Source organism: Coturnix japonica, chromosome 1 (assembly GCF_054131305.1).
Source record: "Coturnix japonica strain WE chromosome 1, WE-NBRP24, whole genome shotgun sequence".
Lineage (NCBI taxonomy): Eukaryota > Metazoa > Chordata > Aves > Galliformes > Phasianidae > Coturnix > Coturnix japonica.
The window spans coordinates 80,783,212-80,927,390 of NC_140663.1; the positions used below are offsets into that span (position 1 = coordinate 80,783,212).

Genomic DNA, 144,179 nt, shown 5'->3' on the forward strand with positions numbered 1-144,179 from the left:
AATACATCCAGAGGAAGGCAATCAAACTGGAAATGGACTGACAGGCATGTCATGGACTGGCACTGACATGCACTGTGTGGGTGGTCAAATCCTGGAATTACAGAGTCATAGAGATTGGAACAGGCCTCTTGAGTTCATCTGGTCCAACCCTTTGCTAAAGCAGGTTCCCTACAGTCGCACAGGACAACATCCAGGGAGATTTTCACTATCACCGGAAGAGACTCCACATCATCTCTGTGCAGTCTGTTCCAGTACTCTGTCACCCTCAAAGTAAAGAAGCTTTTTGTCATGTTCAGATGGAATTTCCTGTGTTCCAGTTTGTGCCTGTTACCCCATTACTGGCAGAGGATACAAGCATGATCACCCCCCTCAACCTGCTGGCCAGGTCAAGGCTGCACCCCAGGATACCACTGTCCAACTTACAGTCCTCCTCTGCAGAACTCCTCTCCAGCAGGTCAGTCCCTAACCTGTACTAATGCATGTGGCTATTCCTCCTCAGGTGTAGGACTTTCGCTTACCCTTCTTGAACCTCATCAAGTTCCTCTCCACCCAACCCTCTGGGCTCTGTGAGTCAGTCACCTTCCTAGGGAGGCATTTGGACAATGCTTTCATTAACAACACCTTCTTGAATTTTCTTTAACTTTGATGGACTAGATTATCTTAGAGCTCTTTTCTAACTTCAGCGATTCTGTGGATTTGGTTAGCACTGAAGAAGTCAGGCAATTGGACTAGATGATCTTGGAAGAGCACTCCTAACTATGCTATTTCAATGTATTACTGTACATAAGTCAGACATGAGGATGTCTGAGTGTTTTCAGACTTGCTGTAAGCTGTTTCCAGCTGCTCCCTACCAGTCTTGATGGATAACTAAGCACAGAACAGCCATGCACCCTCATGGTAGAGATGGCCAACAGCATCCTGAGCTCTGTTGGGAAGAGTGTAACTGTGAGGGAAGTGAACCTTCCCTTCTATTCAGCACTGAGAAAGATGCATCTGGAGCGATATGCTTAGCTCACAGCAGAACAACTGGTCTTGTTTTGTGAATATATAAAACAGTAGAGGATTTTATTATAATCTTCATTCTTTTACAGGCAGTACTCTGTGGTAGTTGACATGAGGGTGTTCTACTGCGGCCCCTGCTGGGTGTTAGAAGAGTATGTTCTCTAATGGCTATCTCCTTGGAGATCTCATAAGAAAGCTGTAGGCAATTATATGTTTACACAAGTTAGTTAGACTTCCATAGATTGCACCAAGAATTCTACTATCCAGCTCTCTTGTTATGTATGATGAGTCTGTTTTGCCAGAATGTGCACTTTTTTTCTATGCCCAAAGGTGTTAACATCTGATTCTCTAAACTACGTAATAGTCTAAGAAGGAAAAAAAATATATATCCCATTTGGCTTAGGCTCTCAGGACTTGACAGACTTTTTCACAGTGTAGTAGACTGGGATCCACTATATTTGCTGTGAAAAATATGCAAGTAATTCATGGATTTCAGATGTTGTCCAGGAAGAACCAGGGTATTCAGCAGAGCAAAGCAGCCCAGCTACTTCCACTCCCACTCATACTTGGAGATGGACATTGAGAGGCTGCTTAAAAAGAGCTCTACTAAGGCTGCAGTTCAGTCTTCCGTGGTGCATTTCAGTACAGTGACAGCTTTGACTGAAATTTGGCTGCAGCACTGTGTAAAATGAGACCTTAGAAAGGTGATAAAACCTACACAGATGAAACTATTATAATGAATATGCCTCAATGAATTTCAGCACTGTGTATCCACCCATCATCAGAGATAATGCGTTACTGGCTGAGTAGTAATGGTAATTGCTGTAGTCAGGAACAGCATATATCTGATCAACTTGTGCTTGCTGTTTCTACAATGATTCTAAAGAGCTGCACAATTCTCCCATTTCCAACTGCTAAACTTAAGATCCCCATCACTTTCAATCTCATGTATGCTTGTAGAAAAAGCAAAAACAATGATTCTCTGAAACAAATGTTTCTAATCATAGATCTTTGCATTCACATCCATTAACAGCTGGATCTGTTTTTTTTTTTCTAAATTATCTTTTAATTATCTCCCAAACATTTGCTTATGTAGTGATGTAACTTGCCTTGTGGGATTGGAAGCCACACAGAAGTACACGCTACATTTCAATGGCTGCAGTTGTGCACAGAACTTGGTAAGACTTAGGCTTGAGTTTTTATGCTTTGGAAAGGCTGGCGTCACCTGGTCATTGCAGTCATGTAATCTACTTGCTTTATAGGACTGCTCGCTTTACAAGACCTCTTTGTCAAGCTTTACTTGAATTTGTCTTTGCCAGCATAGAGCTTTATTTCAGTTTGCAAGATTTTTTTTTAACGATAAGGAGGCTATTGCATAATTTGCTCTTGCTTAGTTTTCTATAAGCACATGGAATTATGATAATTATAGCAAGTAGTTATTAAAGTGAAATACTTGTCTTTAGCATAATGTAGCATGGAGGAGTGTAGTCATTTCATGTTAGGAGGTGCCACCAGAAGTGGCACTGAAAGTGATGTAGAGACAGAGGCATAGGGAGATAAGTGTCAAAGGATGAGTCTGGAGCCCTTAGAGTATCAGTAGCTTAACAATACTTGGTTAAATAACTACATGGCTTGACAAAACTAGTTCCAGTGTTGACAAAGAAAGCGGGCAGGTATCCAACCTATTTTAGATCTGCATGTACTGGAGTTTGCTTGTAATATTGAGTTCAAAATCAACAGTGAAAGATTAAGGAGTAACATTGTGTTAGGAAACGTGGGAAAGTTCTTAAATATAGGCTTATACAGAGAGAGAGAGAGAGAGAGAAGAAACCACCACCAATGTAATGCTCTGCAAAAGGCTAAAAAAAAAGCCCAACACCCAAAACATAAACATTGTGTTCCTACTAGCAAAGGAGACAGGATGCTAGTAAATTTGTTGCAGTCCCCACAGCTTATTCTTCAGTATGATTTACTGTCACACTTAAGAGCTGAAGAAGCGGGATAAGGGAGAACATAGTACCAGATAATGCTTTTGTACAGCAATCCTTCACTGTGTTACTGAGATGAGCATTGAATTATTTAGATAATTTATATTCTGAACGTTAGCATCATTATAACTGAAATCTAATAACAGTTTATTGTATTTTAGTTAGGCTGTTAAGATTTTAATTAGTGTAACCATAAGTGCTTGGCTTTCTAAATGAAGCATTTCCCCTTTTGCCCGTAATAAGATTTTGAGTGCAATAACTTGTCACAAAGGTGCTACAGGAATTGAGGAACGATGAACATGTTCACAGAAAAACAAAGCACTGTGCTGATGCACTGAAAGAAATCATGGAAAGAAATAGACAAAGCCAGAAATGATCTTCATTTGAGGTGACTAATGATAGAATGCTTTTGCTGTATTACTTATGTTATTTCAGCAGTCTCCCGAGAAACCCAGTAGGAGGTATTCCTGGTGATGTATGAAAGAAGCCAAAAGAAATAACAGCTGTCTAAAAGAATTTTCCTGCATTAGGTAAAGCAGGGATATGATGAGGGGGAAAAAATGTTCAGTTGAGATAGCTTGCATAATTCATTCCAATTTCTGCTGCTAGTTTTGTTCACAGTTGATTTGCTTCGTACCATTTGCAGGAGGGGAAGCACTAAAGACCTGATTCTTTAATGTTCCCTGTATATTCTTGGTAACTTTTTTTCCAGTTGGGTAGTTTCAGCAATGTGATGGAGTTGGGAAGTTGCTTTGAAGCTGGCATCAAATAGTGTTAGCCACAAACCTAATCAGCGCCATCTAACAGGTTCAGTGCCATAATGTAATAAGACTGTGGGGAGATATGAAGGAAATTCAATCCTACACCTTCCATACAGAATCTGACCTTCTTGATAATTTCTGAAGTTCTAGGCCATATCTTTCTCATGGAAGTACAATCATAAAACTTACAATGGCCACAATGTTTTAGGACAATTTAAATCATACATACCTCATCCTGGCACCAAAAATTACTGTGTAATCAATCAGTTGTACCAAATAATTTTGACAATTCCTGAGCAGTAATGAAAGCCCATTGTGTTACTTGAATGTAATAAAAGGCTTTAAGCTTTACACAGAAGCTTAATTTTATACAGATTTTTTGGTTTTCACTGAAATACTCATCTAAAACTGATGAGTGCAACGTAAGGCCATGGGGAGTAAAAGGTTGCTTGTTTACCTTACAGGTATTTGGAAACCAGCGTTTGTATTCTTAATATCTGATCTTTGATTTGGGGAATGTCTTTTTCCGTAAGGCATAAATATGTAAGTAAACAAAACAATATCATGAAAACTCAAAAAACAAACAAGTAAACCTGAAAACAAATGGGAATGTGCTTACTGATAAGCAAAACAGCTCAGCCTAGGACTAACTTACATACATGGGGATGTTTTCTTGCTGCTTACCGTTAAATACATTTCACATTGGTTCACTAAAGTCTTAAATACTTAATTTTAATTAATTTTTTCGTGGCAACATTAGGGAAGAAAGTTTTTGTTGTTTGGGATATCTGTGAAAGAAGCTTCAGTTTCTTCCAAAACAAATTTTAGGAAAAGAAAAAAAAAAAAAAAAAGAAAAAGAAAAAAAGAAAAAAAGACTTAATTTGTTCAAGTCAATTTTCTGTTCACCCCCAGGAAAATACTGTTCATTTTACCACTGGTGGAAATGACTCCGTAGTTCAATAGTTCTCCTAGCTTTTGAGTTTCAGTGAAGGCTAGGGGCACTAGAGGCATAACAGTAAGCCATCATGTAGCTGCCAAACAGAAAGAGAAATGAGGTTGGAAATAGTACAAGAAAAGCTCTCATGACTTTTTCAGAACACACTGATACGGAAGAAATAGGTTTAGATTTTGTTCTTCATGAGCATTGCTTCAGACCTTGTCTTGGTGGTGATTTTGAGGGGCTCATAGTTCAGATATTGTATGATTCTAAGGTGGTGGCTGTCTCAGCCTACACAGCTGCTGCCTTGTTCTGCTTTGACTGTAGTAGGCTTTGGGGTAGGAAAAGGCCTGACTGCTAACTCTGGAAAAGCAGTGTACACAGCTTGGGCTGGTCTGGAGGGGAGAACTTGGCTGTCCTGTGGTGGAAGGGGTGTGTGGCAAACTGAGGTGAGATTAATCTCATGCCATGCTGCCCAGTATTCCTGGGTTTGTCACCTTGTATTATCTTGTCCCAGCAGCCCTTAGCTTAGGGGAAAGACAAAATATGGAAAGAGGGACTGGTGCAACAGCACCAATTGCTCAGCTGGGTCTGGTGTTTTGGAGAGCTGTTAGGAGTAGTACTGAGGGTCCCTTCTGGTCATGGTAGCAGCCTCTGAGCTTGGGGCCAGGCATGGAGACATTGCTATGAGCACTGCTGTTCTTTGGTATGAGGGGAAACAAGCATCTTCCAGGAGGAGTGTGAACTTCCAAGTGCTGAGCCTGCTAAGAGGAATGGTTGAGACCTAAATGTGATGCCCCAGCAGCATAAGCAAATAGGGCAAAGTAGAGAAATTCAGTGAAGATCCTTGCGCTTTGGGTTGTATTCCACGGATTGAGGCTCCATACTTGAAACAGAAATGCCACTAGAATACAGATTCTCGTCTGCTTACAAAGCAGGCATTTGCCTAAGGCACAAAGGAATTGATCTGATTTGGCAGCCCTAGATGATACTTCTTTCCTCTGCACAGTGGAATCTGTTCAATTTTAGCAGGGCCAGGCATATCCACTTCACCTACAGGTGGGAAAAACAAAACAAAACAAAAAAAACAGAATCAGAAAGCACTGATTTGCTTTTACCTTATATTCAGCCCCATGACACAGCAGGTGTGTTTGTTTGTTGTGTATTCCACCTCAGCCCCCTCCCCCAAAGCAGAGATGGACTTCTGGGCCCAAACTCTGAGGTCAGTGAGTGCTCTTCTGCTATGAAATGAGATGCCAACCTCAGCCTGGGGTGATCTACAGAGTGGTCTCCTCATGAGTTTTCTTTAATCTGTGTAAGAATTCTGCCTTCCAGTGATGCATCTGTTTCACTTTTCAGTGTTGAGTGCCACATTGATTGTGTTATTTGGTGCTACAGGAATGCAAAATATGAGAAAAAGGACTCTAAATGGTTATTAATCTTTTGGCATCCACAGGTGAAAGTAGGTGGTAATTTGATCTCCTCCACCACATGAATTATTCACAGATTTGTTAGAATTAATAGGTAGACATTGAACAGTTCTGTATCCAGATGAGATGGATGTCTGAAACATTAAAACAGCAAACAACAAAAAAAAAAAAAAACCAACCCGCAAACAACAAAGAACCCAACACTCCTTATTTCTGCTCCAAAATGAAAAATCAGTATATATCCTCATAATGATTTCAGAGTTCTTAAAGCTTTGGATCATTTTAATTTGTCTAGTAAATTTGAGCAAGTGGGAAGGGAGGGGGTAACATGATGAAGGACTGCTTATGAGAAATATACTGAAAAATAAAGCAGGAATACATGTATTTGGTATTCACTAGTACTTGGAGGCTCCAGAAACTTAAATATCTATCCCCTCTACAGGTAATTTCTTGGAAGAAGTCTACTTTACAGGAAGACAAACCATATTGTCTTCAGCCTGGGGGTACCACTGATTTATCATTTGATTACATTCTGATAATGTTTTCGAAGATGAGATGAAGTGTTTTCCAATACAGGGCTGACCCTTGGCTTTAAATTCCAGTAGATGACAGTTGCTGGGCATATTGCTGAGTGGATGCTGAGAGTCTGGCACACTGTACTGTCGCCATGAGGCAGTCTTATCTCAGTTTAGTAGCAAATTCTGTAAGGAGCCAAAGGAATCTCTGACTAAGAGATGGGCATATATCAATAGAAATGCCTTAATTCTTTACTGTAATAACTTTGATGTTTTAAAATCTATCAGTCTCTTTCTGAGAAATTACGTTATGTGAGGTGTTTGTTCTGTTCTTTGCCATTCTTTCTGGTTCAGTTTCTGCTCCTCCTATGGTCACTGCAATGTTTTAATGCTATCTGCTTTTCTTGAAGTGCTGAAGCTACTCATCTTTCCCACCTCATCTTCTGAAGATAAAAATACCACATTAGCAGCAGCTGTGATTCTTTGAGGCCTGTTGAAACATGTCAGATGTTTGTTGTGAATTTCCTTTTCAAATAGGCTCTGAACAGAATATTTATTAATCAATACACATATTTTATAACTCCATCCCAATAATGTGACTACCAGAAGGAACAGAGTCCACAGTCCCACAGCTGCTACAACAGTGTCATCACTAGGAAAATATTGTGCATGTGGCCCAGCTTTCACTGTGCTCACATCCACTGCTTGGTCTCCATTACATGTTTGGCAAGCATCAATGAATGACAGTGCGTGCCATTTTTTCTCAATGGCGAAATTCAGTCACACCCTTTAACTTCATTTGTACTTCCATGTCAGACACCATTCTGTCAGGCTGCCCCTCTGCTGCCATCTGACATGCAGCAATAATATGTAACAGAACATTGGTGGGAAGGTTCATCCTCAACTGCTGTACCACCAATATCCACCTCCTACATCACTATCTGGGCCAACATAATAAAATAGGAGGTATTTCTTTTGGAATAGCCCTTGTATATTCCTTCATGTTCCCTCGTGCTCTTAGTGAATAGTTGGGGATGTGATACTGCAACAGAGGAGATTTGGAACAGGTTTGAATAAGCCTTGGTAATGATAAAGGTACAATAGTTCTGGTGAAAATGGCATACAGTGACACAGCTTTTGGTGTCTAACTTAATAAAAGTTGAAAACGAGCCAGGCCAAATTTTGGCCAGACAAATTGTAATTAGTAGATGTTGTTAACTCTGGCTTGCTGCCTTCCCTCCGTACTTAAAATTTGACACGGTGTTTCTCTATTATATAGAAAGTATTTTTTCTGTTAGAACATGGTTGGTAGATAGTATTCAATTACAGTAATTTATCTGTAAATTACCCTTCCATATTCTGTTATGCAGCTCTAAAATGTGAAGGCCTTAATGCATACTGGGAGCTTTAGCAAATCATGAAAGCCCGTAGGAAGTACTCATGCTAATAAGCCTACAGCCTAGAATAAACAGGTGAAAGGCATGTGAGAGAATATGATTTTTTTTTTTCCGGAGAAGGCCACATTTTCCTTAAAAAGATGTGACCTGAAAGATATCTTTTGAGTCCTGTTATCAGTTTGCTGTTTGAGCAGAAGAAACTTCTAGTAAGGCTGGAGGTGACAGGTTTTACAGGGGTTTTTTTTTCTATGTAGTGACAGACTATAGCTGAAAAGCTTAGAGAATTTCTGAGCTCAGTTTTTCTATTGAGAAATATAAGAGAAAGGAGGTATTGTTTGTAGTAGTGAGAGAGAGCTCTGCAACTCAGCCATATGGGCTCTGTGCTTACACATGGTTTGGCTCTGCAGGGGATGTTGATGTCCAACCTGTCAAATCTGAGGATGCAGCAAAAATTACGGATGTAACTGTTTCTTTTGGAAGAACAATCAATTTGTATGGAGCCTTAGCCTTTAAATCTGGATAATTGGGAGTTCATTGGCAGACAAAGACAATACTGAAGTTTTAGGTATTTTTGTCTTGGAAGTATCTGAGTTTTCTTTACATCACTTTGAGTATAAAAGTTATGCTTTTAAAAACGTTTTAGTTAAGTACACTTGTTTATCTGCTTTCTGGCACATGGAATTCACATCTCTACCTGGACAGTGCTTAACACTTTGTATGCCAATGCATGTGTCAGCTGATCAATTTGGAATCACCTTCTATAAAGAAAGGTCAATAACAAAGATGGCACTTAAGGACTAGGCTACTAGCCTCTCTTTTTAAATGTGCTTTCACCTTTAACAGGAAATATTTGCCTAATTTGCAAGCCCCAGTATGCTGCTGAAACAGCACTTGGGTACAATGTGGACAAACAGAGTCTGTACTTGAGACAAACTGCAGCTAGACTCAGTTCGTCAGAGTACCTTCATTGGTCAGAGAACCTCTACACATCTTGCTGCACCTTCAGTAATAACTAATTTCTGAACTGCATTTTTCCAAGTCTTCTATGGTAAAGAAAAAATAATGTGGTTTTGAATAACAGTCTTGTTATTGTGAATTAGCTATTCACTGTAAAATGGAGAGTTCTGTCTGCTTCTAGTTTTGATCCAACTGATGTGAAAACGGAGGAAAAAAAGAAAATATTAAATCTATCCATAGGTAGGCTGCCATTACAGCTGGATGAATAAATTTTCTGTGAAAGTATGGTGCTCCAGATGGCAAAAGAGGCTTCCTGCTTCCTTCTTTGTTGATGGCCTGATTCTGGTCTGCCTACTTGATGGAGGGCCCAGAGAGCAGCAGGAGCAAAGCTGCCAGGGTGTGAGGGCAACCCTGAGCTGTTGCAGAGTCTTTCAGTGGCCCCAAGGAGGTGGTCAAGGCGCTGTGGCCAGACACAAGTACATGTAAGGTACCACTTCAGGCAGGGCTGGAGTTCTGACCAAGTCAAAGTGGTGTCTTTGAGCATTAAAGGAGTTGAAAGTGAGACAGGTCAAGGAAACTAAAGCTTTTCAATACTCAAAGGTCCTACTTTGTGTTATGAAGTGTAAGAGACTGTCAACATTTTATGGGCTGGTTCAGCCTGATTCCATGACTAGTGGGGCAGAGAGATTTTGCAAAATCTGTGCCTCCAGTAAAAGGAAACAGGGAACCCCAAAATAATTATAAACAGCAGCAACAATCTCAGGAGAAACAAACTGATTTACTAAACATGGTATTGGAATGCAAGATAACACACTAAAATACAATATAATTAGAATTAAAGTTAATAAATCAAATATAGTGAGAGTATCTGAAAGCTGTAGGCCTTACAGTAATACTGAAGTCATGAGCACTGATGGGGTGGGCAGCAGCAAGGAGAGACAAAGAGAAGAGCTGAAGACCCCCCTCAGGTAACCTTGCTAGAAGTTCTATCTATCTCCTCTCTGACTGCAAAGCCCCCTGGGGAATGTAGTTGTTCTTCTCTTGCGGACAGGTACGTGGAACTGGAGCACTAACACTTTAACTCCCAGTGCACTACATGATGTTATGATGTGGAATATCAGTAACCAAAAATCATAAAACCATGACAAAGACTTATACCTGAAAAAGTGACCCATAGAGACTTAGGATGTTGTCTTCCTTTACTGTGTACATATTTCTCTCTCTGCTTTTGATGCTGCCTCAATTGCAAATGACTTTGAAGAGGCAACTGCAGAATATGGCTATGGGTGAAAAAGTACATGGAGTAGCTGTGGGCTAGAGAGGAATGTTGTTATTCCAAGTAACTTCTGCTGTATGATAACTGACTTCACTGCAGCTTGTCGTGAACGTAAATGAGCAATTGATGGTGGTGTTGTAGGTCAGTGAGTCACTGGACCATTGCACTGTCATTAGTTACTTATTCTTGTGTCTTAATGCTCTTCAGCCTTCCCAGGCATGAATCAACTGTAACAGCATTTGAGTAAGCAGACAGTTTCAAGTCTGACCTTTTTTTCTTGTTGTTCTTTTTCTGTCGTTTTTTTTTTCCTTGTTTACTTTTCAAAAGAAGGATCAAAATGATATTCCCCATCTGCCCTTCCTGCTTATTTTGTGTGATGACTAACCAAGCAGACTGAATATGGAAAAGAAGTCTGTAAGAATGCACAGGACTAATTTGGTTCTAAGAACCAGCACAGTAAGTACTTATATTTTGTGGGTTGGTGAATAGAAGGTAGTCTTGGCAAGTTGGCAGAAGAATGCTCTTTTTTAGCAAGGTTGTACTTCAGAGGTAGGAAAGAGGTTGGGAAGGCAGTTTACTTAATTTTCGGGCTGTATGTTAGACGGTTCTGTAAGTACAATTAAGCTGGGGAAAACGGTGCAGCACCTTGGACAGCACCCGCATTCCTCCGTTTTATTATCACGTGCAGTGCTCTTCCCTTGGCCTCTAAAATTTATCCCCAAACTTCTAAAGCCAGTGATCGATCTAGGCACAGAAATCCCTGTCACAGACATTGATCTTCTCAAAGTGATGTTTATGTCTTAATCAGAACTGAGAAGCATCTTTTTTTATTTGGTGGAATCGGAGAAAAAAATGTCAGGAATCGTCTAATTTTTCTAAATCTAGAAGCAGAATTTGAAGTCCTTTCTTTTATATGAGGGTTTTCATCCCAATAATATCAATTTAAAACCTTGCTTAATCGCTCTACGATGATGGGGAAAAAAAATCAGCTCCACGTATCAGACACTGCCCATAGAAGCTGTGGATGCCCCACCCCTGGAAGTGTTCAAGGCCAGGTTGGATGGGGCTTTGGGCTCAGCTCTGGTGGATGGCAGCCCTGCCCATGGCAGTGGGGTTGGAACAAGGTGGTCTTTAAAGTCCCTTCCAACCCAAGCCAATCTATGATTGTATGATTTACTAAGCTGCTAAAGCATGTAGGAGCACGACATACATATTGTTTTGGTGTCTAAATGCTTCGGCAAGGGCCATAAAAGAAGATAAGTGATCTATTCCTTGTGCTGCCATTGTTTCATCTGTTGTTAAGAAACTCAGCCTTTCGCCCTACTACTGATTGTGAAGGAGTTGGAGTAATCAATAAATGCATGTTGCTTTGCAGACAGTTGCAGAGTAGCAAAATCTTGCTGGAGAATTTCAGGAATCTCTTTTTCTTACAGAAATGAATGGAATTAAAATATATTTGTAAGTTCCTTTTCAGTAGATGAGCTGCTATATGGATGTCTTCATTTGTAGCACAGTCATTTGAATATTGGACTTCCAATGTGCATATCAAAGTAGTAGCTTAAAAGGAGCTAAAGTAAAATTTTTACTGAAATACTTATAGAGCAAATTAGTGGAAATGGTTCACCAGCTTCTAAACCCAAACTAATGGCCACTCATGCTTTCATCTAGCTGTTGTTTGTGAACAATGGGAAGTGATTCCTTGTGTTACAAAAAGGATGCAATCTTAGAATAAAATTTTGTAATGAGTCGTTCCTTAATGAACATGCACGTATCCTGTGAAACACTTAATATGCTTAGCATTATTTTCTTCCACCTGAACAAATCGTACCAATTTGCTCTTGGAAATGTGTAATTTGCTTATACGTAATTTATATTTCCCTTCTTCTACCTCATTTTACTACATGACAAGCATTTCCTGATGAAAAGAAATACTGAAATAAAAATCTGATCGGGAGCATAACTCCTCAAAGTGTAAGATTGTGCTGCAGGAGAAAGTTGACAATTGCACAGCCCATTGCTTTAATCTGGTGCAAAGTCAATCAAGCCATGAAGCAGAAAGCAAAGACTTTGATTTCTGTTGCTCCCATTCACAAGTATACACGATGAGTTGGCTCCTATCCTTGAAACTTCCTGGGGTACCTTTCTCCTGATGATTCAAACCCTGATAAATAAACTTAATCTACTTATGAGGATTACAGGTATGTAGTGAAGTTGTACAGGGAGAAAATTAGGAAAGCCAAAGTGCAGCTAGAACTGAACTTGGCTGCTAAGGTAAAGGAGAACAGAAAATATTTTTATAGACACATCAACAGCAAGAGGAAGGCTAGGGAGCATCTTAATCCCTTGTTGGATGTAGAGGGCAATTTGGTCACCAAGGATCAGGAGAAGGCTGAGGTACTTAATGCCTTCTTTGCCTCAGTCTTTAATAGTAAAACTTGCTCCCTGGGAACACAGCCTCCTGCGCTGGTAGATGGGGAGGGAGAACAGAATAAGCCCTGCACGATCCATGACGAGATAGCTTTGGACCTGCTTTGAAAGCTGGATGTTTACAAGTCCATGGGTCTGGATGGATTGCACCCTAGAGTGCTGAGGGTGTTGGCGGATGTGGCTGCCAAACCACTCTTCATCATATTTTGGCAGTCCTGGCTGACTGGAGATGTTCCAGTGGATTGGAGGCTAGTGAATGTGATGCCCATCTTCAAAAAGGGCCAGAAAGATGATCCTAGCAGCTACAGGCCCATCAGTCTTACCTCAGTGTCTGGGAAGGTTATGGAATGAATAATCTCAGGAACCAACATGGACCAATTAAAGGTCAGCCAGGGGATCAGGGCTAGTCAGCGTGGATTTATGAATGGTAAATCATGTCTGACAAACCTGATTTCATTCTATGACAAGGTGACCTGCTTGGTGGATGAGGGTAAGGCTGTCAATGTGGTCTACCTGGACTTCAGTAAGGCCTTTGACACTGTCCCCTGTAACATTCTTACAGAGAAGCTGGCTGCCCGTGGTCTGGATGGGCGTATGCTCTGCTGGGTGAAGCGCTGGCTGGATGGCCAGTTGTGGTCAATGGAGTGGAATCCAGTTGGCAGCAGGTCACGAGCAGCATCCCCCAGGGCTCAGTGCTGGGGCCGCTTCTGTTTAACATCTTCATTGATGATCTTGATGAGGGGATTGAGCGCACCCTCAGTAAGTTTGCAGATGACACCAAGCTGGGAGGGAGTGTTGATGTGCCTGAGGGAAGAAGGACACTACAGAGAGACCTGGATAGATTGGATCAATGGGCCAAGGTTAATGACATGAGTTTCAATAGGGCCAAGTGTTGGGTCCTGCATTTTGGTCACAACAACCCCAGGCAACCCTTCAGGCTTGGGGAGGTGTGTCTGGAAAGCTGCCTGGTGGAAAGGGACCTTTGGTGTGCTGATGGACAGTTGGCTGAATATGAGCCAGCAGTGTGCCCAGGTGGCCAAGAAGGTCAATGGCATCCTGGTTTGTATCAGGAATGGTGTGGTGAGCAGGACTAGGGAAGGGTACTATGGTTAGGCTGAGGTTGGACTTGATGATCTTTGAGGCCTTTTCCAACCTGAGTAATTCTATGATTCTATGTACTTGCAATGGAAGCACTAAGCACTTTTAATGTATTTTGAAATCACGCTTATCTAATCATTGCTCAGATGCAAGATTTTGAGGAAGATTTTCTGTTCTGAACATTTGACAGGAGAGACCACCTATGTGTTTCTAGATTTGGCTACTTTAATCTTTAGAGAAGACATGTTTCGTTTTCAATATTTTTTACCCATTGGCACAGAGAATCTTATCAGTTGGTTTCTGTAGGTTATCAGGAACATGTTCAGATAGAAGGCAATTTTTGAAAGAAACCTATGTATTAAGTGTACTGCCAATGACTGAGCTTTTCATTCTAGTATACAATGCTTACGGGATCTATATACACTCTTTTTTCATGTTTTTTTCTGAAACGAAAACTTGTTGAGGGGGTTAGTGATCCAAAACTGACTCAAGTCAGTGGAAAGACAGTATTTACTGTTTGACTTTGAATGTATGTTAGTCTCAGCTGCTTTTAAGGAGAGAAGATTTTTGTATCAGTATATTTTATGATAATAAATCTGCTTATTAGAAAACCTCGCAGAGTAGCCAAAGACTTTTTAGTGACTGAAATAAATTGTCACATTGATAAATTGACAACTTATTGCCCCAGGCTTTATATTTCTTTAAAGATGGAGTAGGTTCAGTAGGTTTCTCATTCTGGAAATCATCTCAATAATATAAAAGTATATATAGATTGGGGGAAAAAAATGCAAAAGCTGGAATGATTGCTGTCTTGACTTTGCATCCTCTAAATTATCTTAATTACAAATTTCAGTTATTTGAATTTTAAAAGATACAAATCTGTTAGTTTGGAGCAATGTTCATGGGTTTTTTTTTTTTCCAGGAAAAAAAAAAAAGAAAAAAAAAAAGAAAAAGCAAAAAACCACCAGTAGCTTTTTTTGGTGGCTTAACTACCATTTCCCCATCTGTGCTTTTCTTGTGCATTCCCTTTGTGAGAAAGCTGAAGTCACAGTCCAAATGCCTGGCAACAGAAGGGATGGGCTTGATATTCATATTAGAATTGTAACACAAAGACATCTGTTCTGTCTACCCTTTAAAAGTTATTACTTCCAAAGACTAATATTTGGCTTTTTCAGATGTGGGCTGTTTCTTTTAGATGAGGCTGGGGGGAGTCTGGAAAAGGACTCAGCTGGTGACCAAAAAGGCAATGTCTGCAGGCTGTGGGCTCCTGCCTTGCAGAAGCCATGGTGTGAGTGGGCAGAAGTGTCCCTGTTCTGGGACCAGGACATCTCTGGGCTGGTCTTGTGGTTGCGGATGGGTAGAACTTAGTGACTCAGAGCCCACTTCCAAGGACTCTTCCTAGAGACAATTTGATAAAATGCAAAAGCAGGCTGCAGCCGGGCAGAGCATTCCACCCTGCAACAGGTTCCAATTGATTTTTAGCTACTTGTAGTTTCTGTAGTATTTCTGGTTAGGTAAGGATGTTTTCAAGAAGTAGCTTGAGGCAGGCAAGGGATGGCATGGGGAAGATGGGAAGTACAGTTTTCTCCCTCTGGTTATTTTATTTTGTTTTCAAGAGCTAAGACAGCATTAACAGCTATGATGCCAAAGTATTTGTCTAGCTGGGTTTAGCTCCTACTGTCCCTATTCCCTTCCTCCTAACTACAGCACTGTACATTTCCACCAGCTCCACATTGCTTTGTGACTAAGAATGGGGAGCTGTCAAACTTTGACTGACCTGTACATTAATGCACTAAAAGTGGATGAGTGAAGAGAGAATTATTTATGTGTGTTGGAGGGGGGGAAAGATAAACCTTTTCTGTATTGTAAGGCTTGCTTGCAACATTTAGGCAACAGTACTTAAAGAAGTAGAAAAGTGCTGTGCAAAAAAAAGCTAAAGGCATTCTGCAATGACTATGACTCAACAATCGTCTCGACCTGCAGTGTCTGAGTATTTTGGGAATTGAATCATGGATCTATGACTCTTAAATTGCAGGACAAACAAACAAGCAAAGTTTGACATTCAGGCTGTGCTGTGAGAAGTTGTTGAAAGCACTGATGTGCTGCTTTTCTCCTTGGAAAAGCAAAACCTCTTCCCCTGTGCACATCTGTACCAGCCTGAGCTGGCATAATAGGTAACTGCCTGAGCTGGATGTGCCACAGCCTGCCAACTCCGAGACCTTCATCTGATTCACAGGGTAGTGGTTCCTAACTGAGTTTCTTAGAATTAAGAGCAGGCAATGCAATGAAGCACTTGGGGTGGACAAACAGTCCCTTCCCATTTCAGAGACGTGTTGTAATCATTTGCAGCTATTGAGAGATAGCTCAAGCCACTGCTCTCTTGCCAGAGGGATACTTCAGTTTGTATCCTCTCAAGCATGCAGCAAAAGGACTCACATGTTTCCCATCCAGTCCTTTAAGACCTGCCTAGAGCAGGGGAAAAGGACATCATCCATCAGTCTCTTCTTCCTTTTCTTTGGTGAACAATGCTCACATTCTTTTTATTGCATTGTTTTGAGTTACAATCATCAGCATGGGAACAGAGCACTTTGTTTGCAAACAGAACTAATTTGTTTGACTTCATTTGTTTTGTTGTTGTTTTTTGTTTGTTTGTTTGTTTTGTTTTTTACAGAAAGACAAAATAATAGTCTAATTAGACAAAAATTGTTTAAGTGTACAACGAAGGTGAAATGTCTTTGCTATATCCCTGTTTCATATTGCCACTGCAGTAGGTGCCAAGCTGTTTTTAATTTCATCAACACTGTGTGCAATATTTAGCCATGTTAAAATTGAATTTGATTGCTGATTTTGAGTCTTTTCTGTAATTAACAGATTCCTTAGGAAAAAGACTATGAGAGAAGCTTGTAATAAATTGAATTCACATATGTACAGAAGTATAGGTGTTGGAAGGGACCCCTGGCAATCAAGTCCAAACCCCTGATAAAGGAAGATCCCTGGAGTAGTTGGCACAGGAAAGTGTCCAGGTAGATTTGGAATATCTCCAGACAAGGTGGCACCACAACTTCTCTGGGCAACCTGTGCCCATGCTCTGCCACCCTCACAGTAAAGCTATGCAGGTGACTTCTGCTAAGATGCCCTATTGATGATCTTTGGGATTATATCTTCTGCAGAATGGTGCGGATCCTGCATTGGGATCAGACATTTGTATCAGATCTCTTTAGCTTTCTGTTCTTTGTCCTATGCTATGTCCTGTCTTTGCCAAACTGTGAGCTCCACCAATTCAGTCTTAAGGACTTAATGAAGATTTTCATCCTTTCTTTGTCACCTTACATGGAAAAATGTTCTGGGAAGCTCAGCTATGTTTGGTCACCAAATTATTGCCATTATGTAGGTACCCATTAGAGGATGTATAGGGCAAATAACAGAGATTTCAATTCTAGGCAACTTCACTACTAGAAAGGAATACTTTGGCATTATTCAACTTGTTTGGTTTATGATTAAAGTATCTTCTTCCTGTGAAATTTCTGATGTATCTAGCTTATGACATTGAAGATCAGATGTTTAATGAAATAGACTGTTGATTAATCTGTTTCCTCTCAGAAGCAGATTTCTAGCAGCTGGACCTGCACACTCTTCTCCCTCTTTTCTTCAGCAGATGGTGTAGTAATTTTAGTGAATCTCCTAATTTTCTGCAGTGCAATTGTGATTTGCTTGTTAGAAAGTGCTGTTTGGATGGATGTGACATCTCTGACAGCAGCTTAGGACCAATCTGTTGCTGTGAGGTGTGAAATACATCCTAGTCTATTATGATCAGATGATAGGGGCAGTGTTTGCAGCCAAAAGTATATATTGATTAATTATTTTTTTTGGGGTTTTTTTTGGTTTTTTTGGTTTTTTTTTTAATTATTATTTCTTTTAGAATTCTCTGCCTTAATTGCTAACCTTCAAATAAGCCACCCCTTGGGAAATCTTTGATGACACGGGCACTTGTGTCAAAATTCAGCTGCTTGATCTTTATTGAATTTTATGAGCAAACATTTAAATGATAATTGAGTTACTAATTAAATGTTGTGCCTGGACTGCTGGTTATGTAATGGCTCCAGGTCCAAATCTACATCAGACTCTGCTGCTACCTACTTCTGTGATTATCTTGATCAGTCTTGTCTTGGGTCTGGCTTTACCAGGGTGTCACTAGGATTGCATTCACCAGTTCTAATGGGGGCCAGGAATTGTGTTTGCTTTGGGGGGTGGAGGGGAGGTGTAAGGAAAGTGTGGGACCTTGTTTTTGTTCTGTGCTTACTTCTCATTCTCACCATGCAGTCTTGACACTATTAAACCATGTCTGCATTTACAAGTTCATCTAGTTGTGAAAAACATGTTCTGGCTCCTGGCTACAATCACTATGTTTAGTTTATTATGTCAGGCTCATCTGTATTTCCTTCATTTTTGTTCCTAAAAATTATTTGCTTCTTTCCATATTTTCCACTCTGTCTTCCTCTATCAGTGTTCATATACATCTCTGAATTTTCACTCTTTTTCCCTGCAGATATGCTTATGACATCTGCTAAGGTAGTTATGTCATTAGACCTTATCAAAATGTCTCAAGCTCTTTAGTGAAACACATATAAATCTATACTCAAATGACAATAAATGACTTTCTCACAGCTTAATCATGTACTGTTGGTACTCTGCACAGGAACCAGACAAGTGAGAATCATGCTTGGCACTTTCACGGAGGTCTTGGAGAAAGGGAAAAATTTCATAATTGTCAGTGATTTCTGCCACAATTTGTGCAAAGCAGACTTGATCAGTGGAGCCTAAGCAACATTTATATGCTTAATGTAGTTCCAATTTTGCTTCCTCTCTTCTTTTCCCATCCTTTCAGAAACAGCAACATGCAGCAGATCAATTTCCTTCACTGGGGGAAGTCAGGAAATGCTCCGGGAACAGTTGCTAGGGAAGCAGATGGGGAAAGATTTGATTTGGAGCTGTGACAACTCCATTATGTTTTGGTGCAAGCCTGAAATTGCAACTTCCCCAGATAATCCTTAGCAGAAGGTAAGTCCAGGCTTCACAAGAGTATGGACTTAGGTTGTACTTGTGTTAGTGTCTGGATAGGGAGCTAGGAGATATGGTTTAGGGGTTTTCTGTAGGTATGGTAAAGGGAGGACAGTTGGACTAGTTGATCTTATAGGTCCTTTCCAACCTTATGATTCTATGATTCTATGTACATGCACAGTGGTAGCTGGCAGCTGGGCTTCTCCAGCACTGTTAGTTGGCCCTGAACAGGCACTTGCTGATGGAACGAAGCTTCTTCTGTCTATATGTCACACAGCAGTCGTTACTGCAGCTAGCAACACAGGACATTCAAAGAGTTCGGTCTTGCAGGGCTTGTCAGCCAGGCAGTGACACGAACTCTATTCCATATACCCTGAAACACAGACTCCTTTGAGAGCTAAACAAATATAACTTCTCTGTAAGGGACATTAACTTCTATTCTCCTTTGGAAAACTTGAATGAGAGGGGGTGTGCCTGAGGTCAGCCAAAAAGGCTGGAGCAAAGACAGCAGTGGAATGGAAGATGGATGGCCTTAATTGTGGTGTGGAATGCTACTGGGTTCTCCTCCACTTCCAAAAGAGCAAAATCAGTGTTTCTTTGTTGGGCGGCAGAAGGGTGTTTATAGGATACTTAGTGGATTTGATTGAGAAATAATAATAATCCTGATTCGCCACAGTGGTTTGTCTGGATAGTTCATAAAATAACAGAGAACTCATACACTTCTAAACTGCATTGACAATAAATTCCCTCCAGTGCAGCAATGTGTTCTTCTAGTTGTGCTTTCAAAACCTCCACTGCTACAACTTGCAAATGTATACAGTACATGGTATAGAAGAGTCATGAAACTAGTCTAAGCAAGTAAGTCTTTGGAAGCCAATTTAAACTTAGTCAATTGAGTAAAATCTCATTTTAGTGTACTCAGTGGAAATGGGTTTTTAAAACATTTAATAAGGTTAAAGGGAATTTATTTTATTTTCAAAGCATGTATCCCAGATTTCCTGCATGAATTCTTCAGGATGCTTTTAAAAAGCTTGATTACTGGGTTAGGGCTGAATAAGTGCTTTTGGATCATGTATTTATTCTTTCTGGTGATTGATTTTAAAAAATAAATAAAACTGCGAAGACTGAGAAGTCTCCTGCCTTTTATTTCAGAATGTACAGTAGAACAAGGCCAAAATCATTTATATTTTTCAACCAGAGCTTTACCTTGATTTATGTTTTAGATAATGGAATTCCCTGCTCTGAACTTGACTGATTGTTAACATGGAATGTGACTCAAAAACTACTTTCCGTTAAATTATTTATTTAGGACAGAGTCAGTGTTCATGTTCATGTTAGAACATGCCTGATGATTCTTGGTCCTATTCTAATGAGAAGGTTTGAAGTGATGCCGTGAGTGGGTTGGGACTGGAAATTAAATTATGCGTAATTGTATATTTAGTGAACTTGTTCACAGATACCATCCTTATTAAGTGACTGTCACTTTAGCAGCAGTAGACAAATAAAAATAGACAACTATGTACAGCAGATCTTGGTTTGTAGCATTACTTTTCAGTGTAAGATTTTAGTTTGTACTTAGAACCATATCAAAAGTACCCTAAGGAAGTGGATAGCTATTTCTCTCATGCTAGTTTCCTGATGCTCTTTTTACATGTGTCTGTCTGCCTTCTCCTTCCCTCCATTCTTGCTAAAAACAAAGCTTAGTAAACAAGAATTCAATCAGATACTTGGCTGTGATGTTTTCCTGTACTAAGTATTTAGACATAAATCTAAGACTTTTATTTCTTTTTTTATTACTGTGTGCTGGAATAAAACACTGTCCAACTATTGCTTCTACTGGCAGTGTTTGTAATCTGTACCAAACTTCAGGTTTCAGGTGCAAAGTGGAAAATAAATGCTAAGTGTGTCAGTATTTGTTACCAGCTGTCAAACTGTGCTGGAACATGTTGTTAAGGCAGCTCACTGTAGGAAGCTGGGCCACAGGGTTAGCACTGCATTTTGCTGTGAAGGACAGCAGGCCAGACTTCACCAAGCTGATATGAGCAGAGCAGAGCCATCACTGAGAGTTTGGCGGCCTGCTGCTGTGGTCACAGTCTCTAATGCACACTTGTCACCAGCCAACTCAGAGCCAGTGAGGTGGGAGATTGGTTTGGATAAGCACGTGGGGAGAAGTATTACAGTGTTATTACAATATCTAATGCTTTTGTGTCATGATTCCGTGTTTTACTGCTTAATACAAAATATCTTCACCTATTGCTTGGGGGGAAGGCTGATTTAAGCTGACAGAGCCGATCTGTGCTATTCTGAGGAGCTTATTCTTGTCCTAAAAGATTGCAGAGGGACAAGGATGGGTCAGCAGTTGGTTCTTTGCAGAAGAACAGTCATGATTTGTGAATGTTTTCTTACCTCAGGAGTGCTAAGAGACTGAGATGATAGCTTTGAGGAGAGAGAAGAGGCAAGCAAAATGGAAAGGTCTTGAATGACTTTAAGTCCATGCTCCCTTGCTCATGCTCTTTTTAGTAAGTAGCAACTAAAATTCCAGCACTTCCTCTGTAAATCCTTTTGATTGCAAACTGAGTCACTGCAGGTTTGCTGGAAATTCAGTCTTCCATGATTACTTCACTCCTTTGCTGGTAGTGGTGCTGGTAGAAAGGAGCAGCCAGACATACTCCTACATGTGCCACCTGCTCTGCTGTGATTCCTGCCTTGCTGAAGCCAACAGCATCTTCATCTGTAGGATAACTCCCTCATGTTGGACTTGGCTCCTCTCTTAGAACTGTAACAGTTTGCTGAGCCATTTGGCTAAGCAGCTCTTGGTAGCATTAGGGAAGCTGATAAAGGAGACTGGGGAGCAGACAGATGTGTATTTAGATAGCACAGCTGTGTGCCCTTTTGTGTAGAGTTATTTCCTACTGTGCATGGGCCTCTGGAGTATGTACCGTGCAGCTGACAAAGGCCTTGAGCATTTAGCATTACCATAGAACGTTCAGCAAGGAAAATATACTAGCCCAAGTCGTAGGCTGAAATGAGATACTGTGGGAGAGGTGACTATTACAGTCCAGGACTTATTAAAAATCGTTCTGAGACCTGCGAGGTATTGTGCTGTGCTTGTTGGATTTAAGACTGCCAGGCAGCAACGAAGGTCACTTTGTGCCTTCATCTTTAAAGCAAATTGCTGCTGTTTCTATTAACAAGGGAGCAGTGGTGCTGGCAAACTCCAGGCAAGTTAACCCCTGCCACTCATGAGGGCCCGGTCTGATGGATTCCTATGGGATGTGTGTGCGTGTTGAGAGCTGTATACTATGTAGGTGTCAAGTGCAATCTGAGCTCCCTTGTCATGATGTGTTAGGGCAGCTGTCTGCTATTTGTGTGACAGTGCACATCTTTGCCAGTAAACTGCTTTTGCTCTGGGTTGTGCTGTGTCTGCTGTCTGCTGGGTTACTGGGAAAGCTGCCAGGGACAGAGCGACTGCTTGCACTGAGGTGGCTGGGTAGCACCTCTTGTAATCCATGTTTTGTGTGGTGTATTGATTGGGATTGTGGATAGGCCCTGGGGGATGAACATCAACACTGAGTTCCAGAGCCTGACATTTTAATCAGCAACAGGTTTAGCAGCTGGGAGCAACTGGGTAATGCCTGCTTAGGAAAAGACAATTGTACCAGATGAAGCCAAAAACCGTAAGGTGATTATTGCTTTAGCAGCTATACGTTAACTAAATATGGGACATAACTGAGTAGCCTATGGCAGAACTGAGACCACTTTGAAGTGAAGCTGTAGGGTTGAAAAATGACCAACCCAGAAACAACAGTGAAGGTTATCCTATAACAAGCTGCATAGCACTGAGTATTAGCTTTCCCGTGGTGAAACCAGGGATCCCAGCACAGTTCTGTCCACACTGACAGTGGTTGTGATAGGTGACTTTCTACCTGCAAAATAGAACTTACAACTTCACTTACAAATGTGAATGACACTGAGTCTGCTCCAGAGGCAGACTTGAAAGAACATTCATCTGCCGTGGGTAAGAAGACAGAAAACTGCAGAAGTTATTCCCAAAGTGCTGCCTGCCTTCTAATTGCTGGCCAGCAGCTTTTGTGAAAAGAGGTAAGAGAATCATTTCATGCAAATGCAAGTGCTTGCAGATTTCTCTTCTGGGGAAAATGTTCTTTCCTCTCTCTTTTTCAGATGTTTAAAAGGAGCAAAGCACCACATCAGAGCTGAGAGAAAGGAAAACCAGTCAATGTCACCTTGGTGTCTGATGATGAAAGGTATGCTCCCCCTCCTTGGTGCCCTGAGAAGGCCAGCAAGTGTTTTCTATGAACAGCATTGAGCTCAGAACTGGGAAGGCCCCTTTGCTCATCACCTTGCTCAGAGCAGGGTCTGCTCATGGGCACCCTGCTCTCATGGCCTTGTGTGAGCAGAGGGTACACCAGATGGCCCTTCTGACCCCAGCCATGCCATAGGCCTGTGCCTGCCTTTGTGGAATCTGTAAGTGAGCTTTTGCTGGTAGAAAGCAGGCAGCTTAGCTGGTTTTCCTTGTCCGATAAAGAAATAAGATGTGTCTCTGATTATTCCCTGGGTAGTGACATGAGTGACATGTATTTTCTTCTGGAGAACCACAGTGGACTGCAGCTTTTAAGTAATGATAATTTACAGAAATCATGGCCAACTTTTCCATTCAGTTTCTTTCCTTGGTTTTAAAGTCTGTGATTTTGTTCTGACTACTATATTTTAAATGCAGAAAATAATGGAAGCTGAGAGAAAACCTGTTCGTTCTTTACATTCATTTACCATTTTACCATTTCCATTTTAATGTTCAAAATGTACTGGCTGCTGGCTGGCATTTCCATCATGTTGGAGTGCCTGTATTCCTCTCAGGTTTCTAATGAGGCACAAAGTATAGAGAACATAAATGACATGAAAAGGCTACAGTTTTTTGAGGAACAAAATCATATATATTTTAAAGCACTTGCCTAAGGTTATAGCACAACAAAGCAGGAAATGTCTCTTTCTTCTGCAGTTTACTTGGAAACAAGGATGGAACTGTGTGGATGTGGCACTGATGAAAATGGTTAGTGGGCAGTATTGGTGGTGATGGGCTGGTGGCTGGACTAGATGACCTTAATGGCCTTTTCCAACCTTAATGATCCTATGATTTTATGAAATGAGCAACAGTGAAAACCTATTAGAAGTGGCTATAAGGATAATTCAGTATGAGGCAACATAACCATAGCATTTTTCTCCCACCTCAGCAGACAGATGGCTGCACTGATGTTGCGATCAGAGATGACGAACAGCATCAGTACTTCTAAGTTCTTAATATACATCACACCTTTTTTATGAATTTTGCCACAACTCCAGGGTGATCCTCTGAGATGAGAATTACATTCTCCACCTGCAAATTGTGCTCTTCTGAGATACTGTATTTAGGAGTAGTAAGGCAAGATGCTGTTGGGGAGAGCTGGCATGTTGAGACTGCACAGCTGACAAAAGTGATTTCTGACAAGGAGAGGTGTAAAGGAAAAATAAAAGAGAACAAAGTTCAGTTCCTGGTGATTTGAACAGACTGGTGAAACTGCAGCTGTCATCAGGAAAATGCTGCTTCTCAAATACAAATGTACAGGGAACAGAGAACACTGACATGAAAATACCAGTGAGAGTCAGTCTCTGAATTAAATTGTTAGGCGTAAATAGGCTTTGCTTGAGTCTTGGCCAAGTGCTGGGGACAGGGTATTTAGCAAGCTTGCATTAAGGTGGCATTTAAAGCCGCGTCAAGGACCCATTATAGGAACTTCAGATTTCACAAGCAGTATACATAGCAGGCGTTGTGCATGTATGCGTACACTTGTATATATGTATGTATATATGCATATATGAATGTAGATATTTGACAAGACCTCTCTGAGAATCAGTTTGGAGAGATGAATGATGAGAAAAGAAATAAAAAGAAATGGCTCATTTTCTATTTGGGGAGCTGAAACTGAGAAAAGTGAAACAGAGAATCCTAGAATGCCTTAGGTTGGAAGGGACCTTAAAGATTATCTATTTTCAACCCTCTTTCATGGGCACGGTTTCCGCCATCCACCTGGCCTTGAATGCCTCCAGGGATGGAGTATCAAACAATTTGTAAAAGTCCAGAGTAAGTATGATAGAAACTAGGAATGTATCTTGTCTGTTGCCATTGCCTCTTTGTCAGATGTTTTACCAGAAGATGTTGTTGGAATCTTTCAGTGGCAAAATGTTTGTGCAGTTTTCAGGGTTTCTTTAAGGCACAGTAGAATTTCGGCATGATGTTGCAACCATGGCAGCCTTTTCATGTTGTCTGGGGGCACAGAGTTAGCACACAGATTTGTTCCTCCATTAAGCCAACTCACATTGATGTACTAAAACATAGAAAAACTGAGACTGGGGGATGCTAAAATTATGGAAGATTTGCTGTTACTTAGAGCGTGAATTAGACCTTTTCCAAAGCAGTGTCGCAAATGTTATCAAATGTTAAGTACACTGAAAGTGCTGATTGCAGAGATAGTGAACCTCTCTGCTTTGTTGCAGCTCAGGTCTGATACAGGGGAATTCCTGATTGTTTCAGTACCTCAGTAGTGGTCTGCAAACTAGTAACCAAGTGAACTAGCTGAGGTGCTTTTGCTGATTTTCAGGCAGGACAGTGTAATGATAGCAGCTATAGATGTGTGTTTTGATATCAAATAGTGCCATTTGACACAGCCTGGTAGGTTTAGTTTATATTTAAGTAATGTCTTGAGCTGTCATTTCTGAGATAGTTTGATGTCTACCTTTGATATGAAATGTGTTAATCTAATGAGTGGGTAGAGGAAATGAGTTACTATGGGAACAACATCCTTCTGTGACTTGCTGCCCCAGTTGGCTGCTCCATAATCGAAGCAGGCAGCAACTGGAGCAAGGCCACCAGAGAAAATCTTGCATTTCAATCTGAGACAGATCTATTGAGGTCAGGGGTTGGGGTATAGATAGGTGGGAGCTGTATTGTGTTTAAGCAAAACAAGAGGAGGATGAGGAGGGAGGGATCCAAACAGGCCAAGGAAATGACTTAACAAAGCAATGGTTGTGGACCTGGGTGTCTTCCTCTGAAGGGCAGAAATGCCTACATGGACTGCTTATGACTTCTGGGAATTAGCTGTTGGCTAAAAAGCAGCATGTTTAACTGGTATTATATTTTCTGTCTGTACTTTCCTGAAAAACACCGCTCAAAGTAGCACATGTGGAGCAGTAAGAGCTAAATTTTATTTTATTATAAATTATATTTTATAATAATAAATTTTATTATTGTTCGTCTGATTAAGGGGATCATTTCTATCTGAGTAGACTTGTTTTAATCCTTTCTTATTTGAATTCCCACTGGCCTATTGCCTCTGCTAAGCAAAAGGAAAAATATACAATCATCCTCATTGCTCTTGGCTTACCAGCTCTTAGCAGCACATGAACATCAGGTACCCACCTCAGATTGCTCAGGTGCTCACCTCAGATTCAGCACCTACAGGTGATCAGGATATTGTTTTTCTCAGGCTTTAATTCCTCACTATGTACTGTGTGCTACCTGATTTGCCTACTGTCTCAGGAAAAAAAGCTGCACAATTTAAGTGGTTATGTCAGGTCTTCCAGTACTTGAAGGGAGCTTATAAGCAGGTCTATTAGAGACAGAACAAGGGGGAATTGATTTAAACTAAAAGAGGGGGCATTTAGGTTAGATGTTAGGAAGAAATTCTCCACTCAGAGGGCAGTGAGGTGTGGGCACAGCTGCCCAGAGAAGCTGTGGATGCCCCATCCCTGGAGGCATTCAGGGCCAGGTTGGATGGGACCTGGGCAGCCTGAGCTGGTGGGTGGCAGCCCTGTCCGTGGCAGGGGCTTGGAACTGAGAGGGATTTGATGTCCCTTCCAACCCAAGTCATTCTGTGATCAAATTAGGATCAATATAGCTTATTGATTTTGTAAAAAAAACAAAACAAAAACTAAATTAAAAGTAATAAAAGTATGAACCTTGAAATCGATTCAAGATCAATACCTGTAATATACATGACAATGTTAGACTTTAACAAAACCCAGACATATGCCTATGAATTTCTGAGTTTCTCATTGGAATTGAGTGGTCACCTGTTACCACTTTCCCACTTAGACATTTACAAATTTTTGCACTTTATTTCTTTTCAAATTGATTCCTGCTCTTGTATGTCTCTTGGGATTCCCTTGATCCCTGTGTAATCCACTTGATGGTCCACTTAAAAAAGCTTCATCATTGATAACCTCCTTCCAGCATTGCTCAGACAACTGCAGGTTGTTTTCCACTGACCCTCTCTCTTCTCAGCTGCTGTTACCTGGGTAGCATCCCCAGTGCCTGCACTCAGACTGGTGCCCACCCCAACTTTTGTCACTGACATCGCACCACTCAGGCTGCTGCCTCTGACCACAGTGCTCTGACTTAAAACAACTCCAATTTGAGCCTTTCTGGTGAAAAAAAAATAGTAGCAGGAATTAAATCCTCCCCGCTTTCCTAGTCTGCACATGTATAACATCATCTCCCTGCCTGCCTTCAGCAATGTTCCTCACCACCTTTGGCGTATCCCCAAGCTCCTTTCCAGAGAGCTTTCCACAGCACAAAGATGTCAATAGTACAAATAATTAATGTCAAGTAGCTGTCAATAACTTCTAGGTCTAAAAACATAACAAATGTAAACCCTTGTTAATTAATTGCATCCTACCCTGAAAAGTAAACAGTGAGCAAATGGGGATGGATGTTATAGTGGTAATGGCCAGTGATCATTATTTTCAGGGAAACACTGAGAGGCACAGCAACTTTGGCACATGTAAGTTCTTATGGAGTTGCTTTATCTCCCATATCTTCTGTAAATGACTGTATTTATTTTTTTAGCTCCAGAAAATAGAAGTGTACAAACATGATATTATAAAAGATATATGTGTATATTTATATATTTCTTTTAAATATGAGCTACATGGAAAGCTATATAGAAATGCAGCAAATGAGAAATTCTGTATTTCAGCCTGTGTTTACAAATGGGATGCTGTAGAAGAGAGCGACAAGTTTAAATACAAAAGCTTTAGAAACACTTTGGTTTTGTGGTTTTGACACGTAAAATAATCTCACAAGAATGAGCAAGGAAGAGGCAAAGAGGGGATCTCACTATTGTATTATTATTAATTTTGGAATAATACCGACCTGTCAATTCTTTTTTCCCACTCACACACTCAATCAGACTCAAAGCCAGTCACGGCCTTTCTTTCCCCCCAGTTTTCTGTCTACTATGCCAGGAATCAGGTGAGAGTGCAGTGAAAACAAGATCCTTCTTAAGGGCTGATTTTCAGAGCATGGGTGATCATGACCATCAGTGTCCTTGATGTAATGAACAGGATTTTATTATAGAAGTGACCAGCAACCACCTCTGGTTTTCCCACACACATTCCTAGTGTTCTATCCTTGAACTTTCTGTCTTCTGCAGTAAGGGCGGATGTAGCAGACTTCCAAGAACAACATTTTCATGGCTAGTGCCATTGTGGGAGGATGTTATCTGAAATTCATTTAATCTGTAAGAGGAAAAAATCTGTGAGTTGTTGAGAGTTATTAAGTCTGTTAGGTACCTCTGAACTGAACCAAAATTAGTTTTGTTGCAATAAAAATCAGTAAAGTTCTCCAGAGCAAGCTTCTTAATGCTGGTAGTGCTGGATATTCTTCTGGCCAGACAGCACAATTTGTGGGATGTGACATTTTCTCTCAGATTACTTTGTGGAGTCTCTTTGGATGCTTAGAAACTGAATGGGGCTCCCATCTCTGGTGGAGTAGCAGGGTTATCAAAACATGGTGAACTGCACCGATTTCTGCAATTAATCATGACTGATTTATCACTTGATTGCAGGAATGCAGCCTAAATAGATTTTCTTCCATCTCCCTTTCTCCGTAATTGATTTTTTTATTATTATTATTTTATTTTACTATTTTTTGTAATGCTGAAGCTTTGACTTCCTCCCATAAAATAGATTAGAGTCATTAAGGCTGTGAGCTGTTTAATCATTCTGCTGCATAATTACTGTTGTTACTGTCGTCTTCTGGTTTACACTGTTTCTTTATTAGCAGGTCTTATTGCCAGAAGGTTTAAGCATTTAATAATCTGTCAAAGTGGTCTTTTGCTTTGTTTTTTGTTTGTTTGATTGTTTGTTCCTTTTTGTTGTTTGTTTGCTTGTTTTCCTCTTTTTAACTTGAAGACCATCTTTAAGCACCTGGCCAGGTCGGGTACTTTAATACTCACTTATCTCTGTCTAGTTGGCCTCACATTGCTTTTGTAATTGGCCTTCTTCTGGATAGTCATAGTTACTCATTCATCGTATATAAAATGTAAGCAAGCCACATGAAACAATAACAAGCAGTAGGAAATCAGAACTTCCAGACATGTTATTGAGATTGATGGCCATAGAGGACACATCAAGCAAGCTTTTATCAGTTAGCGTAAGCAAAAGAACCTGACCTAGCATTCATAGTAAATGCAGGCTGTACTGGTTTCCATGACACAGAGGATTTATACTCCTGGAGGAGTCCTGCCAGGCCTTGTCCCAGTGCTGATGTGTCCATCAGACTCTGGCCATCCCAGAAGGGTAGGGATGCTGATTTATGGCATTTTGCAGCAGTGATGGACAGTGTTCTGCTCTGTGTTCCAATAACTGCAAGGTGCAGCAGTGTCCAGCATGAGAAGAACACTGAGCCAGGCAGGACAAGGCTCTGCTCATCCTGCCAAAGCAGCTACTCCTCACCCAAAGCACCTGCTGCAGTCAGAGGTGCAGGTTAGCTTTTACAGTGTCTGCAAGAGAATCAGAGCCTGAAGAGCATTGGGAAGTGCTGGGAGAAATGAGTAGTTCACAGCAGATAACTGAAACTAGAAATGTGGCAGTCCATCAATAGGTACCGGGTTGGGGCAGTGAGCAATTGATCAATTCTCTCTGTCTTTGTAAGAGAGGACAAAATGTAATGGAATTCCCTATGTTACAAGTAAGAAATTTCTCAGTGCTAAAAGATAGGGAAGCCTGGGAACAGATGGCCTAGGGATCTGGTGGTATTTCAGCTGCTGGCAGGGGGAGAGAGAGAGAGAGACAAGTCTGTCAAAAATGACATAGATATAATGGAGCTTCCCTACTGGCAAGGCAGTGGGTCAGGCCGCCTCTTAATTCCTTTTTCTGGCTGTCTCTCTCTGTGTGTGGAACTACAAGCCAGAGGGAACAGAAATGCTGTGGTTTGCATGCAGTGGTCCCCCCAGAAGCTGAAAACAAAAATGCAGAACAGTTTTTGATGGACATAAAAAAGAGTGAAATCCTAATGAGGGTAGCAAAGAATCACAACTGAAAGAATGAAGAGACAAGGGTTAGAAGTGGAAAAGAATATAAATGTTTTTAAACAAAATCTTCTGGACTAGTATCATCTTTGTAATTATGTTTTGGGACAGAATTTCCTATTATTTTAGAATTCCTTCAATCATCTGGGGTAAGCTTTTACACTGATGGAAGCAACTATCTGCATTTCTTATAGCACTTCACAAATGCCTTACTTGTCTTGCCAAAAGAAACTTGCAGATATTAATTCTTGGGTTTTGTCTTGCCTGTATAATAATCCAGGCAAGATTTGAACAATTTCAGCGCAATAGCCTCCTCTTAGTAAAGCTTTGATTGCACTAAAACATACTCTGGTGTGCTAATCTCTTAACCTTCTAGAGTTCATTATTTGGACAGATAAAAATTGAGTTTAAAGTGACCCATAAGGTCTTCTTGCCAAGATATAATCTAGTTAAATTTTTCTCAAATTGAATTACGTGGACAGCATACCATGTATTGATTACAAAATCTTCTTAATGGAGTCATATTGTAAGACTCTTGACATCATTTTTTTCTCTTTTGATGGACTCAGTTTTTAACAGGCACTTCAGCATTTTGTTTTTTTAGTGCTGTCACCAGCTTGATAGCTTCTCAGTCATATAAAGCTTTGACTTCTGTGCCACTTTATTGATTGAAGAAAAACAACTGCAAAGTTAACTAGTCCTGTGCCACTTAGGAATATGTTTCTTGTATTACATCACTATGAGGAAGATGAGGGCTACTTTGAACTATGTCCTGAAGGACAAAATTGGCCTTGATTTCAAGACAAATCCTTTATGGTTTTGAAATAGAAGTTTTATGTATTGCTTTCAAATTTCCTTTTTACCATGATTTGTAATTCTTCATCTGGCTCTATCTTTCAGACAAGAGCAAAGCCAAACAAGGGAGCAGCTAAGTACACAGAAGAGATATCTTCAGCTGTTACCCAACATTTCTGGATGTGGGTGAGGAGTTAGGCAAGTCAAAACTGTTCCTGGGTGTTAGATAAGGAGAAGAGTCCCAGCTCTATTAATATCTTCTCTGGTCCCATCAATGGCTTTACTCTGCAAAACCCTTTCTGCTCCAGATTTGAGACTCCAATAACAGGCTCCTGTAGACCTTCTTATCCTGGTGTTGTTCAGTGACCTATACTGAAGGCAGCAGGAAGAAGTCTCTTCAGTTAATTGCCAAAATATGTGGGAAAAGAAACAAAGATGTAGAGTCTGTAGAGAAGATCACTGCAGGGAGGATGTGTTGAGTCTTACTATGAGCTTCAAGGGGAAATCTGAACCTGCTCAGGAATTATGGGCTCTTGAACTCTGACTGACCTCCTTCAGTAGATTTGCTTTTAGAGAATATTGTTTGATTAGTGATATTGGGTTTTGAATGCTCTGTAGCTCATCTGAAAAGAACTGCTCATCTGGGTGGATTGATAAGTAAGGGAATATATTGCTCTGTGAAAAAAAAAAAATAATGATAGTAAGAATAATAACGATCCCAAGATGATTTTCTAAGTGTTGAAAATCCCATGCAAAAAGCTTTTCTCGTAGGCAGATCCTATTCACTTAAGTGAAACAATAACTTGGTTTCAGAGGAAAAAAAGTATATATATTGGTTTTATATATTTTTATTTATTATATATTTGTATAAAATTGTCCTTTTTCGAGATAGTCTTGCAGCAAGCCTGAGGTTAACAGTGTTTGTTCGATTTATTGTAATTACTAGAAATGCTTCATCCATTCAGAAGCCTTCACAATACCCCCAGGACTGCTAAGCTTTAAAATAAGATGTTTTCCTCTTTTATCTCTGTTTTTTCTCTCATGTGATTTCCCCTTTTCTTTTCTCTAGGTGCCTAGCTTTTGTTGATATTTTTTCTCATGGAAAGGTAACAGTAAAGTGACGGTGTTTCACATCTTTTATCTGAATTTTTAGGCTCCAGTATACAAATGATGTGGTGGTATATGATAATCTTTGGGTTTTCCCACTGCCTAGCAGAACACTGGTACCAAGGTGGGAGTGTGGAAATAGGAAAACTGACAGGCCCAGACAAATGAACAATTAAGTTTGTGTACTGAGGTCTGTGGCAAAGTAATAGAATGAGGTGGAATACGTGCCTGGAATATCAAAGTTTCACATGCTAGTTTAAAGTGTCCCAGGGGGGCTGTGGGATAGATGCTGCATGGAAAGTGAGCAGTGTTCTCATTACAGCAGATTAGGTTACTTATCAGTAGCCTGAATATGGGAAAATAAGATAGGAACTGTTTGAAAATAAGTGAATATGCATATTTTTTTCTAAACCAAAATACTGCTTATTTGCAGGGTGTACATTTTGAAGTAGAGACTGGTCAAAGAGGAGGAGTATCAGTGCATTTCAAGGAGCAAAGTGTGGGAGATTTTCAGCTTAATCTCAGGTAAGAGCCTGGCAGGTTGTGCCAATAAATCATGTCATACAAGACACAGGTTCCAAAAGCCACCATTCTCCAGCCGTATTTGGAGGATTATGAGTGCTGGAATGGCTACAAGAAGTGAAAATACTTGCTTCCATTGGTTATTTAAGTAATTTCTCCTTTCAGGGAATTGATGTAGTCCATGTTGTATACTGCACTGCACCTCCAGTTTGGACAAGAGAGGAGCTGTGTTAGCAAATGTTGAACCGATTGTGAAAACACTGCTAAAGTCATGGACTCTAAGAAAGGTCCAATTTCACCTTAGGGGTAAGTTAAGGTGTTTTCTTGCAGATTATTATCATTATTATTTCTTTTTGCTTCTTGGATGTATTTTTAAAGCCAGTAAACTGCAAACTGGATGATAGAAAGGAAACGGAATGTAAGTTGTAAATAGCATTACTGACGAAATACCAGTTGTAGGTCCTATACTGCTCATGCATGAGCCAGAAAGCACATCTTGGCTGAACAATTTTATTTCTATTTTCATAGAAGCAGCAGTTAAAAAAATATATAAAAAACCATTATCACTTGTGTCTGAGCTGATCATGGTTGATTTTGGAAGTCGCTGGGATGCAATAAACAGGAAACCCCAGGGTGCCATTTTACTAAGACAGTTTTCAGAAAGGAACCACAGTTTCTGCTGCAAAGCACTGCTGATTTACATGGATTTTCTTGACACATGTTTTGGCAAAAGGTATCAGCTTGTGCTTCTTAGTATCAACAAATAATACTTGACTTGCAAACGAGCTCCTTGGCAAGTACCCAGCCACAGGAGGCTTGGAGATTTGACTGAACAAGAAAGACTTCCATTGCATCAATTTGTGAGCTGGTATTGTCCCTGCCATAGTCATCTGCAGCCACTCTGTGCTCTTTGCTTCTCAGGCATTTTTATTTTTCTTGGATAGTGCAGCTATTCAGCCTGTTATTATTACTATATATATATATAACCAAATTCCTTGCAATGAAAATTAAACATTTATATTTTCAATTTCCACACAAATGTCTTAAAGGATTTTCATACTCATCTGTGCTCTTGTGATTGAGAGTGCTCTTTTCTCTGGTGGGATGCTGGCATTTGTCCTTCCCTCAATAAGCCCTAGATAATATTCAGCTTAAAAAATAAATAAATAGATAGCAACCACCTTCCTTTGTATTTTCCCAGTGCAGCTTTCTTCTTCTTACGCTTAAATATAATGAACATAAACCCATCTGGAAATAAAATTGTGCACTCAGTTAACTAAAAAAAAAGTAATTACATTATAATCAAGCTGTCACTTTATGAGATAGTGGGAGATGAAATACACCATAAACTGACAAAAGACAAGGACAGCTTTCTCTTCTGAATATCATTCACAGCACAAAGCAGTGTAGAAATTCTGAATGACAAACAGTGTAACAAAGAAATCCTTTGGAGCTGGGGAAAGGGCCATGGTACAAGGTCTAGAAAGACAGATTGGCTTTCGTGTAGTGGAGCCTTAAACTATATGCAGAGCAATGCATATGTAGGCTACTACTTCCCAAAGACTGACAGCCCACGAGTGCACAAATAAAGGATCAGAAACACTCGTCTTGATTAGGAAATAAATTGAAAATATGCATCATGCTTTGCGTGGATGTCCTATCTTTGTAGCAGTGGTGATTTTCGAGGCAGAATTATGAGCCTTGTTTCTTCACCTGAAGCTCTTATGCCCTACCAAGATGTCAGCCTGTATTCAGCAGCTAAATGGGCAAGTGAATCATGATCTGAATGTGTGAGGGATTGCTTTATTCTTTGTTCTTGTCCTGCTTGTTCTTGGTATTCTTGCACTGCACGTTGCCTTAGTGCGAATGGAAATGCTTTGGTGTGAGGGGTGTTCTCAGTCCTGAACAATGAGCAGTATGGGTAGCTCCTAGTTAGGTGGCAACATTCAGATGGGAGAGATTTTCCTCAGTTCTCCTGGTCCTTCACATGTGAGCTGCTTTCCTGTTGTGATGTAAAGTCTTTTGTCCCCTCCTGATGCAGTTTTGAGATGTGAGTCTGTTCCCCTCTATCCTTTCTCTGCAGCCCTGCATCCTCTATACAGGTGTTCCTGTTAGTGACCACTGATCTGAAGTTTGAAAACAAGCTGGTGGTAAACTGAGGGCACAAAAGTGTGGGGAGAGGGAAAGAAGCTGGGAATGTGCTTTTGATGCCCTCCTTGCCTTTCCAGAAGGGGTCAGGGAGTCCGCTTTCACGGATGGAAGAAAGATGGTGTCAAGATAGCCTCTCTTCTGCCAGTTACATATCAAATAAAGGAGAATTTGTTTGCACAGGGCCTTTCATCTGCTAACTGACAAAAGCTTCAGTAATACAAACAGGGCTGAACTTCTTGGTTTTGTCTTCTGATTTTGTTTCTGTTCCAGAGATAAATGGTAACATACTGGGAGGACTGTACTGTGGAAGCGGTGCAGCTGATACCTTTGTTCGCAGCCTTGTTTTTCTCTTTTCATGCTATGCATACAGCTACAGAGCAGCACAACATGCTGGGCTGTCCGTGCACAGCGTTATCCACTGTGCTGTGGGTAAGGCACACTTTGTGTATTCATGCCACATCTTTGGCAGGGCTTTGAGAGCTTTAGAAAAACAGGAGCTGAAGAAGCTCACTGGAGACATTTCAGCAGGACAGCTTGCTTTTTCAGATTTTAAGCTGTAATTTGTTTAAGTGTAATTAATTTTGTTTTTCTGAGAAAAGCAGAATGATTTCAGTTCCAAGAAACTGAACGTGAAATGAAGCGCCATAAAAAAATAAGTAAATAGATGCTTTTCCAAATGCCTATGTAACCATATAGTCTCTGTTTTGACAGGAATAACATCTTTTGTCAGAAACAGCTTCTGACAGTAGCTTCCCCCCCACAGATAAAAGTAACAGCTTTAAATCGACTGTTTTTTCTGTCACCAGACCTAAGTATAAGCAGCTCCACTCAAGGACTGCCAACAGTGGACTATTGATGAGCTGTAAACTGAAGACCTCTCAGCCTTTAAGCATCTCCATAATTTCATATTATGCAGCCGTTGTTGGCAATAGATTTGGTTAAAATGACATCAAGTTCTTTAATTCATGCTTCTGTAGAATCAAATGGACAGCCTCAAATAGAGTATTTTACCTTTTTCATGCAAGTTGTATAAGATGCCTTGAATTTAAAACAAACGAAATAGAACAAGAGCCAAAAAAAATAACACCATAACTTTCTATTCTTATTACAGCAGATGTAAGGAGGCCCTTCTTGGCTTTGATTGTGCAAACTCCGTGGCCATTTGGGCATTACATGTCCCAAGTGAATTGAAATTGAAGACGTACCTGTCCTTATACCTCAGATAGTCTGCTTTCCACATTGTTGTTCTGCAAAGATGATGGTAAGGAATCTGTTTTTTTTCTCCATGCCCATCTCTACACACAGACAGAAATATTGTCAAGAGTCTCTACATTGCAGCAGAGCCTTGGGTGCTTGACATTGCCTGAAATTTGTGCTCCTTGCTTGATGTGAATCCTTAAGTATAGTGAAGAATTAGTGAGTGCTCCTATTCACTCCCTTTAGGTCCCACTGCCTTTCTGGCTTTTTCTGGACACTCTTAGTTTGACCTCGGGTTGTAACAGATGCTGAGGTGGGGGGGGGAAGGCTTTTATATACATTAGATGGTGCTCTCTTAAAAATAAAATAAGATCTGTTTAAACAGCTGGGACTGGAGTTAATTTGTAAAGGCCTGTTTGTGGTATAAGTTCCACAGGGAAAGCTGAAATGAGGAAGGGATATAATAACCTTCTTTTAGAAAATAAACAAAACCCTTGAAGCTAGTATTGCTTAACCCTAGCACAGAAGGATTCAGGACTTTTGCTTCTTGTTTTGCTAAGTGAAATGTGCACAGGGATTACATTTTTTTTTTAAAGGTAGCAAAGATCTTTGGAGATGGTGCCAAAAAACTGGTAAAATAGCATATTATCTGCCTTTTGGCTCACCCTATTCAAGTCCCACAGTCAACTGCATCCCTCTGCTACTGAATCCTCTCTGCATTCTGAAGATAAAATAATTTAACTCAGATACATGACACTGTGGGGTCATGGATGTATATGAAGACAGTGCCCCATGTGGACCAGGGGAAGTGTTTTATAGCAATTATGGGCAGTTATAAGTGATGTAGCTGATTCAACTTAGCCACAAAAGCAGGGTGCAAAATGACCCCAGTAGGTTCTTGGCATTGTCTATATCTAGGGAGTATATACAAGAGTTACTAACTCTGGCTTGACTTCTTGAACCTGGTTTTAATTCTTGAGAATTATCTTGGTTTATCTTTTATCTTTTCTCTCTCCTGTGGTGTTTCCTTTGATTCCTGTGCTGAGTAAAAGATAGAAATTTATTTATGATCTGATTTGTCAAGATCTATCCAGGACCTGATGATTTTGCCTGCTCCTGAAAGAGGCTTACTACAGGGCAAATGAGCTTTTTATTGTGTCATTGCAGGGGGCAGGGCACAAAATATCAGGCATCTTTTGAGAGTGGAGTATAAGGCCTAGACTTGACCAAAAAGTTCTAACAGCACATTTATTTTCTAGTTAGTGGATGCCTCTGGTCAGTGAGGCCCACCATTTTCTAAAGCTGCCATAGGTTCCTGAGCAAAGAAGGTCTAAGCTTTACCTAGTATCCTAGTAACCAGGTCTGAATGCACTAGCTGTTTGGATTTGTGTTTTCTTTTGTTTGAAAGCTGAAACTTGCATGCTCGTTTCGGAAATGGCTAAGCATCTCTGGCCCTGTGGATCTCCCTTTCCCTCTCAATCTCAGTGTCAAGCTGCATGGTATTGGCAGTGTAACCCTAAAACAGTTTCACCATCTGCTACCATACAGGAACCTACATGAGGAATGGTGACACTGATAACACGCCTTTTATTTTTTCCTTCTTCAAGCATTCTGAGATTGAGGATAATTATTATCATACTTCTTATAAACTTGTTCTTTTAGCTGATGCAAAACCTTCTAACAGCATGTCAAAATAACTTGCTTAAGGATGCTAATTTGCTAAAATATAAGGATGCAGAAAAACAGAATAATCTCATTTAAGGACTCACAGGAAAAGAATGCTGGCTATTTATATTCTCAAGATTTCGAACAGAATAATAACTCAAATGTGTGCAGTGAATTTTGGTTGTGAAGAAAGCAAAGATGGAGGCTTGAGGAATCAGCTTCTGATGTATTAAAGAAAAATCTGTGAAGTGTCTTTTCTCTGCTTGGACTAAATAAACTTTGCATGTGATCCCCACTTTTCAAGCAGAGGCAGAAAGACTTGGTTGACTTGAATGAAACAAATCACCGCTCTTAATATTAGGTTGAGGCAGGCTCTGAAAGATAACCTCTGTAGACCTGAGACAGTCAGTAGTTTGCACATGCACAAGCTGAGATGTTGATCATCTTGTTTATTTTTTTCTGCACTAATTATCCTAATCTTTGTGAAACATGTTATTCCATCTTATACTCTGGAGATTAAAAACAGAATTACTAATAAACAGGATTTTTGCTGCCTCATTGCAAAATGCTTGTGGCAGCATTAGGAGCAATCTGAGCTCTTTACATTCCTGACCTATGACTCAAAATGGATAAGTAATTCAGAATAAGCACAATGGTAAGGACTCTCCTATTCACACTTAGTGTCTTTGATGGAGAAAGAAAACATCTTCTTCATAATACTTATTATTTTGTTTAGCTGAGAAATAGGCTTAAAAATATGACTTCTTTTGTATAGGTCCAAGCTTGTTAGCCTTGTTGGCCAGTACTGGCAATATTTGATTCCTCTATAATAGAAATCCCTTTTCACAGCACTAGGGGCCTCAGAATTATGTAGAGAGCTGACAAAAACAACATCTGAGATATGATTCCTTTATTTTTAAGGACTACATCTTTTTCAAGCGTGTAGGCATATCATCACTGGACCGAAACTTCCAAGTTAGAAAGTGGTTCTTCCCTGAAGTTCAACATGTCTTCAACCCTATTCAGAAGCTTGTACTTTCCCTGTCCTTCCTGTAATTCTGATGCAAACTGCCTAGCATAAATTTTCTGTTTCTACTGCTGTATCTGACCAAGGTGTGGACATTTGCCTTTACAGTCATCTGTATCAATGCAAAAGCAAGAAATAAGTTCAAAATCTGAGACATTTATGTAATTGCTATGTGGTTCTTTTTTTAGATTTCCTTTTCTTTCAGTGCTGTTAATCTATTTGATATATCACAACTTGCAGTCTTTCCAAACTGTCTGGTTATCTCAGTGCATGACATCCACTTGTCATGAGTACAAGTTGTCCCTAAGTAACCCAACAGGTCATTTCAAACACAGACTTTCTAAAAGGGAAAATGTAATGAATAGAAAGTTAGAGACAATTTGGGAATCAAAAATAGAGTTCACTCACAGAGGAAAAAAATCCTAAGGGAGCTCTTTATGTACAAGACATAAATCTTACTACTTGTAGTCATTTAGATACGTGGGTATAAAGGTCCAGGAGGAGAGATTTGCTAGACCATTAATAACATAGGCAAAAAACACCCAGATATGAAACTGCAAATAGATTCAGATTTGTGACACTATTTGCACATCATCACCATAACCTTGAAATTAATCTTTCATCCTTTAACATTCTCAAATCTATTGTAAGTAACTTTGCTATGATAACAGTTGAACTAACTTTCATGCCAATGCTCTTTGGCAGCCATACTGTGAAGTTGTTGATGAGAAAAGAGAGTCCATTTTATATGGAGCTTTTGTACACAATGAATGTTGCTCCAATTGTGTCCAAATGAGAAGTGTGTGGCTTGATTTTATAGAAGTTGCCAACATACCTGATAAAAAAAATACAGTAGAGTGAATGATAGCTTTGTCTTTCCCATGGTCCACCTAATTAAAAAACTAATTGAAAATCAGTTCTGAATGAGCTTTCTCCCTGTAGACATGATCTTTCCCCACATTTCTTTCAAGAAGTTCTTTTGAAGTGTCAGAAATAGCAGCAGTGGTCATGGAATGAGGCTAAGAACAGACAGGACTTGTTTAAAAGTGTCTCTGTTACACATTTGATAATGGAAACCTGGACTTTATTTATTTGACCTACCAGCAAATGGGAATCTTACTCATGTACTTTCCATCACTAAGACAGATTTGGGAGTCACTGGCATAGATATGAAAATTCAGATTACAGAATCAAAGAATTGCAGGGGTTGGAAGGGACCTCTGCTAGAGCAGTTCCCTACAATAGGTTGCACAGGTATGCTTCCAAACAGGTCTTGAATATCTCCATAGAAGGAAACTCCACAACTCTAGGCAGCCTGTGCCAGCACTCTGTCATCCTTACTGTAAAGAATTTCTTCTGCATGTTTCTATTCTTCTTCATTCAAATTTTAGATCGTTACTCCTTGTCCTATTTATACGCACTACTGAGAAGACCCTGGCCTCATCCATTTGCTTCCCACCTCCCTTTAAATCTTTATTAACGTGAATCAAATCCAGCTTCAGTCTTCTTTTCCCCAGGCTGAACAGACCCAGTTTACTCAACTTTTCTTCATATGGGAGATGCTACAGACCCTTTATCATCTCATATCTTATCATCCACAACAATGAGGATATATTACAATGCAAGAAGCTCCTAGTAAAATGCATGAGCTTTCTAATGGATCTCTGTAGGAAAGATGTTGTCTTAGGCAAGCAATAGTGTCCTTAAGTTCTGTCAGTTAAGGTTGAGGTAGCAACCAGAGAAGTGTGAGATTGTATGGTGTAGCCACAAAGTATTTAATGAAAAGACTTTCACAGAAGTTGATCAATAACAGAAAAACAGTGTTACTGTTGTTGCACACATTCCCAAATGCATAATCTCAGTGAAAAGCAAGCCAAAGCTATGACAGATCGCTTCCTTAAATCCTCTCCAAGTTAGCAGTCTGTTTCTGTTAGTAACGTACTTCATCATTCCCATTTGCACCTACTTGCAGGTGAATGTCTGTTTCACAGCTGAGAAATAGATCAGCTGGATGATGGGGCTGGCCAAAATATCCTTCTGCCCTAAAATTTCTTTTTGCTGCCTCTTCTCTGTTCCTCATCTGCCAGTTTCACAGGTAACGTTCATACCATCCCCAAAACGTTGTTGACATTATTATTAATTCCTGCTTCCACTAAAGCCAGGCAACAGTTTTGAACTGCTGTAGTTTTTTCTGTTTGTTTGTTCTCAAATCTAAAGTATCTGTGTTTGAACATAAGATCGTGCTTTGCAGGTTAACTCGAGCTTGCCATTTGTTAAGTTTCTTTATTTAACATTGTTAGATGTACTGTCATAATGTCCACAGAGAGGATGGATGCATAACCGTCAATCTGTCTCATGCAAATTAGAAATGGAAAAATGATAGGAATAGGAATATCATAAATATCTCTGCCTTCTGAAGTGACACATTATCAAAAAGGTCGGGAGCAAGACACAGGGATTGCTCTCAACCCCACATTCATCATGAATCTCTTTCCTAATCCCTTTGAATTGGTCCTGTTGTACCATTATTAAAAAAAAGCAGAGAGCTGGAAATAGATTGGAAAGGAACAAACCATGAGTTAAATTAATGCTACCAAAGGCGAGTAGCGCTAATGGTAACTCCTTGTGCAGTGGTGCTACAGTTTTGGATGTGATATATATTCAGATACACTTCTCAGAGGAGAAATGAGGCCAGTGAGTAATTGTTATGTCAAATAATCAAATAATTGTTTTCCAGCTTGCTGTAGATTACTATTGATGGCAAGAACGGCCAGGAGGCATTCGTACATTGAAAAGATCAGAGCACTGTGCAAGAACTGCCACAGCAAAGCTGAGACCTGACTGCAGAATAGGGCACAAATACAGCACCGGAGGGCAAGAGAAAGCAGGGGGCTATGAAAGAGGCCACCAATGGCTCCAGTGTGTGAATGTTGTGGGTTTCTTTACTTGATTTTTGGGTTTGTTCTCTCAGGCTGATGTTTTGAGATCACAATCTGTCTCTCAGGACAGCCTATGCTGATGGTTGTACTTCCTCAACTGATGGGCTGCACATTTAGTTTTGTTCTCCTGAACAAGGTAAATGTGATGGCCACGAAGGCTCATTTTATAAAGGAATAATACTCCCTTAGGGTTTCCCTTTAAGAAAGATACAGGTCAAACGTAAAGAGAACAGATTCTGACTACAATTCACACAAAAAAGGAATAGGAGTCAAAAAAGATCATGCTGATCACATGCATTTGTAACTTGGAAGTGCATCTAGCAATCGAGTGCATTAGTTTTGGATGCCCGTAATGTCTACCACAGGTATGCAATGCTATAGGGTTATCAGACAAGTATCTTAAAGGTGCATTTCTAATGTTTATGGCATTGACATGGGGCTCTGGAAAAATACGTGATGACTAAACACAGAAATAGACAAGGCAGGTGGTGGTTAATGAGCAAGTTTGTTGCACCTTTGCTTTTGTAGTGAGGTAATTTACTGAACCTTTGTAAGCCTTTGGAAATTCTAACATGTAAGATTATCTGTTATTTTATTCTGAATTTTACTTCATTGGCTTTTCCCCAGACGTTTAACAGTGAGGAATACTGTTATACAGTATACATACAAATATACAGAGGCATCAAGTAAATTAAAAAATCAAGATTCATATGGATGGCAAACAAACGAATAAAAAATCTGTATTTTAGAAATCATTTTTTCAGAAAAAAAAAATTGAACTATTTAACCATAATTGCCAAATAGCTTTATTGCATTTGTGTTTTATATTTTGTCTTGACCAGTTAAACTTCATCATAATCAATGAGTCAGTTCTCATATTTCTCATTAAAAGATATAGCACTGATAATTTTTAACTTTGTCTCCATGCAAACAAAATCATTTTAGGAATTTTGAAGTTCACTTTAGGGTTAAAAAAAAGGTAACCATGTTTAGCTATACAGGTGTGATGGTTTTGTTCCATATCAGTTATTAAACAAATAGGAAAGGATGGACTGCCTTTGAAAGGAACTATTCTGTGGGTATATAGACAAGTAGCTGATTATGAAGATTTGATGCCTAACATTTAGCATCTAGTTCAATGTCAATGATGAATTTTCTTGCTTCTGAATTGGATGCTCCTTTATTTCTGCCATATTTAGCAAAATTAGGCTATTTACATCACCAAATTGAAGCTCAGTTTATCCACCCAGAAAATGTTGCTTGCTCAAAGTACTATTCCTGTACTCTCTATAAATGATCCAGGCATTTCCTTCTTCAACTGTGGATTGAATTTCAATAGATACTAAGTAAAAGCAGCAATGCTTTTGCAAGATATTAGCTTGTAAACTTAACTTTAACAGCTTTACCTTTCATTTTCTATTACTTGTCAGGCTTATAACATACTTCTGTATCATTAGGGTTTACTTAAAATAGTTGAGTTGGTGAGTAAAAACAAATGAAATAGAACTTTCTTCTGACACACACACAGAAAAGAAAAAAAGGAAGAAACTATTGAAACTGTCTTGACAGCTAAAGCATCTGAACAGAAGATGCTTCTTAAAATGCTAATAATCAGCCCGTATTTTTGATCTACAGCTTCATGAGGCAGAGGAATATAAAGCCAAACTAAGGTTAAGGCAGCCTTTGGCGAGCATAAATGAATGTGTAGAAGCCACACAATTCAAATTGACATTTTCTACAAACAAAGGCAACTCTACACTGTTCAATAATTGAAAAATCCCTGTGGCATGAACATACATAATGATGGGCAGCAAAAATACTTCATCTTCCTTGCAGTGCTTGTTGTGGGTTTCATGACTGGAGGTTGCTGAATTATTCATAGTGAGCAGTTCTTATTGTGGATTTGTCTCCTTTTTGCATTCAGAATTCAAGAGATGCTGTAACTCAGTCAGAAGAGGCTGGGATATGAAACTCACCAGGTCATCTTCAGAGTCCAGATATAGCATTGAGATGAGAGAATTAAAATGTCCCTCTGTGGAATCACGAGTGAAGCTTTTAAAATTCTATTTTTTCCTCCGATTGTTTCTAATCAGTAGTTAATCATGCACGCAGATGTCATACAACTTATTTTCATCCTATGTGTTACTCAGCTTGCTGCTTGAATTTGTTGCTCTCTGGTCTCACACCATATCTGGACTTGCATCTCCATTTATGCATTTTAGCACATTTGGTGATGTGAATCCACAAAGAGAACTGAATGCAAGAAGTTTCACAGTCACATTGCTTTCCAGCACACCTGTTAATCAGCTTTGTTAATCTGAAAGACAAACAACTATTTCTAGCAATATGAATATGAAATTCGATTTCATATGACCGTTCTCTGCCATGGCTGCTCAATTTAGTCACTGAGTTTAGGCAGGCCACAATTTTCCTCAAGTTACCAGCCTAGGAGCACAAGTTCCTTGTGGTAAGGAAAAAATCACAAAAACTTAACTGTGAAAGTATGGACAGTCTTTCACATCAGTCAAGTTTAATGAATATCCAGTTCAACTGATACACAGTCAGCCTATAAATGATGACGCATTCACAGACCTGGTTTCTCATGATATTCATCATATTTGATGAGATACGATTAGTTTGTGACCATTTCATGTGTGGATAAGGCATTTGGACAATCAGCACTTTAGATGGGAAACCGGGGGAAGATTCATACTTTTGGTCATGGTGCCAATAAAAGGTTCAAATCTATTCAGCTCTTCCATTTAAATTTCTAAACAAGTGGGCTACAAAGGCCAGATCATTGTTTCATATAGTGCTTCAGCCTGTAAGCAAAGTACCTGAATTGGTTGTGGCTTGAAAGAGAGCCACTCTCTGGGTTTTAATTCTTACTAACTCTTTTGCATAATTAATTTTATTTTATTTTGGATTAGCTTTTCTAGTGAAAGATTTTTAAAGGGTGTAAAATCTTTCACCATTAAGCAATACCAATCTCTCTCTACAGCATGACTCTCTTAAATTAAAAATGCTCATTTACTTTGATATACTATAGAATAGCTCCACCTAAAAATTTTTTTGCTTGATATTACAGTGCACTAAATATGATGAGTCATTATTTTCCTTGAGACTAAAATCTGATTTGGACTGGTGCAAGAAAGGGTTCAAAAGAGAAAATTAAACCAAGTATGGGAAAGGAAAAGAGATTTCCATGCTTGGGAAGCAAAAGTAGATAAACTATTTTTTGTCATTAAAAGTTAGAAAGACATACAGAAGTTTCAAATGAATGCTTGAATACTCCATGTAATTTAAAGATGACCGAAGTAACTGAGAAATTCAGCTTTTGTTTTAATCTGGAAAATACTGGTACTAGTATCACTGAAATGTAATAATGCATTATGAAGAGGAAAATCACCATTCACTTCTTTAAGCTCCAGCTTGTCCTAATTTTAAGACCATTAGAGTCAAGCTAAGAAAGGGACTCGGTACCAGAAAACAGTAGTGACCTACATCAATCAGTCACCCATGTACTGCCTAAATCTTTCTCTCAATGACAAGAAATCAAAGATAAATAAGCATGGAGCATAGTCGGTGTACACTAGTGAGCTTAGCAGTTGAAACATTTTTGTAGGGGACCATAAATCCAATAGCCAGATAGGTTTAAAAGAGTAAAAATAGTAAGGTCCATTTCAAATAACACTGTGTGCCAATACCAGTGACTCTGTATCTGTCAGGAACAGCTTTTGAACACCATAAATCAATCCTTGCTAAAAGGGGAGGAGGTTTGGTCAAAGGATATGAAGCTGCAATAACTCATAAAGTTGCCCGCCCTGCATGCTTGGGTAGAACATTTCCAGAGATGTATCAAGATAGTGGACTCATTATCTATGTTTTTGTGGTGAAGAAGGGATCTTAAAGAACTCTTTTTGGTCTCTAGGAAACAGTAAAAGAGAGATCTTGTAGCTAGTGCTGCTAAAGACATTTGCTGGTTTTCAAAGCTACAGTTGGTGCTTTCAAGTGAGTTTAATTGCAATAGAGTGGGAAGTTAGCTCTCTCCTCACCACCATCTCTGCTCCATCCAAGAAATGTGAATAAACAGCAAAAAACATGCCTTTCACCACTCTACTCTTGCAGTGAGTGCCAGTACTGTTTCTCAGTACCAAAGGTATTAACTCCCATGTAATTCATCTTTGTCATTTGATGAGAAGCAGAATGCACTGGAAGCTGTGGTTGCAAATCCCAAGGTGAGGACACTGTACAGGAGACTGTCAGGTCCAGAAGCTGGATCGAAACATTACCAAAAAGGGCACCACTTGAGAGCCATGCAACAAAATGCAATAAATCAGTTGGCTTTTCCACCATGTAGTAAAATCTGAAGTCTTCACCATGTAAATCCAGGTTTTAGTGCAGAAAAATGGTAGATTTCTGAAAACAGCTCTTATTCTGATTCAGAGATGAATTAAAGTGATCACCTTTAGGTGACCTATATTTGGCCAGTACGAAATAAGTTTTTTGGAGATAGATGCATCTCTTATAGAAAGAGGCAAGTTACTGAATTCTCATTGTACAGGAAATACTATTGATCCTTGTGAGCACTCTGAGAGAAATGTCATGAACCGAGAAGGCCCTTGAGACGATATTTACTCCGACCAATCTGCAGGAGTCGTTCATTGTGGGTTAAGGTAAAAGCATATTATTGCTTTTCTGTTATTTATACTGTGCTTTCTTGTGGGATAAATGAAAAATTCTTGACTTCAAAGCTGTCAGTCTTACAACCCTCACTAGAATGAATGCAGTTCTGATGGAAAATAAGATTTTGTTAAGTTGTGCCACAAGTAAAAGGGGAAAATAAAAGGAAAAATGGGATTTTAAAACAATGCCTTCACAGACATGAATACAGCACGTAGCATTGATGAAGTAGGGGGAAAATGCAAAAAAAGGTATGTGATTTTTTCTGACAGTAGGATTAAGACACCTGATTAAATTTGTGCAAGAGAGACCTCAGTGTTTTGTTTAAACAAACTTTAGAAAAAATCCTTACGGGAAATGACTCAGAAAGTGACATTTTGATTGTTGGTTTTTTTCCCTTGATTAGGAGAAAATTGATCTTCTGAAAAGCGATTGGAGCTGCAGCTTTCCTGCTGTGGGAGAACCCAGGTAATCTGGGGTGTGTTCAGGTCAGCTATTGAATATACTCATTACTGAGATTTTTTACATATAGATGAGTACTATTTCAAGTCTTAAAATTCTGACTTTTTGCCACAGCCTGCTTTTATTAACTTTATAAAGAGCTATGATTCGACTTCAAGGCTTTGAAGCAGAAGCTGATAGTAACAAGCAAATTTTACACAGCTCTACAATTTAACTTTCATATATATGTATATAAATCATTTACAGAATAAGAAAAAGAAGGCAACACCTTTCCTTTTCCAGTACTGTTGCATATAAAATGATTGTTTATCAATAAATACACAAAGTACTTTAAAATTATATTATGAACAGCAGGAGCTGAATGAATTTCAATTATGCAGACCAGTAATATCATGCCATCCATTATATAAATCAAACCTAGGCACAGGCCTGTAAGCTTTTGCTGCCTCACTGATTTTTATTGCCATACAAAATGATAACTCGAAACCATATAGAACAAGGCAAATTAAGAATCTATTGGGGGGAAAATGCAATTGGAAATGAACATTCTCTTGGAAGCTGCATTCGCAAGTCAAATGCCTTGTGTGATTTTATCTTCTGTGCACAATGTGATGGTATTCTTGTGCATATATGGTTAAATTAATTTTCCCTTATCAGCATAAAAATGTAGCTGGCCAAAATAGATTAGAACTGCATAATGCATCGGATCACATTTTATTTAGGTGGAGAAGAGGAATATATTTAATTTCAGACTGCGGTAGTATTGAGCAGAATAAATGATTGAGTTCAAACAAAGAGATCGTGCTTCTCGGGTTTTTTTCTTTTGTTGCATGAATGAAACAATCTCTAAATTCATGACAAGATGATGATTTTCTCAGCTGCAGAACGCTGAAGAGAATATAAAGACTTTACTTTGTGGTCAAACAGAAACTACTGATCCAGTCTTTGAAGAATTATTATCTCTCTGCAGAGATGTTCAGTTTCTTGGGGTTCAGCTATTTTCTGTGCAGTTAGAGACTGAGGTGGGGATGAAATAGTCCATGTCCTGCAAGATTGTTATGTAAAATAGGACAAGGGGGAATGATTTTAAGTTGAAAGAGGGAAGATTTAGGTTGGATGTTAGGGGGAAGTTCTTTACTAGGAGAGTGGTGAGGTCCTGGAACAGGTTGCCTAGAGAGGCTGTGGATGCCCCTTCCCTGGAGGTGTTCAAGGCCAGGTTGGATGGGACCCTGGGCAGCCTGATCTAGTAAACATGGAAGTTTGGTGTCCCTATCAGGCAGGGGGGTTGGAGCTTCATGATCCTTGAGGTCCCTTCAAACCCGGGTTATTCTGTGATCCTGTGAAAATAACACATCTTCTAAATGGCTCCAAAATACCCATGACTACTAATAAAGCCCAGCTTAGTCCAGATAAACATTCACAGAATCACAGAATGGTTTGGGTTGGGAAGGGATCTAATTCCAACCCCCCTGCTATAGGTAGGGACACCTCCCTCTAGACCAGGTTGCTCAAAGTCCCATCCAGCCTGGCCTTGAATGCTTCATGGGAAGGAACATCCACAGCCTCTCTGGGCAACCTGTTACGGTGTCTCACCATCTTTACCTTCCTAATATCTAGTCTAAAGCTATCCTCTTGTAGCTTAAAACCATTTTGTCACTACATGCCCTTATAAAAAAGTCCGTCTCCAGCTTTCCTGTAGCTTCCCTTCAGGTACTGGAAGGCTGCTATAAAGTCTCCTCAGAGCCTTCTCTTCTCCAGGCTGAAGATCCCCAGTTCTCTCAGCCTGTCCTCATATGAGAGGTGCTCCAGCTCTCTGATCATTTTTCCTGCTACTGACAGCTCCCTGTTCTTCTCATGTTTGGGGCCCCAGAACTGGACACAGTACTCCAGCTGGGGTCTCACAAGAGCAGGGGGGCAGAATCACTACAATCAACTTACTGGTCACATTCTCTTGGTGTAACACAGGATACAATTGTCCTTCTGGGCTGCAAGCACACTTTGTTGGATCATGTTGAATCTATGTCAAGTGACACCCCCAGATCCTTCTCCTCAGAGCTGCTCTCAAGCCATTCTCTGCCAATCCTTTGGCTGTGCTTGGGATTGCCCAGGTCAATTTCAAACGTTAGTTTCAAAGATGAAGTTTTACCATTGTCTTACTATTTGCTAGTAAGAGTATATTTGCTTTTTTAGCAGTAGCTAAAAATCAGTAGCTCAGTGAATACTTTGAGCCACCAGTGGCACCAGGCATGTCTCTCTCTCAAGCATGTAAACGGCCTCTTAGAACACATGAAATGTTGGGCCTCTTCCTTGTCGCTTAGAAACAGCAGTAAGAGGAGGCATCTTGGTTGCTGCTTGTTTGAAATCTCCGTGGGTTGCTTGTTTGTTGTTTTTTATTGCTATTTTTTATGAATATGTCTGAAGAAGATATCCAGTGTGTGTGCCTTAACTGCTCTTGTTCAGCTGGTGAAAATGCATAGCTAATGGTGGTGATTAGTTTGAAAAACAGTGTTCTGTGGCTGAGAATTTGCTCTACTAAATAGTGTTATTGCTCTCTTTGTATCTGCTGTTGTTTCCATGGAAATAAATAGGGGGCAGAGTCACTGCATGTGTGAATGGAGAGTAGATACATTTTCACTGAATGTTCCGAAGCCATCTCTGTGCAAAACCCCTGATGTCTGTGCTGTCTTGAAAAGGTTGACCTTGTTGATATTCAAAATGAGTGTTAAATGGCTTCAGTGTAAGGTTCTGTTGAAATGATACAGAGAGTAGATATCACTTCTCCAGAAATTATTAGGCTGCATCTATTAAACAACAGAAGATTTTGGCAAAATTGAGCATACAAGCTGAGAATTTGTCAGCTATAATTACATTTATAGAAGTTTCTTGTACTGTATGTACATAGCTTCTTACTCTCTGCACCAAAAGTCTTCAGTACCCAATTGTATGTCTGGCTCTTGCTGTCTTGTGAAAGACATTCCTTTCTTGTGGAGACATACAGACCCCCTTCTTCTTAAGGAACAGTTGCACATCCTACTTGGGCAACCACATGAAATGAGAGATGTTGAAATAAAACACAATTAGTAATGGTTCTCCAGTATCACCTGATAATACGAAATAAAAATGTATTTGGGTAAAATTAGTAAATTAATTCAGATTTGAAATAATTGTCAGTATAAATTATTTGGTTTGAGCTTTGCTAAACAAATTGAATGTTTCAACAGACAAACACGGTTTAGTGCAAAAAGGATTTTAGAAGTTCTTTTCAGTGCATAGTCCCTATATATTAGGGAGGATAAATAAGGGAAAAAACTCTTTAAGGCGCCAAATATTTTGTCCATCAAAGTAGATTTAATCTCATAAAATAATTTGTGAAGAGAAAAACACTCCTCCTTCTTCCCCTGACCTCAGATGGAAAGAAGTGGCACCTATCATAGTAAAACATTGCTTGGGAAAAAACTGTGGCTGTCTGTGTTGAAGGAAATGAAAAACCATTAAAAGGATAATAGAATAAAAGTGCAATGAGATGTTCGGAGGATCCATCAATAAAAGGATGGCAAGCAATTGCTAAAGACAGCCCTTTCTAAATGTAGTTTTATTGCCAGAGGATGGAAAATTGAGAGAGAATCTGCAAACAATTGAATTTATGGTAATGGCATATAAGCATATTGTACCACCAAAGCAAAGCGCTGAGAAAATTTAAAACACAAAATACACCCATGTCTCATGGAAATGCTCGTGTTCTGCCTATTATCTCTCGATATTGCAAAATGTAATATCCAGATATTAAAATCAAATATATCGTGAAATGCATTAGCAGTCGTTGACACGGATGACATTCTGCTCCGTGCCTGCTTTAAGGTGAATTGTTGGACCAAAAGTAGTGCCAGAGGTGAGTGCCAAGGAGCTTGCACCTGTGTGCTCAGGGCAGTGTTGTTTCTTGGCTTTGGTGACATCTGGGCATCCCCGTGTTGGCTTATGGACAAATCACCTGGGGATAATTGGAATCAATTTGGATTTTAAGCCTTTTTAAAATGTGCTGTTGCTCGGTCTGTACAGCCGGCAGAGGTGGCTGCTAAATGACAGGCAGGAAGAGAATAATTAACTGATGGGCTGGGAGATGGAGCCTGCCAGTTACCAGATAAACCATAAAGGAGAACAACTTTTGCCGCAGGACAGGCACAAATGTCTGCTCTGTATGAAACCCCAGACAAAGGCTGATAGTGTGAAAAACCTGTGGCTGAAAAACCACAGGCGTCAGGAAACTAACTGTATACTTACAGTCAGACAGCACTCAGCCAGAAGTGCAGCCTTCAGGGAGGGATGGGGAAGGCTTTCCTGTAAGACATTTTGATTTTCTTTTTTTTTTGCATCTGTGGAGAAACTGCTGGCCTGTTTTCAAAGAGGATATCTGTGGGTGGTTTGGGTTTAGTTTTTACACCATCTCCCTGCTTGCCCGTACCAGCAGCCTGCTGTAGCAGAGTGCCTCCCCTAGGGGCTGTGGGGTGGTGACTTGTTCTATCTGTTGTCCCATCCCCAGTGCTGCCCTCTCCCATTGCCCTCACTGCTGCCTACAGCAGGGGGACAACACAACTGCAAAAGCAATTGGGGATTACTTTCCAGTGTTCTTTAGTTTTTTAAAGTGTAGTCCCTCCTACTGCCAATCAGTGCCTGCTAGCAGGTACTGGAGGGATTGGAGAGCTTTGAGTTCTAGTGGTGAATTAGGGTGTAGGCAGGCACAAGGCTAAAAAGTGTTGGCAGAGCTCAGAATATACCACCAACGCACAGAAATGGCAGAGCCAGCTTATGACCCTGCTAAGATAAGTGGGCAAACCACTGGCAGTTAAAATACCTCCAAGCCAAATTTCTGTATAGAAGATAAAGACTTCAATGTTAACTTCTTTGTCAGCAACACAGCATTGTCTCTTTCCCTGAAAATCTAATTAGCATGTATCACAGTGTTGTTATTATTAATGCTTCTACCCATCCTGAAGCACAACATTTCTGATTTATGATGTTTTGTTTGTTTTGCATTGTTTCACCTGGAATACAGTGACTGCTAAATCTCTGGTAAGCCCTTAAATGAAGGAGGAACAGCAAAATGAGTTATGGGGAAGGATTTTAACCTATCATTCCAAGAGCACAGTTATCATGGCAGCAAACAAGGATTTAAGTACCTTTGAGACATTTGACTTTAATTGTGGAGGAATGGCATCACCAGCTGCAAAAAGTTAAACCCTCAGAAACACTTTGCTTGTTCATTAGCATCTATTTAGGTGATAATTAGCAGGAGGAGGACTGGAGGGATGTCAAAGGGTGTGCAGAAACCCCTGGCCTTGGGAGGGTCATAGGGCCTTTCAGTGAGTTTGTTTCTTTGAGTTCCTGGAGGTCTACAGCATGGTAACATGATGTTATGGGCAGTCTTTAGCTTAGCTGAGAGGAGAAAAGTTAAAACCTGGCTTTGAAGATAAAGCTGGGGAGAAATTTATGAGTATATTAAGAGCTAGAATGGAAGTTGGTCATGTCCTTTCAAGGGGCATGATTCTTGGGGTTATGTTGTTTCCCCCAGTGTCACAGTAGGCATCCTGGGAGTTTGATGTGCACCATGCTGTTGTCTCAGGAGCAGCCCTGTAAGTGTAACACAGAGCATGGGAAGCTGGAGGAGGTATTTTGATATTAGTTCAAGATCTGCACTCTCTTTTCCTGAACCATCAAAGCTCTTGTGATAGAAGTTATATACCTACAGAAACAATAATTCTTTTCTTGTTAATTTCTTATAATATGAAAAAAACTGTGGATAGTATTGACTACCAAAGAGCTATGGTAAAAACTATCATGGATAAAATGCTCCTATCTGTGGCACCTAGCTACTTGTGAATGTTTCAGACCTTGTTTGTTAGGAAGCTGGACTTTCCAAGCACTGAGATGCATCCATGGCTGCTGCTTTCTCCTCAGGAGCTGCCTCTCCCACTGGTCACTACAGCATGGTGGTGGTTTGATGAGTCCTGCCAAAGCTGGCTGCTGTCAATCACCAGCTTTGTGATAACGAGTGCTCAGCAGGCTGCCCTTGTTCTTCCCACCTCCTCTCTTTCTCCAGTCAGAAATAAGCTGTCTTTAAGCACAAATCTGATTCTGTACTGTATTTGTCGATCCCAACTCTCTTCATTCAAGCAGAACGGCTGAAAAGCAGCAAACACAACTCTGCACCTGGTAGGGTCCAGAACTGTGGAAATCAGTATCTGAAGACTGGAGTCAGGCTCTCCTTTTACATAATTTAAATAAGTTCTTTGCAGAGGGAACTATGCATTTCCTTGTCAATCACTGCCTTCTGCCAAGTACTCAGCTTTCATTCTCTTCACCATTAGCCCTGTCTTCAATTTATTCTGTATAAATTGAGATGCTGTAATTGGGCTTCTCTGGGTCTGCACAGCCTGTCTTCAAGTACCCCAAGTGTCTTTTCCAGTCTTCAATTACTCCTCTGACAGACTACAGGCATCCTGCCTTTTAGTTTATTAGGCAGTTTCTTATCTCAATTGTAGTTGGAAGAAACTCCATCATTTCAGTTGCACAGCTCCAGTAATTAATTTCTGCTTTTCTGGTCTGGATAGTGCTACCTTAGCTTCCATGAAGTAAGTAGAAGAAAGAGCTGTATAGAAGAAACTGTCACCTCTGGTAGCAGTCACCCATGTAAGGTGGGTACTCCAGTCAATATGCATCAGATTCTGAATCTTGTAAAGCTGGGATGATGAGCAAACAAAAAAAAAAAAAAAAAGAAAGAAAAAAGAAAAAGGGTTCTAACAGAGGGTGAAAAGATGCACGAGGTGAGATAGATTACCTTTTCATGAAAAAAAAATGCTTATTGTATCTTTCTATTGTCAATCTGTAGCAATTATAATTTCATTGAGAAGATGAGCTTGATTTGGGTTTAGAGATGCACATATGAATCTTAATCATATGGCAATATATGCAGAACAGGCTGCCAAAGTACAAATATTCTGATTTTCACCTGCAATAATACCTGAAGTTAGAGTAAGATTCAAGACTTCTAAATGTTATTTAACCCCTGGAGAAAGGAAGCCTGACTTGAATGCATTGAGGCTCTGTGAACTAGAGATGTTTTAATCAGGTATTTCCACTGGTGGGCATCCATAACTGCAACAAATATTTATCCAGATGAATGAGCATGAGGCTCACTTTGGTCTTCAGCTGACCCTCCTCCTGACCAGCCACGTATCACACTGCTGGGTCTTGCTGACAAGACATCTTCTGTGCCTAGAGAGAGCATTGGGGTATCTCCATCCACTTCCATCGTTTGTCAGGCTGCACCAAGCTCATCACCACCAGAACTGGTCCATCTTCTGACTATTCACACCACAAGCAATTTGCAGCTCTTTTTCTGGAGGCCAGCAATCACGTGGTACCTCATATGATGTGGAGCTCTATGGGCACTACAGGAGCCTGACAAAAGGTTAGGTGAGACCCTTGCCTGGCATAATTTTAATTACTCATAGGTACAGTGCAGGGTGGTGCCTGCCAAGGCTAATGCTCATTTGGCTGTGCTTCAATGTTGTTCAGGCAGGAGGAAGTTTTAATCAATTATCATCAAGCAGGGAACTTGACTATAATACTGTGCCATAGAATGGAGAGTTTTACAGCTATTTTCAGTCTTTCTGGGTCATATCTCAGCTTCCTTCCTTTGAACTGTTGTAAGGGAATTCAGTCTATGTACAACGTTAAGGTGGTTTTTTTTTTCCCCTTTAGCGGAGCCCTGAATACCTTCATTTTTCAAATAGAGAGGCTGATCCCATAACTCAGATGAGTTAGCTGCCTTATGGACATGACACATAATGGCAGGAGAAATTGGCCTTTATGTGCTGGGTCTGCGACCCAAAAAGCGTGACTCGCATATTTAGTTTCCATCCTCTTGACAAGTAGCCAGTTTCTGCACTAAAATGAAATACATTTCCTCCACACATAGCTGCTACCATTTTAAAGTTAAATCTTGAGATACTCTGGAAGGCAGCAGGGAAAGTTCAGCTGTTAAAAATGCCATGGGGTTTTATGGAAAGGCATTCTGAGGATGATGAGCATTATTGGCAGGAAAAACCATCAGGGCAATTTCAGTGTAAGTTTTTGGTGCCTGCATTCCAGCTGTAAAAAAATACATGTGCACCTGAAAGCTTTTATCGGGACCAGAAAGCTGTGCACATGAAACAAGCTGAGAGTTATGTGGTTGTGACTGAAAACATTCAGGCACAAAAGGTTTCCTTTGACCAGTTCTTCATGCAAAGGGCAGGGGTTGTGAGTGCTTGTGGAACTTCCTTGTCTGAGAGACACAGTTTGTGAAAAACAGTATGAGACATGACATACCCTACGTTTTTTCCTACTCCAAAGCAGGAACATTAGTGGGGATATGCAAACTAGGACCTATGAACATGTATCTAACATGTTCACATGGTTGCAGCTTGTCCTTGGAGCCCAGCAAGCAAGGCATTGGCCACACTCCTTTACCTATCTCTGGGTTTACAGCGTTGCACATGAAGCTAATGAGATTTGTCACTTAAAAAAAAAAAAAGGCAACACAGTGACCATCACTGTTAATAATTGACTTAATGAGGCCCTAACCACCTTTATTCCATCCTGGAGAAGTTAATTGAGGGGATTGTGTTTTTAATCTGCTTTGAGAGCCCTAATCTTATGTTATAGCACTGCCAAGCCAGAGATTGATTGATTGATTTTGGTCTCTTGGAGCAAAATAACAACCTCCTAAGACAGACATTGGCATTTTCTCAGAGTTTAACTACATGGCATGAGGAACCAGGAAAAAAATACAATCTCTTTAGTGGTGTTCAAATGTGGGTTGCTACCGATAGATGTCAGCCTCAGAGGCGTTCTGGGGATCTCCTTGCCAGAGGGCCCACTCAGCTACATGAGAAACTGCCCAAGAAGCTGGTCAGGGTGGCATAACCAAATTCAGGTGCGAGAAGGAAAATCCACCCCTACACAGAGAAATTTCCTGGGGAATTGCAGGAAAAAATAATAATCTGGAGATGTTGTCAAGAGATCTAATCTCCCAGTTTGTGCCAAAACAAGATCAAGTACGCTTAAGCTATTTGTTGGTGAATGTTCTTTCAGATAATGGTTTGAAGTGTGAGATAGTTAATGTACTTATTCTGTTCACCACTACCCACGGTTCATTCTGAAACAACCAATTACTTCCCTAAAAAACACTACTCATTTCCTGGGGAATATGATGTAGGCACTTTTCTAATCAGGAAAAAATTGGCAGTGAAACGTGTTTGTTGCACCCAGTGTTTCCAAACACGTGTAGCATCCATGGCTGGTATCACTAAACGTTTATTCTGGTTAAACTGATCATATCCAAAGCCTTTCTTTCCCTTCTGGTTTCACATAAAGATTAAGTCTCTCTGCTGTTCAAACCACTGAACTATATATGAATTTTCTTTGAACTTACAATTCTTTTATCATGCACCTTAGCCTCTTCTGCTTCCTGGGAATTACAGTCAGTGCAAAGCAGGAAGGCTGCCAGGGAAGTCCAATATCTGAAGGTGATATGAGATTACAGCCCAAATCTAATAAGGATAGATTAGTTTTATTTCCCATTTAGCCACGAGCATCACTAGTAGAACAAGATATTAAATCAGACTTCTAAAATTGTACCTGTGCTCTGAGCAGCTGGCCAGCTGTGCTACTCCCCAGCCCTAGTACTTTTTCTTGCATCCTGAAAAAGCACAGCCAAGGCTTTCCGGAAGCAGTGCAAGCCAAATGCCTCTCCAGAGTTTCCAGTGAAATCATTTAAATGAACCCAAAATGATCTTGAGGCAACACTTGTGTACAAATCTATGGCATGTCTAAAATCTATGGGAGCTATTCATGTTGGTTTTCTTTTTTGACATAACTTTGTGGTGGGCTTTTTTTCCTCCTTGTCAAGCTCTTTGCCATAGCACAACATCTGTTAGAGAAATACGCCACATGAGTCAGTGAAATTTTGAAGGGAGAAAGGATGACTGGTAATGGCTGCATCTAGATTCGTTTACATGATGCTTGCTGCTCTGACTGCTGTGCAGCTGAGCGGGGGGCAGGGAAGCGTCCTCTGGAGAGTCTGATTCACAAGCCAACTTGTTCAGTTTTGTAATGAGAGAGTTTTTCCTTATTTGCAATTAAAATGTCAAATACCGTTAGAGGTATTTGATTTGTCACAGCGCAACTCTCTAGCTTACTGACTTGAAGGAGAGTCAAGCAAGATGCTGATTTTTATAATCCAATTACAGCAGCAAACTGAAATTAATTTATTGAACTACTTATTTTCTAAGGGGCAGAAGGTGTCTTCAGCCATTTGGAAGACAGGATTTGGAGAACGCAGGCAGCTTGTCTTGCCTTCATGGTGGCTCTGTTTGGAGGATGAATACTGTAGAAGAGTCCAGCTGCTACCTGTTGTCTTGGGCGGTGTCCTTCAGCCATCTGAGCCACTCGCTTAAGAAATGGAGGTAATCATGAAGAATAGAGTTCAACTGCTCTAGTAGAGGTCTCAGATGATTTTGTGCCCACTGGCACTGTTGTTCAGCCCAATCGTCAGTGCAGCAGCTAGGACCAGCCTGCTGTCAGAGGGTGGAGGAGTGGTGCTCAGGCCCAGCAGTGGGTCAGGAGCTCAGTACAGGGAGAAGGCACCTTGGAAATGGAAGTGAAGTGTCACCTAGGTTGGGGGTCCAAGTGACAGGCAGGGTAGAGCAGAAGATCATCAAACTACTTGAGGTTTATAACCACAGCTCCGGACCAAGTGACACCCAGGAATGATTTTCATGATGTGATTCTCTCATCTTCCCTTCAACTTTAGACAATGAATGTGCTTAATTATTTGGGATATAGTGTTTTACTGGAATGAGGGGAAGCAGTACAGACCCCTCCTAGTGTTGTATCTGAAGGTGACAAATTCAGTTGGAAACTGATTATTTATTTTACATGGGCCAATATCATCTGTAATGGAAATGTTAAGTCATGGTCTGAAGCAGTGTTTGAGCATCTGTTGAGAAGGCAGGGCCAACCCAGACCCTCATTTAAGGACTGGCAGGGGGAGGTGAGGGTGCCTTGCTAGAGAACCCTGCCTACCTGAGTCCTTTTAAAGGCAAGCAACTCTTTTTCTTCATTTCTGCATCTGTGGCTGATACATATGGGCTCATTCTCAGTTGCTGTAGCCAAAGTCTTTGCCACTCTGCTATTATTATCCCATTATAGCATTGCACCCTTACAAATTAACTAACTAAAATGAAACTATAAGCTGCTTTTAATTCACTGTTGGTAAAAACTTTGAGAATTTTGAAAGTGCTTTGAAACAAGCACTATCTGTTGAAAACTGATATTTTCACATCATTTCATTGTATTTTTGGCCAAGGAGTGCTCTTGGCTTGTAGGCTCCCTAGAGCAGGTTCATATTACACCTTTAAGCACAGAGTGAACAAAAAGGATCTATGTCTGAAGGAGCTGAACGTTGCTTTGATTACCATCTGAAAAACATCATTATGCAAAATCATCCAAGAAGTTTCCAATCCTCCTTTTCAGCAGCTGTTTGTGTGCTGGATTTATCCTATCCAACAGCTGTTAATCCTGTTGAGATGCTCAGAGTGAGGAGTACATCTGCCCCATGATGCCCTTGTGAGCTGCACTCACCTCTGAATTGCCTTCTTTCCCTTTTCTGGGTTTTGAGCTGAGACCTCTTGCTCTGTGAGGCTCCAAGCACCCCAGACATCTAAGGTCAGGCTTCACTGAGGCGCAGTCTCTTCTCTGCAGATGCAGAATCAACATGAAAAATAATCTCTGTTTTGCTTTTCTCATTTGTACCATTTCTGAAGGGACAAGGAATTAGGACGTTGTTGGCAACTTAATTGATGATGGATGTCACTTCCCTGTGATCACTTCTGACAAGCTGATAGTCTGAGAGTTGTTTATAGGGCTACAGAGATACTGTATGCAAACAAATGCATTAACGTCTCAGGCTTTCATAGCATTCTATTAAAGAAGATCCAGGTTTTGATTCTCAATGTCACTGTAACTTGGCCTATTATTGCTGCAAATTATTAGATTTTTTTTTGTACATATATCACAAAAAGGCTGCTTCTGCCCTCAAATTGTGGCTGCTACTGTATCTGATGTTCACTTTCACACCTTTAATCTTTTCTATTTGGTATATTTCTTTAGCGGTGAATTCTACCCAGGCTGCTGTGTTTAGCTCTGGCCAGACAGCTGTGTGTCTGGGAGATGGTATTTGCATACAGTAGCACAGAGGAATTTAAATTAATCTGGGAACAAAACCCAGCAGAAGCAGTCTGCACAGGATAATGAGCTGTGCAACTCATCTAAGCTCACAGCACTTCTGGTTTCTGAGTGAGTGGTCTGTTGTTTGTCTAAACAACTCCCTGTTTCATGTGGCTCTCAAGGTAAGGCTCCACAGCAGAGTCTGTGAAAAGCCCTTTCTCAAGCAGAGTCCAGTCCTCTCTTGCTGGCATGATTCACAAAAGCTTCTCCAAATCTCTGAAGATCCTGCTGGAGTGACCAGGATATGACTACCCCTCTAGTCTAAAATGAGCAGATATTTCCCAGCACTGACATTGCCTACTATTTTCTAACCAACACCTTTCTAAAGCCATGAGTGCTGTTGTATTTTGTTATACAACCATTTACCTCATTAGCTTAATTTTATTACAAAATTTGAAGCATGAGATGTACAAGCAAAAAAGCCTTAAGTAGTGCTGTCCAAAACTGGGGGAAGGCTGGATTTGTCCCGTAGCTGAGAAAGAGAAAGCAACTAGGAAAAAAAAGGAAAACAGGACTGGTCTTAGAATCATAGAATTACCCAGGTTGGAAAAGACCTTGAAGATCATCAAGTCCAACCACAGCCTAACCATAGTACCCTAACTCTAACAACCCTCTGCTAAATCATATCTCTGAGTACCACATCCAAACGGCTCTTAAACACATCCACGGATGGTGATTCAACCACCTCTCTGGGAACCCTGGTCTTATATGTGCCTTCCATATTATTCTGAGAATAGTGACTTCATACAGTCTTTAAGTGTTTGAACATGTCTCTCTGGCACTCACATATTAATTTTTACCAGTGTGCAGTTGCACAGACAATGTGATTTGTGTTTGCTTTGTTAGATGCTTGTGGGTTTTTTGTATATGTTTTTGCCAGTTACTTGTGCTTTGCACAGTGCAATTTTTAACAGTTTACAGCAGCTGACCGTCATTGATCAGCAATGACATTAAAGGTCGAGGACCACAGAGAGCTGTGGCTGGAATGGCAGAGAAGGTGATGGAGCTTGTTTTCTTCAGTTTATCCCCAAACTTATGTTGTCTTTCTCGGAAACATGAACTGTAAGTTAGGCCTCCTAGTTAAAAACATTAGTGCCGATTTTTGCAATCTCTTTCTTATATCCAGGCAATTGTCACAGAAATAGAGAGCCAGAGATGAGCACCCACAGGAATTCAGCCCAAGACTTCTCTGTGATCCTCTTGCTTTCACAAAGGACACCCTATTGCTTTATCTGAAAGGCTCAGTTAAATACCAAACAGTCACAAAGGTATTTTCCCACAGACAGCAAGAAGTGAGGGTTTGCAGGCTCTATTACTTGCGTACCCATTCGTTTTAACTCACAGCCTTGGGCAAGGCCATTCAAAAGCAAGTTCCCAGCTGACACAGAAGAAAGCAATAGTTACCAGCAGAATGAGCAAAAGGCATAATTAAAGAGCTATTGCCTGGTTGGATTTGCCCAAAATGTCTGTAGGATGTCACAGCAAATGAATTGTTCATTTTGTGCCTGCAGTTCTGCTGGAAGGAGCATCCCTGGAGCCAGAGCAGACCATGCTGGAGCAGGCAGGTGGCCAGGGCTGGGATCTCCTTGTTTGCCTTCCTTCCTTTGAGCTGCCAGGCAGGGAAAAGGGATGAACAGTCTGATCAAGTCTTCAAACATCTTTTGGCCAGAAAAATCACTACTGAGAAGGAGCTGTGTGTGTCTTTGCCACACTGTTTAAACAACCCAAATGAATTCAGGACTGTGTTATGTCAAACAAAATGTACAGACGTGCACATAGCAAGGAGAGAGAGGAGGAGGAGAGGAAGAAGAGGAAACAAAGTGAGAAATCCCCTCTCCACCGGCTTCTCTTGGTGCCGCATGGAGAATGGCTGCTAGATGCAAAAACAAAACGCGGTGACAAAGAGGGAGTTTTTGGACTAAGCAGCGTCAGATGGGCCTGGAAGGTTAGATTGCTCTTTAATGAAATTCTGCTTCAAAGTCTCTGCTTCTTTTTCACAGGGGAGCAGCACTTTCTTTAAGTGATGTTTAGAGGACACTAGTCTGCAAGGGTAATCATCCTCGCCTCTGGCAGGAAGAGCTTGTGCACTCGCATTTCCGAGAAGGCTCTCTTTGTGAATAATTGAATTTGTCTCTGGAGCACAAGATTTCTTTTTCTGTGGGACTAACTGCAGCTCTGCTTCTTCCTTATGTGCAGCTTACTTTAATTGAGGTAGGAGAAAGGTATTATGGCTGAGGTTTTTTTTGTGAACGTGACGCATAATTGAGGTGATTGCCATGAAAAGAGACATTTATAGTGTTCCAAATGCCTTCTCCAGCAGTGAAAGGATCTGCAGAAAATGATTAGAGGACCTCCCACTGCCACCCTCCTGCCACCCAAAGGAAAAAATTAGTGCCATATGAGGCAGCAGAAGCGTCTGTGAGAAGCAGGCAGGGCAGCTCCGTGCTGCATCCAGGGGTGCTCAGAGCCCATCGATTCCCCCAGGCTGACAGTTCCTTAGCATCTGCCTGCGATGCTGGTTCCCACAAGGAGCAGCCAAGTCCAGCTCAAAAGAAAGGGCTTCTCTCACCATAATTTGTGTTGCTGCAAACAGAACACTGGGACCAATTGAGGAAAAAATCCATCAAGACTGGAGGTGACTTTTTTTCTTTTCTTTGATCACTGAGGTCAGCTATGATGTTGGGTGGCTGGATTCAGCCAACTTGGTGTGGCACAGCAGTGTATTTTTAGGATATCATTTTAGGCAGGAAAAGACATAGCAATCTAGTAACATAAAGAAAACACTCAGGGATTTCTTTGGCTATTGAATACATTCTATGACACTTGAACTATCTTGTCAAATTGTGATGCTCATCTCAGATCAATAAAAAGGCTCATCAGAGATTTCTTTGTCCTGAATATAACACTAAGTGGTACAAATCAGCATGAGTTGATCAGCAGGAGAAGCTAAGGTTACTCCACCCATGACTGAAAGTCCAAACTCTAGATTTAAGTCCAATTTTCTTGGACTCTAGTCTCTGAAAATAATATCTGGGTTGTGATGTCCTGTGTGAACCAGAAATCAGAGCATATACCTTTAACATTATTACTTATTTCTGTGGCTTCCAAATACAATGGCTTGGATATTCTACTCACCTTCAGCTTTAGGACTTCCAGGTCCTCAGGAACACATGTTTCTAAGTCAAGTTTCTGTATGACAAGTGGAGATTTTATCACCTGATCACATTGCCTTTGCAGCAACCCAAGCATCCATGACTGCTTTTAGTGCAGATCTTTAAGTAGCTGAGTAAAGCAAACAGAAAAGGAAAAGTGCATCAGCATGACAGCCAGACACCTACCTAGAGGCCTCTCGGTACCTGGCCAGCATAACAGCTGGTCCAGCTGCAGCACATTAGCTTGATTAAACACACTACCAAAGTATCACATATGCAAAAATTAGGGAAGTGGTATAAATGTTGTCAGCATCCAACAGTGTGTGAAATAGGGAAATGATCAGGGAGTGTATTCTTTTTTTTTTTTTTTTTTTTTTTTTTTCCCCTGAGCTCTTTTTCCTGCCTGCTGAAACTACAGAGAGAAGGATCCATGTCCAGCATGAGTCAATATTTGGGAAGGAAGCAGAAAAATGTTGGGAAGAAAATTACATGTGATGGCTGGCAGCTTTCAGAGGCATTGCTTGAGTACCAGGAAGGGATGCCATAAAGAAGAAGGGCTGACAAAGGTCCTCATCCCCAAGAAATGCCATCAGGAAAGAAATATCAGGACCAAGCTACTGGGTACCCCAAACTGAGCGAGGTATGGTCAACCAATTAAGTTCCTCCATCCTGCAGGAATTAATTAGTGCTCTCCTGCTCCACTGGAAAATATGGTCATGGAAAACTCTCAGTTCACTTAGGTTTAATTTTTTTCAAAGGCATTGGGAATTGAGTTTTTAAATTGCATATCTGAGCTATTTTAAAATCACACAAAGGAAATGAAGCAAGGGAAAGAAAAAGCAATATTTTCATGCTATGTACCTTACATTCAACCCTACATCCTTACCAGATTTTCAAGGGAGAACTTAAACCAGTAAACTGTTTACAATGATTTCATCTGAGAAGACAAAGGAAAAAAGTAGTCTTGAACACAGGTTCACAGTATATGTAGTGTTACAGCATTAAGGTTTCACAACACACACTAATTCTGTCACTGCAACAGAAAACTGAGGCTTCCACATTCAGTGAAGCTTTTCTTTGAAGTCAGGCTAAAGTGATGAGCATGACTGTGCTTCACATCTGCCTGTGTGCACAGGGCAGGCCATTCTGACCTCATTTTCTGAGAAACTACCCAGAACAGCCCAAGAGAATCTGAGGTATTTAACCAAGCTTCAGAAAGAGAAGAGGGAACAATGGCTCTTGCTTGCTGACTGCACCCCATACTACAGGTTAAAGTGGTAGTGGGACACCTGTACTCAGAGCAGGGGCTGGGAAAGGGTGGTATTTTGGGGCTGAAGCAGAAAATCTTGTAGTGTGTATTTCTAGAGCAAATCCTGACTACTGGTAGTGATCTTCTGTTCTGTGACAACTTTCTAATAACCTTGGTTATCTCATGCGGCTGATAAGGAGCAAATGGTTTGTGCTGATGAGCAGATTACATCGGTTTATTCAAAACAACTGAGTTATCTCACTTGTGTTTAGGACAACGTGTATTCATCTCCCATTGGAAAAGTCAAACTGTTTTCAAAGAGCAAAGAAAATTCTCATTCTCAGGCAGATACCTTTGTGTGCAGGGGGAGAGAGAGATGAAATACTTCACAGCAAGGATAAGTTGCACAGCTGTAACCCCTCTAGCAGATTCCTCCTTTTCCCCACCCAGCTCTACAGGCCAGTTAGAAGGGCTTTAAACCAAAAAGCTGTCTGAGAAAAAAGGGACAACTCACAAGCCTTTCCACCCCAATGTGCTGACAATCCTGCTTGCAGGAGTACTGACTGCTATCTTGGAAACAGAATTTTGTGGGATGAGCTTTTATCAATTAGGAAAGAAAAAAGTGAAGGTTCCTGCATGTGACTGATGTGATAAAATGAATCTTGGTATCTAGCATAGGTTGTTACTGTCTTCAAAGTCAGTGAGACAGACTGCATTTAAACTCAGGAAAAAATATTTCATGTGTATATTCATAGGAAATAAGAAGTTCCCAGATGCAAACTAAATAAAAGTCTCAAGACATACGAATGGAAGAAAACTCAATACAATACCATTCAGAGAGAATTAGGACTGTTTTTTTTTCCTGAGACTGAAACCCTTGCTGAAGTCATTCATACTATTTTCATAGTGAAAGTGACCACCCTCATCCTATTGGTGGAGAATAGATGGAGAATGAAATTTAGTAATTTCACATGGAGCTCAAATATCAGCTAATGGACAGTACATGAGTTGGCAAACTGAAGTTAACATAACTATATAGCACAGACTATTTGCTTTGACTTGCAAATATTGAGTTAGAAACACTTCTGACTGAGAAAGTTGTACTTTGAATAACCTAAAGTATTAGGCTACTAATAAACAATACAAAATAAAATATTGATTCCTCATATGGAATTTTTTTCATTTTAATATAAAATATTAAAGTACTTCTTGCTGTGCCTTGCGGTCCTTTGACCCTATACTACATCAGTATGAATGCAACAGATGACATGCTGGGTATCTCTTGCCTTCTAGTCTAATCCAAACATTGCTAATTAGGATTTGCTAATGCAAAACTTTCAGTGAAACCAGTTAGCATTTGTTATAATAGTCCTTAGTCCAGTGGAGCCAGTTTTATGTAGATAAGTGTAGACACGCACTTATCTACTCTTAGTTGTCTTTACTTTTCTACCTCTTCCTACTTCTTGGAAGTGAATTAAAAGATGTTGATGAACAGAGGTAGAAAGGAGATGCAAGTTTGTTCTGTCCATTGAGTAGCTTTGTTTTCTACACACATGTTCCACCTGTTCCCTTTGTGTGTATGTCACACTTCAGCAGCCATGTCCCAAATCTCATACAGTTCTACAGGGACATGCTTTTACTTGTTTCCCTGCCGAAGGGGAGATGTGGGTGCCTCAAGTGGCTCCCAGCCAAGCAGGAGCAGTATGGGGACATATCAGGGCAGCAGCAAATAAGCTGGGGAGGTTCAAGTTGAAAGCCTCTTCAATTTCACTGACCCATTACTCCTTTATAGGGGACACTGAGGACTGCCAACAATGTTCTGTGAAATTAATTCAGGAAGAAACCATTCATATTGGGGCTGCTCATGCTGACACTGAAGTGGGCACTGCTTCAGGCCATGCAGGAGCTATTTAACAACACAGAGGTGAACAAGCAACTTTCTGCTGAAGCATCACAGGAGCAGGGATCTGCAGTATCTCTCAGCTCTAAATTTTCTCACTGAAGTGGGGTTGTTGTGGTTGTAGGCATGAGCATAGCACCTTCAGAGTTATCTGGGGCTAAGGCACCAAATCATGTCAAAGGCAGTTTAGGAGAAAGCTTTGCTTGAAGTTTTATTGTGCTGAAAACTCTTCCATTTGTTTTTAAGGCCAACTCAGAGACATCATTATACATAAAGAAGTGGTTCACACTTTTCCAGGCACTGATGTGACCCTGCAGTGCACCTTCCCCAAACCACAGTACATCTACAGAGCACAGACACAGTGGTCCAAGACCAATAGCAACGAGCCTTCTGGAATTTCTGTCCATCACCCCAATTTCGGCATCCATTACTTTGAATTTCTTCAGACTCATTACAGCTGTTTTGTGTAGGAAGTGCTGCAGCAGGAACATGAAAGAGACCTTATGTTCCCCTGGCCAAGACTCCTCATCTGAATGCAACCAGTGGGCTCCGCACTTGTAAAATATTGCTACCTTCCTTCGCAGGCAGTATGAGTGCAATTTCGCTACTTACCCATATGGGGCAAAGGCTGCAAAAATTCAACTTGTCATCAAGGCAGAAGGTAAGTGGTCACACACAAAAAATGTGTTTCTTTTTCATAAAAGGGGACTTTCATAAAAGGAGAACTGGTATGGACAACATTTTGTTGGTCAGTGTCAGTGGTTTGTTTGAGGTTGGCAAGGGTGTCACTGAATGATGTCTCAGGCTCTCGTTAGCTGTTAACCAGCTCATGATTAGGAAATCTTATTTTTTTTGGAGGAATATGAAGTAATATTGGAATGCACAAACAGTGGTCAGGTGGACAGTGTCTACACTTTCATTTTGGAGGAGCATGATAGGGAGAAGACTGGGCGAGTGGTATTGAGGTACGGTGGGATCAAAGCCATCAGCTTTCCAAACAAAGTAGTGCCTCTGCTATGCATATGCTGCACTGAGAACTAGGAAGAGAAAACACCACTGGTTGAGACTGAGAACCAGACTTTGCAAAGCAAAACATCATTTAGGACACCACAGGGCCAGAAACTTGGCTTCTTTTGTCAGAAAAAAAGGAAGCTGTAAAGCAACATTAAGTAAGCCCTAGGGGAGAACGGTCAACAGGGTTGATATTTAAACATGCATGTAAAGGTGCAAATGGTTTTAAGTAGGACATGAGTGGATTTGGCTACAAATTAAACAACCGTTTTCGCGGCTGGCCAGCAGTGAGGGCAAAGTGTCTGAATTGATAAGAAGACAGAGCTGGACAGAGGTGCTGGATGAACTGGGCAAACGTGTGTCTGTGCTCAAGAGGGACTGGATTTAATGACTCCAGAAGCTTCTTTGGGGCCCAGGTTTCTGTTAGTAAGCTGAGAAAGATTAAATTGATGCAACAAACTTTGCAAGGTTTTGGTTCAGAGTTGCAAGCCTAGCATGCTCACCTGCTGCTGCTGCATGGGGCTGTACCCAGCACACTTTCAAGGGCTGAGAGCAGGGTGGGCGCAAGGAATGTTAGAAGTAGCAGAGGGGGAAAGTGCTCATAGGTGGAGTTCTGTCCTTTGTGCAATTTTTCTCCATCTCTTCCCTAATATAGTAATAGTGATAATCAAGCGCTGATCATCTTCCTTCACCCTTGTTTGATGCTGGCATGTTTGACTCTGTAAATGTGGTCTACATTTGTCAAATATGTGCAGCTGCTGTTCATATCTGCAGCACTGTGGATTTTTCAGCCACTGCATTATGTGTTACTGATAACATTTGCTGGAGGCAGCTAAAAAAAGTCAGTTTGCAATGCACCTCTTGATGCTTTTCATTTTAAAGTAATTGGAGCTTTTGCAATGAACCTTGTCCACTCAAAAGAAGGCAAAAAGCTTTAATGCAGCCTGTGAGTGGAATGGAGATGGGCAGTCATTATCAGTAAAGTACAGCTCCCAGCTGCGTCAGAGCAAAGTGAATCCAGCACTTTATCTATTCTACCTCAGTCCACAAGCCAGAACTACCAGGAGAGCAAAGTTCAGAAGCGTCCATACAGGCTGCAGCATAGGAACTGGCCAGAGATCTTTACATCTGCCCAGGCACTCACACCATTGCATGACTGTACCACAGCTCTTCCTGCTAAGATGTGGGGGTGCAGACAGATCTGACTTGTGGATCACAGATGCGCTCTGCTGGATGCATTACTTCTGACCTCCCACAGGTGGTTTTGAGCCCTGAAGGAATAGGGAGGGTAGGAGGTGCTGAATTACTTTTAAAAATAGACAACACAGGAAAGAGTGAGAAGCTCCTGGGGGAAGGCAGGTTTGAGAATAAAAAAGGACCACTTACACTGAAAAATGGAGTTGATCTTAACCCGTCTGTCACGCTGAACACCTTAACTGATGCAAAGAAAGTCTGCAGAGAAAAGAAAATAGAGGGGCGCAAGATTGATGTGGAGATTTATTGCAGTGGAAAAAAATCATATGAGAAAAATTGAGGATCAGCTTCAAAAGGAAATGCCTTGGTCCAGCAGTTCAGCAAAGGTTTATGTGAATTTTGGTAAGGTCATGAATTAGACTAATGAAATTGCATCTGGAAATGGATGCAGGGCTTTTGTTAACAAACCTATCTATGGATAGTGGTGAAAAACTACTCTTCTAATTAAAAAAAAAACCCTGTTCCTTCATCAGAAGACCAGTCAGCATTAGTTCCTGAATCATAATGAGCACTGTGGTTCTGATTTTCCCTCTTGGGCTTTTTGGTTGTTGTTGTTACTGTTGTTGCCGTGATAAAAGAAGAGCAGCATTACATGAAGGAAGTGCAGTTAAACCAGACTTCAGAAATTCCATGCTTTAAGAACATGACCTCAAGAAACTAGTCCAATTATGCTTTGAAATGGACAGTGTTAAGTATGAGTGTTATTTCATCTCAGGTGCAAATTACAGAAGAACATACAGGGTATTTTTGCAGAGAGAGATAGAAACTGTTAGATGTTACTGTGTCCTGCAGAATCTGTTAAACAAAAGCTATCAATTGTGTTAAAGCACGATTATAAAGAAAAAGGTTTAGAGGTGGTTTTGGAACACAGATACCACAAACAATAGCTGTTAAAAGAAATACAAACAGGGAAAATCCTTACGTAATTGCTTTTAATTTTTTTTCAAGAGAGCATGTAGAACAGGTCTGTGGAAAGTGCCAAAGAGTTTAGGAAATATAACAACTAAAATATTCTCTGCATGGGATTTCTCAGGGAGTTTTGCCATAGTGAAGCTCTAATATCTCTAGAAAATACAGTTACTGCATAAGTTAGTGAGATATTGGTGAGGAGATTCAGCCTCTACTGCCATACCACCAGCATCCACCTCTGATGTCATGGGCCAACATAATAATATAGGAGACATTGCGTTCAGAGCAGCCCTTGTATTTAACCACTAACATAAAAACTATGAGCGCTTTACCATAAGTCTTAACCTTCCAGCATTAACTTCAGTATAAATACCAGCAAGCAGAGTGCTTGAGCTTTGCCCTTAAGTTTCTGTGTGTTGTCACTGATGAGTTGTAAATGTTGGGGTTTTTCCTTAAGGAGACTTTCAGACGTGATAGGTTTCTCAACCTTCCATCTTAGATCGTTACCTATTCAGATCTCTTTACAGTGAATTCCAAATTTTGAAGCTCTTTAACATTTTCATAGGGAATGTGTTTGCCCTTAGCATGATTTAGTGCAATACAGTCACTCTACAAAATCAAGCAGCTGAGCAAGGAAATAAAGCAAACAAACAACAACACGAAAGGTCAGTACAATAACGCATGTAGGTCACCAGGAGTCATTCAGAGGACAGCTTGCAAATATGTACCAAGGCACAGCTGCCTATGATGTGTGACTGATCCCTATCTCAAGGTGACTGGCACACAGGCAGTTAGAGGATGTGACTTCTGGCCCTTATAACTACTTACAAGTACCAAAGCAAGGATTGTCTTGGTATTTCTGCTGTTTCATGAGCAGAAGATACTCAGCATGAATTTCAGGATGCTGCAGTAAGAAAGCTCTCTGTTGCAAGGGCCAGGACTTACAAGACACAGCTATTTACTCCCTAGTTTATCAGTAAGATGAAGCTTTGGAGTTTTGAGTGATTTCATCATAAAAAGACAATGTATTTGGGAAAAAATAGGTTTTATTTTTATATATTGTAAATGTTTAAGTACATTTCCTTCTTGTTATTCCTCAATATTTTCATTCTGGGAATAGTACTGGTCCGCAAAAATAGGAGGGATTGTTGGGTCTTCACATCTTATGTATGTGAAATCTTTTATTCACAGGAGTAAAATGGAAAGAAAGAGAAACTTATAACCAAGCAGTCCTCCTATCCTGAGGTGTATGGGAATGGCAGTGCACTGTATGGGTGGAGGGTCTACTTGGGTCTGAATAACACTCTAAAGATTTTTGCCACCAAAATCATCAATGATGGCAAGAGGTTTTCTCGCCAAGGCTGTAATTTCTGCTTATATACCAGTGGGTCTGAAAAACAAATGTCCAATCCTTCTAAAGTGAATGGGTGTCAAACAGGGGGACTATCGACCATACTTTGACTGTAGTTGCTTATTTGAGGAAGCCCATGGCTCAGAGATGGTACAGTAATGCAAAGTTTAAGCTCAGGATGCAAGGGAAGATTCAACAGGGAGAAGAAGAGAAAAAGTAAGCCTCCGTCTTGGGGCTGTCAGTCATTGATGCAAGAGAAATAAAAATAGAAGTTAATGATCTGAGATTTCCTCTTGCGTATGTAAGTCCTACTCATAAAAAAATCAACATTTGTCAAGCAGCTACAAATGTTACCTGGTAATCATTCAAGTATTCTAAGACATTTGAACTCTCCCTGTCTTCTGCCCCTGCTGATGCTCTTTGCCTTGGTTTGAGTATCACTCAACCAAAGTGGTTGCTTTATTTGGCTTATTCTCTGAATTACTGTGTTACGTGTGACTGTGCATGCACCCCCATCAGCTTCTTAGTACAAGAGGGGAGAGACACAAACAAGAGAAAGAAACCACAGCCTTTGCTGTTGAGTTTCTCTGGGCATCCTGTGATACTTTTGGAAACTACTGGGTGGTCTCTGATGGTGGTGTTGGGCTATTAGCCTCTAGCAGTGCTCTGAGCATAGGGTTTGCTAGAGCAGCCCTCCAATAGAGCTGGATGCTGAGATAAATGGGTGCTGAGGTGGCCTTCTCAGCACTGGACTGACAGAGCCCAGATCCTAGAGGTAATGTAGTTGTATGCTCCAAGCCCCGTCATTGAATCTCAACCCATTCACTGGTAAGGCAGGAGCTGGGGAAGAACAAGTGCAGGGATCCCATGAGCTGGGCAGCATTAACACAGCAGAGACAACATAGGTCTGAGGGACAGCAGTGACACTTGCTCACATATGGTCTGGATATGACTGAAAGAGCAGTAGAAGGATAGGGAGTGAAAGTGCGGGTCTCTCAGTGGAGCTGAGAGTCTTGATAGGTTGAGTACAAGATGGTGTTAAATTAAGAGAGCTCTTCTGAAGATGGTACTTTTGGACCAAAATGTCTTTCCTAGAATGGAGCTCTTTTAGGTACAAATTTCTGAGAAAATGTGTGGGCTTCTCACATCTAACTTGGCCAAATATTAACTTCTCCTTTTGGTAAAGGCTCAGCAACAGAAACCGCTATACTAAATATTGAATTTCTGCTAGACCCAAACCACTGGTAGAGACAAATGAATGTCAAACAGTTAACAGAGGCTGAGCTGCTAAGTGAAAAAGATCTACTTGGTAATTCAGAGCTGTGCTTGAGAGCTGTCTTCCAGAACAGTTATCCAGAAAACATATCTGAAAAAGCAAAGGCCAGCACCCAACACAAAAGTAGAGATACATACTTATTCTCATTAAAACCCCAAAAGAACAATCACCAGATTCAATATTATTTAGTTTACTAGCAAACCTTCAGCTCATGTTAGAAAACCCGCTTTTACCATGTTTTCTTACATCTGAAAATACATACCTACAATTTTTACTGTGAATGTCTCAAGACATTCATTTTCTGATGAGGATCCTTCAAACAAAAAACAGAAGGAAAAGGGGGAAAAAAAGGGGGGGGGGAGGGAGAAAAGGAAATTCCACCCAAAATGTACCCTAAGTTCAGAAAAACACAAGGCCATGATTATTATATATAGGTGTCCTGATTTTGGCTGGGACAGAGCTGATATTCTTCACAGTACCTGATGTGTTGCTGAGTTTTGGCTTTAGGAGAAAAACAATGTTGATAACACATCAACTCTTTAGTTGTTGCTGAGCAGTGCTGTGCAGAACCAAGGATGTTCTAGTTTCTCAGGTCTTTATGCTGTCTTGCCAATTAGGGGGGCTGGAGGACACAGGGAGCTTAGAGAGAACAGAAGCAGGAAAGCTGATCTAAACTGGACAAAGGGATATTCTATGCCATATGACATCATGTGGAAAAAACTATAAAACTGAGGGGGGCTGGTCAGGGAGGGCAGACATTGCTTGGAGATTGGCTAGTCAGTAGGTGGTGAGCTTCTACATTGTGCATCATTTGTTTTGTATATATAATTATCATTACTATTATTTCTCTCTCCCTTTTCTGTCTTATTAAATAGTTTCTATCTCAACTCTCTGTCTCAACAAGTTTTACTTCCTTTTTTTTCCCAGTTCTCTCCCCCATGCTGCTGGGAGGAGAGGGAGCGATCAATAGGCTGCCTGGAGTTTAGCTGCCTGCTGGGTTAAACCACACCAATAAGTCAATCCAGGTATAACCAGTCAGTAACACTAGGTAGAAAAGTGGAAATTAGAAGAAGAGGGAGAAAGAGTCCTAGGTGGATTAGCTGTAAAAAAAATGTCAGTGCAACTTAAACTCATTACCTCAGGGAGGAAAGTAAAGAACTAAGGTGAGTGACCCTGTGTGGGTTAGCAGGGTTAGAAAAAAAGAAGAAAAGCAAATTATATTAATGGTGGAGAATTATATGAGATTTATGTTGGAAAGAGAAAGAACTGCAGATCTTTTCAGTAACCCAGGGTCTTCACTTTTTTTCCAGCCCAATTTTAAGGCTCAGAAGGGGCCAGAAACATGATTTATTCAAAGCTTTTGAGATGTGTTCTTACCACAGTTACAGCAGTTCTTACTTAACATTCAACATAGCTGCAAACCAATGGCTAAATCAGAAATGGCAGGAAAATGAAGGCTTATGGTGCCTGATAGCTTGTATCTATACAGTCAGCTCTGCCTGGAACAGAAATATTGTGCAAACAAAATAAAATAATAAAACACATTTTCCATTCCTTGTGGAATGGAAATGCTTTGACACAAAGGTGAAGTTTGGGCTTCTTGGTTAAGCAGGAAGTGTATGTGGTGTGACACTGATCATATAACAGCCTAGATAATAGAACATGCAAAGTTGGTTACTCATTATCAACAGACATTTTGGGGGACAGCAGGCAATGGCTAAAGCTTTGGCAGATGGTTTTGATAGGTAAACACCTGGAGAAACTAACAGGTGGAATTGATGACCTGCTGTCAGCTGTGATAGCAGAATGGATTTAGCAAGCTTTAATAAAGCTACCCAGGCATCATTTGAAAGGTAGGGAAATGCATCATAGATATTGTGGTAGTAGCTGCTGACGTATGCTTCCAAACCCCTTCTCTGACCTCAAATTGGAGCGTGCAAGTTTTTATCTTGCCAGATATGTGGGTGTGTATAGGATTTAATTTGCATTCTTTTTACAAAACAAGGCCATTAAGTTTCATTAGCAGTTGTTACTGTGACCTTCAGTACCTATTTTATTAATACATTTTGGTTGGCTTTGCAGACTATCCTGCAATTTCTACTGGCCTATAGGAAGGTTTGGCTGGCACCTTGCAAATGGTGAGCTTGCACAGCAGCTGCAAGTCACTTAGCTGCTGTCCGGGACTCACATCCCTGCTTCTGAGCAATTTCTGTCCCAGTAGCAGTATGATGCTTCTGTGAGCACAAATGGGAGCTAGCTGAGGGATTCTCCATGGGGTGGTAATGTCTGACCTTGCATTAGCCCTAGGGAACGCTCCAGGACAGGATGGAGAGGCTGTGAGTGATGAGTGTTCATGCAAGGGGCTGGAGGTCTTTAAAGAGACATGGTGAAAATTTTAGAGCTTTAGTATTGTGTTCAGTTTGTTTATTTTTAGGTTAGGAAGTAGCTATTTACTCAAGGTATGTGCTATTTTTTAAAAAACAAAAATGAAACAATGGAAATCATCTTATTTATCCAAGGGAATAATATTGCATAGGGAAGGAAAGGTAAGGAACCAGGGACAATGTGGCTAGTCAGCTTCTGAGGAGCAAACAAAACAGAAAATACAAATCATTTGTGGGTGGTCCTTTCCTTGGGCTTCAATTGTACATGGTTTACAGCCAGCTAGTCAGAAAATGCCACTGTTTCTTTCCTGAAAGTCAGCCATTCCTCTTTTGCAATAATATCTGTCACGTTAGGACATGGAAACTACTAGGTCAGAAAACTTATGTTTTATTTTAAGTTTCTAGTTAAAACTTACAACATTTTAATGGCTATGTTCCAATTGTTGAAAGTTTCCAAGGAAATGTTCTCATTGCCATTTTGGATTGCAGACAGTGTGAAGAAACTGGCAAGCTCAGAAAAGTTGATAGGGAACACCTTGGACCACATTAACCATTCTCACGGATTATGAAAATTGAGGGATCTAAACAAAATCTGCTGGGGAAAGAATTAAAACTGATCTCCTTTGGTCTTCTCAGGCTTTTCTTCTTTAGGCTATGATTCTTCGCCTCTGTGAAAGGTTTCTGCAAAAGGTGAATGGGACAGCCTTTTTGATGCATACATATAGACTCCTGAAGCAGAAGACTTAGACTGCAAGAAAGATTTAGGTTAGATATTGGGAAACACTTTTTCAGAATGAGAGCCTGAAAGCTCTAGGAGAGATTGAGCAGATCATTTGCCACCGTAACTGGGGCTGTGAGGAATAACATATCACCAATCCTGGCTTTCGGCAAGGAGCAGTATTTTGGTTGTCACTACCAGCTGCATTTTCTAGTAAAACTTGGCAGTGTTTCATTGCTGACTCTGAGGCGAGCTTCAGCATCACAGAAATGAGGACTGATTGAGGGATCCTCCTGGAACATTCATTTTGGGCAACAGTTCCTCTGAGTTCTTGCCATCTAGCTCAAGTGGATTCAGTGCAACTCTGACTCACAGCTGGAGATTTGGGTTGTTCCCAAGTTACCTACAGTGTCAGTGAGAAAGTGATGGTCTCACCAGGCATAATGTATCATGCTACAAGCACAATGCAGCTGGAGTAACCTAATGTCAGTGGAGTGACTAGATTCAAGTTTGAGGATCCCTATTAAATGCTGAACACGTATTTGTATACTTTAGAGATATTCTTTTATCATACTTCATAACAGCAAAACCTAAACAGAAAGTCTGTTGTGCAGTGCTGGCTGTACTTAGCTCAAAACATATTTGTAGACCTTAAGACTGACTAACAAGCTGCTCTTGTTATGATGCTTTGCTTCCAATTGCCCCCATCCAGGTTGAAGCTACGAGCATCACAAATTAAGAAATTTCTCCTCAGAAAGATGTCTGTGGACAGGCAGAGCCTTGTATTGTCCCATATCCATGCCTTTTCAGACAAGGCATGTTCAGGCAATTCTGCAAAACCACTGTAATTTTCCTGGTGACTTCTTTCTACTTGTGGTGTAGGATACCACAAGCACTTGTTTGCACTTCCCTGCTAAGCAAAGCAAAGGGGTATTGCTATCACGGGGCCAGATGATAGGAAGTCTTTCAAGAGTGCTTGTCCGTTCTTCACCTCCAAACATTCACTCTTTTCCTTCTGTTTTCTACACTTTATTGTCAGGTTTAAATCTATTTTGGATGACAGATGTCTATTTCTTTGAAGTAAACATCTATAAAAATATTGCGAACTAAAAATAGTTGAACAACAAGAGATTAATGAAAAGGGAAGAATGCAATTACATTATGAGATCAGTGACTATTTACCAATACAGAGTTTCAGTTGGACATTTCCAGTCTCCATGCTGAATGATTGGCTTGTGCTGCCTGCAATATATCAAACTTGCTTTCAGCTAAAAGTGTATACCACTTTCTTCAATTGTGAGTGCAAAGGTCTTTGTGCTGCATGAGTAATAGAATGTCTTTGTTTAGAGGGAAAAAGCAATTTCGCTTAATATCATAAGCTGCTAAGTAAATGTAATTGGGAACATCCAATTGAAAATAAGATCTCCCACCCTTCTAGTATGCATCTCTTCATCCAACCTTGATTTTGAATCTCTCCAGTCCTTCCCTTTTATTGCTTAAGGAGAAAGTTAGGTGAGTACAAATGAGGATTTTTGGAGCAATTGGCATATGACCAGAACTATTGCATCTAAGGCATGTAATTTCTTGTGACTCCCAGAAACCTCTTACATATGAAGCTCTCTAGAAAGGTATCTGATTTTGTGTATTCAGTGTTATCGGTGTGTTAGGCAGCCTTTTTCATGGGATTTGTCTCCTTGTCCAGCTAACCAAGGTAGGAGTTGTGTGGTAATGAGAAACTGTCTCATTCTTGGCCCTGCACTGTGCCCATTGCTAGTGCTAATGCTTCTCCATATGGGTATTTGTCCCTGAGGTACTGAACTGAAGGATGTGGAAGCCCACTGTTCAGCCTGGCCGCAGGCAGTGATGAGGGTGACCCTTGACTTTACTTCAGTTATGTCTCCAATCAGAAATATGGCAGGAGAAAAAATACAATAAAGAGGAAGGAAGTGCTTCCTTGCCAAGCAGGATGGTAAGTAACTAAGTTTGTCAGAGAGGCTTTGTCTGTTGTGGATGTTGGAAGTCAGCAGTGGCAGATGAGTGAGAAATGCTGGAGGCTTACAATTGGCTTTCACTGCCCTCCAGCCTAACATGAGCTGCATAGTGAGAAAGGTGTTCCCCAAGCCAAGCACTGTGTGGTACATGGACCAAGAAAAACCTGACAGAGAGGCCTGGAGGTAATAAAACTCATGAACAGGTCAATGACATAGCCATAGAAATGATTAACAGCAAAAGCATTGGTTACTAAACCACTCCTGCCAATGGCAGCATGTAGATGTCCACCTAGGTTACCACTTTGGACAGCATCTCTACTAAGAAACTTTCAGCCATATGAGCTTGCTTTTCAGTAACAGCATTTAGCACAATTCTGATTTATAGTTTAAAGTGTAATAAAAGGGATTTGTAACTTTGCTTTGTGTTACTTGATTGTTTTTATTTCTCCAGAAATGTCTATTGAACAAAAAGACTCACAAGACAGAGAAGGTTTCTATCATCAGATCTGTGCTTGATGTTACGAGGAACCCACCAGGTACATATGATGTTTTGTGTGTATGTCCGTTTTCCTTCCTTGGATATGAAATATAGAGTATTTCATCAGAAGAAATATTTGTTTCTTTTGGTGAGTTTTTCATGGATAAGACACATCTGAAGTGTCAAGAACACTAAACACATGTATACTTTGTTATTTAAAATACAGAATAAATGGTAACTGTATGGAAGTATTGTATACATCACATACCTTGAATATTCTTTCTGGCAGATTTCTTACTCAGGTCTCTAAATGAGCCAACAAACCTACCAAAAACACCTGAGTAAACTTGTGAAGAAGAAACTTCTACACAAACAAAAGATGTTTGCTATTGTTAGGCAGTATCTTGCTGCAATTCCCATATCCAAAAGCACCCACATTTAGCTACACAGCACTGGTGAGCTGTTCTAACTATGCACTACTCAGTGAGTAATCCTGCAGTGTGGATGGCAAGAAGCGCAGACTGACTTCCTTTAGCACCCTCTTGTGCATGCCTCATATTCAGGTGTAGATGCACAGTTAAACCTTTCTTTCTTTTATTCTAATGTATATGCTCTTTGCACGTTAACAATATAATTGAACTGCTGGACTCTGAGCAGCCTTTTCAGGTACACCAAGTAACCTGGTAGCTACTTGCACCTGTATTCACTTTTGGCTGTGGATACAGCTGTGGATATCAGTGTGTTTTTCAGCAAAGCCTGTTTTGAAAACCAAAGCTCAGTCCCTTTGAAATATGGCTTCAGAGGGATGGAAGATAAATGATCATTTTTCTCCAAAATGACTCATTTCACACAATTTGCAGTTTAGTAGAAATGTACTCAAATGAGAGATTCATCAATTAAAGAAGTCTACATTCTTGCCTGTGGGCTATACTAAGATAGCTCCACTCTGTATAAAAATGTTAATGTCTCTAGATGTGACAGAAAGGAGGGAGATTACATTAATTTTTGCCTGCATTCTGTGAAGGTGACATACTAATGCACAGTGTGACACAAACCCCAAACTAAACTTTCAGCCTTTTGTTTTCTTTTGTTTCTTTCCCCCTCACCTCCCCCCAAAAATGTATATATATCTAATGAAGCCTTATCCCAAGCTTTTACCACAATGGCTTCAGAAGGTAGAACAAATTAGAAAACAAAATAACTTGGATTTTATTAAGGGTGCATCTATACTTTTTAAAGCTATTAGGGAAATGATCTTGCAATAGTAGGGCATCCCTCTGTTTGCATAGTAAGGTATCCTTTTCTGCTGCTATGACTTGAGAGCAAATACAATGAAGAGATAGTCTGGTGATGTAATCCATCATAGCTAAACCCAAACATAACTAAGCCTTAGCCTTGAGGAGCACTTCCCTGATGGCATTTGAATACAGCTCTTTCAGCACTGAGTTGGTAATTAAAAACAACATCCCTACTAATGGTCCAACATTCTGCTTAAGGAAACAACCAACATCCTCAGTGCTTCTACCTAATTTAGGAACTGACTGAATGTTTCTTAATTTGTGTAAATCTGACAAATATATGTTCTGTCTCCGCAAGTTCATCTTATTTTCATCTTATTGCAGATAAGCAACCTGTTTTCCCTGTGCCTCAGAGGAAGTCCTTTGGAGATGGCTTTCCTTGGGTAGCTGGCTTTGCACTGGCCATGATACAGCTATGTTTCAGCAGTGGGTCATGTGAGCATATCAGAGAAATGCTGTGGATAAATGGCAAGGAAATAAGTGTAATTTTTCTACATAAGCCTCCTCTTACTTGGGATGTAGATGCTGCTTCCATCAGCTGTCATGACTACCTCAGGTGAGGAAGAATTTTAAAAGCCTTCCTTATTACTCATTCAGTAGAGGTATGATCTCTGCTTGACCTGTACTTAAGTGCCATGTACACAGAGCCAGAGGCATACCAGTGAGAGGTCAGCATGCACTGCATTGGTGGTACCTATAGTGCTTTTGGATGGGAATTTGTGAGCTGTGAAATCATTTAGCAAGAGAGCTAACACAAATCTTGCTAAAGCTCTGTCACACTAAGACAGCATGTAAAATGGCTTGCTGAATATCAAATGTTGTTCTTATACTTTTTATAAAACGGAATAGGAACCATATAAATCTACCAATAAATTTATCCTATTATGATGGAGAAGTGTCTGTGACAGAAAAGAATTTTAAATCCCCCCCCCCCTTTTTTTTTCATTGACCTGACAGTAGCAAATCATTCATCCTCCCCATTCATTAATTATAGGGGTGACACTGCTTTACTAGAGGAAAAATATGGATAATCGCATTAAACTCTTTTCTGCAGTTGAGAGGAAAAGCCACAAGAGTCCGAGAGCACCCAGACCTGCACAGCCATGGTGTGTTTCCGGGCCTACTTTTGGAAAGGCTCTGACTAGGCTTAGGAGCACCACCAGCATGTATGTAATCCACCTCACAGCTGTTAAACTCTATGCTTAAAAACAGAAATCAGGAATGCACAGCCAACTCATGTGAAAGGCTCTGCTTTAATAACCTTAACTGTCACTGATCACCCGCTGAATTTATGGGATGTGTTTTCAGCATTTAACCTGCAACCCTGACAGTAGGCTCCTGCCACAAAGTTCTTGTTTACCCAGTGCCTGCTGCAAGCCCTTTGATCTATACCCATTTGAGGCTTTTTATTATTTATTCGTTATATTTTTTAAACGCTCTATCAACTAAAAGGGATACTGTTTAATCTTTGTTTCTTTAGAGGACCAGGCTATATCTTCTGGCTCTCTGAATTCTACCAGTTGAGCAAGCTTGGCTCCCTCTTGTGTGACACAGGGTAATGAATTAGGCTAAAATGATTTACCTGTCGCTTATCTGTGAATAAAAAGACGAGCATCTCTCATTCTGGAGACAAACAGCACGTGCAAAATGGCAGCATGAGCAGCACAAGGAAGAGGCAATGCAGTATGACAGTGCTGAATATTACCTTCCCCTCCATAGCAGCTCAGTGGCCATGCCAAGAGTGAATATAGTCTGCAGTATCTACAGCAGCCTAATTCTCCGAACAAAATGGATTGCAACAGGCTGACTCTCATGAGCCTGTGAGGTATTGAGTATCCTCCTTCACCCATGTGATTCCACCCTGTAAAATTCACTTAAAGAAATCTCTATTATGCTACAGCAATATTTACCGAGACCTGGATGAGCAATGCAATTGGCAGTATGTCATAGTACTGGCATAAGAAACTGAGCAAAAGACTTGACTCCACCCCAGCAGAATGCTGTTTAGGAGCTGAATCCCTTAAAGCCCTGGGGAATGCAGGGGTTATATTTGTGTGCATATATATGTGTGTGTGCGTATACACATATCATGACATGAACACAAATTGCAGTGGCACTGAAATTAAATCCTGGTTCTTCTTGATCTGCCTTCCTCAGTTCCTAAAGCAGACACCTGGCTGCCAGTGGGTCACTAAGGGAGAATAATTTTGCCTATAAATTGCCTAAGACTATAAATACACAATGCAAACAGAGAGGCCCTCTTTCCATGAGTTGTATATCATCACTGTCTGAGGAGATACAATGTCAAAGTCATAGTGCAAAGCAGAGCTGAGCTATTTCTCTGCTATAAATAGCCCTGGGGACAGCTGCCTTCTAACCAGCACCTTAGACACGTGGCAGAAGCACTTTGCTGACCATGAGTTAATGCTTCACATCTCTGGCTCACTCTTGGTTCCCACACCAGTGCACTATGGCCCTCTTGGGTAGACCCTTTGGGCTGCAGCTGAGTTTGCTAAGTTCAAGCCTGTAAGGAAGGGTGTTGTTTCAGCTCTTGTTATTTTGCAAGATTTTAAATGAAAACCAAGAGACAGCTGGGGATTAATACAAGGGAACAATGCATAGAAATATGTGGGAGGAGGAGGGGAGACAAAACCAAGGTCCTTAAATTCACAGCTTGATCTCTGAGTCCAGAGATGCCCAGGCTAAGATAAAGCTGTATTTCACTTTCTCGGGTTTGTTCGGATAGCAAAATGGTACTTCTCCAAAAATGAGACAGGTGTTAGGAAAGATGGTCTTTTTTTAGTAAATGTGAAATAATCCTCATGGGCAAATAGGAGTCTACTTGCTAACCACCATCTGTCTGTGTTTGATTATCAGATAAATATTCGGCTCGAGAATACTTACTGCTTCAAAGGAAGATTAAAGGAAGACGTTAAATAGGTTGATAGCACCAGACATCACAGGTGTGAACCCTCTGTGCTAACTTCCTCAAAGCTTCTCTTTGTTAGTTGGGAAAACAGTTTCATCCAATTAGAGCAGGTAAACCCCTGTCTAAATTCAGATTTACATGTGTTTGTTTATTGCAGTCAGTTGATACCACGTTGAAAAGAGCCAAAATGCTCGTAGTTTTGAGTTTTAGCTGAAACCCAAAAATGCAGGCTTAGTGCCCTGAAATTAATTCATCGATTTCACTATGCTCTTCTTGCATCTCAAGCATGTGACAGACCTTTAAAACCAGACACAGCTTTCTGTAGTGGTGCCTGAGGGAAGACAAAATTTCAGGTAGTTGTTTACTAGAGATTTGACATCTCTAGGGAAGGAAGAGGAAAAAATAAAGAGCAAGTGATGGGATCCTCAATAATTATTGCAAGCATGTGTGTTTTTCAACAGGAGAGGTTATGTTCTGAGCTGTATTAAAAAAGAAGTGACCAGCAGGGAGAGGGAGGTGATTGTCCCTGTGTACTCAGCTCTTGTGGAGCTCATCTGGAGTACTGTGTCCAGGCCTGGTGCCCCCAGCACAAGAAAGATGCAGAGCTCTTGGAACAAGTCCAGAGGAGGCCACTAAGATAATCAGAGAGCTGGAGCATCTCTCCTATAAAGAAAGGTTGAGGGAACTGGGCTTATTTAGCTTGGAGAAGAGAAGGCTCTGGGGAGACTTCATTGTGTCCTTCCAGTACTTGAAGGGAGCATATAAACAGGAGGAAGAATGGCTGTTTACAAAGGGTGGACAGTGACAGGACAAGGGGGAATAGTTTTAAACTGAGACAGGGGAGGTTTAGGTTAGAGATAGGAGGAAGTTTTTCACACAGAGGGTGGTGACGCACTGGAACAGGTTGCCCAAGGAGGTTGTGGATGCCTCATCCCTGGAGGCATTCAAGGCCAGGTTGGATGTGGCTCTGGGCAGCCTGGTCTGCTGATTGGCAACCCTGCACATAGCAGGGGGTTGAAACTGGATGAGCAATGTGCTCCTTTTCAACCCAGGCCATTCTATGATTCTACGATTTCTACCCTAGAGACAAAAAGCTTTATCAGCACCACAGTGTTCAGGGAGAACAAGACAACAGCATGTGAGCAGATGATACATCTTTGCCTGACTGGACTGTAGCAGGGGAGTTATGAACTGAATAAAATTGCAGGTGCTGCAAAGTGCAAGTGTGGTACAAACTTAATATTGGTTTGCATATCTGTGTTAATCAGGAGTCTCTTGCAGAAGATGTAGTAGCAGGTATACAACTTCAAGTGGCCCTCAGCCTGTAATGCTTTTGCTAAGCACACGACATCTGCTGTGCTTCTGTTCAGTTGCTGCCTGATAGTCATCACATTGCCATCCAAAAATAATTACTAAACACGGCAAAGCTATGTCCAAGCAGAGACCAAACACTGGGTGGTATAACCTGTACTAGCATTTTAATGCTCCACAAAAAAGCATTCCCTTGCTGAACTTCATTGAGTTAGAAAACAAAAAGACTTGAGTCTTCCAATCCATTGAGGATTTGCAGCAATGAGAAACGAAAAACATTTGAGTATACTGTTTTTATTAAATGTATTTAATTCAATAATATTAAAATATGGAGAGTTGCTAGGCAAATGCAGTGAGTATTGAGGGTGGTATATGGATGAAATAAATTACTGGAGAAGCTAAATAAAATCATGGAGCAGCAATGAGATCATGAGCTAATGTGGGGCTATAAAGGCTGGCTAATAGAGCACTGGAAAACAGCCTCATTGAGGACTAATGAATGAAAAAAAAAGGTGGGGGTTGACATTTTTTCACAGATCTTTCTCTTCAGAAAACCTCTGTTAAGCAGCAGAATGCCAGAAATTAACTTCTTTCTTAACATGGCTTGGTTTGTGCTTTCAGAACAGGCAGAACCTGTCTGTGTGCCATTGTAATTGTATGGCAGACCTCTTCTGGCTGAAGCACAAATAAAACAGCCACTTTCCTTTTCCTGGAATATATTGTTGGCAGCACAGTGGTGCTTCTTTACCAGCGTATAACCCACAACCGTGCATTTCAGCCAGAGCCTTGTGACAGCACCTCATGCTTCATGATCCTGCTCTTTCACAGCTTGCTCATTGCAGTTTCATTAAAAGAGGGAGGTTCCATTTGCTGCTCCATTCACCCTCTTTCCCATAGCTACATCTGCCTGGCAGGCAGCAGAGCCACAGCCCTGGAAGGTCCTCAGCAATGGAGCTACAACTGAGAACAGTTTCAGGGCATATAAGGCACTAGAGCACCTGCTGAGGCACAGCAATGAGTTTCAGCATGTCTCCCCCCAGGGCCACCAGGCTCCTATAGCAGGGATTACTGCTATTAGTTAAATCCTCTGAGGCTGTAACACAAACCATTATGTAAATAATCATACTCAGCATTCGTTGGCATGCTGTATAGAGCACTGTGTTATGAGATTTCCATGTCCTCTTTTCTTTCTTTTCCCTTTTTTTTTTTTCCCCTTTCCTAAATGACAGGTCTGCCGTGCTTATCCCTGTAGAATTTAATACCTGATAAGCAAGGCAAAAAGGAAATTTAAATTGAATTAACATAAAAAACCCTCAGTGAAATTTTTTAGAGTGTCCTAAAAGTGAATTGATTTCTTTCTGATCGTAATTGGGCATTCGTACATGCTTGAGTGCATACATACATATATATATAGCAGGTAGGGATTTATAATGCCTATGTATGAAAATATACATAGATACAGTATGTGTATGTATGCACACATACACGTGTATTAAAAAATAATCTACTATATATATACGTATGTATGAGTGCTTAAGCCAGCACCTCATGAGAGAGCTAGAGATTTTCCTGGCTCTTGTCTACAGTTTTACATCATTTAAACTGTGGGAATTTTTTTTCTTTGATCTATAAACCAGCAATTATACTAAAGGCTTTCAGGTATCTCTGTTAACCGCATTTGTTGTTTGCATTGGGAAAAAGTGAATGATATAAAATAGCCCCACTTAAGCCTAATGAAGCAGCTGAATAGAGGCTGTTACAATAATTTAATGATGTTTCTCCTTTTATACAGATTTGAATGACTCTACCACTGAATTCCTGCAGAGCCTCAACCGCACAGCACGCACCTCTGAGAGTACAATCCCTGAGCTCTGTAAGTGTATACCATGTAGTCATGTAGCCACACAATGAAGCTCTTGTTTTGGAGGACATGAACACAGGGGTAGCTAGGGAAAGTAGAAACCCATCCTTCAGCAGCATTGATCTAAATGCAGGCAGCTTAGCTGTATTAGGAACAGGAAAAGTGTCTGTCTATAAAGAGATTAAAGATGATTTTTGTGGTACAGAGTTCTTGATACAGAAGGTTGAAGCCTCACTCAGTCATGGCAGAAGAAGACTGGGCTGCTGCTAAACCACTTAGTATCGTCAGCATTTTCATTAGCATCAAAGAGGTAAAAGGCTTATCGCTTTCCCAGACTGTTGCACAGACTGGTTTGCTGGAACATCTTAATAGATATTTCCTAATATCCTTTCTTTCTTCTAATGTTCTCTAATTTGATAAAAACATATTTCTTTGCCTAGCAGTCGGTTGTAGGCCAAAAATGCAAGTGTTCCACTGACTGTGCTTTGATGTACAGTCCCTGCAATATGGTTTAAGCTACTTCATACACACCAGAAAGCTGTCCTACCATTCAACAAGACCTGGACAGACTGGAGAGTTGGACAGGGAGGATCCTGACAGGGTTTGACAAGAGCAAGTGTAGAGTCTTGCACATGGGGAGGAATAACCACATGCATCAGTACAGGTTAGGGGATGACCTGTTGGAGAGGAGCTCTGCAGAGAGGGACCTGGGTGTCCTGGTGGACAACAGGTTGGCTGTGAGTGAGCAGCATGTCTTCTGACCAAGAATGCCAATGGTAACCTGGGGTGCATTGAAAAGAACGTGTCCAGTAGGTGAAGGGAGGTGATCCTCCCCCTCTACTGTGCCTTGGTGATGTCACGTTTAGAACACCGTGTCTGGTTCTGGGCTTCTCAGTTCAAAAAAGACAGAGATCGCCTGGCAGGAGTCCAGGAGAGGGCACCAAAGATGATAAAGGGCCTGGAGCATCTCCTGTATGAGGTAAGGCTGACTAACATGAGTCTGTTCAGCCTGAGGAAAAGAAGACTGAGAGCAAATCTGATAAATGTTTCTAAGTATCTAAAGGGAGATGGGAGGCAAAGGGATGAGGCCAGGCTCTTCTCAGTGATTCATAGCCATAGGACAAGGAGTAATGGCCTAAAACTTGAACATAATTCTGTACTAAAGTGAGGAAGAACTTCTTCACGGTAAGGGTGTCAGAGCACTGGCACAGGCTCCACAGGCTGTGGAGTCTAGTTCTGTGGAGATATTCAAGACCCATCTGAAAAACTACATGGACTTGCTGATCTCTAGAGGTCCCTTATCAGCCCTGCAATTCTGTGATTCTGTGACTCTGCAATCTGAGATGATCCATAGAATGCAAGGCCTTTAAGTACACTGATCACTACTTCCATTTTACCCTGCGGAGGCTTAAAGTGTAGAGTGGCCTCAGACATTTCATCCATCCTGCGGAATGTCTCTAAAATAAACCTCAAAAAAAGAGCTGTGGTGCAGCTTCAGTTCATGCTATAGGGCATAAGGGAAGAATGTGAGTAATTTTTTTTTCCAGAGCCTCTCACTGCTTTCTAATATTGTGTGGTTATTAGAAAACACACTTTAATGAAACTGTACTATTTGAGTTATGGATAATATATGTGAAAATAGGCTACCTGATTCTTAATCCCAGTCAGAGGAGCACTGAGTTTGTAATTATTACTGAAGTTTAATTCCCTAGTAAAGCATTCAGAGATCTACTGATAAAAGCAGTATCTAAGAGCCAATTATTTTTAATCTTAATCCCACCACTGAAGAGCTTGAAAAAATCATGGAGATCACAAATAATTTTCTGTCCCAGATAAACCCTTTAGCAACAGAACATCAAACCCTAAATATCAAAGGTACAAACTGAGCTTATTTTTTTCACTGATTTGGGACAGGTTCTTACTTTATCTTCTTTATCTTTACCTTGGCCTATAAACTGGCAAAAGGAATTGAGTTTTTAAATATGCCCTCAAAGAGCAGTGGGAGCAGAAGACAACTGTGAGGGCTTTGAGATGTTCACCAGGACAATGATATTTTTTAAAGCACAGATGAAGTACAGCTGTGAGGTGGGAACTGAGCAAGCCAAATGGACACTAAGGGTAACAGAAACAGGGAAGTAATGTGTGAGAGCTAATGTCAGGTGCTGTTACACCATGCTGTCTGCTTACTGTATTCTCTGTCCTACTGTGGACATTTTACAACAACCTTTCACGTGGCTTTTGTTTTACACCATGTTTTGTCTCTCACATTTCAGTCTGAGCACACCTTCATCTTTCAAGCTGCCACCATAGCCTATAAAGTACACATCCATGGTGGACTCTGATGGGACTCCTCCATCCTGCCACAAACTGTAACATGGCCAGAGTTCCTTGTGTAGTGTGTAGGAGAGTGACAATTAAGGAGCTCTGTCTTTAAAGCAGTGATTACAAGAGCTGGGTGTTAATGATCCATATTAAAATTCAGAGCACCTAAATGACATTAATGTTGGAAGCTGAGCACTCCTGAGCACATTGTCTTCATCCCACCTCTCTCTCTATGCATTACACTAACACCATTGTGAGTGTCACAGGGAGATTACATGTGCTTAATTTGAATTGGGTAATCAACTGGGAATTTGCTGTCTTGTTAATGGGAGTAGATTAACACATCATTCCATAAGCCTGCCTAAAGAGTGCTGAAGCTTTCTGTTTTACTGAGTGTATAGAGATGACAGCTTTGCCACACCGTGATTACATGGGGAAACCTTGGCTTAATACAAGCTTTTTAATACCTACATATGCAAACCTTCCAACTGATTCCTTTCTTACTCTGCCAGTGTTGACTAATATGAATGAACAGTTTCCTATCACCATGAAACCAACCGAACAACAAAAAAATTAGAAAAGACACCAATGCACAAATCAGTAGCTTACACCAAGAGGAAATACCTGTCAACAGAGGGGCTGCAGCACACGATGGCTGGGAGAAGCAGGTGAGCCCAAGCAACACCGGGCAGGCCCAATGGATGTGTTCATAAAGAAGACTGAGATGCCCTTGGTGAGGTCACAAGAGTCAGCTCTGGGCTCATTTACAAGTCATTGGTGGTCCGGAGACCTAAGGACTGAAACAAGGACACCAAGGATAAATTTATGTGCTAGTCTTTTTGAAAGAGCTGTGCCTTTGAAACAACAATTTCTCTTGAGTCTGCTTTACGGAGTGCTACATTAGGGAAAGGAATACAACCGTTTTACTTTTCTTTGTTCTTCATTATATTTTGTCATTTGCTGTCTTTAGCTTCTTCAAGATCCCTGGGGGAAGTTTCCCAGGTAACTAACCCTTGTGGAGGGGACAGACAAGACTGACTCCATTCCTTGGCATTGACACTAAAGGCCAAATGACTGCTCCGTGCTTTAGGTCAGATCAGCACACTGAATAATCTCAGCTGGGTCAGCATTTGCGTGATAATCAATGCAGGGTGCAAGAGACAGAGCAGGAGCACAGCTTTTGGCAGCAGTATGTTCTCACATTGACTTCAGCAAGCCAAGAAACCGTCCCCAAAAGCTGGTTTGAAAAATTATTGTGACTACAGTGGTCTTTCTACAGTTAAGGCAAATAAACTAAAATTAAATCATGTCAAATTTAAAACCGGTACTCTGATCAAGGAATGGGATTTGCATTATTTACTGCTAAGCACTGGGCACTGAGTAATAGGGAAGCCTGGTGACTTTACATGAATGAATGACTTAACTGGAAAGAACAATCTGTCAGACAATTAGTGTTTTGGAGTGTTATTTACATTATAGTGCATGGAGTTTTAAGTTCATTGTTAAGGTAATATCTGTGCTCAACAGAAAGCACACCTGTCAGAGAGATCTTATTTTATTATTACAGATATTTTAATAATCCTAATTGCCTAATGGCAGCGCTGTCCCTCCGGTACAAGGATATGCAGGGTGCCCTGAGCAGTGTTTGGGCTCGAGGTTAAAGTGATCTCCAACAGGTACCACAGCCAGGTTTAAGAGCCCAACTAATCCACTATCAAGGGACGCTGCTGCCTGCACACGTCTGCTGCCAGCACATCAATACAAAGTCTCTCAGGCACCCCAGAGGGTCTGCCCAGGGTCAGCCCAACCCAGTTACCAGCCCCCCACACACGGAGAGGAAAGAACGGCCCCCAAGCTCCCAGCCAGCCGTGGTCGCACCCTGCCGTGCGGCGCTGCGCTCCCGGCGACCAGCAGGTGGCGCCCCAGCACCGCAGCCGCACTTTTAAGGCCATTATGTTTTGTCACCAGCTGCCCCAATAAGTGAGCTGAAACTGCTCAGCTGGCATGTGGGTTCTGTTAGCCCTGTGGGCCTGCGAACAGCCCACCATCGCCGTTTAAGTTATCAGATGGTTGCAGATGGCCATGAGAATGTGAGATAAAAGTTTTTTTGTGAAAGCTAGGTGTTAAAGCAAGGTAAACTACTGCTTAGGAGTGTGGATAGTGATAGAACAAGGGGGAATGGTTTTAAACTGAGACAGAGGAGGATCAGGTTAGAGATTAGGAGGAAGTTTTTCACACAGAGGGTGGTGACGCACTGGCACAAGTTGCCCAAGGAGGCTGTGGATGCCCCATCCCTGCAGGCATTCAAGGCCAGGCTAGATGTGGCTCTGGGCAGCCTGGTGACCCTGGCTGGTGGCTGGTGACCCTGCACATAGCAGGGGGTTGAAACTAGATAAGCACTGTGCTCCTTTTCAACCCAGGCCATTCTATGATCCTATGATTCTTGTGGGTCTCTTCCAACTGGAAATCCTCTGTTACCTTATGATTCTAAAAGCTCACTGCTGGGCCCCCAGCAGCTGGGGTAGGGGGTAGGCTGCTTCATACGGACCCAACAAGCTTTCTCTTTTTCTAGCTGTGCAGAAAGCCTTGTCAAGTGTTCCTGCTTCACTTTAAATTATGTGTTTGTTTTAAAAAGCTGTTTACAGGAATTACACTTGCTAACTAGAACAAGGTATTAATTACATTCCATGATCCTTGTTAGATTTTAAGCCGTTGCTTATCAGAGCAAGCAAACATCGGAAAGATGTGTGTACACAAGCACCAGAAGAAGCAGTGTACGAAGGAGAAGTTCAATTTTATTTATTGTTTGTGTTAGCAGGTAATGCTTCCTGACTCTGCAATTAACTTCCAGCAATAAGCCCAGGAAAGCTTCTAAAAAGCTCTGCGGGGGAATAATGATTAGTTAATCCCATCTAAGCAGATTTTAATGGAAATATTACAAAATCACATTGTATTTAAAATGATTCCTCAAGGACAAGACAAAGCTCGGGGAAGTCACCACAAGTATCATTTGATTTCAGGGAACATTGGATTACGCCTTAGAAACGCCTCTCCCATCTGTTTTCTGGTGTGTGATGTTTCATCGCATGCTTTGAAAAGTACCGGGTTGCCCCAGTACGATTTTCATCAATGGGAGGAACGTTGCTGTTTGCCTGTTGGTCCCATTCCAAGCAGGAGGACTTCCAAATTAACTCTGGCATTTGACACAGTTTGAAACACCACTCATGTGGCGTACACAAAGCAGTCAATAGCTCACTGTTGTCAAACAGATGACTCACAGATGCCAGGGCAGGGAGATGAGAGAAAGAGGCAGATACTGCATCTGCACCGACTGACACCCAGAGTGAGTGCCAATGGCAGACAGATAAGTGAAGGAAGACAACATTAGGAAATAAGCATTATGTGATAGACATCTAATTCTTTGCGGTGGCCTGAGGAAATACGAGAAGTGCTATCGTAGTCACAGCACATTTCTGACTTGATAAGAAATGGGAAATGAACACCTTTATTCGGTCCACCGCACTTGAAGAAGAGGTATTCTCAGTGCAACGATGTCTGCAGAGCTGTGTGATTGAGTGCGTCTGATGGTTTTAAATGTTAAATAATTCCATTAGAGTCAGGGTAGAAATGGTAATGAACAGCTTGGAAGAGTCTGAGAGTACTGACATGAAATGTTGAGCAATTAGCTTCTCCCTGTGCGAGTGAGTCCTGCAGTTCTCATCAGTAGCAAAGTGACCTTTAAAACACACAGACGACACAGAAGCTGTTTCAATAACTATTTTGATCTATTGTCTGCTGATAAACTGCATGTAAGGATTTGGGATTTACGTGGCACGGTAGATTTTGGACTAAAATGGAAGATTCTGAAAAGCTTTAACGGAAAGCTTTGTAATAGCAGCAGTGCATCTTGTTGAGTCTGGGGACATGATATTTGGATATTCATTGTGGGAAGGAGAATGAGGCTAAGGTTACCACAGCACTTGATGCTATCATCTTGTTTCCATTTGCTTTAAAGCACCTTGAAACTTCAGTGTTCTGATATTGAATTCAGTGTATGGCAGCCAACCCAAGAGCCACATGATAAAATGGAAATGCATTTGGAATTAGCTAACGGTGAAAAACATACGCGCATTAGTGCTTAAGTGGCACCAGCCCAATCAGCACATCTAATCTTTTCACAGGGAGGGTTAAGGGCATGGGAGCAGTGATTCGAGCTTCTTGACTGCTGTCTGTGACGTTGAATTGTGCTCTGAGCCGAGGCATGAGGGAACAGCTGAGCTCTTTTGGTAAATCTATATAAGGCGTAAGGCTGTATAATGAGTGGGGGAATGGAGGGTACAGCTTGAGCCAGGCCATCCTCTGCACTGTATGTGATGCAGATGTGAGCATTCTAGAAGCATAGAAAAATACAGCTTCTTACTGACTTCAATACAGCAACTGTAGACAGAACAATATTTTTCCTGCCTGCTTAGGCATTCAGCTCTGTAGCCACATGCTTGGTCATGGAGCTTTTGGACAGGCTTAAGTGGTGAGGCCATAGAATATTTGTGGGCTCAGTTTGAGGAGGGGTGGGGGAAAGTACCATTAATGCACTTTAGTTCCCACCCTGTATTATTAATGTCCATCATTGCAGGGTTTGCTACTGGTTACAGAACAAAATTGCGGAGTTCTGTGGAGATGGAGAGGTTGAGGTTTTGGGGAAAGGAACAGGCAGTGTAATGTTTCTCATCTTTAGAAAGGCACAAGGAGGTTTTTTGGACCATAAGAAAATTCTTCCAGCAGTTCCTGCCAGCAAGTATCTGCACATCGCAGCAGATGCTCGCAACTGAAGTCTCACCCTGCAGAGCTGATGCATCCCCTTTTCTTGTTAGGCTGGCTGTGAGCTGCTGGCATCCTGCAGTCCAAATGCCCTTTGCTGTTGGGGTGCTTAGAAACAATCCTAGCCACAGAAGCCAGGACACATTATGTCGCAGTGTGGGCATGCTGCAACTGGCTGTGAACAAATGAGGTCACTGGGCTGTGGCAGCACTGAAGTAGCTGATGCTGTCACATGCTCCCTTGGTGGCAAAGGGACTTCTAGGAGGCTGTGAAGGGAACAGATCAGAGGCTTTAGTCCTCCAGGTGATGTGATGGACCCCTAAGACCTGCTCATGCAGCAGAGGTTACAACACAAGGCAGTGCAATGAGACTCCTTTTCCCACACCAAAGCACTCCCTGCAGCACTCTCTAGGACAAAAGGGAACGTCCTCAAGTTGCACCAGGGGAGGTTTTGGATGAATATTAGGAAACCTTTCTTCTTAAAAAGAATGGTGAGTCATTGAAATGGGGAAGTGGTGGAGTCACCTTCTTTGGAAGTACTCAAGAAAAGGGTCAGTGTGGCACTGAGGGACACGGTTTAGTGGTATGGCAGTGATGGTTTGGCAGTTGGACTTTGATTACCTTAGTGGTCTTTTCCAACCTTTAATGATTTTGTGATTCTATCTAACTTGCTCCTCTTCAGACTCCTGTCTGTCATACGCACCCCGTGTCATTTGAGGAGCAAGAAATGCAGAATTTTTCTTGTAAGTACACCAAGAGTGCCATATCAGCAGTCAGCCCTCACCCTTTTGTAGGCTTTAGACTACATCTTCAGTTTTTATGGCTTTCCTAACCACCGTGAAGCACTGCCCACAACAGCCAAGATGCACACACAGCATCTGAGCTGCACAGCACAGCACAGCGATACTGAACACAGCCTTCTGCTGGTGCACACAGGGCCATCGCATGTGTGCACAGGCACACACTGAGCAGGCGCACAGCAGCACATTCCCTCACAGTATGGTGACAGAAGGCCTCAGTGCCTGCAGGAAGACACAGCTGGTGCCATCAGCAAGGACAGGCGAGCCAGCTGGCACAGGGAGGTGACATTTCATGTGGCTGCCAACATGGAACCCCCATGCAGTACCACCTGCAGTGCGATGACATTCAGACCTCAGTTGACACGACACAATCTCCAGTTCCAGATTGTGCTGTTAATGCCCCCTGTTTTCTGACATAGGCAAGGCTCTGTGCTGCTTTCATTGACACAGTGGCGCAGCAAGAGAAGAAAAGCAGTAGCTTTGGTAATTTCACAGGTTTTGTTCAAAGCAGAGGAGCTGAGGGGAGGCCTGATGGCGGCTTCAGCCCCTTGATGGGAGCGGAGGGGCAGCGCTGAGCTCTACTCTGTGTGACAGAGATGGGGCCAAAGTGGCATGGAGCTGTGCCAGGGGAGGGGCAGCTGGGGGTGAGGGACAGGGTCTGCACCAGAGGGTGACTGGGCATGGAATGGGCTGCACAGGGCAGTGGGCACAGCCTCAAGCTGATGGAGTTCAAGGGGCATTTGGACACTGCTCTCAGACATGAGGTTTGGATTTTGGGTGATGCTGTGTGGAGCTGGGAGTCGGACTCGATAATCCTTGTGGGCCTCTTCCAGCTTGGGATATGGTGTGCTGTGGGTCTGTTGTAGGCGCATTTCCTGGGGCTGGGTCATAGGGAAACACTGAACTTTTCCCTCACAGACAGGCAAGGCAGGGAGACACCTACAGGTATCACGACACGTGTGCCCTGTCGTGCAGTGAGAGCGCAGAACAACCGCTAGAACGGCAGCGTTTGTGCTTCGCCTATGACATCCTATGACAACCCCAAGTACGCTTCACAAGCAGACAGAACACCCCCAATTCCCACCGCTCGTGGTTTCGAGGCGAGGCCCGTGCCCTCTCGGCCACACCGCAGCCAGGGGCGGGGCAGCCAGCGGGGCGGCCAATAGTCGCGGGGCGGCTGTGACGGCGGTGGGCCGTGCCGGCCGGGCCGCACCTGTTACATAAGGCGGCGGGACACGGGCGTGCGCCCTGTCCCCGGCCGCCCCTTTCCGTTGCGGCCCGGCCGGGCTGGGGGCTGCCGGACGGCGCTGTCAGGCTGCGAGGTGGCGGCGGCGTGTGCAGGACGGGGATGAGCCCGGCGGGCGGTAAGGAGGGCGGCCGGAGGCGGCGGCGGCGCTGGGCGGCGGGAGCCATGGCGGACGGCAACGCGGACTGGATGGGCTCCTTGCCGGCGGCGCTGCGTAGCTACCCGCTTTCCAACCTGGCCATCCCAGGTGAGACGGGGTGGGGAAGGATGCGGGAGGCTGGCTGGTGTTTTCGATGCCTAAGGGGCCCGTGGGGTGCTCCCGAGGTCGTGTGGGGCAGTTGAGGTGTGACCTGAAATGAAGGCTTGGGCCACGGGCAGCCTAAGCAGGCAGTGGGGCTGACCTTCCATCGCTGGCGGCTGGAGCCATGGAGTGGTCAGGCTTTTCCTGCACGTGTTGGCTTTCTGGCCTGTTGGGTTGTCTTCTTGCGTTTGACTTTGAGCTATTCAGCCTTGTATAGCAGTAGAACACAGAAAGGGTAGTTAAGTGCTGGAATAGGCTCCCCAGGGAGGTGGTTGAATCACCATCCCTGAATGTGTTTAAGTGCCGTATGGATGTGGTGCTCAGTGATATGATTTAGCAGAGGGTTTTTAGAGTTAGGGTACTATGGTTAGGCTGTGGTTGGACTCCATGATCTTCAAGGTCTTTTTCAACCTGGGTAATTCTATGATTCTGTGTTTTATTTTTCCGCCATTGCATGTCTTGTCAGGCAAGGTGATTGGTGTCTTGAATATTTCTCAGTTCAAAGCAAGCTGTTGTTCCCAATTAGTTAATAGCTGGGATTTCAGGTATTTTGGACCAAATCTTTCTGGTGTTGTGCTGTGTGTTCTTCTGTTAGGATTTTTGTGTTTGGGGTTGTACTTTTTAACTTGACATATAGGAGGCATGCAGAGGGCCTGTCTTGAGAATCATTGAATCACCAAGTGTGGAAAAGACCTACAAGGTCATCCAGTCCAACCATCTGTCTATCACCTATAGTTCTCTCTAAACCACGTCCTTCAGTGCAACATCTAAACATTCCTTTAGCACCTCCAGGGTTGGTGTCTCCACCACCTCCCTGGGCAGCCCATACCAGCCCCTGACCACTCTTGGAGAAGTATTTCCTGACGTCCACCCTGCATCTCCCCTGGTGCAGCTTGAGGCCGTTCCCTCTAGTCTTATCACTCATTACATGAGAGAAGAGTCTGACCTCCAGCTCAGTACAACCTCCCTTCAGGTAGTTAAAGCCTTGTTTCTCTGCAAAGCAATTCCAATTTGAAATGGAATGTCTGGTCTTAAGATTAAATGTATTAATAGCTCTAAATAGCCCTTCCTTCAGTTAATCCCTGAGCTATGACTTGTTGCTTTTGCTCCTCAGAAGCTAACTAGGAATAGCATGCCAGGAAACTTTTTATTCCAACTGGGACTCTCATTTAAGCTTAAATTTTGGAAGACAGAATTCTTAAAAATGCTGTTCAAGCTTGGTTTGGAGTCTGAGGACTTGTGAGTAAATGTTTATATGAACTCCATCTATTGCAGGAATAGGAGAAAGACTGCTAAAGACACCACTTGAAAGGTCTTCCCTCTTTGTCACATGAGTTTAATAACAACTAACTTCTGGTTGCTCTTCATGACTCCAAGATTAAGAAATTGTCGAGCATCATTTAGACAGATAAACTGACAAATGAGTAAGACAACAGATGCCTCTGAATTTATTTATGAGCACAGCTAAATTTGAATCTAAATGACAAAAAGAAATATTTAGTATTGCTCTTAAATCCCAGGAGGGAAGATCTTAGGGTAACTACTATAAGCAGATGGTTCTGATACAGGCCTCTGGTTGCTAGTGGTAGGCTGACTGATAGTAGCTTGATTTTCACCATAGTGCATTAACTTGTCAAAAGCCTTTAGGTACACGTCATGTACAAGGTGTGCTGAGATGCTTCCCTACAAACAAAGGGACTTTGCTCTAGCAGAGATGTCCAAATGGCATTTAAAGTATGTAGAGAAGGGGAAGTACACTTCCTGTGGAGTCCTGCAACACCCACTGATGTATTTCCTGGACTAGAAGATTGGAACAATTCAAAATGCAGTTTTAATAGACCATGGCACAAGTCTGCTCTTGAAAGTCCTGGGGGGGGGGGGGGGGGGGGAAAGCATCCACAACTTCACTGGGCAACCTGTTTCAGTGTCTCACCACCCTCATGGTAAAGAATTTCCAATATCTAGTCTAAATCTTCACTTTTCCAGTTTAGAACTGCATTCCCTAGTTTAAAACTGCTTCCCCCCAACCTGTCACTAAATGCCCTTATTGGAAGTCCCTCCCCAGCTTTCCTGTAGCTCCCCTTCAGGTGCTGGAACGCCACTAGAAGGTCTCCTCAGAGCCTTCTCCAGAGTGAAGAGGTCCAGCTCTCTCAGCCTGTCCTCACAGGACAGGTGCTCCAGCCCTCTGATCATCTTCGTGGCCTTCATCTGGACTCATTCTAACTATAGTATGTCCTTCTTTGTGTTGTTGACCCCAGACCTGGACACAATATTCCCAGTGGAGTCTCACATGAGTAGAGTAGAGGGACAGAATCTCCTCCCTTGACCTGGTGGTCACGCTTCTGTTGATGCAACCTAGGACACAGTTGGCCTTCTGGGCTGCAAGCAAACACTGACAGCTCCTGTTGAGTCTTTCATCAACCAGCACTCTGAAATTCACAGTATCACAGTCTCTTGCAGGTTGGAAGGGACCTTAGAGATCATCGAGTCCAACCCCCGGGATTCGAGCCTCCTGTGAAGCGAAGCAGCACTTCTTCCCCTCAGGGCTGCTCTCAAGCCATCCTCTGCCCAGCCTGTATCTCTGTCTGGGATTGCCTTGACGCAGGTGCAGGACATTGCACTTGGCCATGTTGAATGTCATGAGGCTGGCATGGGCCCAGCTCACAAGCCTGTTCAGGTCCCTCTGGATTGCATCCCTTCCCTCTAGGTTGTCAAATACACCACTCAGTTTGGTGTCATCTGCAAACTTGCTGAGGGTGCACTTGATCACACTGTCCATGTCACCTACAAAGATGTTAAATACCTCTGGTCCCAGCACTGGTGAATAGAGTGAGGAGAATAGAAAAGAAAGTGTAATGGGTAGATGCTTTAGAATTATATTTTCTTATTTTTAGTTATAGTCCAGCAATTCTTCTGCTGAAGTGAATTTTTGGTTGACAAAGCAACTTCTATGGGATCTGGGGTGATGTTACTAGCAGTATGCAAGGAAAGGGTTGTACAAAACAGTTTGCTGTCAGGACATCTGTGTATGGATGCTGAACATTAATTACAGCCTGTGGTACCTTCAAGAAATCTGAAAGGTGGCCGTCAGCTCAAATGAGAAACACTTTAATCTGTGTGTAATAGCTGTATGCATATATGACAGGTGTAGCTTGCTTTTGTCCGTCTCTTGTGGTGTTTGCTTTCACCACTGGAATGATGGAATCAACTGGTTTGTTGTTTTTTCCTCCTTCTCCCAATTTCTTGTTGTATGCAGGACAAGGGATACAATGTTATTAGTGCCACTGGAGCAGTTGAAGCCCTAGAACTTGTTTTAACTCTAAATAAAGCCAGTATTCAAAACCCTGAAATGATTGGTTTGGGACTTGCGGCAATTTAAAGATAATATGGGTATATATATTATAGGAGGTTGAAGGTTAATTGCTAATATACACCAAAAAAGAATGGGAATGGTGTCATCTTCAAAAGCTTGGGTACAACCAGTTCTAATATTTGGGCTTTTCTGGAAACACTGGGGACTACATTCTAATACTCAGTGCCATCTAAGGAAAATAAGTGAGTTTTTAATATATGGTGTGATGAGGGAAGAAGTCTTGCAGTGAGAAATTGAAAGATGCCACATAACTGAAACGTCATCAGATCGTTTGCATATAGTTAATTTTAGTCAAAAAAGATTAACAAGTTATGACATGATGTGAAACTCTTGAGTTTTTTCCTAATTATTATGCTCTGGACTAATCCTCTTTGAATGCGAGTTTAAAATGAGCCCTTGAACATGGATTGTGAATGTGACCCTGAGCGTGGTAATGCATAGTGTTGTGTATGTATAACATTTAGTTTAATCTCAAGCTATTTTGCTTAAGGCAGCTTTATGGAACTGCATAACTCTGACTCTTGATATTTTCCTTACCCATCTCTTGCCCTATACATTTGGGTATCAGCTGGAGGGATGGGGGAGGTAAAGGGGATAGGTTTAAGAAAGGAGATGAACTTTTTAGCATGGTCTGTTGTGGTAGGACAAGGGGAAAATGCTTTCAAATGAAAAAAGGGGAGATTCAGATTGCTGGTATGGAAAAAGTTCTTTACAGTAAGGGTGGTGAAGCACTGGGACAGGTTGCCTAGGGATACGGTGGAAGCCCCATCTTTGGAGACATTCTGAATATGAGTGATGAGCGAAAAAGTGACAAATGTGTTTTCCCTTGGCTTTTTGCTAATAATTCATTTACTTAATCGTGAGTGGCTTATTCAATCTTTGAATAATCAAGAGCTGTGACACATGAGGTAGGCATACTTGCAGTTTTTCATCACATTATGTCTCTGGATTGGTTCCCCATTTAGGATGGTTAGCTGAGAGGTTTTTTCCCCTCTTAACCTGGTTGTTCTTCGCCTCATAGAGGAAACTTACGATCAAATAGTTAGGGGTTTACTGGTACATGGGAAGGTAGGAAAGCCCTTTATTGCAGGAGCATCAAGAATAATTGTAGGTGCTACTTTTAAATCCAGCTAAGCCAGCCAAATGCTTGTCTCCTGCTTTAGTTCCTCCATTCCTTCTATGTCACATCCTCTTAGAATAAATAAAGGACAAATTTTGGCCCATACCTGCTCGTTTCTTTTTCAGCAATGACAGGAAAGCTGTGTTGTTGGATTAACGTCATGTGTTTGAGACTGATTCAAAACACTAAAAGTTTAAATTATTCAGATATGAGTATATACAGAGCTGTCGGTAATGCTTGGCAGGGTGTGCTGCTGGATTGGGTTTGTGAGCAGTCTGCCTCTCAGGAGAGAAATAGGGCAGCTCTGTAGTAATTGCTTCTGACAGGGCACAGAGCCTTTTTGTCATTGCTCTGGGATCCCAGCTGGGATATTAGCACTTCCTGTGGGTGTATGTGATAGCATAGCCAGGGTGTCATCTTGAAGCAATGCAGAGTAATTAAGATGTGGCTCAGTTCCTGTCTGCGCCAGGTTGAGTGACTGGTAGTGAATTGGCTGTAGGATGCTGGGTTGTAGGTAGCTAGAGCTGAATTTCAAGTGTTCAGAAGCATTTTGTTAACATAGGAAATAACCTTGACTCAAATGTGGTTAAAACAGGACCGTATTGGAAAGCTGAATTAGTTGTTGAGGTGTCTTTTCCTGTTTTCACTGATACCTGGGGAGAGGTGTGTCCTTGGCCTCCTGAAGCAGGTGAGGTTTATTTGCTACTCCAAGTTACTGCTCAGGTGAAGCTACTTAACTCTCCCTACCACATGCAATTTCTTAAACTGCTTTTGTAACCCTTTTTCACGGTTTGTTCATGGGAATGTTGGTATGACTGTGGCTGAAACTTTTGTTACTATGTGTCCCTGTTTCTACCTCCTGGTAAGACTGCCCCAAAACCCTGATAGAGGAGCCTCATGATCAACCCTTGAAAACAGACCTTTAGGCAGATGTGGGGAGTGCCTGAGCTGGTGGGGTCTCACATGGATGCTGACATCAATTCAGCCTTGGGTTCCAGCCACTTATGCTGTCCTGAGTGGTTAGCGAAAGTCCTGTGGGCACTCTGTGTTTAGTAGGCCAAGCTGAAACTCAGGTGTTTACAGAAGATGAAGCAGCAGCCCTGTGCATATGAAAGCTGACCATTAGCTTCTCCTAAGATGTGATGTTTTTTCATCTTTGATGTCTTGACCCTGAGGCAAGTGGTTGAACTTGCTAATGCAACAGTCATCTTGTTGCTATGTTCTGGGGTTGGTGTGTCATGTGGATGTGCCTCCTGTGAGGAAAAGCAGTGACTTTTGGGTCTGCATTCCCCCCCCCTCCCCCCCCAAGAAGTACTCCTTTGGAGTCCTAAATAAAGATGTTGAATCAGCTAAAATGGCCATCTGTTGAGTTTAAGCTCAAAGAGAAGAAAATGTAAGCTTAAAGATTGATTCACCAAGCTTTATTTTCCTTTCCAGTTTAATTGGCTTCTACCAGTCAATGAGGGCATAGCCATTAGCGGAACATATCTGCATAAATACGGTGTTGGGCATGATTTGTAAATGCATGCTTGTCAGGATTAACCTGTTCAGAAATAACAAGTGACTTTATTACCTCAGTCTTCTATCTCATATAGCGAGCAGCTAATTGTAACTGTCATTTGAGGGAAGTTTCACTCCTAACAGAGAAAAACAGTTTCTCCTTCAATATTAATATTTGTTTCTCCCCTTCAGTACTATGTGCAAGTCTTTCTTGCTGTCCTGAGAAGATTTTGAAAGGGCTGCATAATGAAAATGTGAATAATTCACAAGGAGAATGAGAGCTCTTGATCTGCACGTTTCTGACTAGTCACAGAAAAGGAATATGGAAACCTAAATTGATTTTTTTTCTTTTCAGAGCAAGAGCATCCATTCGGGCTTTGAAATGTTGAACAGGCACTGTCACTTTCTGCTTTCCCTCTACAGGGAAATAATAAAGTAAATGCAAAGTCATGGTTGAATTGCACAAAAATTAATGGAGAGAACTCCATCCAAATGGATAATCTAATCCAAATGGATTTCTTCCTGCTTGAAGGAAAAGCAGACTAATATGATATTAAGTTTGAGACAGTTTCACACAGACTTTTCTCTCTTGCATTATTTGTTATTCCCTAAGCCTGCCTACCACCCCAAAAGGGCTGGGGGGAAATCACAGTAATCCTCTGACAGGGAGGGGAAGTTTTCCTAAGAGGATTTGATCTCTACTGGGCTCTCTCCTCTCTAATGAATCTGTGTTGATAATACCTAAAGAATTCTTTTAGAATTGTATTGAAATATTAATGTGTTTATCTAAACAGCTTTAGGTTAATATCTTCCAATAGCATGCTTGTTATTCCTGCCTCTTGTCCTTTGGCTTGGCAAGTGAAAATGAGCTATTCAATTTGTTTTTCATCAGTGAAGAGCTTTTAAGAAGTTAATCTTTTGATTAGAAAATCTGGATTGTTAATGACCTAAATCCTGAGGACTTCTAGGCTCCACGAGGCACATGTTTATCCCGTTTTCCCTCAGTTCTGGCACATGTGGGACATTTGGTTTAGAAGATCACTCGTGGGCTTTAATTTGCTAGCGTTTGCATCCTGTGCTTTTAGAACTTGGTTGCTGTCCTAAGTGTCTTGGCTATGTTATGTTTGCTACTCTGTCATCTGTGGTGCTTTGTAATGTATAGGGAATGTACTTTGTGTAGTGAGCAAAGCTTGCTCTAAGAAGTCTTGGCATCAACTACAGCTAGGGCGATTCTTAAATGACCCTTTAATGTCTTTATTGGATTGGTACAAGAATGTTGACCTTGCCTCTTAGGAATCTTTAACATTACACGAGGGGTTTTCTAGCATTTTTTCCATCGTGTTAATATTATTTAATGTGGACACCAAAACAAATTACTCTGATTCAGCTAAACTCAATGAAGATGTGCTCTCCTGTGTTTTTGCTTTCATTATTGTTTCTTGGCTAGCCAGCTTTTTGCCGGTGTCTTTACTCACTGCATTTGTCTAGTGCCCAGTCTTGCAACCAGGGGAACTACTGACTCAACTGTAAGAATGCTTGTATTGGGGAAAAAAAGTGTTTTCAAGTGATAAACAGCTCGCACTTAGTGTGATCTTTCATGGAAGATCTGTGTTTTGTGTGCTACGTTCATACTTTGAACATCCCTCAAAGGTGTATTCGCAAGCCATGGGTTTGTAAGGTGATGCCAATTCCTTTCCCTGCAATACATCTGTACATCCCTGTACTTGGCATTGGTGAGGCCTCACCTCGAGTACTGTGTTCAGTTTTGGGCACCTCAGCACAGGAAAGATATGGAGGTACTGGAGCAGGTCCACAGAAGGGCAGCGAGGCTCGTGAAGGGATTGGAGAATCAGCCCTATGAGGAGAGGCTGAGGGAGCTGGGGCTGTTTAGTCTGGGGAAAAGGAGGCTGAGGGGAGACCTTATCGCCCTCTTCCAGTACCTGAAAGGTTCTTACAGTGAGAGTGGGGCAGGTCTCTTCTCACTAGTGACAAGTGACAGGACCAGGGGAAATGGCCTCAAGTTGCGCCAGGGAAAGTTTAGGTTGGATATTAGGAAGAACTTCTTTACAGAAAGGGTAGTTAGGTACTGGAATAGGCTGCCCAGGGAGATGGTCGAATCGCCATCCCTGGTTGTGTTTAAGAGCCGTTTGGATGTGGTGCTCAGGAATATTATTTAGTGTGGGGTTTTTAGAGTTAGGGTTCTGGTTTAGCTGGTTAGGCTGCGGTTGGACTTCATGATCTTCAAGATCTTTTCCAAGCTGGGTAATTCTATGATTCTATGATCTGTACATGGAGACATAGTGATAAGAGAAGATCATGCAAAGAGATACAACCAGTAATTGTTGAAATCAAGGCTTAATAACGTTATGTTGATTAATGTCATTGTGCTACACAGTGGGTTAATTAGGCTATCTGTGACCAACTAGCATGACAAATACAGATACTGGGAAGTTAAGACTTTGCTGCAGATATGCTGATAAAAGGCTGCTTTCTAACAATTAGCACAAGCACTTCAGCAAAAAAAAGCAATCCTAAACACTGAAATACAAACTACTTAACATACAAATTGAATTGCATAGCGAACTATTTAACATACAATTAACTTGGGAAATTAATGTAATGAGAATGAAACGGGGTTTAAAGATATGAATGAAAGTTAATCTCTAGTTGCGTTTGCTAGGATAAAATTAAGAGGGCTATCCGTCATTTTAGTAATTTGGTGTTTGAGGTGCCTCTTAATACTTGAATCTTCCCATCTTTGTGAGATGAAGGAAATGATACTAAAGCAGGGCAGCCATCATCTCTTTAATCTGTTGTTAAGAGCTGCCAGTAGTTTTACAGACACTTTCTTAAGCTTGTTTCTGTTACTTAAGCTTTGGTTTCTGGAAGGTGTGAGCACAGCATTGGTACTGTGTCACTGCAGCTTCCTCAATCTGAATGTTAATCCATTGTCATATGCAGTGATTCCTCGAGTCATGTCAGTATACAGCAAGTGCAAGGATACGCCCTTGAGGTAATTTGAAGTAAGAGATCAAGCCTTTCTTCCCCTAAAGGACAACTGTGGACAAGCTTCCTGGCTCTGCTTTCCCTACTGACTTCTCAGTCTAAGATTATGCTCAATCAGGAACCAACCTGGCTCATGCCATGGCTGCAGAATGGCTGGGTCTTCCATGGGGCTCAGGTGTAGAGAGGAGAGCAAGGGCTTAATTTGACATCACGATGCAATCAGCTTAGCAGGTAGTTTAACATCACAGCTAAGCTATGTTAAAAGTCAGTGTCTGAGCTGGGAACATAATACAGTGATCTTAAATCAGAGAAGGGCTTGATGGATGATGTGAATCCTCACCTATCTCTTAGCTCTCATCCCAGCGTCCCACTAATGTTGCTTGAGGTTTTTGGTTCTCTTTTTTTTTCCTTATTGAAGTAAAAGCATTCAGATGTGGCCTGGATACTTCTCACAGTTGGTGGCAGACCCTCTGTAAGTGGCACTGAGAAATATGGCTGCACTCCTGCTGTGTCCTACTGTCCTCAGTACAGGTGATGCTACCCTGCGCTGTAAGGGAGATAGTTCTCTGCTGAAACAGAGCTTGTTTTTCAGATGCTCTAGTGCAGACTGTACTTGATTCTATGTATGTTTGTGTTGACTTCATTGTAAATGAGAAGTCTCTCTTCTGAGATTCTTCGGTTAATGCAGTGCAGGATTTTGAAGCATCTTCTCTAGCTAGAAGCATGTCACACAGTTCGAGTTCCTTAAATAGCTGCCCTGTGGAGGAGTCCAGTTCTTAAAGTATGTGTTGAAAAAGCTGCACTCTGCATTTAGCTTTTCTTGTTGTTTTCTACAGCTCTAAATAGAATTTGTTTTGCAGTACTGCAAGGGGGAATTTGCTTTTTGTACCTCTCCATGTGCCTCAATATGGCCATCTGCAGTGGAAGGAAGCTTTTGTAACTGTGAAATACATTATCAGACTTAAGAAAACAGACTGTTTCTTGGCTTGGATTTGTGTAGGCAAGTCCTTAAAAGTTGTCAGCAATATATTTGATGCCAGATGAAGTTGTTATTCTGTTTGTTTCTAAGTCATGTATCAGTGTCACTGTGTGAGGGGCCATTGCAGCAAGTCACATCTCTAGACAGAGTTCTTTGCACGGTCTCGGTTATAATTAAAAGAAAATATTTCTTATGACTTTGTCCTAACAGAGACTGAAAGGAAGAAATTGAAATGAGTTTAAAAAAAGAGTAAAAAAAATTACTGAGTGACTTACTAAGAAGCAGAAGACAATCCCCTTGCAAATAAAGTCTGCTTTGCAAATACTGTGGAGGACTGAAAGGCTCATTGTGCTTAATAGGAAGGTGTGTGAAACTTCAGTGCAGCTTCCTTTATGAGCAAGGCTTTGTAGGGCACCTTTTGGAGTGTCTTCATTAGATGATTGATCATGTATTAGTAATGCAGTATTTGTTCTGGTTTACATATTTGGGGGTGGAAAAAGCACTCCTGAACTTGACAGCTGCTTCTTGATGTGGTTTATTGTGACAGCATTTTAAAAACAGCTTTTTGTTACTTGTCACTTGTTTTTTCTTCACGACTGAAGGGAAAGCCACATAAGAGGCATGCTTTTGTAAAGACCAGAAAGTATAGACAAGGAGTTTATCAGGAATTACGTGTTCTTTTATAGACCCTGGAAACAAAACTTCACAGTTGCTTTTCAGAACTCTCAAACTAGTTGAAGTTCATGCAGAGAAGAGTACATTTAAGCTTGTTGTGAACTGCTGCTTGGTCTTTCCTTCCAGCTGAGTTTAAAAATCCCTGACAAAGTAATCCAGTTGAGATCATAATCTTATTTACATCTCTGACCTTGCATGGCAAGAAATGCCTCAGCCTTCAGGTGAGCACTTGTAAACAAAAGGCTTGGATAAAGGGGAGGCTCTGGACTCAGCCTTTGTCTTAATCTAAAACTCCCATTAGGATTACTTTAAAAAGTTGCAGAGCAAAATGGAAAAGAAGAATTTGGAAAAATAAAGCCATAGGAGTGAGGAGAAGGTGAAACTGGGCCTTGCAGGAATGGAAGAAGCAGATGCAGGCAGTGAGGCGTGCTGTGACTGCAGCCCTGGTCTTGCAGGGTGCAGGTGGGGTTTATCTATATAGAAAAGCTGCTGTCCTGAAGATGAACAGGAAAGCAGAAGTGTCTAGAGCTTCTGTAATGTTTTCTAGATGGAGTTTCACAGAGGAAACTGCAGCTTATTGGCCAGAATGCAGGTGTAAATAATGACTGGTGTAAATAGTTGGAAATACCCAGAAATTCTCAGTCTGGGGCAGATGCTGATCTACCAGTCCTTAGCTTTGTCCCAGTACCAAGGTAAAAGATTTCACTTGTTAATGATAGCTCTTCACTGACTTAACTCAATTAGGGATATTTCTTTTGTGTTGCAAGCTCTTATTTTGTAAGGGTTTATTACTTCTGAGGTTTTTTTAATTGTGTATTGAATTACGGAGTTTTTCTCTAGTAAGCAAAAAATTCTTATTGCAGCTGCAGTTTCTTTGCCAAGGTGCATGTTACATTCAAGGAGCGTGTGCTGATAGTTTTGATTGTGGGTCTTCCTTCTGATGAATTCTGTATTGGTTGTATCTGAGGCTACTGGAAGTCACTACTAGAATGAAGAGAAATAGATGAGCTTGTTGAGCAGTGTCTAACACCAGTTTAATATGAGTCTCCAACTTGATTGAAAGAAAATCTCAGGCTTAACGGGTGTTACCTTGAACTTAATTGTTTCACCTCTGAGTTCAGCCAGTCTTCAACCACTCTCCAAACTACCGATCATTTATTTACCATTTGGGGCTAAATGCATTTGGGCATTCAAGCGAAGCACAGGCATGTTAACATCCCTCTATCACATGAATGAAGATATCTGTTCCCGAAACTTTGAAATAGGTAGTGGTTAATTGAGTTTACCAAGTAGAATGAAAATTAAATCTGTGATTTTTGTTCAGTGAAATTGAAGTCCCATCTTAAACCAGTGATCCATCAGGCTCTAGGAAAGCTTTGGAGGTAGCCTGACAGCTTGTAGATGGAGAAAGGAGTTAGGATCGAAGACTTCCTTTCCCACAGGTATTTGCCTTGTGATTGCAATTTTTGCAGTGCTTTGATATTCATACAATAACCCAGTTCAGACTCTGAGAACAGTGCTTTCCAACCTTGTGACTCTATGATTGTAAGAAAGGACCTACAAGATCATCTAGCCCAACCATCTTCCCGTTACCATTTGTACCACAAGCCACTAAACCGTATCTTGTAGCTCCTTATCCAGTCACCCCTTGAACACTGCCACCAGGGACAGCGACTCCACCACCTCCCTGGGCAGGCCCTTCCAGTGCCTGACCACTCCCTGGGAGGAAAAGTCTTATGTCTTTGTTTCTGTACAGTTGAAGGAAAAAGGGAAAATAAAGTATAAAAAGATTGTCTGAAAGAGAGCTGATTACAACTCTTTTCTGGCCCTGCATGCATGTATGGCCCTTGTTACTTTACAAGTGTGTGTGTGCGCTGAAGAGAGTCCAAGTTCTTCAAAAACTAACTATTCTGACCTTTATTTTCTAGGATCGCATGATTCTTTCAGCTACTGGGTTGATGAGAAATCTCCTGTGGGACCAGACCAAGCCACTGCAATCAAACGCTTGGCCAGAATTTCTTTGGTTAAAAAGATAATGAAGAAATGGTCAGTAACTCAAAATCTGACTTTCAAAGAGCAATTGGAAGGTGGGATCCGCTATTTTGATCTCCGGGTATCTTCCAAGCCTGGGGAAATAGGACAGGAGATTTACTTCATACATGGATTGTTTGGCATCAAAGTATGGGATGGACTAATGGAGATTAACACCTTTCTTGAGCAACACCCCAAAGAAGTCATCTTCTTGGATTTCAATCACTTCTATGCCATGGACGACAGCCATCACTTCTTCTTGATCAACAGGATTCGCTCAGCATTTGGATCCAAACTTTGTTGCGTTGAGTGTGTAGAATATGTGACGTTACAGTACATGTGGGAGAAGAAGCATCAGGTGGAGAAAGGATGTTCCATATTTATTTTTTTTTTCATGCTCAAAAGGTTTAGATTTAAATAGATAAGTTGGGTAGGATTTACTCTGAGGTATTGGCCAGGGACACTGCTGTTGGCTATATAAGCTTGCTGAGGACTCATGAAATAATTAGGTGACAGTATTCTCAGAGTCTTGTGTTCCTTAACAATTTTCTTCTCTTCTGAGAGTGCATGTTACGTGTCTTCTACTGAGGATATGATAAAGTGTCATAATTTTGGTGTATTTAATGTATTTATGGTCCGCTGTGACTAAGAGAAGCTATGGAACTTGTAGCTTCTTTACAACCATCTGTATCTAGAGTGGCAGGACTAAATGCCTCTTGCCAGCAGACTGAGGGAACAGGATTTCAGTGACTGTGTGTAATTCTTAAACTGCAAGTTAAATGAGATTGCAGATTTCCTCTGAACTGGCACTATTGGTGCTTCACCTTACAAGTCTGATAGGGTCCAAAAAAGAATCATTTGTAAGATTTGTTAGTAACAGTCATGCATCTTTGTACTACCCTCTTACAGAGAGCTGCCTTACAAGGCATAATAAAATGTTGATTTCTGATTTAGAGAAGGTTATGCTGAAAGTAAGTCTGACTTTAACAGCATTTTGCTCACCTCACTGAATGTTATTAAAATGCTGGGTAGCCCAGTGTGCTTTAGCCATTAAACAGAAGTTACATATGAGATGTCAAGATGGCTAAAATCCTTCACTTCACTCATTATGTTCTCTGACAGTGCTCTGAAATGTTTTGTATTTTTTTTAAGCAGAGTGCTTAGAATTGACATTTCATTGTGCTCCTGGCCATTCTTTCCTTTTTAAACTGATGACCTTTAAAACCTGAAGCAATCGTGTCCTCACATCTAACAAAATTGATGTCTGTCCTTTGTTAGTATGTTTCTTGACAGTCATGACTCAAAAGTAGTTTCTTTGCTTTCTCACTGCTGTGCTAGTTCCAGGAGTAATGCATAAGCCAGTACTCTGTCCTGTTTTTAAACAGAATAGTTAGTAAATATCTTCTCCTTTTTCTTGTTTCTGTCAGGTTCTTATTTTCTACCACTACCCCTTGTATCGAGAATTTCCCTTTCTATGGCCGGGGAATAAAATGCCAGCACCATGGGCTAATACGACCAACGTGCACAAACTCTTACAGTTCCTGGAGACCACTCTTGAAGAACGAAGTCGTTATGGAACTTTTCATGTTTCTCAAGCAATTCTCACTCCTCGAGTGAAAACTATCGCCCGACATCTGGTCCGTGGTCTAAAAAACACACTTGTTCATAGGTAAGGACTTGTCTTGATTTCTCAGTTCTTTACTTAGTGTTTCATGTTGGAATGGCACTGAGTAAGCAAAAAAACTGTAATGTTTGCCTAAAAGTAAGACTTGCTGACTGTAGGAAGCGTGTAGTCCTACTTCATTACTGTTGCTGGGTTGAGATATTTATGGTCGTTAAAAATCAATGGTTATCGAAAATAGACAAGTAGTGGGGTGTAAGTATATGTGTGTTTTGTGGTAATTGGAGCTCCCCACAAAACATGGGCTTGTTTGCCAAAACTCACTGAGAGTCTAACAGTCCCGGTGAAGTCCAGTCCTGGTTTATTGTCTGTCTGATGTCACTAAGAGATTGTCTAGTTATAGTGTTATTAAATTCTTAAATAACTTGTGTAGTTAGGCATAACTGCCTTAATTGGCTATGTGACTCCTGCTGTGATGATCTCCATAACTGTTCTTAATGTTAAGCAGTGAGATGAGTGCACACACATCTATAGCAGCTGGTTGGTGCTTACATCTTGGGAGAATCGTTAGTCATCTTATAATAATAAAGAATATAATTTTGAATCAGAAATGAATGTAACTTTCTTTAAAAGCCTTTCTAAAAAGAGCAAGTATGGTCGTTCAGCAATCACAGAAGTTGCCTATAGAAACGTGGAAGTTCCAGGTGAAGTGTAAATGGTGTCAGTTTTTGTTTAGGGGCATTAAGAGATCGTTAAATGCAGAACATGTTTGAGAATGTAGTCAGGCATCCTCTCTGGGCTTGCTCTTTGCCTTTCCTGGTGTGTGATCAACATCAAACACTAGATGGTGCTCAGGTGCTTTAGGACTGGCGCCTACTGCCTGTAGTTGCGTAAATGTAAATATGTATAGTTGGTAGGGATACTTAACAGAATGCACAGATCTAACTTATACCTCTGTAGTGTATACTTTATGTACTCTTTTCTTGGGGTTAAAGTTAGCAAGATGACACTGTATTTCTGTTTTCAAACTAGTAAAGGTAATTTAAAAAAATGAAATAAGTAGTTCTGTTTCAAGTAGTTTCAGGTACAGACCTGGGTTTTGAGCCTGGGAACCCTGTTCAGCTTCATTCTGCCCCATCCCATCATTAACATGTACCCATTGGAATTGTGGAAACCGAAAATAGAGGCCAAAGCATGATCGCTCCTGTGCGTTTATACATGCTATCTAATCTGTATGCACAAATCTGTCTCTGCAGTTATGTCTGCTTTCTCATATGGAAATTCTGCCCTGAGCATGAATATTTAAGCATTCTGGAGCTCCTGTTAGAGGAGAAATGTACAGTGTTCACACTCAGCTGACTAAAGTCTGTGTCTCCCCTTGGTACGAGCAGCACTTATTCTTCCTCTTCTCCCTCTTTTTCTCGACAAGTTTCTTTTTCTGGAGCAAGAGCTGTGGAAGATCTTTATGGGTTTTTTCCTCCCTATCCTGTTAGCCAATCTGTGTCTGTTATCTTTGCCTTGAATACATGCACACTGTGGCCCTAATTAATTCTAATGCATTTAGTCATTTTTCTCTGTGCTGTAAGCTGAGAAAGTTCGAAAGAACTTGTCCAGACTCTTGACTTGCTGTCTGTCCAAGAAGTGACTGAAACTTCTCCCCACTGAGAGCTGAAACAACTCCTGGCACACCTTGTGTTTCTCTAGTTACAGCAGTGTATGGTGGGTTGCTGAGCCCTCACAGTGCCGAGGGCTGCATCCAGCTTGGGTTTCCCTCCATCCCTTGCTCTGGGTGGCTGTAAGGTGTTTAGTAGTAGAAGTGCTATGTGTGCTGCCCACAACTGCTTCTATCCTGCCTGCCCTAAGGGCAGAGATGGGCTTAGGGTCATCTTACGCCAGGTAGAGCTTTGCTGTGTGACAGACTGAGATGTGAAGCTTTTAGTTCAATGTGTACTTGTTCAAAACTGAGCCAGGATGAAAACCACTGTAATGCAGCATTTCATCCCGAAGCACAATCTTCTAGATGAAGATTTCTTTTTTACAGATTTCATTTTGTGTACCTGTTAGTTGGGTCTGACTGACCAACATTTGTTTGACATTTCACAACTGCTTGCTATGTTAAGCAGTTCTCTTTTTGCTCTGGTAGCATTTTGGGGTGGCAGCTGGGACCTGATCACAGACGAGAACGTAATTTGCAAGCAGCATGCTGTCTTTGAAGTAAGCAGAGTACCTATGGAGGAGAATCTTAAGTGCTTAATTTTCTTTCTTTCTCTTTTGTCTAGGAACCTGCCCATGATCTTGAATTGGGTGAAAGCACAGAAACCGGGTGTTATGGGTGTTAACATCATTACATCTGACTTTGTGGAGCTGGTTGATTTTGCTGCTACAGTTATTGCATTAAATGACCTCCTTCTGGAAGAGGATGACTCTTCAAGTAAATCCTGAGTGCTGTGTCCCACTTGTACTTATCAGTGAAGATCTTCCAACTATGCTAAACTTTTAAGTGAAACCTACTGTAATCAATTAATTTATAACTAAGTTTTCTAGAGGAAATGTGGTTTAAAAATTGAATTGTATACAGGAGGTTCTTCTCTCCAAGGGCTCTGTGGATCTAAGTGGAACACAGAGTACTGGCTGAGTGCTGCTGTATGTCTTTGTGGCTACATGTTTGACTAAGTTATGCACACATCTGCTGCAGCACACAGTGTTGTCTGCCTGCCAACAAGAGGCTGGCCTCTGAAACAGATGTACCCAGTTACTGTACATATCTCCTTGGTGACTAGACTCACCGTGTCTCTGTGCATCCTGCTTTTTTCAGCTCAAGGATTCAAATCAAGGATCAGTGCTGATCTCTTTGTAGCAGTTTTACCATTGCAGCCGAGACTTTTTTTTTTTGGCCACATCAGGCCTAGCTGATCTCAGCTGGATGCTGCTCTTGTGTTCATCACACTATTTTAGACACTACCTCTGACTTAACTGGGGAGGGGAAGAATAAAACAACCGATGCTCCCTGTTTGGGGGGAAGCAGTTGCTATGCTCTTAATATCTTAAGTATTCTTTGGACTCCAAATGTGAAGAGATGGCATATACTGCCTCTGGTGTCCAAACTCTCTTCCTTTAGTTCTCCAAACTGAAGTAAATATTTTACTTTAGTTCTTTACTGCAGCCATGTTTTAATGTGTCTTTGTTTTTGACATTAACTTGGAGAATATTCCAGTCCATAAATTGTCAGTATTGTAACTCTCAGTTCTGAATTCTTGTTGCAAGACAATTAAACAAAACAAAGAACAACGACCTTTCTTTGATTTGCTGGTCACTTTTTTTTTTTATCCATCAAGTTCTGTGGGGAAAGTTTCTCACTCAGATAGAAGGACCTATGGAAGGAGACAGGCTAAGTGGGCATGGTATTCAAAACAGTACTGGTAGGGACTGCTCCAAACTGAGTGAGATACTGGATCCGAGTTTTACAGTATGACAGTGAATTCCAAAACTGGACACAAATGCTATGCTTGCAGTCAGAACTCCCACAGTGATGTGGAAGGAATTTCCTCAGCCTTTACCCATTTGTGACAAAGTAAGACTCACAAGGGCTAGCAGACATCAGTGCTGAGTTTAGTCAGAGTCATTTTTGTTGATGCAAAACAAATGTGACTGTGTGCTTGAGCCACAGACATCACATTGATACTTCTGAGCACGTAATTGAGCTGACAGCGGCCCTGTGATCTGTTTATCTTGGGTTAAAAAACAACACAACTGACTGGTGAGCAGATACTTAATGGTTCTCTTCCTAAACCAGCTGTTGGTTCATTAATTAATTAGTGATTATTAACTTGTATTAATCTGTTCTTAAGAGAATAAGTCATCTTTATGGGTGTTTTATTCAAAAGAAAACCGAGTCTCTGGATTTATTATTTATCTTATTCTTTGTTTGCTGCTGTGATGTGACAGCACAGAAAAATCCCAAACCATTTTGTTTGTTGGTTACAACTCTGTACTCAGGGCTTTAGATAAAGGTTTGCAAGCCTTCCACGTGAACCTTGGCCAAGTTCTGAGCAGGCTGTGATCTGATTTATCTTATCTACTTGTTGTGTGGTTTTTGTTTGAGTTCTTTGCATTTCTTTTAAACTGAATTAAGCTGAATCTTCTTTCTTTGGGGGTTGGGGAGGTTCTGTCTGTCTTTCTCTTCTCCTTTGGAGCTCTTTAGGGCCGAGTAAATAAAGCAGTCCTGGGGAAGCGAAGCTCAACTTTCTAGTTAAAGTTTTGTTTGACAGCTCCAGCAGCAGATTTTTATTGCTGTTTTCTTGTTGGTTAAGCTCTTACGACTTGTCGGACTTGTCCTGATTGGTGCTGTTTTGTTTGCAGAGTTATTTAAAATACCTGTTTTATCTTCAGTTGAGTTCTATTAATGTGCTTTTGGCATGGCCAAATCCAGAACTCCGTAATAGTATTATATGTACAGATTCTGTTTCAGCGGTCTTCTAGCTATAGATCATCTTAGAGCAGGAAAACTTGCATTAGGTGCTGATGTGGCAGAAACAGAATACGTTTGCAGTGTTCTCTACAGAGCTAGAAGACGAGGAGAAGTGAAATAAGTATCTTTGCATTTGACCCTTCATATGTTTTGCACTGTATATATCTACCTCAAAAGAGATTTATTCAGGCTTATCTAATATTTGTATTGTGTGTAACAGAGTAATGGCTGTGTTGTTAGTCTTTCTGTTTTATTTATTTGAATAGAGATGTGATGATTGCAACTCAGGGTTTTGGTTAAGTATTTTTTGAGTACTGACTTGAGTTTTTTTGTTTTACTTATTTGCTGTTGACTCTAATCCCTTGAAATGGGATGAAATGGTGCAGGGTGTTAAGAGCACTGTTAGCAGAAGGATAAGAAATGGAAAATAGCTTTAGAATTAGTTTTGAAGCAGGAGGAGAAACTCTTCTGTAAATGTAGCACCTCTGAAGAGGCTCCTGTTGTTTCAAAGCAGTGCTTGGTGCTCTACCTCTGTGAGGAACCTGACTTCCTTGGTAGGAAGCTGACTTACAGGTGCTGCTACAGGACGTCTCCTGGACAGTACTGATATTAAGAACTGGTTTTTAGGGTAATTCCAAACTGTCCAGAGCAGCAAGAACTGCCTTTTTCCTGTTGCACATCATATCCCATAACAAAGCTGCTCATTTAGTGGGCTTATTTCTCTTTGCCCCACAGCATATCCAGATACCCTCACACACTGTGAAAATCAGCTTCTCTCCAACATGGCCTTTGAGCTGTGGACTCTTGTTTTTCCAGCAGTATAGAAATGACAAGGAAGAGGTGACCTGGCCAAGAAATGAGGGTGAGGGAAGTAAGGCAGTAGGCTGCATCTGCATCCCACGTGTGAGGTGTGGCAGTGCTTAGTCAGGTTTGTGGCAGCAGAGGGGAGCAGGTCTGGTGAGTGCTGGTGGTGGGCACTGCTCATACTGAGAAACTCAACTGAGTCTTGCTCTGAGTGGGCTGCAGCTGGGTTAGGTGTGGAACAACAAGCAGGCAGCAAGGCCTTGTGTGACCTTAAGGGAAATGAAGATTGGCATTAGTGCAGGAGAAGGTTAAGGGGTCTGTGTGGTTGATGCAGACCTGCATCTGTTGAGCATAATCATAGCTTTACTTGCATCTTCTCAAAGCAATAGGATTCACTTTTAAACAGTTTAAGTTGAAAACTTTCTGTGGGTAATGGAGAGACTTGGCTATTTTGTAGATGCTGGAAGAGAAAAAGCCCGTGTACTAACAGTTGCTCGAGGCAAAATATTTGAAATGTGTGTTCTTGAGTAATTATTTATATGGTGTGTTATCAGTATGTTATCATGGATTGTTTACTTTATTTGCTGTTTCATGACTGCCACTTCTCTTCCTTGTGTTCAGATGCTGAATGCTGAGCACACTGGTGGTGTGCCCATGCTCCTGGCACTGATTGCTGCCATGTACAGCCCTCAGGCACACCTGGGGCTCACAGACCTCTGTGCACATCCTGGTGGTGAGCAGCAGAGAGAAGAGTATTATGGCAATGTAGTATCAAAGGAATTGTAGTGGCTTACCATAGGCTTGTAAGTCAAAGATAAGAATTGTAACTAACTTGATTTTCAGACCATCAGTAGCTTAGTTCCTTTTCTTGTTTGTTTTTGTTTGGTGAGCTGAGAGTTGGGTTTTTTGTTTGCTTTTTTTTTGTTGCTCTTTCATTTGAAAACAAAAGGCAAATTCCCATTATCTGAATATCTTGCAAGTGCTTTGCCATGATGGTGAAAATCACTGCTGGAGAAAGTGGTGATGAGAGATGTTTTAGTGGTGTGGCGGTCAGTGATGCATGTCAGATTGGGGTTGTTCAGAGCAGGATAGCAGCAGCCTCTTCATAATTAGCATTTCTACTAAATCGACATTTTAGGGAAGAAAGGAGCAACTGAGAAAAATGGGATCATCTGCTTCTGACACCTGTTTTGTACTGTGTTGGTACTGAGGTGTTATGTTGATGTTTGGGAAGCACTCGTGCTGTAATGATGGAGTCTTTAGAGCAGGGACTTCAAAGTAGGTAGGGAGTCTGCCAAGGGACTTATCTATTGTTCTGATCAGGTTAAGCCTTGGAAATATTTTCCTTGTGTACCCAGCTCAGATGCCAGAGTTTGTATATACAGAGTTCGTTGTATAATTAGTAGTTCTTGTTTGAGTTTTCAAATAAATACAGGGAATGGTGATTCTGACTTATAGTAGATTAAACATGAAAGTCAGCTGACAGAGCACAAGAGACTTGATGATTACTTGAATATGAAATATTTGTAGAGTCCATATGCACTTTCATTAAGACTTTCAGGTAGACTCGAGTATATTGTTACCCATCCTTAAAATTCAAGGACCGCTTCTTGGGATGAAATGTAGGCTGAGTTTGTGGTGGCTACTTTGAATGCAAGAGAATTGTTCAGTGTGAAGACCAGAACTAACTCAAAACTGTATTCAAATTTCATACTGTATCGAGATGTAGTCCTTTTAGCAAAGAAAGAGACAATTTCATGATCTTCTAGGTATATGATGAAAGTTCTTCCACTGTCTGGTAGCCAGAGTGTATCCTGACAAAGTAGTGGAAACCTACTGGGTGCTGATGTTTCTAAGAGCCCCAATTCAATTTGCTGACGGAAGGCACTATGGTAGGAGTTCACTGTATTTGAACTGGCCTCCATTTGTTAGTTATTTTACAGGTAACTGCTCTTGGCTTTTAAGAAATCTGTGGTTGGACTAAGGGGATTTGAAAAGCTGTTTTGCAGTAGTGAAATGCTGCACTTGCTGTTGCTGGGAGGTGTATGTGCAATAGATTTGTCTTGACTTGAGCTGGTAGAAGAACCCAAGCATGTACTGGAGAGTGAATAGACTTTATGCTAATGTGTATGTTGGGCTAATGTGGATAAGAATGTAGCATTCTACTTAGTAGCAAGTAGATACATGATAATCTTATGAGCACTTTGGCTTAGTTTGTTAAACCAGTCTCTACTTTACATTTTAAAACCAGGCCCACTGCATGTCAGTGTCACTGAATAAGTATGTACATGTAAGCATTTTCTTTTTCTACAAGTCTTTAATCTTGTAAACAAGTATTAGCTCTTAATTGTATTGCCTGGAATAGCGCTGTCAGTTTCGTTGTTCGCTGAATCAAATTGTATTTTATATTATTTATAATATAATTATTTATATATTGTGGTGTTCAGTGATACATTGCTGCTGTTACACTTTGTAGACCTGTGATAATTTACTGACTGTATCTCTTGAATTCAGCTGTAATGTATTCTTAATTCTTAGAGGGGGAAAAAAAAGTACATTCTATATCAAAGTAAATGTGACTCTTCAGTTTTTCTCAATGTCAAATGTATTTTGTAATTTAATTTTTTTTTGTTTATACCCTCGATGGGAGGGGGGTAAGGGAAGCCAGGTGAAGAAGAATGACTTGCAATTCATATTTTGTGCAATTTCTCTTCTTTCTTTTGGCCATTCCTGCTTTATGATTCTGTGCAATTCAGTTTTGTGATACCAGGATGCCTCATTTGAACTGCAGATAAACTTGGTGTTGACATCTGTTTGTTTCTGCTTTATTCTGCATCTATATCATTGGGGTTTTTAATCCTGAAAATAAAATTGTCATGTGAGATAATCCCACTGTGTCTTCTGTACTGTTGACTGGTAATGAGAATTGCATTGAGTCACTTGCATTGATTTGGCTTGGTTCCTTTTTTTCTAATTCAGAATGGTTCTAGTGTCTCACCACCCTCACATTAAAGAATTTCTTCCTTTTTATTTTATTATTAAAGGCAGGTAGATGTATTTGTCCAGCATCTGTTGCCATTATACAGGTGATGAAGCTCTATGGTAACCTTCTGTTGGAAGGTGAAATATTGATAATGATTCCCATAGCCCAAGTGAATGTTGGATACCAGTAACACAGTGTGGGATCAATGGGACTCTTCTTTATGGTTACTTTCAGCTTGTTTGTTTCAATAATGGAGGGGGAGGGAAGGGTGTGGGTGACACCAGTTCCCTTTTCTTTGGATAGTTGACTGGTAGCTGGTAAGTACTATGTTTGGATCCTGAAGTCCTAGAGGTAGACATCAGAGTACAGTGCCTAATCATTACTGTTCCTACCTGTACTCTTACACCTTGCAATATGTTATGTGCCAGACAAGATTAGCAGACTCCAGTTTTAATAACCTGTCTGAAATGTGCTATAGGAACAGGGTGTCCTACTTGTTTTCTAAGGAATGTTGATGATTTGTTTTTAAATAAATTAAGGACTGGCTAACTAGCTTGCTTTCTGTCTTTAAACTCCAAATGTTGTTTCCCCATGTTAGAAATTATGCATCTCAGAGGGGACTTTCAATGCAAGATAGAGTGTGGTTTCATCACCCTGCTTCCCTACTGGATTTAATAGCTCTTGGTGCCAATGCTGCAGTCTAGTGCCTACCAGAAGTGGTGCACAAAGACGTGTGGGTACACATAGAAGGCAGCCATCCTTCACAGAGCACATAATGAGACTACAGAAACTAGTCACGTGTTCTGTGACAAATTTATGCATTCCTTATGTGCGGAGTTCTGCAGTTGCCATAAACCTCTGAGTAGCTCTCTAATCAGAATCATTCCTGAGTTGCATGTGGCTGAATATTTGCCTTTTAGGAGATGCTGCTGAACTTAAAGGCAGATTTTAGCAGTGGACGGTCACATAGCCTAGTTCCCTGTTCTAGTGGTTGGCAACCCTGCACACAGCAGGTGGGTTGAAACTAAATGATCAATATGGTCCTTTTTCAACCCAGGCCATTCAATGATTCTGTGCCATCAGATGGGAAGCCAGTGCATGAACGCCCTCAGGCACTGGTGCATTGAGTTAGCAAGGCAGTTGTTGCATTTAGGGGAAAGTGTGGGGCACAGTGTTGTTACACACTGTCACTCTACAGTAGTGGCAGGCATCTTTGCTTCAGGATGAACCTATGGAAAAGTCCTGTTGACTCAGGAGATGCTGAACAAGTAACTTTTCATGGAAATGCTTGTAAATTTTACAGAAATGGCTTAAAATCTTGCCCAGTGAATACGAAGTACAGATGGCATCTCTTGCTTGGCCTCCATAAGGTAATTTGTGTTTAATCTAATGCTGACTGTTGCACGTATCTTTTGTCATTTTCACCCGTGTTACAATCACAATGATATTTTGATCCTGTTTGTGGAGATATGCCCGTGGCTGCTGAGCGGAATTGCAAGCAGCAGTCTGAGATATGTCCCTCCCCGCCCCAGCTCCCTGCTGCAAGGCAGCGCCTTGGCCTTTGACATCTCTTTGCAGCTCTAAAACCAAGTCATCTTGGGTCAAAAACGTGGGTGTCTGCACTGCAGAAGAAACTGATAACTGGGCTGTTTTTTTTAACATGTTGCTTCTTGTGAATATGCTTTAAGAAAAGGGAAATTAAAGACTGCCTGAGGGGATGTTCTTCCCTCCATCAAAGTCATCACCTGGCAGCCTGGGTGGAGAAAAACATACTTTGTTTGTTTGGTGAAGTGTCTGTAAATGAGAATTAAAGATAAGGAAGATATTTTCCTTGATCTTTCTGCTACTTAGTGTTCACTTTTCAGTCATCGCAGCGTAGCAGAGGGTTGGGTTTCAGTATTCTTGTGTTGTCCTCCAGCTTGAAATTAGCCTGAAATCGCAAGTGAAGGAGAGAAAAAGCATCCTCAGGGAAAGACTGGAGCAGGGGAAAGGAAGGAGGAAACAAAAACTGAAAGGTACGTAGGAGAAATTGTGTTGCAGTTTTTCCTTTGAAACAAAAAATGAAGCTTTTTTTTTTTTTTTTGGTTTGTTGGTTTCTTCAGTACAAATTATTACGTGAAGTTCATCCTTTGAATCACATCCAGCGCGAAGTTCATCTGATAAGTTAAATACGGTGTCACGATTACGAAAGTGCTGAACTTGACTACGCTGGCAGCAAGTAAAATAGAACATGCCATGCATTTCTTCAGAGGGAAATAACAATTGCTAGTATTCCAGCCTACATATCTCATGGCAGAGCTTTTCCTGTAAGCTTGCTTTTTGTAGAGGAGTTGTGATTTGAACTTTGCAGCATTAGAAACAGCCGTCTCATCCCGTGAGATAGCAGTTATTGCTAAAAAAAAAGTGCTTTGGTCATTGCCAAATGGAAAACCGTCACAAAGATAATTCTCTTCTGGCCCTCCATAAATCTGTCTTGAAAAGTAGCCCTTGGTTACAGTGTTGTCTGAAGATAAATGATGCAAGCTGTCTCGCCGTATTACCACTTTTGTTGCACACCATGGATGTGTTTATAGAATGATGAGCTGGTGTTTCTCAAGGCTGTTTTTCTCCCGCATGCTGGATATGTTCAGTATGTAGCCATGCACAGTGTTGATAGTCATGCCCAAAACCAGATGAACCTTTCCAGGCTGTAAGTTTCAAGGCAAATTCAAAACTCAGTGTAAGGTTGTTGAATTGAGAACTTCACAAAAGGAGAACAAGGCTGCTGCGGCAATAGTTCACATGTACAAATGGTACCGTAACTTTGAGGACCTTGGTGTCTCCTAACAGGTAAACATTTGTTTTCATGGTGCTGTATCTGGATAGAGATTTGGTGATGTCATCCGGACTTTTTGCACAAGGAGGATTGTGTTCTCAGACAGTTGTTTGACTGCTATCTCTTGGGAAAAAAAAAAAGCTGAAAATTAGACTACTAAAAAATGCTTGCTTATGGCAATGAGCTCAATAGTTAGACTCTTTCCTTTTTGCCTTTACTGCAAAGAACAAGGGCTTCTGAGTAGTTTAATTTCCCTTCTGCATTTAGTCCCTTCCTCTTGTCTTGGGGCTAGGTGGTTCCCTTTCCAGGGCTGATGAACAAAGCAGGCAGTGTTAACAATAAACACCAGAGACCTCAAGATGATGATTGTAGTGAAATTCTGCTTACCCAGGAGTGAAATGAGATTGAACAGTGAATTTGTTCTCTGGTATATCAATATACTGCGGATTTCAGAGCAGAAAAGGCTATAGAAGCTGTTGCAGCAATGACTTTAGCAGAGAGTGAGAAACAAGCTGGAAATCCAGCCCCCAGAGGACACCAGAGCTTCTACTAAAAATAATGCTTTGTAGATGGCAAGCAAGCAGCCAACTTGAAATTATCGTTACCCTGCCGTGCTGTATAATGTGAGTTTGTTTGGTTTTACCATTCTCATGCTCACAGAAATAAGAGCATGTGTATGCTTCTGTTCTTCAGTGCTGGCCAGGAGGTGCAGAGGTGAGCCAGGTCTCTACCATCTGCCCTCTTGTTTTTAGAGAGTTGGTTGCCTTACCCTGTTCCCTAGGGCATTGCTTTTCTGGGGTCCATATCATTCTAATGCTATTTGTAGACCTAAGATGCCTGTGGAACCAACAGGAGGGGATTTATTTCATGGATGTCTTCAAACCTTGCTAAGATGATGAAAAAAAAAAAAAAAAAAGTTGATAGTGGCTAAAAATAAATAAATAAAAATGATAATAAATTGCATTTTCAGCCTTAGGGGGGAAAAAAGTAGTGAATACCTGCCAATATGCTGAAAACTACAGTGGTGATTTTTATACCTGCCCAAATCACAATGGTCTTGCACCACATTCATTAAAGCTTAACAATGTTCCTACTATGGCACCAAGGGCTGTGAATATATAGATCTGCATCTGTGTTGAGCAGAATGAAACCAAACTCCTTTGTATGAACTCAGGAGTGACTTCTGCAAAGGGTATATGTACTACCTTACTTCTCCTGAGTATGAGACACACCTCTGTGGGGAATGCTGACCCCCCAGGTCACAGTTAGGCTCCAACACATATGCCAAGATACCATCTCTAACATTTCAGTGCACTGCATATTCTCCTCCTCTTCTTAAAGGATCCTATGTGAGATAGGGAAGGAGAGAGAACAAATGGTGTCTCATGTTAGGAACCTCAAATCTGTTATCACATTTACCTTTTGTTCCTGTCTTGCTGGATTCCTGTTGGTCACAACATGCCTACCCTGCCCAGTGAGACTCATTACTAACACTGGTGCTGTTGTTTTACTAGCTCAGAGATAGCTGGAGTGTATGGCTGTATTCTGTAAGAGAATTTCATTAGATTAGGTATGGCTTTTTGGCTCCAGGTTGAGACAGTGTTCAGACTGACTTGTATTATTTCCAGAGCTGATTAGTCTACAATGAGTGTTGAAAGCTGCCTTTGAAATTCAAAAGCACTTAACCATTGTCATCAACTATTAGCACTGGCAAAATGCTACCAGATGGGATGCAGTCTAAGTCCAGTGAGGTGATAAAGGTGTTCTTAGTTTGTCGGGGTTTTTTGTTGTCTTGATTGGCAACCACAGAAGGCCACTTAACATTCAAAGTTTTTCCCTCCTGATCAGCTGGCAGCAGGAAATATTGGCACTGCATTTGAGGGAAATGTGAGCTCTTTCCTGTGTTCTTCTCCTCTCATGGCACTAAATTCAACATGGAAGGGGGGTTGTGAACTAAAGGAAAATTCAGAAAATGCTAAGAATTCTCACATCTTTTTCTTCCTGTCGTTAAATGCCTGAGAGTGAGAAGCCCAAAGCAGCCTTTTCAGACCTGTATTCAGAACGTAATTACTCCAGAATGTATTTCATGGTTATTTTGCTGTTCGGGGAGGGAGTATTCACCCCTAGGGGGGATTTCTGGACTTCTGTTATCATCCTGATGGATGACGGACTTGCTGATGTTTGTAAAGCTCCATTTGTTGTCTTATCTCTTGGCTGTTTTGTGTCAACACACCTTCAGTTGACCTGTTCTCTAGAGTGCTGTTAAACATTGCAGGCATACTAAACGAATCCCTCTGGAATGGGATTGCAGCATTTCCACTTACCAGTCTGGCAACAGAAACAGCAGACGCAGGTGATGGCGGTGATTTTGAGAAGGTCTAAACAAGCCTGGAGAAAGCAGGGAATGGTGAAGTGTGGAGCCATGTAAGCTTTATACTCTGGTGGGATAGGTAAGTAAGGATCTACCTGTGGGCATTAGAGCTTTAGGAGTGTTGTGGGTTACAGAGGGAGAATGTGGAATGGGTCTGAAACCAAACCACTGTGTTGTATTTGCCTTGCTGAAGGAGAAGGTCACTAGAGATGGTTAATAAAGCTCTAGCTGCTGAGCTCACCAAACATTCTTCCAGTTCAATGGCCTATGCAGAATGATGTGTTTAGTCAATGTTTAATTCCTAAGCAACAAATGGGGACTGTCGTAGCAGAAGGCACTTGTGGTGTTGACTGAAGCAGAGGAGGCCAAGGATTAAAAAGGTCATATGGGGAAGATCCCTTGTGCAGCCTCCAAGCTTCCTCCTCTAGATCAGGTCCCTTTGCAGCAGGAAAAAATGGGAAGAAACAAGAAAAGTGGAAATAAAAAGTGTTGCAGGAGAGGCAAACTTGCTGGCTGGCAGTGTGAGAGGAAGGGTACAGCAGCTGCAAGGAGGATGAGGACCACCTGTAGGTTCAGGGCCTTGTGAGGAGATGCAGGGAGAGCCGCTCACAGTGCCCTCACAGAGCAGAGAACACCAGGGGCTAGATGGAGCTATTTCTAGTTTTGTGAGGGTAGACTGTTAGTGAGCCTGGGCATGTGGAATACAGACCAGAGTTCTGCCTTGGGTCTAGGAGATTAAGGCAAGACTGGGTGGATCATCTCTGATCTCCCACTACGATACCTCAACTGTTTCTCAGCAGGGAGGGCATGGCAGCTGGCTAATGGAATGGATCACCTGTGGGCAGGGACTGTGGCTCCTCGCATCCCAGAGACTGACTGAGTGGGGACCAGGAATACATTTTCATCTGTGCAATTTCCATCTGCAAAATAGATCTAGTATGAAGTTACTGATCTGTGTTTCAGCTGTGGTAGGTTTGGGGTTTGTTTGTTTTTTTTTCCTGATGAGTTTGCTCTCCTAAACACGCAAGGCAGCTTTGTGAAGGTTAACATTTGTGCAGCCTTTGCTTTATTACCATTCTCTGAAATTCTGTACCGCTTACCTTCAGAATGAGGGATATAAAGCGGCATGTCCTAAGAGCCAGCATTACTTTGCTCAGTGTATCAGCAGGACCAAGCTGTTCTAGCAGCCAGGGTGCACATTCCAAAGCAATTAGAACAGCTTCGTGAGTACAAACTGCTCAGTGGTTGATTAAAAAATGCTTTTCAGACGTCTTCATAAAACAGATTCAGGTGACCAGAAAAGAGCAACTCTTTAATCTTTGCAGTTGAATGTGAAAGCACTTGGTTTGAATTTAACACCTTCTTCACTTTAAAACTGCTGTGAATTGTGAGGAGCTGTTAATTTGATATGTTAGAATAGCCTTAGACAGGAGTCTTAAGAGAAAGAAAAGGTGATGATCACAGATTCCCCACTCAAATCTGCTTCCCCAAGGCTCCTGCTCTCTCAGAGCGTAACTACACGTGCAGCTCATTTGACGCTTGGCACAGCTGAGAGGATGAAAACTGGGGAGGAGAAACGAGCCGGGGCTGGAAACCATAAATGGAGGATTTCCTCTGTCTATAAACCGGCATGTGCATAACTGCAATTCATCTGGGGAGCTCAGCAAATTAAAGCATGCTTGTCTGATGCTCAAAAAGAGCACTGCTGCAAGCCCAAGTCCTGCTTCCCAAGCTCTTTGGACTGTCAAAACTCTCCAGTCTTCAGCTTTTCCTGAAGCTACCCCTTGTCACTGAGCTGTGAATTCCCAACCCCACAAATGGGGTGTGTTCTCCAGGCCCTCTCCCAGGTCCACTAGCTCTTTGTGTCCTCCTGGCTGTGAGAACACCTGACCCAGCGTATCCTTTGGGTAGGAACTCAGGGAGTTAGCGATTATTTGCTCCAAGTCCAAACCAAAGATTTCTTTTCCAGAAATGTGCTTTCAGAAATGAAATAAATCTGTCTTTAGATGTGGGGTTTTTTCTTCTCTTTTTCTATCCCCGCTCCTCTGGTTTTTTTTCTTTCCTATACTTGATGACTTCTGGCTAGTTTTCTTCCTTTCTCTGGATTGATTCCCTTCTCCATGTTGCTTCTTTGTAAAGAACAGATATAAAACTACCCAGGAACATTTTTGTCTCTGGAGAATTTTACTGTGACGGGCTGCACAAGAAGGAAGGCTACCTGGGACACCCACTGAATATGTGTGTGCAAATGTGTGCAAACATGGAGATAAAAGAGAAAAGCACGGTCATGTGACCAAGGCTGAGAGCTCAATAGCAAGCAGACATGGGCCTAGAGCAACGCCAGCTGAAATTCAGCCTGGACTCTGCGTTCAGCCAAAGCCCGGATCTGCTTGCTCTGACTGGGTAACTTAAGATGTGCACTTGGACACTGCAGTTCAAGCTCTTGCCAAGCACGCTGCCTCAGTGTGAGGAAGAAGTCCTCACAGCTTGTCCAGCTACGACCCAAGTCTCTGTCACATAAACACAGCCCTAACATTAAGCTTGTGCGTAGCCCTAGTCCCACATGGCATATAAAAATGTATCCTCATTCTCCTTCATCCTGATGTAGAGAACAGTTTATAGGGCATGTTTTAGGCATAAAATTTCCTTTTGTTCTGGACTGCACTGTGGTATCCAAGCACACAGACATGAAATGTACACAAAGATCTATTTAATTTCATTTGCTCCAGCTAGCAGAAGTAGGACAAGTATTGGTGCTTCGTTTTTTCTTGTTTGGTTCTGATGTGGTTTTCCTTGTGGGGCTGTATGTGATGTGGTAGGGTGAGAAATGCAAGTGAAAGAACTGAGCTTGGCAGTTTCCTGTGGACATCCAGTGGGGCTCCTGGTGGCATATACCTGGCGAGGTTCCAGATGTGGCTGACTATAGGAAGATATTTCTCTTCTTACTCAAATGCTTTCCCTGCCCTGCTCCCCCTTCAAGATTGCTTCCAGTACAGCAGCTCATGATTGCACCTGGTTGAGCTTGGTTCTGCTGGAACCCTTGGTTACTGCTGTGCTCAGGCTCTGGATTATGACATGATATACAGAGATGTACAATCCACTTTTCCTCTCACTGGCTCTAAACCAGAAGTTTATATATAGAATTTGTTTCCACATGGCTGTTTTTTTTTATTTCTCCCCCCCCAGAATCTTCAATTAGACGAAACAGGGAAACAGCTGTTAATTATTAACAGGAGGCCCTATTTATGGTATGGCTATCTTCCTCAGCTTGACTTGATTTTAAAAACAAACACTTCCAAAACATGAAAAAGCTGTGGCTAGAGCTTTTTAATACTTTTGGGAGCCTCGATACATGAAAAGTATCTTAGGTTTGGTTTGCAAGGAATGTGAACTTCAAACTTATCAAAATTAGCAGCTAAATGTCATTCCACGCAGGTTCCTCTATGTCAGAGGCAAAGGTTAAAATTTTACCCAGCAGATTTGAAGAGCTTCAAGACGCTGTTAGAGGACCTTGCTCAGTTTCAGTACTTTGTGGAAAAAAAGCAAGAGGAAGTTTCTATAGTTCTAAATTTAGTTTCAAGCTGTGGCTAGGGACTCTGTAGCATATCCTTGCTTTGGTCATCATCCCTACAGCTGATAGGGATGTAGTTGACAGGCCTCTCTTTGCACGTCTCCTGTCAAGCCTGGCCACAGGCAAGTAACCCATAGATGCTGTGGTTTTTCTGAGAGCTCAGACTTCCTATGTGTCTGGGCAGTGTGGCATCCTGTGGCTATCTGTTAGGTAAGGATGCACCAGCCCAAGGCAAATCTCCCAGAAGCAGGAGGAAGGTCTTCAGGCAGCTGGTCCTTGTAGCCATTGGGACCTGTCTTGCCATAGCCAAGTCAGTTTGGAAGAGTTGATCCTGGGAGCACTGTAGGCTGTGTCAGCTCTAAGAGCTTAGTTGGATTTTAAAAATACTGTGTTGATTGCATGGGGGGATTTTTAAGTCTCTGCTTCCCTAATCTTGTGCTGAGTGGAGCAGCGTTCAAGTCTGCAGTAAAGTTAGCCCTGAGCCCTCTGGTTTCCAGAACGATGCTCAGACTTGCATCTGTATGAAAACCATTGTAGCAGTCTTCAAACTGAGAGCTGTGTTTTGTAAGACATCAGAAGTGTTCAGATAGAGGCCTTTCACTGTTTTCATACTTTTGACTAGGCCTAGATTCTTATGCTTCTTATACCTACTAGTTTTTGGTCCAACCCAAAGCTCTTGCATCAGCACAACTGACAGATGTCAAGCGTGTGAGACCATGTGACAATTTGCACGTAGAGATTCTTCCTAATTCTTGTGCTGACTTATGCAAAATTCATAAGTTTGGACAAGAGATTCCTCTTCTGTCTTTTAATCATTTGGAGTCTGGATGGTCCTGCTGCATCAATGTAGCAGCTCGTGGCCTGGAGTAAAGCACCAGTCTTGACTTTAGGAACAGCGCTGTATGATGAAGACTGCAGTTTTGAAGTCTGAACGCTGCGACACAGGAAAAACCTGACCTATGCCCCTGTTCTTTTGTGTGCAGTGTGGCAAAAGGTATGTTCTCCTCGCTTTTCAGCTTCTTGATTTTACTCTTTGCTAAATTTTCATTTTAGTTATTTCATGGGAGAGGTAAAGAGAACCCTTAACGCTGTCCTTTCACCTTTAATTTGGGCAAAGCTGCTTGTATGACAGTGCTGGAATGGATTAGCGAGCACATTAACAGCTTTGTTTGCTAATCTGCTGTAGAACATGTATTTTTTGGATGTGAGAAACTGCTTCTTTTCCCTCATGGCCTTCAGCTGTATGGATATCTAGTACTTCCTTGATATCTGCATGAGCCCACTGAGCAGTGTACCAAGATAACTCTAATGGTATGGCACTTCTACAGAAATCAGCAGCCAGCAGAGAAATAATTGTATTAAGATGATCTTACAAGAGTCTCCATCAATTATGGTAATGCCAGAACTTGTTAGTTTTTTGACTACGTTTTCACTTCCCTGGAAGCCAAGAGAGGCTTTTCAGTCACAGGATTCCCACAGTGCCTCATCACATTTCCTAATCCCTCAGTAAGTTAGAATAACAAAAATCCACTTTTTTTTTTTTTTTTTTTTTAGTGTCACCTTCAGCTTGTTGAGAAATCTGTGCTTCTTCCACCCTCTTAAATGATGGTGTTCTTAAATGATCATGTGTTCATTGTCTCCTCGGTGATTTTTCTTGCACTTATTGTTTATGAAGCGGAGTAACTCTGGTGTATGTGTAATTCTATTAGAATGGTATGTAGGTGCTTGCTTTTCCCATGTCCCAGATTCTTGTGGTTTCAGTGCACATTCATAAGGTAGATTTGATCTCTGGGTTCCCATGAAACAGCCGCATACTTCTTGGACATAGGAAGCCGTGAGGTACAGAGAGAGTGCTGGCGGACAAGAGGTAATGTGCTTGTTGTTAAAGAGGCATAGAGGAAAATCAAGTCAGAGTTCCTCCTTAGGAAATCTTTGCAAAAGAGGTGTTTCAGTGCAATCGGAATATTCATCTTGCCTTTCCTCCCATAAGTGGCTAACAGTTTAGCTCATTAGACTGATTTCGCTGGCTACTCAATCACAGAAAAGTTGTGCAGCTCAACAGCAATGGGCTCAAATTAAAAGCCTCGGGGAAATTCATAGTGCACAGCCTGATGGTTTCCCTCTTGTGTGCATTTCAGAACAGCGCTTGCTTGTAATCTAGAGAATGCTCTTCCAGTTCCTGTTGGCTAATCACACCGCTTTAATTTCAGGTGAAGCTTTAAGACTCTTTTCTTTAGTATCACTTCCCATTGCTTCTTCCAGCCTTGGTCTCTGAACCTCTTCATCTCCTTAAAGCTCACTTGTATTGTATTCTAGAATATCTATGGGAAGTCAGGTATTCAGGGAGAAGTAATAAAAAGGCAGCCTTGCAGCATCGTCTGATGTTTAACAAAAGGTTAAAAAAGTCCTACAAACCTCTCCTCAAAGCTGTGGGCAATTTCAGGCCAGGTTTGCATTTTTAAAATTCTTGCTTTACCTTATTTGGCCATGCAAAATGGGATCCAGAGGTCCCCGGGGACCTGGCTGTACGGCGATGGGGTTTTGTTCAGATGAAAGTATGTGCTTTTTTTTTCCTTCGGAGACACATTGCTAAATATGGGCTGTGTTCATAACAAATAAGGCTGTTTTCTGGCAGAGAGTTCAGCTCCCCAGCATCCCTCAAGTTGAGAAGGCAAATTCACGGCAGCCCTTCAGCATCAGGCTCTGCACCTTTGACAGCAATTGCCTTGAAAGCTGGGGGTGGGAAGGAGATATGCTAATGCTGACATTGGCGATACATGCTTTGATTTCATGGAGACGTTTCTGTGCAAGATAGGAAGGCTTATAAGAAACAAAGACGTAAAATTAATCTAAGCAGGCAGAGAATGACAGTTGAATATTTTTGTGAACTGAGACAGTGTGTTGTCTTCACATTTTTTGTTTGTTTGCTTGTTTTTGGGTGTTTTTCCCAGGAACAGCTACCCTCCACCTGAAAAGCACAAGAAGGCAAAACATAAGGTAGCCAAATAATGTGCATAGCTTTAGGGGATAAATATTGATCTAGGATCTGGCATTGGTTAACTGTTACAACTGAGGTGTGTCTTTGTAAAGGAGAAGGGTCAGATTACAAAACCTCTTTCAGTTCACCTTTTAATTTCACATTCACAAGAGCTGTGACTGAAATAGTTTTCAAGCTGAGATCATTGATGGGCACTACTGACATTTACCACAATTGAGGGGGAGAGCATAAAGTGGACAGTAATTAAGAAGCATAGACTTATGGGAGCATGCGTTATATAAAATATTAACTGTATAAGCAGAGTTTTAATCTAACAACAACATCTGAGACTCTTTAAAATGCTCCATTGCTCTGATCGATAAACGCATGGTGGTGGATCTGTCATTATTTTGATGAATCAAGCTTAAGAGCTTGTTTGTAACCAGTGGCAAAAGCATCCTTCAGAGTAGCCTCAGTTGCACTGGAATTGGCAAGAAGCTTTGCTGTGAGCTCTGCTAGAGTTAGCAAGAAGTTGCATGTAGTGAAACAGCTTCTACTGGTGGGAGCTGCTGATGTGACAGCATAAGCTGGATGCCCATTCTAGTTAACAGAGTTAGCTTATCAGAAATAGTTACAGACCCAAATCCCTGTAGATGTGTGCCTCAGGCTCCCCTCTCACAGAAGAAATTCAGGAAAAAAATGGCAAAATGCTGGCTTAAACTCTTCTATTGAGCGTGACTTCGGGTGACTCATCAAGAAAAGGCTGAGACAGCAGGTCCCAATGAGATGTTGGTTAGGAACACATTACAGCCCCAGCTTCATTGCTTCACAAGCTTACTATGCAGCTGATGAAAAGATGAATAGTCAAAAATGCTGTTCAGATATGCTGAAAACTTAAGGCAGCCCCATGAGCTTGAAAGGCGTGGTGATGACACAGTGCATGTAGATGCAGCTGCATCATAAATAGAAGCAGATGGGGATCAATTGCACAATGGCTACAGCCCTGACCTGATATCTACTCTTGAGATAGTCATTTTAAACTTATCAGTCCCCTGAAATGTCTTATTTGCTGGATTGTATGTATTTTCAAGCAGTGGTAGCTGAATTATTATTATTATTAGAGTCTCACAGAAAAGGATCTTAATGAAAAATAACTTTCACACTCTCTACAAAGTATTTTCCATGAAAAGAGGATAAATATTCCTAAGCTTAATGAGATGTGCCCTCAGACTTCCTGTGAACACTTGTACTTTGTGATGGGATGAAGGAGAAGGATGTTGGTTCCCAGGAGCACTGAGTGGATTAAAGTCTTGACAGTGCTTTGAACATGAGGACTATTAAAAACCTCTGTGTTATTTTTGATGTGAATGACATTTTCAGCCTTTTCATCAATATTTTGAAAGCCAGAGGGCAAAGATCTCCAAAAAAACCCACTGTTTTTTTAGTGCCCAGATTTGTACTCGAATAGTAGCAGTGTGGATAGGAGTGATGGAGTTGCAGATGGTTTAGGACTGTCTCAGGTTCTGTTCAAGGCTTCTTAGGCTCCACTTCAGGATTAAAGACTTTGTTCTATGACAGTGTGACAGTTATAACATGAAATGCGTGATTTATTCAGGACCTTGTTCGGGACTGAGGTCTGGAGGTGGCTGGAGAAGGGTTGAGTGAAAGGCTGAGCACAATATTATCACTGTCCTTATACTGCATGGATATGGAGTCCTCAGAACAGGAGAGACATGGACCTGTTGGAGCATGTCCAGAGAAGGACCACAAAAATGATCCAAAGGATGGAACACCTCCCTTATCAAGACAGGCTGAGAGAGCTGGAGCTGTTCAGCTTGGAGAGGAGAAGGCTCTGGGGAGAACTGAGAGCAGCCTTTCTGTATCTGAAGGGGGTCTGTAAGAAGGAAAGGGGCAGACATTTTAGCAGTCTATTGCAATGGGACAAGGGGAACTGGTTTCAAGCTAAAAGAGGAAAGATTCAGGTTAGATATAAGGAAGAAGTATTTTACAATAAGGGGTAGTGAGGTACTGGAACAGGTTGCCCAGAGAGGTGGTGAATGCCCCATTCCTGGAGACTCACAAGGCCAGGCTGCACGGGGCTCTGAGCAACATGATCTAGCTGTAGGTGTCCCTGTACATTGCAGGATAGTTGGACTAGATGGCCTTTAAGAGTTCCTTCCAATGCAAATGATCCTATGAAAAAAGTTGTTTGTTCTGCTCCCTGTGGCCAATACCCAAGACCAATGACTGTGACTACTCCTTTTGCACCATGCCTTAAGTCAAGCTGTAAGACTTTATTTAGCTCTATCTTCTGATGTGAGTTGAGACTGTCAAAAAACTATATACCTGTGCAGAGCTGGGGGAGGAGCAGCGTAATGGTACTTAACAGGGCAAAGACCTGGGCAGGACCTGGTCTATCCTCTAGCTTGGGCACAGTGTGCCACAGAAATGGAGATGCTTTTACAGCCCCTGAAGGCTTTTTAGTGAGCTTCAGCCAACACAGTTAGCAGATTTTTTGCAATACTAACGTTATCGCTGTGCACGCTGCCTCTGTTTTTTTTCTCTCCAAGGAGCACCCACGCATTCTGCGAGGCCTTCTCCTCCGTGCCGGCTGGCTGTGCCCACATGCTGAGGGAAGCTGGGACAGGGCTGGGATTCATGCCTGGCGTGCTTGGCGCATGCCAACAAACCCACTCCCACTGCCTGTCTGCCTAGAGGAGGCCCCAAGGGCCCTCACAGCCTTTGATAAGTTAATTAAGGGTGACCTGCGTGTCTGTAGGGTGGAATGCTGCCTCCCATCGAGCTTCTGACCTGTGCTAAGGAGCTGTCTGTGGCATGTTGTTTTGTGGGTGGACGGTGTTAAGTGTTTGTGCAGTATCTGAGGTTGAACGATGCTCCTTCACAACACTGAAACTGCTCTCATGCCTGTTTTAAGACATTAATTAGCACAGCTCACTGAAACTGGGCACAGAGGTTCATCAGGCAGCCACATAGCCCCCTAAAGCCAGTGTTTTGTGTGAGTAATTGCACTGCTGCTAATTACAAGGTAGTCATTGTTTATAACCTCTGTTACCCTTCCGGCTTCCTATTGGAAAGATGGGCACGGCTCCATCTCCCTGAGGTAACCGGAGACAGCATGTCTTGGCGCTGATGGTTGGCCGCATCAGCCAAAGCGTGGCACTGGAGGGGAATATCCAAATGTGGGCCAAGCTCCTGCTCTTTGGATGCTCCTGACAGTAGGATGGGAGCAGGCAGTCATGTGGGGTGTCCTGCAAGAAGAGAAGGAGGCTGAGGGAATGGGGGCTTGCCCAGCATTTTAAAAACAATGACAACAATGAGCATTTTGGTTATTCTGTGGTGAAGTAGAGCATGAATTTCAAGGGGAATAGTTACTGTGAAACAGCCTCCTGGATAAAAGAGTCTTGAATTAAGGAATTATTGTACTCAGGAAATGAGAAGAAAGAGGGGAAGCGTGCTTTTCCTTTGGAAACAATAATGTGGGATTTGGGCTGTCAAATAGTGGTTGTGCTGATGCAGGCACAATAGCCATCTGCCAGAGCATGCTGACAGCTTAAGGTCAAAATCCCAGTGCTCCCAATAAGCACCAACACCCCTGTCTGAGGAATCACAGAATGGCCTGGGTTGAAAAGGACCACAATGCTCATCTAGTTTCAACCCCCCTGCTGTGTGCAGGGTCACCAACCACCAGACCAGGCTGCCCAGAGCCACATCCAGCCTGGCCTTGAATGCCTCCAGGGATGGGGCAGCCATGTTATTGGAAGGGCGTCCATTCATTTGATTTCTTGGAGAGTACATTTAAACCAAACTACGTTTGATATTTGAAGACACATTTGAAGGTGAAGAAAGTTTTTGAGACAGTATTTCCCTTTACTGAGATCAGCAATTTGCTTCTAAAGAAGATGCTTTGTTGCCCTTAGCATAGAAAAGCTTTTCAGCCTTACATTCTTGTGAAGACTGAATTATTTTTAAACATCAGCATGTTTTCCAAGAACAGAAATGGGTTCTTGGCTGACTTATCTATATTAAAGTATTTAATCCAAATATTGACCTAACTGCTGGATCCTTCAGAACTCTAGTCTTTTGATTTTCATTTGGACTAACCTCTAAACTTGAGCTTGAATTCTCAGCAAGGAGAAATGGGGTAGTGTGAGCAAGGTGCATGGGCTCCAAACCCGCTGCCATGCTGACAACCAAAAAGAAGTGGACATAGATAGCTGTTTGTCAGTGTAGTGTGACTGTACTAACCCTTGTCTGCTACAGATAGCTTGTGCAACCAGCAGCTCGCATCTCTTAGGCCTGGTCAGCAGGGTAGGAACAAAAGAGGGGATGAAGGAAGGAGGTGGCTGTCAGGGCTGCCTCATGGAAATGCCACCCACAGGAGGCCCTGTGAGTCTGTGACCGCCTTTTCTGCTCTTCTCTGAAGGATGATGTGTAGGCTGGGTTGATAGCTGAATTATCATTATTACTTCAAGGAGTCTGTGTACAAACCAGGCATAGCTGTTGTTTCAGGCTTTGTGCACACTGTGCTTTTGAAATCAGAGGGAGCAGCATCCTGGACAGGGAGCTGAACCTCAGGGGAACAATGCAAGCATTTGCTAGAGGTGTTGCTGGGGAAGAAGGAAGGTTATGAACAGAACTTTGCTGAGTAGCTTCCCGCAACATCAGGGAACATACTTACATGTTATCATTTTAATGGACATTGCTTTGTCTACTAGACATGCCCATTCTCCTCTGAAGCAGGCAGGATAACAAAGAGGCTGCTCTGTTTATGCTGTAGTCATCTTGGAGGATTCCAGGGTTGGGCAGAAAAACAAGATGAAAAGACTGAAAGTATGTTTTTGATGGGAAATGAGTGAGCGAGAAAGCAGGGAGCTGAAATGAGAAATTCCAGCCCCATGTACCTTGCTTCAGTAGAAGTCAGCAGCAGCCCCCTCCCCAACAGCTGGGCCAGGGGCCTGTAGCTGACTGGAAAATGGTTGCAAGCGGACTGTTAAGCATAACACAGGGCCTGGGAAAGGGCATATTCTACACCGGGTCTGGAGAACTATTTCCCTCTGTCTATTCTTGTCTTGCATAAAAATTCTAAATTGGCACCAGTCTGTAGCCAGTTGCAGCCGATGTTGCATATTTCACATGTACCAGCCTTTTGTAAATATGACCTAGAGCAGTTAGAGCTAAAATATAGCTTAACTTTCAAATGGGAAGGACAGATTATAAGCCTTAATATAAAAGGAAATGTTTTAGTGGTTATTTTTAAATGTGTTTTGGCACTGTGAATTGCTGCAAATCAAGCATGGATTCCTACATTGTACCTAGAAATAGGAAAGTCCAGTCAGAATGAAATTAAAAGGTAAGCTAGCAGCACAAACAGGGTTAACACAAGTGTAAAATAAGGTGATTTCCTAAGGAAGCAGGCTGTTTGATCAGGCCTGCTATTGTGTCTTTTCTGCCTGAAAACTTTTAGCATCTGCTGTCCAGCCTCGGTTAAGCACGATAGATGGAGAAAGGTACTCAACAAAATTAAGTTCTGACGAGGTTTGTGAGAGCAGAGAGCCAGCAGCAGGGTGGAGAAGTCATTGCTGTCCCCTAGAGAGTGCTTAGAAGTGATTGCAATCTTCATAGGCGCCAGAGAATCCAGGCAGGGAGAAGCCTTGTTCACACTGCTGCTGCAGGAAATCTGCCTCTGGAGCTTGCTGTCCCTCTTGCTGCCTTTGTGAGCCCCACCACCTTGGGAAACACTCTTAGCTTAATGGAGAAGTCCCTGCGTAGTGAGAATGGAGCACAGGCTGTATGTAAAAACTTGTGGAGATGCCATGGGGCTTTGTAAAGTAAACAGAAAGAAGCAATTGAGTGGAAAAGAATGAAAAGAAGCAGTGAAAAGTAAATAAAAAGAAACAATTCTAACACAAATAGCTCTGTGTGCAATCAACGTTGATTGCTATCCCTGCCTCCCATGTGTCCGTGGCTGGTGTTCCACACGATTCCCCATCTTGTCAGGATCAACATGAAAACAGCTGCTTCCTCCTTTATCCTTGAGGTGTATCCTTCTCTTTGAGGTTGTAGCTGGTGGGTTGCTCACATGGCGATGTACAGAGCAGAGCCCTGGTTTGTGTGAGAGCAGAGGTACAAGGGCATGCAATGCTGCAGCAACAGTGATGAGCACTGCCAAACTGGATCTCCATACAAGCCCAGGAGTATTACATATGCAGAGTCCTAGCAGGTAAGATCAGTTGCTTTTTATACAAACACATTGTTAAATGAGTATTATTAATGGTCATTTTGTGGCCCATACTCTAGGGAATAGGGTGAGTTTAAGACTACCTCTGTCTTTAAAAATTCTGTGAATGTGTAGAAAATGAGAAGGAGGAAAAAAAAAAAAGGGTGGGGGAGGGGAACACACCATGTTGTGTTTGATAGATATGAATGCAAACATTTCTGCATGCTCCTCCTTGTACAGCCTTTCCAGTGTTAAGATGGTGGAGAGGTTTGCTGGACCATTACAGGAGAGGTACAGGTGCTCAAATACCTCACTGTAGCGCTCAGTCCTAGAGCAGACAATTCAGTTTGCCATGAGGGTCGGCTGTGTTTGCTTTCAGGTGCTATGTGTATCTGCAGATCTTCAGTGGGAGGGTAGGTCTTTGGGAGAGGCAGAAATGAGTGCTTGTAGTGGTTTGTATGGCAGGGGTTTGGTGTTGGATGATGAGGCTGTTGCTGGTACTTCCTCATGGCTGATCTAAATCTGATCATTCTCAAGTAGGGAAGAAGGCTGCTCCAATGTGTCCAACCCTGTGTGAGGCTGGGATATGGCAGTGCTGGGACACTGCTCAGCAAGAGGGAACTTAGCATCCCACGTCGTGATGGATGAGTTCTGAAATGGTGTGAAGCCTCTTCTTAAGCAAGCAGAGCTTGCATATACCTGATTATGGCCAAAATAGGAATAGTGTGCTATGGCAGAAAATCCTACTAAAGCAGCAGTATGGTCTTAATGAAAGTTTCGCTGCTGACAGTTTTCACAGTGGAAAAGCTGTGTTCTTTTAAAAGATTCCCATAAAGACCACGTTACCACTTTACGGTTCATTTCCTATGTTGTGGAAATGGTGTGCTAGCCATATTGTTTTATGGAGTAATTTGTAACAGTGTTAAGCGTTTCGGCTTTAGCAGAACAGAAAGATTTATGAAACATGGAGTTTTATAATGGAAAAAAAATAATAAATGATGGGGAATTGTATTAGGCAGATTTTACATCTATCTGAAAGTGATTGGGGTGTTCTATAGGTTTTCATTGTGGTGAGGTGCCTCTCTGGACTTGTAGCTCTGGATGTCTTTGAAGGCAGAGATCATTGCTTTTCACACAAATCAAATGAGCATGCTCACTTTTGTCTTCAGAGAGAAAGATCCGCTAATGAGTATTAATGAGAAATAATCCTATTAGGCTTGAGAATGAATAGTTTCTCCAATGCCATATTTGACTGTAGAAGAAAATGATGCAACTGTGAGCAGTAAAACAGAGCCTTACTGCAATGGGATATAATTGAGCGGTTTTAGAAACCCAGGCTTCAAGTTTCTCTGAGAGTGAGGTGATGGATTTTCTGCGTGTGCGGAATATTTATGTTAGATCCAGACTTCTCATATCTCTGGTTTCATCGTGCTGTTGCATCTCCACAGAAATGAATGGGGAATAAAACCAAACATGTGCAGGCCATGTTGATGCGTCATATGAGCTAATGTTTTTCAAATTAAGCTACATGGTATTTCTGTCATTGTTCCTTTCCTAATTTTTGTTTGGATTGCGGCTTTGCTGAAACTCATTGAACCTCATGCCTTTGCATTTTTGGATGAGTTCTTTTTTCTTCCCTTCCTTCTGCAGCACACAGCAAGAGAAGTAATGCTTGTGCTCTCTCTAGCTCAGGCCTCAAGCCTGGGCTAGCATTTTGAAACATAACGGGACCCAGCATTGTGACACTGCCTGTTTGGCAGGTTAGTTCCAGGCTGGCTCCATAGACCTGGCCTCAGTTCCTGGTTGGAGTGGTCTTGGTTGTCACCCAGCAGCACTTGGGCTGGAGAAAAGAGCTTTTGGTTGGTGTGGCAGCAAATCAAACCTCTCTCATCCTCTTGAAGGACATCATGGGGCCTTTTGTTTGCATGGGAAAAAATAGGCTGAGCGGTGGCTAACCTGATTTGCTTCAGAGAGCACTTGGGGATCAGGTTTTGGAGGGGAAGGCTGCATCTTGACAGAGACTACAGGAGGCATTTGTCACTACCCCTCTACTTGGTAAATCCATACTTGCTGAAAATGTCTTTACATCAGCCTTTAGAACATGATAAAATCAATATAAACATTTAGTCCTTTTTTCAGCAAAACTTAATCAGGTGTTTGTATTACCTTGCTTGGCAATACTATGCTATTATCAAGCAAGTATATTATACTGCATATAATATAACCTCAGACTAGAAAAGTGCTTTTAAAGTAGTCATTCAAACAACATCCAAACATCAGAATGTACCAGATCAGCATGAGACCAGTCATTGTTTCCTGCAACTGCTTGGATGGTGCAATAGCAAGATCTGGTGAAATATATTCAATAGTGGAAAACTTGGATGGAGGGTGGGGGTCAGGAACTTTGGGTAGCAAAATTCTGATTCAAAAAGGTCTTCAAGAAAGGTTATGTGGTATGAATTTGTGAGGTCCCACTCTGTCTTGTGAGTCTGCAATCCAGCAGTGGTAGCTGGGGGAAAAGCCTTAACCTTGGTGATGCAACATTTTGGTGAGTGCTTTCTTCAGCCTTTCTTCAACCTAGTGTTCCAGTCCCCAAATGGGAACACCTTCTCTTTTCTCTACCTAATTGTTGCCATAAATTATACAGCAAGTTCTTTCAGGTAGGAGCTGTGTTTACCTGCCTGTTTATCTAGCATCAGCAGGACTCCAGTCTTGACTGGAGCTTCAAGCATAGCAATACCTATTGTTAGAATAGATTATTCAGCTCAGAGTGGTCTGAAGTCATTTGGTTATGAAAGGCTCCCCAGAACATGAGGGCTTGCTGTGGCCCAGAAATGTTGGCATGAAAATTGATTACATGGAAGGAGTTATGTGGTGAACTCACGGCTCTTTCTTGTGCAGACTGCGTGCAGTGTCCTAGAGCTTGTGCCTATTGTGTGAAATAGATGTGCAGACCTCTTAAAGGGAACAAAAACTCCAGCCAAGTGAAAGGGGGCTGAAGGAGCCAGCTTGCAAGAAGGGGAGGTTATGCTGGAGTGGGAGACGTGAGTGGAAAAGTACAATAATGACGGCAGAGCAAACAAGATGCAGGGCATGAAGAGAAGCAACCCTGACCCGTGCTCTGCTGCTTGAGCACCAGATAGGCAAAACACTGGGGAATATACAGCTATATTTCTCTGAGGAACTAGTCTGCCAAAATCTTCCTTTCTGCGCTGGTTGGGAGAAGTTGTGCCTAACTATTCATTCCATCTGCCATGTTTTCAAGTGCTTTGCTGTTGCTATTGCTGCAGCTTGGCAGCAGCTGAGGGTGAAGCATCTCATGGAGGGTGATCCAGGCCTTGCAACACATTATGTTCCCCTCTAGCATGGTGAAAGTTATAGAGGAGGTCCCCAGCTGGTTAATCCATTCTGTCTCAGTGCTATTGAGGATGGCCACCTGGGCAGTTGACTGCAGAGGGCACAAGGAAGAAGTTTTCTTAAAGCAGAGTTTTGGATTTCCCTAAGAATACCTTTTTAATTTAAGATGCTTGTTTGTTAAAAGAGCAAAATGAAAGCAAAACAAAATATGGGGCTAAAATGCCCTAATGGGGACTGTGTTGAATCTTATTCTGAAATGGTAACATTGCCTCAAAGGTTAAATGCAGAAAACCTCTGCAGATGATCAAAGCCACTCTTCCAGCGCATTCTAACCAGCACAGCAAGGGAATTTCCTGGCAGCCTACTGTTATTATGTGAAAGTGCAACATGCTAAATATCTACAAAGTATGCTCAGCTCAGAGCAACAAAGCTGCCTTTGTGATCTGTGCTCTTCACTAGGGAATGCATAGAATAAAGGTTAGAGGAGATGTGCACGTCCAGCATCTACACCTTCCCCAGTGGCAGCCACCCGTTTCTTGAGACTGTAGCAAAGAATCCCCTGAAAGTGAGCTCTGAGAACATGTGGTAGCTTTATATGCAATGAGAGACAAAGGTTCTTTCCTAATCCACTCGGTGATCAGTTTAAAGCATGAAGCATGAAATGTGATTACCCTTGTCCTGTGTTTGAGTTAGAGGGCTGTAAGGAGAGGCTCAGGTCTTTGGCTTGTGTGAGGGAGGGGAAAATGGGCACTGTGAGCTGCTTCTGCGTGTCTTTGTGGAGAAGGCACATTTATGTGCTGGCACTTATGTGCCATTACGGCTTAATTTTATTATTATTATTATATTAATTACAGCTTAATTTTTTAGTTAATTTTTATATTACTTTTTGAATCTGCCTGCTCCTCTAACCATTGCCATCTATCCATGATGAGGCCAGTGGGTTATGTTGTGAGGGGAGCTGATGAGACTTTGATGCTGCAGTCCGTTGCATCTTCTTTAGTGCTGCTCAGACTGCTGTAGAAGCAGCAATGAGGAAGGAATCCCTCCCTTTCTGCCTGCCCTAGAACAGAGTTGAGGACACCTTATGGTGTTGTTCTGAACTGATAAGTACGTACCAACTTTGCCCAGAATAGAAATGGTTTACCAGATCCTAGTGTTTCTCTATTTCATACATCTAAGTGATTCCACTACAGGCAAGCTTATAAGACTAAAGAAGATAGTACCAGCAGTGTGAATTTTGAGCATTTCAAGCTAAAATGTGTACTTAGTAAGAGCTTACAACTAATAATTATTGACACTGAAATAGCAAGTGGAAACTTACTGTTGCTTCTTTGCTTCCATTTGCTCTCTAGACATTTTCCTGGTTATCTGACCATTTATGGGGGCTCTCTAGACTGAAAAAAAATCTCTTTCTGGCTCTGGAAGTTGCTGAGTGAATGTTTTGGTTTTAACAATATGTTTTAATCTTAGTGTACTGGCATTGTACCATTGTCTTTAGAGAGACTAATCCCACAAACACAAACATTCATAGCTCTGTTTGCTGTAACTGGCTACTCACAAGCACTTAGCTTTGTCTGTAGTTGCTTGGGCTTGAACGTGTAAGAATACTCAGGAGATCTTGATGGTTGGTATAAAAAAAAATAAGCCTATTTGGCCAGCTAAGCCTGGAAACTTAAAGAAATCCATACAATAAAAAACAAACAAACAAACAAAAAACCCAAACAACAGCCCCTTAGCTTTGGTCTGGTGGACTGCTTAATAGCCATTGCTTTGTCTGAGGACGTAATGGTGTTCTCCACCCACTTATAAAATGCTATACAACAAATAAAGTTGATACCTGTCATTACTATTATTCATTCCCTGAGACTTGCCCCTGGCCTTTACAAACAAACCTACTTTTTTTCTTTTCACCATTCACTTTGCATGCACTGTCGTGTAGGGCATTGGCAAGCTACATACAAAGAGATTCCATTCTGGTTGCATGCTGTCCTTTCCTATCCCATTACTTGAGCATTAATATATTTTTACATGTTGTATAATGGGTCCGTGCACCGAGGTGTTTCAGGGTTTCTTTCCAGCATGCCATGTCCTTGAGGAACTTCTGGAGGGATGCTGGAGAGCTGTGGTCACCTTGGGTGAGTCTCGTAACTGAGTACAGGGATTTCCACACTGGTTAGGCATTATTTAAGGAGACCATTTTTAATTTTATATATATATATATATTTATATATATATATATAAAATTACAATATATATATATATATAACTTATAATTCTCAGTTTAATAGTTATTTTTTATTATAATATAAGCAAAGAATAAGAGAGGATTTACATAGTTTGAGCTACGAATCTCTCCTGACTCAAGTTTAAGGTTAAAACTCCATTTCAAATTTCATCTATACCAAATGCTGTTCTACTATTGACGCTAATACATGCAAAAAGCCAGACATGAGTGCAAGAAAACTTGTAATGTGCAGTATCAGTCTTATCTTATTTCAGACTAGGTATTTCAAGTGTGTCATCACCTTTAACAGTTGTCAAAACAGTTGAATATGGCAGAGGGCTTGCTTCTCATCAGGAAACTTTGCAGACTGTCTGACTTCAGATAGTAAATCTCTTTGTGGGATAAAATGTTTTCCTATGGAAAGACTAGCTGTTATCTTTTGCCTTCATAGAATTTTTAATAATATGCTGCATACAAGAGATATCTGTGGTTTGGATGGGGAAAAGCTGAGAAGAAATGCAGCAGTTCATATTTACATATTAGGCAATGTGTCTGGATGAGCAAGGATGTGACAGAAGTAATTATGGAAGGTTGCAGTGACAGCTGAAAAATCAAGCATACAAATATGGACATATCTTTTGATGCTCCCAGTGCTGGTCACCACAGATAATTCCAACTATGAAGTTGGCCTTGCTTAATTAGTTCATTATTTCAAATTAGCTCTAATTTCCTTCAGACGTATGGGGCATTAGTCATTTTTATCTGGTATACTTAGTTTACTGAACAATATTCTTTTATTATTTACTATTCTTTATTCTTTTCCATACTACATGACTGAAACACTTGGGAGAGAACATTAGGGCAGGAGAAGAAACAGGGCATTCCAATTTTAATATCCCTGTTGATATTAGTCAGTGTTTTAGGAGCCACAAATGCTCTCATGGAAAGTTGGCAGTCTCTAAATATTTGCAAATAATTAACATTCTGATTTGATAAATGAGCACAAAATAAGATATGGGGTTTACATTCTTCTTGTTTTTTTAATGCTGCACTTTATTTTTAGCTTTCTTCTCTGTTCTCATCCTGCTCTATTTGATGAAACTGCAGTTAGCCAAAAGCGTTTGTGTTGTCATAGGCTGTCATTTTACATGGGAAGTTACAAGCCTTTGGGTTCCTGGGCAGGGAGCTCTTCTGCTGCTTTGCTGTACACTGTAATGGCACTGGCAGTTGCCCTTATGGATCTGTTGGCCAGTGTGTAAAGCACAGGTGCTTCCAGACAGCTCTGACACCTGCCAGCAGCAAGCACCACCTTCCCACACCTGTCCTGAACCTTCCCACTGGACCTCCATCTGCACTCCTCATCTCTGAACTGTTTGTCACTGACATTAGATCTTTACATCTTTGCTCATGCAGGTTTCCCAAACTCAGTGTATTTCAGTACTGCCAGTGATGGCAGCAGCTCTGGGCTCTGCACTTTATGCAAAAGCAGAAAGCAGTGCTTGCCTGCTCAAGCAGTGTTTTGGAAACATCTGATGCATGCAACTTGTCAGGAAAACCATAATTAAGACTATTCAAGTCCAACAGCATTGCTCCTCTGTGGCTGGAGTTGAAGAGATGTCAGACCTAGCACTACCTCAGCTGTAAGCACTTGCTCATGATTCCAGAGCTCAAATATTCTTTGCTTTTCTTGAGCCCTGAAAAAAACAAACAAACAAACGAAAAACATTAAGAAATAAGTGACATCTGTCTTGCACATCCCTTCCTGGAATGTAAGCAGTGGCTTGTATAATCAACAGCAAAGGAGATTTTCAGAGTGGAATAGACAACAAAGAGGTGCAAGCTCAAAACTGTGCAAGAATTTTCACTGTGAAGCCTCTTGGGATTTTGGTTTCATACATCTGTGTGGCTTTTGAAGTTCTGGGTTACTTATTCGAAATGTGAGCTGAAGAGAATATAGAACTGTAAGTGCTTCAGTAGCCTTCAGAAACTGGAAGTGACATTTATGTTAGGTCAACTAACCTGAGGAGGAAAATACAGCATTACAATATCAGGTAAGAAAACAATACCTAGCTGAGACCTCTTTTCATCTACGTACAGCTTTGCATGATGTTTTGGAAGTGTGTGATGTACAAGAGCACAGTAAATCTCCCATTGGGTTTCAGCTGTAGAGAAATGGCTCCATCCCAGAATGGTCCATGCTTGCTATGCTTGAGGGGCAAATGTTTAATTAGGTGATTAGGAGTAGCAAGTTCATTCTCCACTATTGGAGTGCAACAGCGTGCAGCTGAACATATTACTTATTTGCTTCTGGATGTACTTTTCAAATGCTTCTTAAACAGTCAGCACTTGCTGAGTAATCTTTCTTCATATAAGAAAAACAGCTCTGATTACATTGCCACTGCTCTCTGCATTTCCATCTTGAATACACCTCAGACTCATTTCTTCTTTCAGGCCTGTGTATAGAGTAATCATCAGTACAAGGTGCTTAGCAATTACCTCAGCTTGTTTCAGGGAAGGCTACTAAGCATGTGATTCTTCTTCTTGTAAAGCGATGCCTTGTTTTAATGGATAGTTTTGCAAACAAATTATGATGATCCATTGAACACATGAGTTGAAGTGCCAGTCTTTAGAGCTGGAATATTACTGCAGTCGTGGGTGATAAACTGGGAAAAGGAATATATTGATAGTATCCATCTTTCCATGTTGGCATATGATATACTTGCGGAGTAAGTACTGGCATATGGGGAAAAACTTAATCTTGCAACCCTTGCAGAGTAACTGGTACTAAGAAATTATTACATCAGTGTCTGAATTCTTTCAGTGTCATCAGTTTTGATAATTGTGTGTGTGCTTGTCTGTAATAAGCAGTAAAGTTTACCTAAAAGAGAGCGTATGTTTTTGGCAAGCCACTGCATCAGCTCGGAAAGGGTTATTTGCTGACTCATTTGGCATAGGTACATGATGATTTTATGTTGATGGGTAGAATCTGAGGATGTTTTCTGAGCTGATTTGGTTTGTGAACCAGAGTAAGTAGACAGGAAGAGAATATTGTATTTGTCATCTTTTAATAAAGAAAGATTAAGAAAAGAGAGAGGATGGACTCTGAAATGTCTGAATGTGGCCTGATACTGATAGGAATTGTCTGCTCATGATGTCTAGCTTAGGATTCTCTGGTGCCAATTGAAAATTTAAATTCCCAGTGTTTACAAGACAGGAACTTTGCCTGATACCTCCCAGCCTCTAGGACTGTCTGCTTCCATGTTGATGTATGCAAATATATTGAAACTAGATGATCTTACAGGTCCCTTCCAATCCAAACCATTCTATGACTCTATCATATATGTATGTGACCACTAAAGAGTCAATCAGAAAAACAGTCTTTTCACAGCTTTGCAGAAACATAAAATGCATCAGCACAAAGCCTGCAGCCAATTTAGGATTTTAATCAATAGAAACATTCCTGAGGCTGTTTCTGCTGACAGATAAACTTTGTGTAGGATCATTTCTTAGCTTACACAATATCTGGTGCTGGTTTTAAAACTCTCATTTCAGTTATCTTTAATAATTTATATTTCTGACACATCTTCTTCATCGCTCCAAAAGGCGCTCCTGATTTTTTTCAATGTATCTGGCCAGGAAAGTAGAGCAGATGTGGGGTGGTGGGAGGCTGAGGGGCCTGGTAAAACTCTGCGCACATTGGATGCTATGAAAGTTGGTGGTGACACACTTGAATGCAAATGTCAGCTGGCCAGAAAAGCCAGGGCTTGCATTGGACATGTACAGGACTCTTAGACAGTTCATCTAAGCACCTAGGGTGCTCTTCCTACCAAATAATTGGGAAGGGAAGGAAGGAAAAGCCTTCTCTTGATAAGGCAGTTCTGAGTAGGAATATTGCTTCAGAGAAGGACTCATCCATTTCCTTTATGTCAGAAGGGATAGGTAGGGCCTGCTGTAGTAAACCCCCAGGTAAGTGCAACAACTCAATCCTTACTTTGGCAATCAGAACAGCTGCTCAAATTTTAGGGCTTTGTCACCTTAACCTGCATGTGGATCATGAATGACTCACCATGCAGGGGCTGGGTTTTCAGAGGGGGGAGTACTTAGTGCAGTCTGAAAACTTTCTGAGGTTCTCTGCGTTAAATACGCAGAATCAGAAATCCAAACCCACCATTACTTTAGAACATGTTGACTCGAATATTTCAAGTGGAATTATTCATCTTTTAATTTCTGGGAATAATTCCGGTGACGTCTCCACTTACATAGAAGTTGCTGGTCTTTGAGCTTCATTACTGTCACTGTGGGTGCCAAAGCAATGGGAGCATTATAGTGCCTTCAACTAATACAATACGCAGAAAATCTCATCCTTTTTGAAAGCCATCTTTTCTCCAGTTGTATTGAGCAAAAAGTCCAGCCTTTGCTTTTG

At 41.5% G+C, this 144,179-nt stretch overlaps 3 protein-coding genes and 1 long non-coding RNA gene across 7 annotated transcripts in view; all 4 read left to right on the forward strand.

Annotated features, from left to right (window-relative positions):
• Positions 1–35,901: 35,901 nt before the first annotated feature.
• Positions 35,902–46,763, forward strand: LOC146762553 (uncharacterized). Its single transcript, XR_014942324.1, has 3 exons — positions 35,902–36,045; positions 46,177–46,288; positions 46,702–46,763. It is a non-coding gene; the product is annotated as an uncharacterized LOC146762553 (long non-coding RNA).
• A 13,376-nt stretch (positions 46,764–60,139) lies between these two features.
• On the forward strand, positions 60,140–86,973 carry CD96 (CD96 molecule). Its single transcript, XM_085532803.1, is given in 11 exon segments — positions 60,140–60,146; positions 65,632–65,851; positions 65,853–66,046; positions 68,229–68,350; positions 69,751–69,978; positions 76,371–76,443; positions 76,713–76,778; positions 76,781–76,815; positions 81,864–82,122; positions 84,088–84,168; positions 86,306–86,973. Coding segments are annotated over 11 exon segments (1,509 nt in total). The 3' UTR covers positions 86,530–86,973.
• Positions 86,974–93,296: 6,323 nt separating this feature from the next.
• On the forward strand, positions 93,297–116,107 carry PLCXD2 (phosphatidylinositol specific phospholipase C X domain containing 2). Its single transcript, XM_015878203.3, has 4 exons — positions 93,297–93,589; positions 106,225–106,685; positions 107,755–107,996; positions 110,228–116,107. The coding sequence occupies exons 1-4, from the start codon at positions 93,445–93,447 to the stop codon at positions 110,388–110,390; spliced, it is 1,011 nt and encodes a 336-aa protein (XP_015733689.2). The 5' UTR covers positions 93,297–93,444; the 3' UTR covers positions 110,391–116,107.
• A 5,224-nt stretch (positions 116,108–121,331) lies between these two features.
• PHLDB2 (pleckstrin homology like domain family B member 2) overlaps positions 121,332–144,179 on the forward strand; it is a 106,720-nt gene continuing 83,872 nt past the window's right edge. For all 4 annotated transcript variants that reach the window (XM_085546669.1, XM_085546686.1, XM_085546702.1 and 1 more), the window contains exon 1: positions 121,332–121,468. The gene's annotated coding sequence lies outside the window, so the exon portion shown is untranslated. The remainder of the gene's footprint in view (positions 121,469–144,179) is intronic.

What these genes read in the sequence shown, in the direction of transcription:
- PLCXD2 (XM_015878203.3), top strand. Translation starts at nt 93,445, where the DNA reads ATGAGCCCGGCGGGCGGTAAGGAGGGCGGCCGGAGGCGGCGGCGGCGC. An exon ending in TGTGGGAGAAGAAGCATCAG is followed by an intron (nt 106,686 to 107,754) that starts GTGGAGAAAGGA and finishes TGTTTCTGTCAG; the next exon opens with GTTCTTATTTTCTACCACTA. An exon ending in AAAAACACACTTGTTCATAG is followed by an intron (nt 107,997 to 110,227) that starts GTAAGGACTTGT and finishes TCTTTTGTCTAG; the next exon opens with GAACCTGCCCATGATCTTGA.